Below are 144,179 nucleotides of genomic sequence, written 5' to 3' on the forward strand. Positions count from 1 at the left end.
AAAAATAAAAGTAGTGATACATTAATATAAAGACATTAATTAAATGAATGATATGTTAAAACAAAATAGATGAGTGTATTTGCTTTAGAGGGTGAATTATGTGAGAAAGTGCACAGAATTTAGCTGGCTTATGGCTATCAGAGTCTGGTCTTCCTCAAAATGTGAAATCAGAACTAAAAGAAGGTCACTCTGCAACGTGAACCGAATTGAGGGAATTGAAGGAAACGTCAGCAGCAATGCTGTAAAATTGTCCTAACAAGCCCTGCGTATGTAATAGGCGAACTCTGACCTGTGTGGAGAGTGTCACTGAAGAGCAACACCATTACCTTATTAATAATTCACTGTGCTACTTCAGCGACCACTCACTGCCACCTCTTTAATACTCCATAAACCAAAATGTGCTGCACCGTTTCTCTCAGTCACAAAACTGCTCTCCAGAGAGCCGCGAAATGGAATGGTGCCATCAGACCATATGCTGAAGGAGCCGAGGAGCAAGTGGAATTGCGACAGCACTGATGTGTGTAAAAGTGCCCGCTTTCTAGGGCCGTTAAGGTCGTTTGGCAGGGGGATGGGGCGAGCAGTGGGTTAACGCTACTTTTCTGATTTTAGAATTCAATATGAGTTACATTAAACCCACCCTCTAAGTACAGATTGAATCTGTGTCTTTATAATACAGTATTAAATTCTGTACTCCTGACCTAATAGGATTTGTCATTTAAGTGCTTTCTTCTCCTCCGCAGATAGTGGCACTTTTTGCATAGCATTAGTCACAAATTTAAGATTTGGTTCATTAGTGTCAATTCTTAAAATCCCTGCTGATTTCCTTCGCAAGTGTTGTTAAATAAATCTCGCAGGCAGCAATAATTAAAGGTATTAAGGAAAATATAAAAAGAAATGAATAACTGACAACAGCATTCAATGATGATTTTGCACTGTTGCCATGGGATTTGTTATTTTTTGTATTGCTAATGATGAAACTACATATGTTGAGGCGCTTTGTGTAACAGTTAACCCATTTTCTAACTAAGGCCAGATAAAGCCCCAAAAAAGCTTCTTGTCTGGCCCAGAGTTGTGTTGGATTAAATGACCTCAGCAATTTTGTACTGCTGCCAAGTTGACACCAATTGTTCCTGCTGCTGACTGTGATGATGAATGAATCACTCAAGTCTTACACATCCTGTGCTTGGTCTTAACTCCAATGCTCTGTGTGTGTTCTGCTTGTCACACATTAGTAGCAGACAGTTCTTGACACGTGGAATGTTTCACCTATAAATGTCATTCAGGTTGTCGATATAGAGGCTGACATCTGCTGTGCTGCAGCCTAGGTCACCGTCTGAACCTCTTCATAAGACTGCATACCTTAAACCTTTGAGGGTGACATCTGTCTCACTGATCTCTTTGTTTGTGTCCATCTTGTCATTTTGTTCCTAGTGTGAATTATTTGATTCTCATGATCCAGTTTATTGCCAGTTCATGTTTGTCCTTTACAGAATCCCAGCCTGTCTCTATCCTTGTTTAGGATCCTAATTCTTTTTCTGTCTGTATTCTCCATTTCTTTCTTCTCATGTTTTAAAGATACAATAGGTGTATTAGCTTAACTGGCCCAAAATGAATATACGTGTGTGAGTGGCAACTCCAGAATTAGCTCTTAAAACATAAGAACTTAAGAAATTTGGCAAACAGGAGGAGACTATTTGGTCCATCATGCCTGCTTATTTAGCTAATAGCTAAACTGTCTCAATGTGTCATTCAGATATTTCTAAAAGGCTGTTAAGGTTTTGGCTCCAGTTACTTGTCTCTAGTTTGTTTCAGATTCCCACAACTCATTGTGTAAAGAAGTGCTTACTAGCTGGAGTCCTAAATTCATGTCTCCTTAATTTCCACTATTATCCTTGGGTATGTGATTCACCATCCAGATGAATGAATTGTATTGGATCTACTTTATCAATGTCTTTGAGGATTTTGAAGATCTACAGGTATATTAGGTCACCACACAGTCTACTATGGTTGAGAGGTTTAATTCTTGGAGTCTGTCACAGCAGGACATGTTCTTAAGTCCTGAGATATATCTGGTTGCCTTCTTCTGCATAGTGTCAAGTGCTGCTATGTCTTTTTTGTAGTTGGGTTACCAGAACTGCACACAATACTCCTCTAATGCATTATACAGGGTGGTGCAGGGAAACAGGAAATTTTCAATTGACATTCAATGCATGAATAAACACATTACAAAATACATTTAATGATGAAATGTATAGTATAGGATATACAATTAATGATGGTAATCAATATTCATTGAGTATTTATTTTATGTTTTGAAGACAACATCATGAAGGTGTTTGTGGAAATTCTGTACTGCTCGACGTAACATATCAAGAGGAATGCCAGCAATTTCTTCTTCAATCCTCCTTTTTAGTTCAGCAATGGTTGCAGGACGTGTATGGTACACTTGGCTTTTAAGATGTCCCCACAGAAAAAAAATCACAAGCAGTGAGATCTAGAGATCTCAGAGGCCATGGAATGGTAATGACATGGAAATTCCATTTGTGCAGCAGTCACACCATCACCATTCTTATAAAAGGCTTCCACAGCAAATGCTTGTTGTGCACCACTCCACTGCTCCATTATAACTAATGGCAAGGGGTTCTAAATGAGGTCTCATTGGTCCCAAACAACTGCCAATGACCCAGGGTTGCCAACACCTAGTTCTAAAATTTTCCGTTTCCCTGCGTCACCCTGTATAGTTTTAGCATGACATTCCTTGATTTACGGTATATTCAGCAGTGCTTATAGAGTAATTATGATTTATCCTACAATTGTATTTGCCTTTTAATCACTTCTTCACATGGTTTAGATGATGAAAATGTTGTGTCAACATAAAACCCTAAATCTTTTTCAAAGGTTGTTCCATGTAGGGTAGTGTCTCCCATCTTTTATATACTGTATAATCAACATTCCTTCTGCCTAAATGTAGCACTTTAGGTTGCAATATAATTTATTTTTCCATATTTTTATCTCATTATGTATTTATACTATTTTCTCTTGCCTATTTTTATTATTTACAAAGATTTACTTTTGAGGGAGATGCATATTGAAATTTTGTTGTATGGCATACTATGACAATAAAATCTTTTTCTTCTTCTTCAGTTTTCACTTTTCCACATTAAAATTAACCTTCCAAGTGTTTGCCAAGGTCTGAAGATTGTCTATATCTGCCATTTCTCCAATGTCTGAATCATCTGAAAAATTCACGAGTTTACTAAGTATACTGAACTCTGTCATTAATATAAATTAGAAATAGTAATGTTCCAAAGACAGGTCCACCTGAGGGACTCCACGAATGACCACATTCCATGTGAAGCTTTTGCCTCATATATGTGCTCTTTAACTCCTGATGGTTAAAAACACTTGAGGTCCAGTTTTATAAATTACCTCCAGGCTCCTGCCTTGGGCCTGGCGCTGCTAGAATAGCTCCACTCTCTCATCTCTCTCTGAACTGGACTCAATCAATTGAAAGTTGGATGAATAGGTAAATATGTAATGACTGAATGTTGACTGGTTAACAATTCACAATTAAAAAATAACAATCATAAATATCAAATGAACTAAAATGAAACAAATAAGGCACCATTGAGAGTGTTCTGTCCAGCTGCATCACTGTCTGGTATGGCAACTGTAACATATCTGACCGCAAGCACCTGCAAAGGATAGTGAAAACAGCAGAGAACATTATTGGGGTGCCTCTCCCTTCACTACAGGACATATTTTACAAACGCAGTGTCCGAGAGTATGGGGTACCGGACCCCCTGATAAGGGCTGTTCGGTCCCTGTACGATCGGTGCCAGAGCTTGGTCCGCATTGCCGGCAGTAAGTCGAACCCGTTTCCAGTGAGAGTTGGACTCCGCCAGGGCTGCCCTTTGTCACCGATTCTGTTCATAACTTTTATGGACAGAATTTCTAGGTGCAGCCAGGGCGTTGAGGGGGTCCGGTTTGGTGGGCTCAGGATTGGGTCACTGCTTTTTGCAGATGATGTTGTCCTGTTTGCTTCATCAGGCCGTGATCTTCAGCTCTCTCTGGATCGGTTTGCAGCCGAGTGTGAAGGGGCTGGGATGAGAATCAGCACCTCCAAATCCGAGACCATGGTCCTCAGCCGGAAAGGGTGGAGTGCCCTCTCAGGGTTGGTAGCGAGATCCTGCCCCAAGTGGAGGAGTTCAAGTATCTCGGGGTCTTGTTCACGAGTGAGGGAAGAATGGAGCGTGAGATCGACAGGTGGATCGGTGCGGCATCCGCAGTAATGCGGGCTCTGCATCGGTCTGTCGTGGTGAAAAAGGAGCTGAGCCGCAAGGCGAAGCTCTCAATTTACCAGTCGATCTATGTTCCTACCCTCACCTATGGTCATGAACTATGGGTAGTGACCGAAAGAACGAGATCGCGAATACAAGCGGCTGAAATGAGTTTCCTCCGCAGGGTGTCTGGGCTTTCCCTTAAAGATAGGGTGAGAAGCTCAGTCATCCGGGAGGGACTCAGAGTAGAGCCACTGCTCCTCCGCATTGAGAGGAGTCAGATGAGGTGGCTCGGGCATCTGATCAGGATGCCTCCTGGACGCCTCCCTGGTGAGGTGTTCCGGGCACGTACAACCGGGAGGAGGCCCCGGGGAAGACCCAGGACACGCTGGAGGGACTATGTCTCTCGACTGGCCTGGGAACGCCTTGGGATTCTCCCGGAAGAGCTAGAAGAAGTGGCCGGGGAGAGGGAAGTCTGGGCATCTCTGCTCAAGCTGCTGCCCCCACGACCCGACCTCGGATAAGCGGGAGACAATGGATGGATGGATGGAGTGTCCGCAAGGCCTGCAGCATTGTGCAGGACCCCTTACACCCCTCACACGGACTTTTCACACTTCTGCCATCCAAGAGAAGATACTGCAGCATCAAAGCCAGATCTGTCAGGCTGCAGGAGGGTTTTTACCCCCAAGCTGTCAGACTCCTCAACACCATGCTGCCCCTCAGGGATCTTCCACACTGCCTCAACCACCTCGAAAAACAGAACTTTTATACATGCAAGCCACTTTCCCACAAAGACTAGTTTGCATATAGAAAAGAACTGAAAATCTCATACTGACCTTTAAATACTGTATTTTGCACACTGCACTTTGACATTCTTTGACATCCTTCTGCTGTAAAATATTCTGACCTGTCATTGTTTACACGTTTTAAACAAATATTATCCCACACTGAGTCATGCTGCCATTTCTGTGCTACCTCACACTGTGCTGTATTATCTGTTATCTATTATTTATTTATTATATTACACATTTATTGAATGTATTTATGTATCTAGATTGCATAATACCATACATTGCATCAATGTTCATATTGCTTACTACACGTCATATTGCTGCTACTTCTTTGTCTTGTCTTTGCACAATGTCTTGTCTTGTTTGTGTTTTAATTTTAAGTTTTATTTGCACTTCATATTGTTACACTGTGAACCCTGAGCTTCACAATTTCGTCTGTCTGTATACTTGTATATGGTTGAGATGACAATAAAGTTTGCTTTGACTTTTAACTTTGATATGGAGATGAGCAAAGGCTGTATTGTGGCACAGTTGCTCCCTTACAGCTCAGGAGCCCTCTGTTCAGTTCCTGACCCTCTCACTCTCTGGCATATTCTGCCCTCATTTCACATCTCTTGGTACTCTAAATAACATGCTAGTTAGAATAATTGATGACATTAAATTGGCATGGTGTGTGTATTTGTGCATGACTGTCCTCTTCAGTGTAATAACAGTCCACTCATTGTTGACTTCTCCTTGAGAAGAATTAGTCCATTGGGTTCAGAAAATAGCTACTAGATGGATACCCAAGTCTGAAACTTGAGTGGGACTGAGCAGGTTTGAGAATGGATGGATGAATGCTACTCTTCTGCTCATAACCTTCACACCTTTATGGTGATGGGTGGTTTCCATTTCCTAATATTTTTGATCCCAGCTATATATACTGCATATTGTATTATCTGGGATGAACATATTAAGAGAAGACATTTTACAGCTTCCAGTTTACCTAACATCTATTCTGAATTTTGAAGGAAGACTTTTCAGGTCATCTGGATCTTGCAGATGTTTTCTGGCCAGATTTAGCAGTTGTGAGACATGCCCAGACACCATCAGAGTGACACCACATCTTTATAAAAATCACACGTTTATTTCTCTCCAATAAACACTGTCCTGCACAGCACACAGTGCTCCCGGCACCAATTATCCTTAATATGGGCCTCTCTCTCACTGTCCGTGGGCCGCCTTTCCTCTCTCCACGGGAGCCTCGTCCTGCTCCCACTCCTGACTCTAGCTCCACGATTGTAGGGAGGCAGGCCCTTTTATTCTCACCCGGGCGTGCTCCAGGTGCCTGATGACATTCTTCCGGCAGCACTTCCTGATGTGGCGGAAGTGCTGCTCTTGCACCCGGAGGCACTCCGGGCGTCCCTGGAAGGCTCTTCTTCCATCTTCCCGGGTGTGGCGGAATAGAATGCCACAGGCCCCAATGGGCTTGAGCCTCCTTGCTCCTCTCCCATGGTCCTCTCCCGATCCAGGACGGTTGCCCACTTGTGGCCCAGAAGACAAACATGCCACCTTCTGGTCCTTCCAGGCATCCCAGCAGGGTCTGTCCCCCAGCCGCTTGTGACACAGTCTTCCCTACTAGGTTGGCATCTCTCTTCAACTGGTTAATTGGTGATACTCTGTATTCCATATCACATTTGCGTGCCTGCCACTGGAAACATTTCCTTATTCTCACAAGTCTTTTCCGTCACCAAGCCCAGACAATCCCCCTGTGATAAAAGTGCATTAGGCAGTTATGAGGCAGGCATTTCGAATTAGCATCAAACAGTCTTCATTTTCAAGCAAGAATTTCATTTGGTTCACAGCTTCTTCTTATTTAAGGTATCAAAGCAAGGTGAAGACAATTATAAATGATACAGTAGCATATTAGCCAGGTATGGCATGATAAACTAGGAACATTACTGGAGAAAGTAATCTCTCTTTTATCTGTCTGCACGGGGTCAGGAGCCGATGCCAACACTGTATCTTAATTTATCTCTGTGTCCGCCGCTTTGCCTCTCTGAATGATTTGCACCAATTAGGTCACACACAGAATACATTAGACGCATGTGAAAATGCTTATTTAACTGAAATCAATACATATTTACTATAATGCAGCCTGTTAAAGGTTTAGCATAACCATATTAACAGTTGATATTGTAGAGAGCATTCAAGCCTGTAATTCCAAATGAGTTTCAGAAAAGTAATAATAGCAATTGACTTATGCTGTTGATACTCTTAATTTAATATGAAAGTATTGGTAGAGAGAAATGTTTGCAAAGCCGTGATGCACTAACCAAAGAGAAATCTGAAAGATAGGATCAACGCATTCATTCATTTACTTTCTGCAGCTACTTTTTTTTACAGTACAGAGCTATGGGTGAAAAGCCAGAGAACAAAACAAGAATCTGCCTTGGGGTCTGGGTGGGGGGCACCGCTGAATCACATGGCGGGTTTAGAAAAGCGATTGTGGACACTTTTTGTGACTGAAGACAGAGAAGAAAATTAAAATTAGTCAAAACCTTTTATTAATACATACCAGGCAAGGGTAAAATGTCAGAGAAACACAGTCCTAGGACACCGCGCTTCATCTGCCTCGAGCGCAGATGTCCTTGTTCTTTTATACCTTTCTAATCTCCTGATCGTTGACCACGTAAGCAAAAAATAGCATCCTGACTCATTGTACTTTTCCAATTTTGTAAAGTCATTACCCTAAAGGTATATTTTCTTGTCACACACATCATCAAAAGAAAACTTCCAGAAAGTATACATGCTTCTTGTCACGTACGCAAAACACAAACAAGTTTCATCATTCTGTCCTATTTTCTGTACACACATACATTTTGTTCAATTACATCTTTTTATGTTTTCACACTCCTCCCTTTTTGAACAAAATAATGTGGGCAATACAATTCTATCTTGAAATGGTTGATGAAGGGGAAGGGGGAGAGAAAATGGAAGAAGCTATACGAGACATGCGCTCCTCATGTAGCATATATGCCCCTTCCATAGAGGCGGTAAAGTACTTAGATATTATATAGCGAAACAAAGGGATAATACAACAACCAACCAGGAGGAGGAGACAAAATGTCACAACCAAAGAAATGAAAACAGATCTTATCCATTGTCCCCAGGATCCGAAGGAGGATGTAAACCACTGATCCCAAGGATTTGTAATGCCAGAATTAGTGGAAAGTTCTTTAGAGAGAGCAGTGAGGCCTGCCAATGCACGAGTTATTGATCCATCTGGCGCGGTATTATTTGGAATATATGTACAACAAGCATCACCAAACATAGCACAGACACCTCCCTTTTCCGCAAGTAACATGTCCAGGGCTAGACGATTCTGCCAAGTCATCAGAGAAGTACGATCAAGCTGTTCATGTATGCCTTCAATAGCATCTTTGGTGAAGATAAGGAAACGTTGTTGGTTATAATAAAGGTAATTAATCCAGTCTACATTCTTATTAATAGTAATTTGTGGTATGATAGATTCAAAACCGGCAGCGACTTGATCCCTAGCTTTAAATCTGTCTGGGACACCCCTAGGGACTCCAATAGCATCTATGTATACTCCAGGGCCATGTAAGGAGATATTAGTAGGCATATGGAAAAGGGAGCGGGTATGTCGGAAATAAAAAGGAGGTGTGGAATAATATGGGGAGTGAGAGGGAGGTAAGGATAGAAGTCTAAAAGGCATAACTAATTGGATTGGAGCACAGGTACCAGACCAGTTAGGGGGAAGGGTGGCAAATAATTTGGACCTACGGCACATCCACCAAATATCTGATCTAGGAGTGGTTTGGGAGAGAAGAAAGGAAGACAGAACGGTGTTCAGAGAAAAGTTAACCTGAAAAGTTTGAGAACAGAAAGAAAATGGTAATTCACCTACCCATGTCGCTCCATTAGATTTGAAACATGTATAATTTCCTTCGTGAGTTTGAAACATAGGGGTATCCATGTGACGGGTGGGGGAAAAAGAATAGATAGATTAGAACACTTTGAACCAGAGAGGGGTTTCTTGGAAGTAGTGAATAAATACAGAAGGCAGGGCAACCCCACGGGGTCAGAAATGTTAGATAATGGGAAAGGGACTGTAGCTAAATGGGGACGGGCTGCAGCGCACGCATAACAATGAGAACGATTAACTTGCTTAGCTGAATAGAGAACCCACTGCAACCATCTATTCTGATCTCCATAACCAGTTTCTACTGAAAAAGTGGATGAAAGGGTGGAAATATTCATAATCTTAACAGGAGAAAAATCTGAACCAAAAGTTGGGGAGATGGGTGTGTGTGCCAGAGAATGAGGGGTGTTAGTAACAGGATCGTCAATCTTAATTAGAAATCTCCCTAAAGGGTCTGTTCCAGATACATATGCCCCTAATACATAAATACCTGAGTCATGTAAAGAGGGGTTCTTCAAAGTAATGATCAAGGGGTTACAATGGTTGTCAGCACATTCATGAGAGGCATGTCCTTTTATGATAGAAAACCGATTTTTCAAACCGTATTTTTGGGCCTCAAAAGGTTGATAACCCCAGTCCTCAGTTCCAGTGTTAGCAAAAACCCTTTGCCAGTTGTCGCAGTCACTTCCCCTCATACACACGTATTTGTCAGATCCGGTCCACTGGGCTTGTCGACCAGTCCCACAGTTGATAATAGAGCAGAAATCAAACTGCACTGATGTAGTAATTCCCAACGGGAAAGTCAAGGTGACCAGGGCAGTAGACAAGGGAAAGGAAAAACATAGTAGCACAGCAATCAAGGGTGCCATCTCTTGCAATGTGAGGCGTGAATCCAGGCAGGCAGTCCCTCAACTTTCACGGCGTGTGGTGTGGATAGAAGAATTTGGAATGATCCTCTCCACCTAGGCTGATGCCAGTGTTTCCTCCGAGTATCTCGAACCAGGATCCAGGTGCCCAAAGGAATTGGTAAATCCTTGGAAAGGGGGCTGGTCCTCCAGGCTTGATGAACCTGCTGGTGGATTTCCTTCAACGAGGTTCGCAAACCTGCAAGACTAGAGAGAAAATCATTGTCCACAGTATGCAAATTCACATTACAACCATGCCAACGGGCATGGGACGTCCGGTCAGAATCTCAAACGGCGATAGTCCCAGTTGTCGGTGTGTCCGTCCCCTTAGTCCCATTAAAGCTAAGGGTAGTGCATCCGGCCATGATAAATTAGTTTGTTCACAAATTTTTTCGAGTTTAGCTTTTAAAGTGCCATTGCATCGTTCTACGATGCCTCCGCTTTGGGGATGGTATTCACAATAGCCAGGTGGTTAATTCATTTATAATGGAGTTCACAAAATGAGTGCCATTATCTGTTTGTAACTTTTGAGGGATACCCCATCTTGGAATAATCTCTTTAATTAGTGCTTTTAGCTACTGTTTTGGCATCGTTGTGTTTTGAAGGGAAAGCCTCTATTCATCGGGAGAACACATCGACAATCACAAGACAATATCGGTACCCTTTAGACGGGGTTAGTTCAATGAAATCCATTTGGAGGTGTTCAAACGGACCCATTGGATTAGGGGTAACGGCGGGACTTACCTGAGTACCTTTTCCCACATTAAACTTTTGACACATTGCACAGCATCTGCAAAATTGCTCTGCATATGTAAAGAAACCTACAGCTTCCCAATGTTTTTCAACATCTCTTTTACAATTGCATTTCATTCATAGAATAAAGTTTTCTTTCAATTGTACTTTATTCACAGAAATCTCTCACGCGAGGTTGTGCTTAAAGGTTATCTATGCAACATACTTAAACGCGTCTTTTCCTTCATGTTTATTGTTACAACTTCTCAGGCCGCAAGCTGGTATCACTTTCAAAGCATTCCCAACAACAAGAAAGCATTCCCATTACGCGGTCACAAAGAACATTCTGACTTAACAAGGAAAACATACGTGCTTGAACCTTTATTCGTATCAAGTGTGCTGACCACTGCGTCACCATGCTCTTCCTTTATAGTACCTAAAATACACAACTTCCATTCATATCACAATTATTAAAAGAGTATTTTTCCTTCAAACTTGATCAGGGTTTAAAAGGAAAAATATTTTGTATATTTACAAGCCTTAAACGAAAGTGGAGACATTCATTTGCGTTAAACCAATTACATAAATCGATAATTATCTTTTTCAGTTTTTAGTTAGAGCTCTCCAGTACTGGTCTTAAATCCCCTTAGTTTCCATAGTGCTCCATGATCATGGCAGACTCCAAAAGCATACCTGGAATCTGTATAAATTGTTACGATCTTCCCTTCGGACAGCTGACATGCTTGAGTGAGTGCTACGAGTTCAGCTGCTTGTGCACTTAAGCTTGATGAAATTCGATTTGCTTCCAGCAGGCGGTCCCCTTGGACCACTGCGTAACTAGTTGAGATGTGAAGTTTTGGCTTGTACTAGGATAGAATGTACAGCGTGAGGCACTTTAACTGTTAGGGGGCTCATGAGAACTACATCCGTGCTTGCTAATACAGCTTCTGTTGTTGCAGCCACAGCACGAAGACACGGAGGAAGTGCTGCGGCCACTGGATCCAGTTTTTTTTTTTAGAAAAAATAAGTCACCGGTCTTTGTTTTTCTCCATGTTGTTGCGTCAGTACTGCATTCATAAATCCTTTTTTTGTACTGCATTCATAAATCCCTGCTTTTCGTCCACGAACAAAGTGAATGGACGAGAAATGATCAGGCAAACCTAGCGCGGGCGCAGATAAAAGAGTAGCTTTGAGGTTACAGAGAGCCTTCTCAGCCAATTGTTGCAACGGCTGTGCTCTTTCAGTAAAATTTAGAACCCACTGTCTGCAGTAGCCCAGAATACCTAAAACAGACATAACCTGTTGTTTTGTTTAGCTGCAGCTTAACCTTAGAAACTTTATGGCCATTTTTCCTCCAGAAACAGCAACAATTTCTGAGTATGAATTGTACAATTTTCTTCCGTCGCGCTAGTCATCTACATACTGTATCAATGTACTACCTCTTTCCGGCCAAAAGCCGTCCAAATTTTGGGCAAGAGCTTGTCCATAAACACAAAAGGGCTTCTCTGTATCCCTGAGGCATGACGGTCCATGTCCATCGGCGGTACCGCGTTTGACGAGATCGGGATGTACTGCGGAGATGCCAGCCTCTGCTTCGGGAGACAGAGGATATTGGGCACGGTGCGGGCGGAAGGAGGATTTCGGGTGGATCACCAGAGGCTCACAGTGGGCTATCCTTTGAAACACTACTTTAGTTATTAAATGGTCAGGAGTATCAAAAATACCTGAAGTAACTTGTAATCAGTCTGTTCTTTCAAGGCATTTTTCCACCCATGGTCCTATTTCCTCCCATTTAACAGTGTGTGATTTAGCTAAGGAAAAATATGAGGCACTATTTTGCCAAGATAATATATGTGCTGTGAGCATGTAAAATGAACAGAAGCAGCTGCCTTTGTGGATGAAATAAAAACACAGTAGATGTGAAGGGTTTCGGGGCAAGTACCAGAAGTAAGGAAAGATTCTAGCCAGGTGGTGTCTACTTCTATAGGGAAGTATTGGGCAGTACAGTGTAAAATGTCAGGGGCCTGTAAATTGGGAAAAAGACAAAGGGAAAAAGAGTGTAGGGCTTTGAGGAGAATGGTGTGTGGGGAAATATCTAAAGTCCATGCTGCAAAAGAGGGTTTGGGGTAAGGGGTAATTTGACACAACATCTTTTGGGGTTGAACAAGGTATGTCCGCCAGGACGTGACTGGACTTGAAGAGGTTTTGATACTTGAAGAAGGTGAGGTTGTCCAGAAGCAGTAAGCACAGTAACAGTTTCGTTCGAGGTAGGGACCTTTGCCAGCGAGAGGGTAGATCGAGTGGCACCAGTGTCGATTAAGAAAACAGTCTCAGTGCCATCAACGAACAATGTCAGTAAAGGATCAGTCTCTGAATTATGGGTAAGCAAAGGTAGTTGAAAAGAGTGGCTGGAGGTCCCAGCGTTTTCCTATGGCCGGTATTGTTAGTCAGGGGTGTCAGAGAAAACAGGTGGAATAAGGGGAGGTGGGGGCTGTTGCTGTCTGTGAGGGCACTCCCGACGAAAATGTCCAGTTTCACCACAAGCGTAGCAAGAGTAGGAATTAGCATTGGAATTTAAGGGAGAGGGAATAAAAGGATTCTTAGTGTGGTCAACAGGAGGAGCAAAACCACCTCGTCCTCTTCCTCGTCCTCGTCCCCTTCCTCCAAAGCCATATCCTCGACCTTGGTCAGGAGCATTCCTGGTATAATAGTTCATCTGTGCTGCCAATAATTTGGCATGAGAGTCCGATTCGGCATGTTCAGCATGTCGTTTGACTTCATCAAACGTGGCACTTTCCCACTCAATACAGGAAGTGCGGACCTTGTTTTGTATATCAAGCGCAAACCGGAAACAAAAGGTGGAACTGCAGCTCGGGTGCGGTCATCAGCATTTCCCAAGCCCGAGTGATTAGCCATAAGGTCTTGAATCCTATGTGCCCATTCATCAACCGTTTCGTCTCTCTTTTGTTTTGCAGCAGAAATAAGGGACCAGTCCGTTCCTTTTTTATATTTTTCTGTAATATTTTGTCTCAACGCCTCCCATTGTGGGTTAAATTCGCCTTCTCCACCTATCCCCTGTCCTCGAGTTAAAGCTGGGTTCCATACCCATGGGACGTCATTGCGGACACCCCTGCTAACAGTGGCCCATGTGGTCCCAAGCTTTCGACGAAGTACCTGGGTCCATTCAGCAGCATTAGGCTTATCTAACTGATCAAGTTGTTCAACAAATTTTAGTCCTCCTACTTCCTTTGGATCTGGAAGTGCATTCACGACATCTTTTAATTCTTGGATGTCCCAATTCCGATTTATCATAACTGTTGTGGGATTTTGGGGTCCAGCTGGATGGGCAGGGTTATAATGGGGATTGGGAACTTCTATTAAAGGGCAAGTAAGTGAATGTGAAGGATCAGAAGAGAAAAAAGTTGGAGCTGGTTTGTGAGTGGAGGTTTGATTTCGAGTGCATTTGGAGACGGGGGTTTGTCTAGTACAGGGTGGGTCATCACGATGGGTTGAGGGGTCATAGTGATCTGTGCCTGGGGAATCATCAGGGGAAACTTAGTGCGGGGGGGGGCAGTCGGAATGGGATAGAGGAGGGGATAATAGAGGTGTCTGAGGTTGGTTCTAAGGAGGGGAAAAAAATAATAGGATAAATCTAAACCTGTCTTCTTTTCTATAAATTTTTTAGGAGACCCATTTTTACGGGGCGTCTGTTGATCCTCCGAAAATAATTCTTCCAGCACTAATGATTTTGATCCCCCTGTGCGGCGATTAACAGGCTTACTGTTATAAGTTCCCATTATGTTCCCTTGCCCTCCCGGGTCCTGTATTTAATTTTCCAACTATATACTGATTCGCCTAATCCCTTGTACGTATGAATCAGCGAGGCATTAAGTGTGCCACTCACTAAACCTAACTGTTCCCTTCTTAGTTTCAAGGGGAGACACCTCCAACTATCGGTACTGATCCAATTTCCCAGGAGAACACGGTTTTGTTGCTTATTCCGTATGTAGATTTATTTATTTTTCCATAGCGCTACATATCTTCCATAGCTACATATCTTCCATAGCGCTACGTGTCATTCCGTTCCTAACAGCAATCCTGTAATCTGTGCTCTTTTCGGTTTATATTTCCATACCACCCCGTTACTCGTCCCGTTAGCCTGTCCGCTCACATCCCCGGATTCCAGCTCAGGTGACTTCGTGTCCGATTCGGTTCAAGTCTCCATCACCTTAAGCAACCCGTTGAGATATGAGTATGACTAGACGGTCAACAGGAAACTCGCCCTCCCGTTATTTAGAAAATAAAAAATGTTCGGAAATCCCCCGGTGCTTACCCCAGCCTGGAAGTGTGCAAGCTCTGTCTGGAAATCCGTTCAGTCACTGTGGATGTAGCAAAGAGGAGACCAGGGACTCCCCACGCAAGAACTGTTTCAGGACAGGGCAGTCCTAACTTTTGCCGGAGCTGCATGCTCTGCTGCCGGAGTACTCAAGTTGACGGCAGTCCGCTGGTAAGACGGATCACTGAAATGGTCTCGCTGGAGGAGTCGACTGGCCGTCTCTTGCCCCACGTTGGGCGCCAAAAACTGTGGACACTTTTTGTGACTGAAGACAGAGAAGAAAATTAAAATTAGTCAAAACCTTTTATTAATACATACCAGGCAAGGGTAAAATGTCAGAGAAACACAGTCCTAGGACACCGCGCTTCATCTGCCTCGAGCGCAGATGTCCTTGTTCTTTTATACCTTTCTAATCTCCTGATCGTTGACCACGTAAGCAAAAAATAGCATCCTGACTCATTGTACTTTTCCAATTTTGTAAAGTCATTACCCTAAAGGTATATTTTCTTGTCACACACATCATCAAAAGAAAACTTCCAGAAAGTATACATGCTTCTTGTCACGTACGCAAAACACAAACAAGTTTCATCATTCTGTCCTATTTTCTGTACACACATACATTTTGTTCAATTACATCTTTTTATGTTTTCACACGATACATGAACAGTAAGATGTGGTCAGTTATATGTAAAGCCGTCTCTTCCTTTGCTCAGCTTAAATGTAACTCATTGGCTTGATTTCTTTTGAATTTTGTAAAAAAAAAAAAAAAACAAAGATTCTGTATACTTTCAATATTTGTTTCAAGAAATAAGACCTGATTCGAGGTCCTTACCGGTTGGCATTGACTTTAATTTTGGAGTTTAGAATGTAAATGACAGACCCTTGAACTTATTGAAAGAATTTGAGGACTTACTGCGTTTTTGTTTAAAATGCAGATATTCGTCTCCTTTTTTGTGTTTCAGCTACACTACCCCAGCGGTTTTAACACCCCAAAACAAAGACTTCTAAAAATCCTAACAATAATAATAATAACACATTATTGTGCCTTTCCCATGCTGAAGATGCTTCACAGAGTCTCAGAAAGAAACAGCAGGTATATGTAACCTTGAATACAAATGTTTCCTGAACAGAACACTAAACAGATACAAAGGATATACAAAGCATTAAATAGAATAAATAAACCAGAGTAAAATACTAAATTCATTACTAAAAGAAAAGCCTAACAAATAACATCATTTGTGATATAACACACACACAAAAATTATCCTGAGCATCTGGACAGAGAGGTAAACTGAAAGAGGAGGCAGAATGTCAGGTTAAGTGAAACGCCTTCCTGAACAGATGAGTTTTAAATTGTTTTATAAGAGAATGAATGGAGTCAGCTGATCTAATTAATTTCGAGGGGTCATTAAAAGTCTGGGTGCTATAAAGGTGAAGACCCAGTCACCCATAGAGTGCAGGTTTGTACGGAACACAACGAGATTACCAGAATCAGAGGACCTTAGTGGGTGAGCAGTAGCAGAGTGATGGAGAAGGTCACTGATGTACTGTAGTCTGGTGCGAGGCCATTTAAAGCTTTGTAGTTTAATAATAGAATTTTAGATTCATTTCTGTAAGACACAGGGAGCCAGTGAAGGCGAAGCAGGACAGGTGTTGTGTGCTCGCTGTTGCTGGTTTGTGTAAGGACTCTTGCAGCAGAGTTTTGAATCAACTGGAGCTGTGATACAAAATTAGAAGTGACAACTGCCAGTAGGAAGTAACAATAATTTATGCAGGATGTGATCAAAGCGTGGACAAGTTTCTCAGCATTAGAAAAGGAGAGGAATGAGCAAGACGGGATATGTTATGAAGGTGAAAGTATGAAAGTTTCTTAATGTGGTTTATGTGAGCAGAATAAGAAAGGGAGGAATCAAAAATTAGAAGAAGGTCTGATGGGATCACCGTCAGGAGTGACTGAGAAGAAGGTAATTTTCTTAAGTTGTGCTTCAGTGCCAATTTGCAGGAGTTTAGTTTTGTTGCAATTTAATTTTAAAGAGTTCTGCTCCATCCAGGTTTTAATTTCACTGAGTTGTGAGCTGAGAAAGCTCTGATAAAGTTCACTTTTAACACTGAAATAAGAATTTAGTATCATCTGCATGAAAATGATAACCCAGTCCATAGCTATGAATGATATGGCCAAGGGGAGGCATATAAATACAGAAGAGCAGAGGGCCGAACATAGAGCCCTGAGCAACCCCTTGTGTGACCGGCACTGAGCTGGATCTGCTGTTGCCAAGACTAACAAACTCTTGCCTGTCAGTCAGTTAGGACTGACACTGGAGGGCAGTGCCAGAGATACCCAGCATGTTCTCCATTCTGGACAGTAGAATGTCATGTCTGACAGTGTTAAATGTTTCACTACGATCTAACAAAGTTAATATGCTTGTTTTTCCAAAGTAAAGCATTAGGTACCTGAAGCAGAGTAGTTTCACAGCTGTACTGTGCCCTGAAACCAGACTGAAAGGGCTTCATCAATTTATTAGAGGTTAAGTAATTGATGAGTTGGGAGGCTACAACACGCTCAACAACTTTTGACAGAAAAAGTAAGTGAGAAATGGGCCGAAAATTGTTAAGATTATCAGCATCAAGACCAGACAGTGAGGTTACAGAAGTGATTTTAACAGTGGCTGGCACAAACCCAGTGTCGATAGATGTATTTATTATTGTCGTAACAGTTGGGATTGTGGCATGAAGGCAGGATTTAAGTAGTGTGGTGGGAATGGGGTCCAGTACACAGGTAGTGGGCCTCATCTTACAAAGCAAGTCATTAACAAATGCCAATGTGACTGGTGAAAATTTAGAAAAAGAGCTGGATGGAGTGGGAAGACAAGTAAAGAAATAAATGGATGATGGATTTATGTAAGTTGAGTTATCCATCCATCCATTATCCAACCCGCTATATCCTAACACTTTAATTTTATTGTAGAAAAAGTGTAGGAATTTTTCACTGAGTTTGGTAGTGGACATAAATGGGCAGAGAATAAAACCCTTGTGTTATCATAGCCACTTTATATTTTTCTGCAATAATGTGCGTTCTTAGCTGCAATTAGGGCATCCCTGTGAGCCCTTTGATGGTTACAGAAAGCCTGGATGTGCACTTTGAGGCCAGTAGATTTCTAAAAATGCTGGGTAGGCGTTGCAGAGACTATTGAAAATCACACTCTAATTGCACTCTGATTGGTTCATGCTAATTATGTGGCCCCATCCCTGATTGGATCCTGCTCCTTACTTTTTCTTAATTGCTTTGCAGGCCTTAAACTTGTGCGCTACTCTCAACGACAATTCCACCTCACCACCAGTTTATCGTTTTCTCCATTCCTGTTTTCTGTGTGTAAATGTAAGCTGTAAATGAATGGGCTTCCTCTTCCTGTTTCCGCCAATGTCCATATGCCCAGTGTGGGCAAACATCTGCGTCGTGAGTTTGGTTGTTTTAGTGTGAGCAGAGATACTTTCATAAATGATGTGGAAAATGCTAGTGTGGATGGAATTAGTTTTCATTTACAAATGCCATTTTTTAAAAGTGAATGTAGTAGTATTGACACGGCCACAGTCTGGCAAAGTAGAGAATCCTGACACTTGTGGGATGGTCAGAGACACCCATTACAGAGTGTCACAGGAAGCAGGATTAAATGAAGATATTCCTCATCATATACAGTACTGTCTGAGTGAGTGTGTCTGCCTAACTGTTCGCTTCAGCGCTCTTCAAGTTCTGTCTTAATGTTACAAATATTATCACTAAGGTCAGCTACACATTGTTGTTATTCTTAATTGCTTTCTGAAGACCTTTATATGTGTGGTCAGGATTAAACATGATGTATGAGACTAAATGACAAATAAGTTCATCGACTGGCTTAAGGATTGATGAATTGACTGATTGATTGATTGACCTTAGCTTGATTACCATTTAAATTTGCCGTATGGCAGAATTTTGCTGTAATTTCACTCTACAACTGAAAGATCTCCCAACATGGAACAATAATCAGAATTAATGCCTAGGGAAACTGCTAATTGGGAACAAGCCTAATCTATGAAAATTAATTAACTATGGATTCATTAATGAATTAATAGTTAATGACATCCTTTGTAGTTTATTCTGCAAAAACATGTAAAAAACCCATTGACAATAAATTCAGAGTATAGTCACCCACTCACTTTTCAAACCCTCTCATCCCACTACAGCAGAGCTTCTCAAACTGAGCTGCCGAAGAGCCAATATGGCTGCAGGTTTTTGTTCTGACCAATTTCTTAATTACAATGTCACATCTTTTTCTGGGCTTACTTCACTCTTTTATTAAGATTCCAGGGCCTTAATTGCCTCCTTTCATTTTAAATCTGCTCAGCTTTTAACTGTTATTTCATGTCTAAATTCCAATTAACAATAAGTTGCAAATGACTAAGGCTACAACAACTTAACAGTTAGCTTGATCCCACTTGCACTTATGTGTGTCTTAATAAAATTTTAGAACGAGTGCATGTGAAAAGTAAAGATCTGATGCGGCAGAAAGAGATCACTGAAAAGCCATAGAGTTAAATAACAAGTTAATAACAGGGGTATTCTGTTTTATTTGAGCAGAGAAAAGTTGTAGTCAGGATATACAGTAGCTGTCATGAGCCTGTGTGGAACTGAATTCTAATGTACTCGTCTTTGAGATATTTTCACCATTTAAACTTAGATTTTCGGGGTTTTAAAGACAAGGAACCCATTTCTCATGTTTGTTTAGTGATCAGAATTATTTTCACGAGGTTACAAATACAGTAGGCTAAAAAATAGCTTTTACCCAAAAGCTGTGACTGCACTAAATGATGGTCTACACGGTGAAACTTTAAAGGGAATGAATTGAGCAATAAATACCAGCAGAATGTGAAAAATGCCTCATTGTGTAATATTATGTTTGTTTTCTTTTCCACTTTTAGAATCCATCCATCCATCCATCCATTTTCCAACCCGCTGAATCCGAACACAGGGTCACGGGGGTCTGCTGGAGCCAATCCCAGCCAACACAGGGCACAAGGCAGGAACCAATCCTGGGCAGGGTGCCAACCCACCGCAGGACACACACAAACACACCCACACACCAAGCACACACTAGGGCCAATTTAGAATCACCAATCCACCTAACCTGCATGTCTTTGCACTGTGGGAGGAAACCGGAGCGCCCGGAGGAAACCCACGCAGACACGGGGAGAACATGCAAACTCCACGCAGGGAGGGCCCGGGAAGCGAACCCGGGTCTCCTAACTGCGAGGCAGCAGCACTACCACTGCGCCACTGTGCCGCCCACTTTTAGAATCTCTTTTATAAATCTTCATATTTATATGTTTTTGTAGTGAAAAAATTTCTTGCTGTTTTGCACTGATAAGTTTGCATCCAATTTTGTTGTACTTGTGCATTGATAATTATAGATATTCAATTATTCTGATGCTGCAATTTTTCAGTTTTGTTGTCGGGATACTGGCGGTGTGGCTTAGCATTAATTATGGAAATTAATTAAAAGGTCATCCAAGGCAATCATTCTGTATCTGAGTTTGACTGATAATGACTTAACACTAGAATTACCAGAGCCTACGAAAAAACTCGTATATCCGGCCCACCTTAAATCGCTTCTTAAATCCGTTCACACCTCTCCACCAGCATCCTTTGTCCTCTAAATGTGCTGATAAAAGACAAGCTGCCAGCAGCCGGCTATTCCATCCCCCCACCGACTTAGAACGTGAGCGAAGTTTTCCCAGCTCACGCCTTGATTGATTATGTGGGAGTGAAGTGGAGTTTTACAGTGGAAATAAGAGGTCATTATTCTAAAGTAATCTGTGTAAACACATTGTTAAAACAGAAACTTTTTCATATTTTAGTAATAAATGTTACAAAATGTAGTAGGCATAAACTATAGAATATATAAAGCCCTCGGGCGGCATGTGCGGCTGTGAGAGATGTTTCTCCAGAGTAGCTTTTAGTATAAAGAGAAAGTAGGAAAAGGAAGCAACTGGTTTTTCTTCTTCTTTATTTGTCCCTTTTTATTGCACCTTACTTTTTAATTGTGGCAGTGCACAAGAACTGTTTTTTTTTTTTGACAATTGTTACTTGGCACAAATTTGTGATTTGACACAACACTTATAATAAACAGCTTTTGTATTTTGTTTTAAATATTTGTGTGTGTGTGTGTCTCTCCATTCTCTCATTCTGGTTGGTTGAGTACAACTCAAGGATGCCCAGAGTCCGAGATATGCACAAAGCTGCCAATGCAAAGGGCGTCACAAGATCATACAATAAACCAGGGAACAAATACGGGCCGACACATAAGAAAGCCAGAGTAACCAGAGAAAATCTTTATGGACCCGAGAAGACTGCACACATTCAGCACGTTTAACTCCACTGTGCCACCATACCACCCTGCATTCCAAAGTAAAACTTTCTGCACAAATTAATAATTGAGATAAACCCAAATAATATAACATTCTCAAAGCCACCAAATCTAATTCAGACCAGAGCCTTTCCTGACAGCAGCATCATCAGGCATCAGGCAGGAATCAGACCGGCATGAGGCCACCAGTCCATTACAGTAAACCAAAATACCAGTTGCAAAGTTGAAAAGTTCAGAGTAAACAGTGAAATTGTGTACGCCGATATGATCAACTTTCACGTCTCCCACCAAAACAAGAGCAGCACTCCGCGGTCGTGTAATTTTTTTAATTGAATTTGTAGACGCAGAGATGATCCTATTAGCGGTGACACAGACGCCACTCTGCAGATCACATGCGTGGCCCAGAAGGGCTAATCCTGCTTTAAGACATCGGCGCAAGCTCTTTCATCTGCTCTTTCTTACAATGTGTACACTGCGGCATTATGGTGAAGAAATCCGTCAAGCAAAGAATTATTGTTAACCTCTCACATTTTCAGAGGCCCACAAGGACCGACATTTTTACATTTCACTGCTATAGCCATTGTATTTGGTGAAAAGCAGCAAATGAATTAGAGAACTGAAAGCACAGATACATCGTTCCAAGTAATAAATGATGTATTACCCTGAGGACTGCAGATTATGTACAAGAAGGCCAATTGAGGGGCCGGACGCCAGGGGGTGGGGGCTGTCCATGGCAGCCAATGTGCACATCATTTCTTGGTACAGCTGAAGGCCTCCTGTGGCACTGGATATGTTGCGTGGCAAAAAAGCATTTGGGCCTGAAATGATCATTTATTTATTTTATTTTTTTCAAAGGACACCTTCCACGTAAAATCCTCTTAACCTTACTGGTTTGAAATCAATATGTTGTAATGAAATGTTTGCCTGAGACTCCCATTGCCAAATATTAGCTAATGAAATCAAGGCTGAAAATGAAAATGAGAGTCAAGAACTTAACACAAGTTGATCGTGTATTTTTTTCTCATATAATTTTATTAATTTTCTTTACCAGATTAATCCCAATCAGATCAAGGGAATTAAAAGAAAATATAACAAATATGCTTACATACACATGCAAAGAAATATCTTGTTATTAATCAAGTTGTTTATTTTATCCATCCATCCTTTTACTAAATATGTTTTTGCAGTTTTGTTATGGGACTGCAGGGAGCTGCAGCCCAGCTTGCAGTATTGGGAAGAATGGCGTTTGGGGATGGCAAGTGGGGTGACTGCCCCATGCCCTGCGCCTAAGGGGCCCTGCTTTTGAGGTTGGCATGTCCCAAACGAGGAGATTTGTCAGGTTATATTCTCCAGTGCTATTGTCATGAATTATGAATTGCACTTTTTTAATAGATTATATCGTTATATTTTGATAAAGTCCACGTGTTATCTTGCAAAAATTTAGCTGAATACTGTAATGAGAAAATCCAGTGTATGTTAACATTATTTTTATTAAATTTGCGCTCAAGTTTATACAGTCCACACATACCAGTAACAGCGTTTGACGTAACCAGCGCCTCATGGGGTTGGTCAGCTCTAGGCCCCGCACACCCCTAGGGCTGCCTCTGAGCATTGGGCACAAGATAGGAGACCAGTCCATTACAGCAAAACATATTTTAAAAAGCAAAAGCAATTTAAAATTGTATTATACACTTTTGGGATGTGGAAGACATGCAGAATACCCCCCAAAAATCAAAAAAACATTTTTCAGTGTATAATTGTGGGAATTATTATTTTTAAAAAGCCAAAACAAGAGCATGTCAGCTTTTGTTATCACTACTTCTAGGCTGCTATGGAGCTGGTCCAGACATTGATTGATGTGTGCCTTCAGAGTGAAATGATGTGACTGATCAGATACTCATTTAGTGTCACAAAGTTGTAAGAGAACACAAAATCCATTTTTAATAAAGTGTCCTGCACAGTCCCTAAAAAGGAATGGAGGCTGCACATTCATTCTCGGATTGCATTGAGCACATCTACAGATGGTCATCCATCCATTTTCTAACTGATTTGTACAGTTGGGTCGCGGGGGAAACCTGCCACACACCCACAGTTACACATCTAGCACCGTGTGAAGTGGGAGGAAGGAAACTGCACGCCAGCAGTGCATCAAGGCAGGTTTCGGATGAAGTGACTATTTGGCTTGTCAACACCAGTGAAGAAATGAGCTGCGTCATTTATATTGCCAAAATAAAACTGATTTAGTGCTTCAAAGCAGAAAATATTGTTGTTATGCAAGATAGCAGGATGTGCAAAAAGGCACACTTCATCGATAAATAAGAATATGCAAATGCTAAATTGATGTCATTCGTTTGGTTTTTGAAGCCAATCTAATATTCACCAGTATAGCAACTAAAATGTGACAAATGTATTGAAAGCACATATGTCACATATAGAAAAGGAATGTTGGCAACTGTAATGCAGTCTATCAGTTACACCATTTAATAATCTAAATCTGGATCAGTATACAGGCCAAGCAAATAACAAAGTCTGATCACTCAACTAACAACAGAGAGAATTCTGAAACAACAGATTCATGTTAAACTGGTATGGCCGATTTCACACAGGAAACCTTAAAATGTTGAAAATTAAAAAAAATAAATAAAAAGAAGGAAGGGACACATTTAGAAAATTAAAGCACTCAGATTTTGTGACATTTGAAAATGTAATCAGTTTAACTCATCCATTATATATTACTCCTTGGTCAGTTTTATTTCCAGCTAATGATGCAGATACAAATTGTACAACAGAAAATGTTATAACCCTAACTGATGGATTCTGTGACAAAACAGGTGTTAGAAGCATGTTGTTCGAAAAGTAGCTTTATTGAGTGTGTTTAAATGAAAATATCGTAATTTAACTTGGAATTCACAAATTCAACAGTTCTGATATAAAAATACCTGCATTGCAGTGACTTTAAGCAGGATTACATTTAGTTACTTTAGAGAAAATGTCAGAGAATAAATATGTAATGTGCAAATACTAATATAAATCAGGTACTCCATGATGATATTTTTCATTATAAACCCAATGCTGAAATCCCCCAAGATTAAAATTTCCCCCACTTGTTGTCACACTGGGGAAATTCCCATGTCCATCACACATTAAAAGTCTTGCTTTGTATTTTGATATTTATGAAGTTACGGGCAGCATGGTGGCGCAGTGGGTAGCGCTGCTGCCTCGCAGTTGGAAGACCTGGGGACCCGGGTTCGGTTCCCGGGTCCTCCCTGCGTGGAGTTTGCATGTTCTCCCCGTGTCTGCATGGGTTTCCTCCGGGCTCTCCGGTTTCCTCCCACAGTCCAAAGACATGCAGGTTAGGTGGATTGGCGAATCTAAATTGGCCCTAGTGTGTGCTTGGTGTGTGGGTGTGTTTGTGTGTGTCCTACGGTGGGTTGGCACCCTGCTCGGGATTGGTTCCTGCCTTGTACCCTGTGTTGGCTGGGATTGGCTCCAGCAGACCCCCGTGACCCTGTGTTCGGATTCAGCGGGTTGGAAAATGGATGGATGGATGGATGGATGGATGGATGGATGGATGGATGGATGGATGGATATTTATGAAGTTAATACTAGTTTAGGTTAAAGACAGTTGGGTAACCTCTTGATGGATAAACCACTATTTTAAAGCTGCTATTACTATTAGTACTTACATATGTAACCTGACTTAGGTTTTGATGAAAATAACTGCAGACTGTGAAATGTTTTAATAAAGTTAATTCAAGAAAAATTAAGAATGGTGGAAGGGAGGTGAAAGTAGACAGCTTATGGAGTGTAAAACCTAGGCTAATAGCTGCTAGTGCCTCCTGATTGGCCAATCCCAGTCTGTGTAAGATAGTGACAGGGATGGGATTGGAGGTTGAAAAAGGAGAGCGAGAGGGAAGAGACAGGCAAAAAAGAAGAGAGGAGGAAGGGTGAGATGAGGGCAACCAAAAAAAACAAAAAGCTCCAGCAAAGAGACAAAAAAACCAAACCAAAACAAAAAAACAATCCAGGCTGATGAAAAGTAAGAGCTGGACACACAAAAGTACATTTATAGAAAGGAAGTGTCAAAAACAAAAGAAAGGGAAATACAACAAGTAGTTTAACTCTCTAGGTGAGCGAGAGAAGAGAAAAGAAAGGATGAAAAGAGAACAAAGAGAAGAATAAAGAGACAGACGGGTGGATGAAAGGACAGTTTTGGAGGGTCAAAGACACGGGTTCATCTCCGACAAACTGCTGGTGAGCTGATAGTGTGGTATTTGAGTGGGATGTTTAATATTGTTTTTATTAAAAGTCTGTATGTAATTGTATTCTTGTAACATATCTAATGAAGTGATTTTGAACACTTAAGTAAAGGTAAAAGTTTTTATGATTTTATACCTGGAGTAGATTGTTTTTGTGTTGGGTAACAAATAGTCAAATACTGTAAAGTATGTGAAGATGGGAAAGTGAATGAGAAAGACAAATGTCATGGTCAATAACAGAGGTGGAAACAATGCTAAAAAACTCAGAGCCCTGCCCTTGTATAGCTGAAAGGGACTGCAGGGGTTACATATATTTTAGATTCTATTACAGAAATGTACAATATTGTTCATTTGAATAATGGAGGTCTTTTAATAAAAGCTGTTGAGTGGAAATGTTTCTTTTTGCTATGGCATCAAATAAGTATCATAAAATTTCACTGCTATTTTTATCAAATAGAAAAATGCTGGTATTGTGACATCCCTGATGATGTGCATAATGTTTGCTAATCAGTATAATCCAATACAATGGAGACAAAAACCAGGAGGGTACGGAGCACAATTGCCAGGTTGTTATGTATTAATGTGTTATATTATTATTTTTGAATGATTATACAGTAATCCCTCGCTACTTCGCGGTTCACTTTTCGCGGATTCACGACTTCGCGGGTTTTTAAATACAAGTGATTGCCCGCCTATCGCGGAAGTTATGTTCCAGACCCATCAGCAACAGGAGAAAATCTGCGATATAGAAAGACCATATAAATAAACATTTTTATAGTTTAAGCCTTAAAATACCCATCCCACATGCTTTAAACACATGTAAACTTATAAAACACACTTTGTTAACACATATGATATGTGGATGTCGGGCTAAGGATATGAGTAACATCTCACTATTATAAAACATTTTAACTTCACGCAAGACAAGACAGTGAGACAGGAAAATTGGTGATGTACAGGCTTAAAATTATTGACACGCAGAGCGACAAGCAGCACAAACCCAGCACAAAGTCCACTTCTCCTTAGCGTTCATTCAGCTCCCCACCCCCTTGACAATGCGAAGTGGCAAGATCGTACTGCGCTTCCGGGGAGGGGGGGTTTGAGCGAAGGTGCGTTCAGCTCTCACACACACACACACACACACTCCTTCTTCCGAAAGCGCAGAGCGACAAGCAGGCATTTTGGCAGAAGCAGCACAAAGTCTATTTCTGCTCAGCGTCAGTTCAGCTGCCCCCCTTCACAAAGCGAGTGCAGACACATTGACGTCTGATCGCTGCGTGCAGTGTGCAGTGTTGGTCTGAGGTGTTTAACAATGTAGAAAGTGTTTAAGAGCATAGGAAGTGTTTATAAGAGCGTGGAAAAGGTTAACAAGAGAGTGAGAAAGGTTTATAAGAGTGTGGGAAGGGTTTATAAAGCCTTAAAATATGTATAAATAATAAAATAAATATAGGTCGCTACTTCGCGGATTTTCACCTATCGCGGGGGGGCTCTGGAACGTAACCCCCGCGATAGGTGAGGGATTACTGTACTTCATATTTCTATGCATTTTTAGTGATGTTTGTAATTATGTACCATTCATTTTTAGTGTCCTGATATTCCTTGTGCTTTGTGGTTGGAGCACCAGGAGGCGGAGCCACCCTGATGTCACCACTCCTGAGCCCCCCCTCCGGCTATTTAATCAGAGAAGGAAAGGCTTGGCTGCTGTTTTCTTTGGATTTTCTGGTCTTCTCTTCTGGATTGTGGAATTTGACTTGTTTCTTGTAGGGTTATCTCTTAAGCAGCTCTTTGCATTTTTCTGTGTTTTGTTAAATACATTCTTTATTACCATAGATTCCTTAGTTAAACTTTTGAACAGAAGCCAAAGGTTAAAGATTACACCTTCCCTTATGGGGCTTCTGTTATATTTTTGGGACATTTTGTAATTATTTTGTCAACTTATCTTGTTTGGAGCCTGCTAGGCCAGCAGCCTGCAGTTGGCAATTTTGAGGCTAGCTGGCTTTTTTGGGAGTCTCCATGGGCAGGCTGATTAGGTTAAGACCCTGCCTGGTTCCCTTAGGAAGGCTCTATGTTTCAGACTTCTTCTCAGAACATAGGTAAGCTTACTGTGCTTGGGGTAAGAGGAAAACTAATTAAATGCTGGTCACAATGTGCAGACTCCATGCAGATATTCAACAGGGCTGGGACTTGAGGCAGAGTCCTTAAAGTTCTTCAGCCTTGGACAATCCGAGGCATCCAAAAACTGATCCAGCAGAATTATTACTGTTAAAGAGTGAATCACATCCTTGAGAATAACTACCATATATGCTCATGTAAAAGTCGGGTCTTGAAACCTGAAAAATCGATCATAAAATCAGACCCCGACTTATACACTCGTTCAAAAATGCGACACTTTAATTTTTTTTTTTACATCTTCTTGTTTCCTCCAATCTTACACCAGTTTCTCAGACGCATCGAATTTTGTTGCAGTAGTGCAGTTACCAATTTCTTTCGCTACTTCAACGACGTTTAATTTAAAACCAGCTTCATATTTTCTTTTGATCGAACGCTCCATCGTCGATAAGGGATGCTCTTACGATAAAGGCGCATGAGGGTGTGAGATACAAAAAACACAAATCAGTGCAAACGTTGCTTCAGAATATTTCGGGTATAACTGTGTGGTCACATAGGCACAATACATAGAAAAAAAAGACAGTGTGCTCCATGGTTACTCTTTCAGGTGGGCGTTAGCATATCATAATCTCTTGGACCAATAACATGAGATTTCTGCATTCGACTTATACGACCGACATTATAAAATAACAGAGGTTATACAGTAAAATCAAGTCCCAACTTATCCACGGAGGAACTTATCCGCAAGTATATACGGTAAGTGGGAATTCAGGGAGTGTACAAGACTTGAGAAGCAGTCCTTTTTACAATGAATTGTAGAAAACAGAAACAAATTACAAAGTAATGCCATTGAAGCATAAACCTTTACTACTTTTTAAAAGTATCTGAGTGAGGTATTGGGACAGCTTGGCTGATAGCTTAACCAAATGAGCTTGATGGACTGAATGGTCTTCTCTTCTAGTGCTTCTTACATTCAAATGAAGCCGAGATATTTGTTACTGGAGCCTAGTCTATTGCAGGACATGCAGAGACAAAGACAAGTTCATACATTTTCTAAATATGCCCGACATTTTAAAAGCTTCAATTTAGGAGTAAGTAATGAATTGGATGTCATCCATTACCATGTTCTTACACACACAGCATCATTCAGTGCCACTAAAAAGTTTAGTAGGAAGAGGATGAATAGGCAGGCAGCAGCAGGTCAGTTTTTGGACTTTGAATTTATTGCATTAATTCTCCATCTATAGTGTCCTTCTCAGTACACCGTCTCAGAGCTCTGCATAGATTATCCAATCCAAAAAAAGATTACAAACATTAAGAATTAAGAATGATAAGAAATTATAAGATCACATGTTACAAAATAAACCATCCATACACCCACTCATTTTTAACCCATTAAGATCAGTTCATCGTCATGGATAAAATAAACTGAAATAAAGCAATAAGCCCGACCTCTAGACTCATTTCGTAAGCCTGACTTCAACTGTGACAGGTTCAAGGAAAGAGCTCTGCGCACTAAGCTGCCTAGTGGATCAGACTGGGCACAACCATTTTGTCAATTGAAACTGATATGTAATCTTACTTATTTATTATTTATTTTATTTATGTTCATTTATTTTATTTATGTTTATGTTATTTATGTTAATTGCATGTTTTTTTTTCTTCTTTTATTGTAAAGCACTTTGGCCACAGCATTCCTATGTTGTTTTAAATGTGCTAAATAAATAAATTGACATTGACATTGATTTAGAAACCTTTCCAGTAATCAATTTATGTGTTGTATTCATGTAGAAAAAAAATGACTGGAGTGGTGATCTAGCCAGAGGAACCGTCAAAAGTTGATAAACAAGACATAAAATTCTTCTCAAAACTAAACTCAAAATCTAAAGTAAGATCTATTTCATAAAATAATGATTTACTCAGTGTTTATTTGAATTAAAAGAGGATTGAATTAAAGTTGGATGCGGTGAAATGCCCATCATCGTTTCTATCACGGCTATCATGCTATTAAAGGTCACTTGACATGTGCGTCATATGCCTAGCAACCACACAGCATTATAGGGGCCTAAAATGATTGTGCCCATAGAAACAAGCAAACATAATGGTGGTGCTCATGAAAAGACAAGTAAATGTCTTGGTAATTATAAGATGTCATCTGCAGTAGCATTAAGAGTATTTACAAATGGAAATAAATATTAATAACATAAAAAAAACAAAAGCAGAACGCAGTTAAAACGTTAATAATGCATTCCTGACAAGTTGCTTTGTTGGTACACAGCGTAATGCAGATAGCAGGAGGACAGTTCCATTTTCTCAGTTAAATATGCTAACAAGGAAAATGGCAAAAGGCAAAGTGACGGCTCATCGGCATGTCTTTTATGATAACGCTGTACCCTAATGAAAGAGTGAATTTATCGTTTACATAGTTAAGTTTTTACCTGAAGTAATGCAATGCATTCTACAATCCGACCCAGAAAATACTATAAAGTGATAGACGCCTTTGTGTTGCAATGTTGTGATTTCATTTATTTAGATGTAATAAATAAATGGAGGGGTAGCTAGAATAATACAAATGATTACTTTATCCTTGGTGCTAGCAGACCCTGAACTTGAGCCAAGTAGTTTTATGTTATTACACACACCTGCTACTTTGTCCCTCAGCAAGATAACAATCCTGAGCCATTTTCCAAAGCCGTGGTTCTCTTCTCTTTCCAGTGTTGGCTCAAAGGGTTGTCTGCTAGGTATAAAACCAGTTTTCAGACTTTAGAAATGTGATTTTACATCCATTTTCTGTTTTGTCTTCACAGTGATGGACAGACACCCTGTCCAGGGGTGTATAATGGATGGGCTTCAGCCTATAGGGTGGTCCAGATCTAATTATGCAATATTCATTATGCTATAACTTATTATACTTATTATTATAACTTATTATTATTATTAAGTTTATTACATACAGAATTCACAGCACCTGCCCTGCACATAGGGATTTCACTTAAAATTATTTTTCTTGCCGATAGATGGCAGCACCAGCCCAGCATTCCAAAATGGCGGGGAGATGGTTGTCAGTCGCATAATTAGATCTGGACCATCCCATATAGTGACCATCTGTTGGATCAAGCAGGCTCAAGAACATTTACGGTATATGGTATGTGCGTGGCACAATGGTAGTGCTGCTGCTTTGCAGTAAGGAGATTGTGAGTTCGCTTCCTGGGTCCTCCCTGTGTGAAGAGCGCTTTGAGTAGTGAGAAAAGCGCTATATAAATGTAAAGAATTATTATTATTTCATTATTATAATTATTATCAGCCTGCCATGGCACATGGTGACGATGCCTCATTGACTTTTCTGCTCCTTCTGGCCAAAAACAAATGTCATAGTGGTTAAGAACTTTTGGCATCAGTGATGGAGCTACATCAAACCATAGTGTAAAGAATGGACATCGGCCATATTGAATGATACCCAGGAGGTGCTGAGAAGCTAGCTGTCCCAGGCCAGAATGGATCCAGAGCACCTTAAACACCTCCAGAAGCTCGGTTTCGCTATATCAGCATCAGGAGGTTTTGTATTTCTGTCATCCAATGTCAGCTAATCATATCTTCTTTGAACTTGTCATTTTTTAGTAGACCACTGCCATTTTTTCCCCTCTTTATGAAATCTAAGTGATATTCCTTATTTTTTGTATTATTCTCAGTACCCCTTTTCTTCCATTTTTTTGGGGTGCCTTTTAACCTTTTCTAAAATAGACCCCTGTAAAGCACATCTTAACTTATCAGTTTGGATGCTGTGTTATAAGGTGGATTGAATTTACTAACAAAAATTTTTATCTCTTCATTATGGAACCCACTTAATCCAGTTTAGGGTCACTTAGGGGTTTGGAGTCTAGCAGCATCAGGTAGAATGCAACCCTCGATCAGTTTCCATTTAGTTTTTAAACATCATGTCTGTAAATTGAAATTCATTTGAAAAGCACTTTGGAATATTTTTTTGATCAAAAGTGCCACATAAGATTAAAGTTGCCCAATCTCTCTCTCTATATATAAAATCCAACATCATTATGTCTGTATGTCTGTTTGCTTTTCATGAGAGAACTACTTAACAGATTTAGATTGGGTTTTTTTCTATAATTTGCTTGAACATTCCGGTTGATTTTGCAGCTTCTCTCATAGTACTAAGAATCATAGTTTGCTTGCAGGAGCAAAATATTCACGCTAATCCGAGACAGAGGCTGCGGGCTGAGGGGAGGGGGAAGCATGATGTCAGGAGTAGGGAGCAGGGCAGGGCCCTCCTCACTGTCCTCTTTCACTTCTACGCGGGCAGAGCTGCGGGGGACGGCAAATTGTTTATAAATCAGCCCTTGCAGGCTCTCTCATTTCTCTTATGCATGTCCCTTCATTATAAAAATGCAAATTGAATTTTCTACCAGCAAGATGAAGAAGCATCTAATCTTCTGCAGGTAGCTTTCATAATAAGAGTACATGGACCCCCCACCAATGTGAACAGCAAGTCCTTTTTGCCATGTGCTGCAGTAGTCAAGGTAAGCTCCTGTACACTCTTTACATTTGTCTAAATCTAAAGAATTGAAACGTTCAGTTAACATTTAAAGTTGACAACGGCATTCATAGCTGTGCAGTTGTGCCACTGTAAGACCACCTTGATAACCTCCAAAAGGAATACATGCTGAGCTATCAGCATGATGGTTTCACCTCTGACCAGGTTCCCAATGAAAAGATTATGGCTGTGACCATATCCAAAATAATACCAGAGACAAATGTTATGTAACAATAGTAGGGTGAGATAATATAACAATAAAGTAACAAAATGCCAACCCCTCTCTGGGCCTAGCTACGTTGGTTTATAGTAGAGTGGCCCACTCCTTTGCCTTTTTTGTGCACCCTCTTTCATCTCCTGCCTCTGACTTTCTAGCACTTTCTCTTCCTTGCTTGCCCACATCTCTCCTCCTGACTCTACGCTCAATAAGCCACTAGTTGTCAGGCAGCTTTAAACACCCTCCTGGAATCACCTCTTCTAGAACACAAGAATGATTTTCAGGATCAGGGGCAGCCATTTCTTTGTTCTAGAAACACCAGGCTATAGCTCCCACTAGAGGTTCCTAGTGTCATGTACATTCTGTTATCTTTAAATACCAGGTCTCTAAAGAAGCTTTCCAGATGGCTGCTTTATTGCAGGAGCAGCATGGTCTCATATGTTTTCTTCTGGGGACATGTACCCACTACCAGCCAAGAGGTGTTGCCACCTTTGTTTGGTCAGTTGTACTGGATCATCTTTCCCCTTGCGTTCTTGGAAAACCACACATGTATCTACCCACGCCTTCTTTCTTTCTTTTGCTCTTAGACTCATGTTGATGTCCCTGTCGTAGATACATCTGAGATGTGCAGCAACCATGCAGGTCTCATGAGCCCCACTAGTGATAGCTTGTGTAACATCTATTGTCCCTGCTGGGTGCCATGTATTTCAGCCTTTCACCCCTAAGCTCTAAAAGCTACTCTTTGCATGGGAATAATGTTATTAGGAAAGAGCGCAAACAAAAAAGATTCAACACCACATTCTGTAACCACAGAAGGAAGGTGCTTACTGCCAGCCACATGACTATCATTGTCCAATTCCATGTGAAGCCTGAAAACTATAAGGACTGATTGAGACCATTGATGTTAGGTAGAATGCCTAGTGGGGGCTGGATGGTCTCGTGGCCTTGGAACCCCTGCAGATTTTATTTTTTTCTCCAGCCCTCTGGAGATTTTTTTGTTTTTTCTGTCCTCCCTGGCCATCGGACCTTACTTTATTCTTAACTAATTAGTATTGCCTAATTTGATTTTTATATTTTTTTTCTTTTTTCTTTCTTCATCTTGTAAAGCACTTTGAGCTACATCATTTGTATGAAAACGTGCTATAGAAATAAATGTTGTTGTTGTTGTTCTGTGTGTCCATTATCTGATCCCTGTAGGCTAATGCTGCATCATTCTCACAGCAATTGAGAAACTTGAAAGAAATACTTTGATTTATGAGTACAATCATGTTAAAAACTCATGCCAGGCCAGTTTAAAGTCAGCAGTCATCCTGTCCTGTAGGTCTTTTGGAAAGCCGGAGAAAATCCACAAAGACGCGGGAGAAGAATCAAATTCTACACAGATGGTGGGTGACCAGGCCAGGAATTGAAGCTGTGACACAGTAGTACCCGACAATCATTCCATCTTTGCTCATTTTCTTATTACTTACTTCATTTCAGGAGCTGGTTGAGGAGTGCAGGGACAGAGGCTGGAGGGTACCCTATGAGCTCATAGAAGTTGGCTGCAAAGGATTTGCAGGACGCTCACTCTGCAGAGTCCTCACACAGCTGGGCATTACAGGAGCGGCCAAGAAGAGGGCCATTAAATCCGCAAGTGAAGGCGCAGAGAAAGCCTCAAGGTGGCTTTGGGTAAAGAAGGCTGATCCGTGGATCGCGACTGGGACGCGAGTTGGGGATCGATCAACCCCGGCTGGTTCGCCTGAGCGAGGGTGAATAATGTTGCGAGACCCAAAACACCTGATGACCTCAGGATACATCTCTGATGATGTATCCCAGTGCATCCAGGTGATGTTTCTTATATAGTAAGTTTGCTTGCTTAAGGTGTTTTTAGCAGACTCCATTTTTCCTTAAATAGCAGTCAAAGAATACTCATTTATTTACTTTGCTCCAGTCCATCTTCAAACCTACTTAAGCTGGAGTCCCTCCTGACACATCAGGTGTGCATTTGGCACACTTACGGGCACACCTATATTACGTATACTGAAACACTGTAGAGTCTTCAGTTAACTTAATATACATTTTGGGGATGTGACAGGAAAACCGGGGTACCTGGAATCATTGAGATTTGAATCTTGCTCACTGTGGATGTGCCTCTACTTGGGGGTCATGTAGCATTCACGGATGACTGCTGCTTTATGTCTAATACTTTCTGGTATAAATATGTCATAAACACACACACACAGTGGATTAATTCGAGAAGTATTCAAACAACTTCACTTACTGCACACTTTAGTTTGTAAATTTAATTTTAATTGGATAAATTTGCATTTTTGCCCATCAATCTACACTTAGTAACCCATAATGACAGAGTGAGACCAGGTGCTCAGAAAGGTTTGCAAATTTATTAAAAATCAAAAGCTGAAATCTCTCATTTCTATATGTATTCAGCACTCCACAATATGGTCAGGTGCATCCTGTTTGTTTTAAAGATCCTTGAGATGTGTCTAGAACTTGACTGGAGTCCACATGTGGCAAACTGAATTGATTGGACATTGTTTAGAAAGGCACACCCCTGTGTATATAGGGTCCTACAATTCGAGCTTCATGTCAGTGCAAAAACTAAATCATGAAGTCCAGGAAACTCTGTAGACCTCTATGATAAAATTGTGGTGAGGCGCAGATTAGGGCAAATGGATAAAACCATTTCTAAAGCTTAGAATTTTCCCAAAAGCATAGTGACCTTAATAATTGTGAAAAGGAAGAGGTTTGGAACCACTACAACTCTTCCTAGAGTTGGCCATCCAGCCAAACTGAGTAGTTGGCAAAGAAGGGCCTTAGTAAGAGAGGTGACCAAGAATCCAATTGTCACTCTAATAGAGCTTAACAAGTCTTCTGCTGAGATAAGAGAACCTTTTGGAAGGATGGCCATCTCAGCAGTACTCCATCAATTAGGCGTTTATAGTAAAGTGGCTTGATGGAAAGCACTCTTTAGTTCAAGGCGTATCACAGATTGAAGGACTCTAAGAACTGGCATATAAAAATTTTCTGGTCAAAACAGAAGCAAAATTGAACTCTTTGGCTAAACTCCAAGCACCATGTCTGGTGAAGACCAGGCATTTCTCAACACTGCCCTAATACCATTCCTAGGTTGAAGCAGCATTGTGTAGCTAAAGTTCTTCTCAGTAGGAAGAACAGGGAAACTGGTCAGAATTCAGGGAAGGATGAGTGCAGCCAAATATAGAGCAATCCATTAAAGTAAACCAACTCCAGAGTGCATGCGACCTCAGACTGGGGAAACGATTCACCTTTCAGCATAGCAATGACGTGAAGCATACAGCCAAGATGATGCTGGAGAAGCTTTGGGTTAGGATTAGGTCTCTGAGTGGCCCAGCCAAAGCCTAGACTTAAATCCCATAGAGTATCTGTGAAGAGACCTGAAGATGGCAGTTTACTGACATTTCCCATCCAAGCTAATAGAACTTGGGAGGATCTGCCAAAAAGAACGGAATAAACTTCCCAAATGCAGGGGTGCAAAGCTTGTAGAGACTTACCCAAGGAGACTTAAAGCAGGAATTGTAGTCTAAGAAGCTTCTACAATGTAGTGAATTAAGGGACTGAAAATTTCCACTAATTAAAGTTTTCAGTTTTTGATTTTTAATAAAGTTGCACACCTTTCTTAAGACATGGTTCCATTTTGCCATTATGCGTAGTTGAATGTAGATTGAAGCAGAAAAAATGGAAACTCTATCCATTTAAAATTAAATCTACAATTCAATAAAGTGTGCAGAAACTGAATGGGTTTGAATACTTTCTGAATTGACTGTATATGCTACATTAACACTATATGTACTATACGTATATATAAATATTGTAAAAACACAAGATAAGGCAGAAAAAGAGTTGGGGATCCGTATATTGCACACAAAACAGGCAACGAAAGTAATAGCTCCAGAGAACTGTCTCGTTCAGCATCCAGACAGGGACAAACCAGGAAGAGAAGGTGCTAGGCTTTTATAGTGACAGGCAAGGAGGAGGCGGGTCCGTGGGATTCAAACTGGAAGTGATGTCGGTGGGAGGTGTGGCTAGGGGGGGAGTGCAGGAACTGGAGGAGTTTTAGTCAAGTTTCTCTTCAGGTGTTCTGCAGAAGAGGAAGAAGACAGGTTAGTGCACTTCGTCAATCCCTCCCCTTGTTTTCCGCCCTTATTTAAGCCCTTAGTCTGCCTCCCAAGCGCATGTGTGTGACAATATTAAATGAGTCTATTAAATAACGAGACTGTGATTCCACCTAGTAAACAAAGCAGTCAGTTATAACTGCATGTGTGGTGACCTTGAACATGTCTGAACCTGCATGACAAGCAACAACACTTTATGACGTTCAGTTGATTGTGAGTCGCCATTTAGTTTGGTTGTGTTTTCTGTAGTGTGCCAAAAAAATGCTAAGTTTAAAAGTTGTGCAAAGATGGTCCCAAGGGTTTTCACACCAGAGCAAAAAGAATGTCGTAAGGAATGTTGTGTTGACATTCTGCAGCAACTTGATGCAGATCCAAACCTGTTTCATAAAGTAATCACTTAAAAAAACGGCCACAACTGTGGGAAAATGGTTACATTCTCCACCAGGACAATGCGCCTGCTCACACAGCACTTTTTGTAAAGCATTTTTTGACTGACAAGCACATTACTACACTTGAACATCTTTCATATTCGCCCGATTTAGCACCATGCAACTTTTATCTTTTCCCAAAAGTTAAATCAGTGCTTAAAGGTGTGACACGTTTTGAGTCAGTTGATGCTGTAAAGAAGAAAACGGCAGATGTGTTTAAACAGCTGACAGAAGTTGATTTGCTCCATGCCTTCGACCAGTGGAAAACAAGACTGCAGCAATGCATTAGTGCAAATGGGGAGTATATTGAAGGGGACAAGCATTACATTTGTAATACATATAAACAAAAGTGAGTTATTTAATCAGTCTCGTTATTTAATAGACATACCTCTTATATATATATTGCAATAAATGACAAATCACACTCATAAAGGTTTGAGGTTTTATCCCCGTATACTGTAAACAAAAATGGTCAGTAGTTTTCATAAAACTCAAAAGACATTGAAGGGTAGGAAGACGGACAGTTTATAGGGAAGGACCGGAAATTAGAATGTGTGATGCTGGGAAAATCGTGGTGGTGGATGGGAGTCTGACGTCATCAATGGGGAGCAGAGGGAAAAAAGGAACACGGAAGTGGTGTAGCTCTTTCAGTCGTCTGGGCGGTCTTATGGTGGTGGTGTCTCAGTCTTTCTGAAGAAATAAAGAAAGAGAGGTTAGTATGCCACCATTGTCCCCCGGCAGGGCTAGTCACGGTGCAAATCGAGTTCTTAAGCTGCTCCCCAAGCACTTGTGCGTGACAATATATATATATATATGATGTCCGAGGTTCGATTCCTGAGAGGGAGTGCAGTGGAGTGTGTACACCTGATGAGCCCAGAATGAGGGCGAAACACGTGTCGTGTACTCTTTGCATTTATTTGACAGTAAACTATTTCAACCATTCTATGATCTGCTCCTCTCAAACTGAGGGCACCGTGGCGGATGTTAGCAGATTGCTGGCCAACCACAAGCGTTACCTGGTAGGTAATCACCCATCAGATTGTGACACAGACTTTGAATGCTGTGAATATATATATATATATATATATATATACATATATATATATATATATATATATATATAATATGTGTGTCCTCATATAGTAAATAATGAATAGTTGTTCTAAATATATTCAAACCTTAAACCAACAAAAGACTTTAATGTAACAGGATCAGCATTTAAGTTCTTCTAAAGCACTGCACAAAAATTAGAAACAAAAAGTAAAATATGGGTGGTGAATCCATTTCTGACATGTCGATAGGATTAAAACAAACAGTGGTGCTGACCCTTGGAGGGATGGCAGCACACTTCATTTCATGGCAAATGTTACTTTACTGTTGAAAGCCCTGCTTATTTTTATACTCATGGCACTGCGCTTCAGCGCTAAGCTAATTATGAAATGTGTCAAGTCAGGCTCTTGAGATATCACTTAGAAATCCCTGTGCAGAATATCTGGTCCACATAATACCTTAGACGCCGGACTACAGAAATGCCGACACACTTTCATTCAACATAAATTAGTCGTTCCATTAATGCCCATGGGATGCAGACTTGAAAAATCTTATCTTTTTAAACTAAAGGCTGCTGTTATGTGCACTGCTATGAATATGATACACATTATTCATTCTAATGCTTGTCAATGGGGCACATTTAAGCCATAATGGAGTTTGACAGGTAGTTCCAAATAGATGGACAAGGACATTATGGCCCTTAACGTAGGCTTCATCTAGAAGTGGAACAAGTATGATAAGAGATGAAATTAAACAGGGTATGGAGCACCATGTTGAAAGGTTTTCTTTACTGTCTTTTTTTAATTTAATAGTGGTTAATTACCAATCGTAAATAACTACATTTTTATTTAATAGATGATCATTAATCTGCTACAAGGTAGTAAAGTGTGTGTGAGCGCACATATTTGCATACAAAGCACAAAGGCAAGATTACTTTGAAGGTCATGGAGGCCAGTCTGACTGAGGTCTGGTAAGAAAACATGCAAAATGAAACTCCTCCACTGTTGCAGCTCACTGAACTCTTACCTGTTCTCCCGAGGTGTCTACAGTATGTCTGCTCTTTACTGGGAACCTAAGAAATATTCAAGCCCAATAGGTAAGACCCTGTTCCCCTTGATCCTGTAATATAATAAGTGCATTGATTGGTTTGATAGAAGCTAATCTAGTTTTTCCATATATTGCTACAATTCAAGTGCCACCTTCCACTTCCTCCAACTTCAAATCCTATGTCAGAGTGGAAGGAATCACAGGAGACCTAAGGAATAGTTGGGGTGACAACTGGTCCACTCTGTTTACTACCAAAGTCCAAAAAAAAAAACAAAACAAAAATGAGCATGTGGTGGCACATCTTAAAACAGGCATACTAAATGCCAACATAGCCTACTAGACTGCTCCAAAAGATCAGCTCTCTCAAGTGGCTCAATGTCAGGGAACTCCATTGTGCAAGATCACTTCCCAAATCTGAGCCGCTGTCTCCTGGGACCACCTGGTCTTATATGGTGCTGACCAGAAGAGGCTGGGCTTCCTAAGGTGTAGTGGGTGGGGACTAGATGCCCTCATTGGGTGCCTTCTCTGTACTGGCATGGAAAAAATGAGACAATACTATGAGCCACAGTGCCCCTTCTCCTCCCGGTGTGGTGGTTTGCTTGGTACCTAATCTGAGCCTGGAAGGTGATCCTCAGACCCCCATGCATGACACCTATTATGCTAATTCAGATATAGTGGGCCAGATCACCTCCGGAGAACAGCCCGATATTTACTCACATCTTAAGTCACCAATAACTTTAACAGGCACGTCTTTAAGAAGTAGGAAGACTGAAGTATATGGAGAAAAGCTCACTTTCATGGAGAGAATGTGAAAACACCATGTTAAGATTCAAAGCCATTTCCTCTGAGCTGTGATTACCACTATCAGCGCCACCATCCTGCTGCCCCGTCTTCCCCATCACCTCATTGGAAAATGACCATCGCTATCCTTCTGCATTGAACCATCTCCCAGGCCTCTAACATTTATATCAATTAAAAGTAGAAAATTGCATGAGCATGGTGATGCTTCAACCTCCTAGTTCCACAGCATTAGGTCCAAATCGCAACCCAGTCTGTCTGGTGACCTATCATGTGCCAAAGACATGCAGATCAAATTATTTAATGACTTTCAATTGTCTGACACCGGGAGAATTGTGGCACAAATGCATGTTGGGCTATTTACTAACTGTGTAATGGCCTTGGTTGTATGCATATGCCCTGCAATGGACTGGAGCCCCATCCACATTGGGCTCTTGCTGAATGCTCAATGCTGCTGGAATGAGCTCCAGCTCAAGATGATCATGAATTAGACAAAATGGATTTAGGAAATGAATGAATGGGTTTCTACAAGTATGACTTTTCAACTAATTGTGGTGCTACTCATATCTGAAAGACATGATAGTGCCAATAAATCTTCAAGCTGCTCAGTGCTGGGCATCAATTCAGGGCAGCTTGAAACTCAGACAAACTATAAATGACAGAGAGACCAAGTTTTAATGTCATGGAATTAGCAAAAGCACTAAAAAAGATACCAATTCCATCTTCAATGCATAAGTCAAGGACCAAAAAGGCCTACTAAGTTCAAAGCTGTTCACCTTTCGTGAATGTTATGGCTGCATAACAAGAGTTGAGTTGAGTTGAGAAATATCTTGTACTGACATACAGTTTCAGGAGGAGGACAGGTCTTTTCGTTACCAGTGAAGGTTTCCACACTGGCCAGGTCATCTCCTGTAGCAAGAATGTTCTCAATGCTGGCATCAATGAATGCTTCTTAGTGACCTGGTCATCTGCAAACTCATCATCACCTACATTCATGAAACTAGAAAGTCCAGTGTGAAGTTATCATTTGGGACTAAAAAGTTTTTTCAACTAATAATCAAACTGTTATCTCTGTTGTTGTTCTTTACAACTGTTTGATAAACTCCTGCCTACGGTAATTCATAACTACCACAAGCACAAGGCTAAAATTAACTACTGGTTCACATGCTACTGTTAGCTGTTTCTGGGAAACCAGCAGGCTATTTTCTGTGACTGGCATGGCCTTTGAAGACATCATGAGAACTTTGTGTTTGTGGCCAACGATGCTGTTAAAATTGCACATCACTTGAATTTCCAACATCATGAAGATTCAGTCCACTAAATCAAATTTCTGGTCACGTGACTGATGACTGTTATGAATTTGAGAGATCCCAAGTAAGAAAGGTCCAAGCAATGACTCAAAAGTGTCCACAGGTGGGAATTACCATCAAATCCCAGCTAGAAACAAAAAGGGCAATGAAAAATCTTTATCAAGTAAAAAGTTTTATTTTCACAAAAATGCTCTGTGGCAAAAATAAGCCACATAGAGCACAAAAGGCAAAGAAGGCAATGACTTCAAAAGGCAATCCCGAAAGTGAATAACAGTTCCAATATGAGGTCAAAAAGCACAGAAATAACTCAAGTGCTCTCAGCACACCACGAGCACATTCACAATGAACCACTTTGGACTTTGCGTTGCTTCAGCCTTTATAGGGCTGAGGGCAATCCCTTGACAGTGATGGGCAGGTGACTATGCCTTTTGGGGAACTGAACAAAACAGAATAAACATGGATGCAATGAAACACTAAATAATCGACATTGTTAACATAAAATATGAGCAGAATTAACATAACAACAGCATTTGAACCCCAGTCAGGGGAGGGACAACAATAACCATGTTAGAAGGTTGTATGGCACAAAGAGCGCCCACTTGTAGACATCTGTGTGAACAATGACCTCCTGACTACCAATTTTTTTAATGTGCTGAGTCCATTTTATGCACATCTTTTGTAATTTCCTTTTCATTTTGAGATTATGATAATTGTTTGCAATTTTTTTTATCATAATTTAATTAGTATTTGGATGCTGCCGTATTGTAGGACATTAATAATAATAATAATAATAATAATACATTTTATTTATATAGCGCCTTTCCTATGCTCAAGGCACTTATTGTAACCAGGTAACCAGAAGTTGTCAAGTCACGGCCCATTTCCTATTTATGATGGCTGCGATCTATTGGTAGTATGTAAGTTTTTAGGTAAACCTAAAAATGTTGTAGAGAATTTAGTCAGTCATTGTCCAACCTGCTATATCCTAACACAGGGGTCTGCTGGAGCCAATCCCAGCCAGCACAGGGCACAAGGCAGGAACAAATCCTGGGCAGGGCGCCAGCCCATCGCAGGGCACACACACTAGGGATAATTTAGGATCGCCAATGCACCTAACCTTGCATGTCTTTGGACTGTGGAATGAAACCGGAGCACCCGGAGGAAACCAGTGCAGACACGGGGAGAACCCGGGAAAAGAACCCAGGTCACCTTACTGCGAGGCAGCAGCATTACCACTGTGCCACTGTTCCACCCGTAGAGAATTTAGCTTGTTCAAAATCTTATTAGGGAGTCAGAACTTGGCCTGTTATTTAGACTACGATTTCTGGTTTGTATTTTGGATTTGGTTACTTGGTACATTTTTGACTTTCTTTCTTGCTGACTATTACTATTTTGCCATCACAGCCTGTCTTTTTTATTATTGGCAGGACAAGCAGGATGCTATACAGAGACCTGTTTATTGAACTAATCCTTACTATATATGTTGGGGGCACGGCAGAGTACAGTGGGGTGGCATTCAACCCACATCTCCTGTGATGTACAAGTTAGGCTGATGGGTGACTCTACTTCAGGCCTGGTGCGAGTGATTACAGGGGTATGAGTGTGCCATGTAGGAGGCTGGCATACCGTTCTGAGTTGGTTTCTGCTTTGTGCCTACTGCTTCAGAGATAAGCACTGACCACCATTGAATCAATAATATAGTCAGGGTGCATGTAAAGTAAAAGGATGAATAAATTGAAAATATGATTTAAGTTGTTTTTTGGCATTCGATTAAGATGCCATGCATGGCACTTCACTTGTGGGCCTGATGGGAATGCAAAGTACCAAAATAAGAAGCTAATTTAATTTAAGGCAAGTATTGATTTAAAAAGCAGTAATGGTGTGTCGTAAATTTCAGTAACATTTCATTGGAAAAAATGAAGAGTAAAAGATTGATGCCCAAAACACAGAAAGTTGAAAATGTCGTCTTAATTAGAAAATACCCTGAAATAAAAATATGCTAGAATGCTAATAAATAAGAAGAAATAAAATAGCATCATTTAAAATAACAAAAGAAGGAGTAAAACCAAATGCATTGTATTAAAGATAAATTTAAAAGATACAATAAAAAATGGGTATACTTACCTAAAAAGGGAACCAGTTGGAGGAATAGTTGGTAAAATTCATGTATTGCTGGTATGCCAGCCAGCAGTATCCACCTAAATATGACATGAAAACAATTCTTTATGGTAAACTGTACACATTCTTATTCTTCATTTTAACTATGCAGGGCTTACAAGAGAGAGACTGATGCCTTTTGAGGATTATCCTCTTTACCGGGGCCAGACACTAAACAGAAAAAAGAAAATGACAGAATGTAGCATCAGAGTCAAAAATGACAATTTCAAACAAAGAAAAGCTGAAATCAAGGGCAGTAAAAACCCGAGTTGTATGTACAGTACATTATTTTAGTATAGGTGCACAATGACAATGTGAAAAAAAACTCCATTTTTAAAACCAGTGGTGCATTCAGAAGTTAACTACAGTATGTGAATATACAAAAGAAAGAGCAGCAGGATGAGGAATGAATTGATAAGAAATACATGAGGGGACAACAATGAAGTAGAGCGGGACAGGAACACAGCAGTTAAGTGACTGATCCACGCATGACAGTTTGTCTGTGTTCTGATGTATTGTCGTTGGGTCGATGTAAGTCTTATTAACACTAAACAGAGGTAAATGTCTTCTTACACAGCAGCAACGGACAATAAACAAAATGTGAAAAAATTAAACAGGCAAGAGGCAGGTTTCAATTTGAAAATTCAGCCCTGTGTGACTTGCATTAGATAGATAGATAGATAGATAGATAGATAGATAGATAGATAGATAGATAGATAGATAGATAGATAGATAGATAGATAGATAGATAGATACTTTATTAATCCCAATGGGAAATTCACATTCTTCAGCAGCAGCATACTGATACAATAAATAATATTAAATTAAAGAATGATAATAATGCAGGTGAAAAACAGACAATAACTATGTATAATGTTAAATGTTAACGTTTACCCGTTTAGAGTAATATTTTAGCAAAAGATGCACGTGATTTATATGTTGTGAGCGAACATGTCGATTATGCAACACAAGTAATGTGAGATTTTATGTTTTTTATGGACAATTTAATACGTTGCACACCATTAAGCACCATTGGCTTGTATTATATCATAAACATTTTTACCTCTGTTCGCAATTAAATTGTGAGATTGAACTTTTTCTTGGCCATCACTACAAAACACATGAAGTATGTAACTTCCATCCATCCATTTTCCAACCCGCTGAATCCGAACACAGGGTCACGGGGGTCTGCTGGAGCCAATCCCAGCCAACACAGGGCACAAGGCAGGAACCAATCCTGGGCAGGGTGCCAACCCACCGCAGGACACACACACAAACACACCCACACACCAAGCACACACTAGGGCCAAGTTAGAATCGCCAATCCACCTAACCTGCATGTCTTTGGACTGTGGGAGGAAACCGGAGCGCCCGGAGGAAACCCACGCAGACACGGGGAGAACATGCAAACTCCACGCAGGGATGACCCGGGAAGCGAACCCAGGTCCCCAGATCACCCAACTGCGAGGCAGCAGCGCTACCCACTGCGCCACCGTGCCGCCCTAAAAAAGCAGAGGTGGACGGTTCGAGTGCAGCCCTCTCCAGTCCTTTATTTAAGGGGTCCGTAGACCTGTCGCTATGCGTCTGGCGCCGCGGTGGCGTAATGGTATCAGTTCCTGACTGGGAATCAGAGGGTGGCGAATTCGATCCCGCACGGCTCCACTTTGAGAAAAGTATGTAACTTATTTAAAAAAAAAATCATTTTGGTGTAGAGTATTGCTTTAAAGTTTTACTGAAGAGCAGATTAAAGCTACACTTTACGTATTATAAACTAACCAGTAACGGCACACTGCATGATAACGTGCAGTGAATACACTTGATATGAGCATTCATAGTTTTCATCCTCTGTCTCTGTACATTTAGCATTCGTTTACTTAGAGTTTGATGTGCTTGCTGCTTCCTGAGCAGCTCTTCTTTTCTCCACCCTAGTGGCTCGCTTCTTCTCTTTCTTTCATTGGCATCTTTTCACATTTCACAAAACTTATTAAGTCAGTGTTTGTGTTCCAATTACTTAGTACGTTTTCTTTAGTTTTTCACTTAAGCTGGCACTTAAGTCTTCAATCTGCCTCAAGAATGATTTAAGATATGAAGAAGTAGAGGAAGTGATGGCGAAGGTGGTAGGGATGAGAATGGCGCCTGTACGCATGCGCCGCATGGCTGACCTGCTGGCCGCTGCTGAGAGTTGATTCTACAATAAAATCAAATAAAAATAAAAAGAGGAATAACCTTGGAGGTCAAGCATCACCCCAAAAGCGGATAGTAGACGTCACGTAGTATATGTGTACCAAATTTCAGGTCAATACGTCAAACAGTTTGTGAGCTACAGATGATTTAAAATCCTGGACAGACAAACGAACAGCCACGGTAGCATATTATATATAAAGATTAATAACATTGAAAATTTTTATGAAATATGTTGAAATGGAGAAATGTTGTGTTTTATTAAGCATGGTTAAAAAATGGAAACTTTCATTATGTACAGTGTGAGTGGGCTTTTTCATTCATTTGCATGCATTTTCTTTCTGGTTATGTCAATATACAATGGTACAAAAGAACATTGATGGATTAGATTAGATTAGATTAAAGTTTATTTTAAAAATAAAAATAAATGTTAGGGTACTTACAATAACAGCTCTGTAGAATGCCCATTTTAGGCATAGGCTGTAAAATTTCTAGACAGTCATTTTCTAACCTGCTTAGTCCTGAACAGGGTCATAGAGGGTGCTGGAGTCTATCCCAGCTAGCACAGGGTGCAAGGCAGGAACAAACCCTGGACAGGGTGCCAGTGCATCGCAGCTGTGGTATTTAGGATACAGAAAAAGATGATGTATGTGTGGACCAAGCCAAAGCTGTGAGTAGTGCAGGCATCAAACACCAGGTAACAAAGTAAAAAAAAAAAAGCAACACAGAGCAAAGGTGTTGAAAACAATGTCTACCATCACCTCACCTGTGGGGTCCCTCAAGGGTCATTCCTGGTCCTATTCTTTTTTCACTGTACATGTTGTTCTTAGGATCTATTTTTAAAAATAGTAACTTTTCTTTTCACCTGCATGCAATACAGATGGCACCCAGATATATCTTCAACTGAAGCAAAGCAAATTAATTCTCTTAATAACTTATTAGAATGCCTAAAAGACATTAAAATATGGAGTCACTAAATTTTCTTAATCCAATTAACAAAAAACAGGGATTGTGTTGTTCTGCACACTCTGATCTTACCTTTCCTCCAGCAAGTATCCCTGGCCCTCTGACAACCTTCTGTAAACCCTTTGCAAAAAAACCCTACTGTGACTTTTGATAATGCCCTCAACTTCAACAAACAAATGATCTGCATTGTTAAAGCCTGCATCTAACAGCTATGGGTATTAGCTAAAGTCAAGTCTTTCCTTTTTGATGATGATTTTCAAAAACTATTTGATGCTTTTGTCTATTCTCGGTTTGACTATTGAAACTCACTATACTCTGGAGTCATCCCTCCGTCCAGAATGCTACGGTTGGGCTTCTAACAGGCACCTTTTCCTCTCTGGCTTACGTTTTTTGATATAGAGTTGACTTTCAAATGGTGGTGTTTGTTTTTAACTCTCTGCATGGTTTAGTCCTCTCTTACCTTTCTGACCTCTTATGCCCTTCATTCTCCCTGGTGATCACTTAGCTCCTCTGACCAGAAGTTACTGTCATGCTGAGGTCCCGACTTAAGCTCAGAGAGGATCGTGCCTTGCAGTAGCTGCCCCTAAACTTTGGAATAGTCTACCTTAGGTCAGCACCAGCTTCGGTCACTTTTAAGTCCAGTTTGAAAAACCTCTCTTTTGCCTTTTAACCTTGCATGAGAGTACTGTTATTTATTTATTTATTTTGGTGTATGTATTTATTTTTTGGTGTATTTATGGAAGCTGTGCAGCACTTTGGTCAACTGCTATTGTTTTAAATAAAATTGCCTTGACTTGACTTGATCTTCGGTCTCTAAAAATACTCTAAAAAACAAATTAGTTCAAAACAAGACAGTGGTCATTTGGAACCGTGGTTAGTCCCTACAGGATGTCCGTTTTCTACAAACTGATATTCTGTTCTCTTTGTTGTTGATCTTTTCTCATTTGTGAAGGCTTTATGATGGTGTTTAAAAGATGCCACACAGGATTAACAGATTGTCATCTTAAACAACACAAGGACCCATTTCTTCACGACTGGCTAGTTGACTCAGTTCAGCTTAGGTAAGTCTGCTTTGTGTGGTGCATGTGGGCGGGAAGCAGCCATTAACAAGTTCTGTCTTCTTTCAGGTGCCATCATTCTCACCTATTGCATCATATCAGTGAAGTAGGAAAAGTGCCGAAAGAAACACAGATAATTAGAAGGCAATGGATTTGTACTTAGTCTCAAAGATCTTGATCTGGAAATATCCTAAGGCTCCACAGAACTTTGACTGTTCCATATGTTGCTCCGTAAGTGACCATCCGTGAGGGGACATTTCTCTCCAGTTTGTAAGGCCTCTTCTGTACTCAGTGCAGGATTGTGTGCAAGTCTACAGCTAAAGATGACACTCACAATTCATCTCCAAATAACTGAAAGTGGGCCGTTTGTATGCCTTTGCAAGTGTCTGTGATGTCCGTTGCATCCTGTTTGTCACTTTTCATGAACTGCAATACTTTTCTCCAGGTATTATTTTTCCCAGGGATGTGCAGATCTGTTAACTGGTAACTCTACTTTGCCCCTATGTGAGTAAGTGAGTGTCTACCCTTTTTAAATTTCTTTTAATTTAAACTTTCTTTTCAAATCTAATTGAATGTAACCTATTTGTTCACTTTATCATACAGTGTCATGGCTGAACAGGGCATTTTTCACTACATGTTGTACTTGTATAATTGTGTATGTGCCAAACAACGAATCTCAAATCTTGCCCTGTGATGCCCTGGCACCTCGTCCAGGCTTTGTTCCTTCCTTGTGCCTCATTCTGACCTTGAATTGGATTAAATGGTTGGATAGATAAGTTGAAATATTACTGGATGCTATACGCAATGGTTTGTGAACACAGTCACTAAAAAAGCACAGTGTTGCACAAACAATTGAATGTTTCATCACTTAAAAGCTCACATTTAGCAAATAAAGAAAAGCAAAAGAGGCACAAGATGACAAATAGTTAAAAAGTAATTGCTGAGCTTTGTTGATACACACTGAGCGCTTGCCCCCTGATTAGAGAAACCTTGGCAACTAAAATAAATCAAAACCCATTTCAGGGGAGCTATGGCATTTGCTTATAAGCATGTTCCATTGTGTAAAATGAGATAAGAATCATAATTCAGCCTTGCTTGAAACAATAGAGAGATGCCTTGTAAACATGTTTCACTCGATTTTTCCAGGCGTGCAATGCCAACAATAGTCAAAGAGGCTTAATTAGTTACAGGACAATACTTTGCAAAATCGCTTTTTTGCCCTTCAGATCTCCAATTAAATGTATGGTCCAAAACAGATAAGTAGAATTAAGAAGAAACTTTTTACTCAACTCCCAGCAGAGGGCAGCAAAGATTACAAGCTCATTGTAAGCCGCTTTTCTTTTCATTCAGCTGACAGAAAGAATTTGAATTTCAAGGGCAAGCTGGCACTGATGGCATGGCCTGTTACTACATTTTTATTTATTTTTCTGATGCTTTTACCAGAGCAACTTACAAATCACTACTTTGTTAGATACACTGATACAGTACTGGGTATGGCCCCATTTTTCTCTCCAGAATAACCCAAATTCATTGAGATGTTGTTCAACAAAGAACTTGAAACATGCCCGAGTATTTCTAGTCCTTGTTAACTCTGTAGCATCATGCAGCTCTTGCAGATTTTTTGCCTACACATTTCCTGCAGCAACCTTCCCATTCAACATCATCCTACTATTTGATTAAAATCTGGTGACTGCGCAGTCACCGGTACATTTGTGGAAGGACCTAAAATGATATGTGGTTTGTGACGTGGTGAATTATCTATTTGGAAAGCTTTAAATGCTTTGTGATAAATATAATTTCTTGAAGAAAATATATTGAGTTCAATTGGGATCAGGAATATTTATGTGCTAGACTGTACATTTGGAAGGCAAACTTCCTCACATGTTTTCATCCGTTAATAATGGTGGAGACAGCAACACAGTATATATATCCAGTACCAGCCCCAGTGTTATGCTTACACACTAAGGGACTCTGGTAGACATTACTTTGCTTTCTTAGAAGTTTTACTCTAAAGTAATTATTTCAATCAAATGATAATTTATATATCAAGGATTGTTAAAAAACCGCCACCCATGGTATGATTTACACTACATCACTTCACCACTGAGCCCCTCCTTTATCCCATTTAGGATAACAGGCAACAGCACTGGGTACAAAGCAGGAACACACCCTGGACAGGGCCAAGTCAATCACAAGGGTCACTAATACACCTGCACAAGACCAATCATTTAACATTCTTGTCTCCTTAAAATCTTCATGAAACACAATGGAAGTGCTCGGGTTAGGGCTCAAACTCCAGGCTCTGCAGCAGAAAGACAGCAGTGCTAACTGCTGTGCCACTCTGAATTATGATAAAGAGCTTTATAAGTATAGGAGGTCCAACAAATGCTTTTGTCATATTATCCAATAACAGTGTCCAGTGAAAGTAAGCTGACCAATGCAGTCTAAATATAGTCTGGTATGGTGCTGCTGAATTGCATTTACTGTATCCTCTAATTTGTATTGCTATCCAGGTTAGTTATAGTGTGATAAAAACCCCTAATGGAGCCCATTGGTCCTTGATAAGATGATAGCACTGTTACATTTGTTTAAATAAGTGAAGTGAAATCAATTCTGGATCTAGTTCAGTAAGAAAATGAAAGCACTTGGATTCCTGTGTGTATTTTTGGCTGCAGCCACTGCACTGTTGCTCTTGTTCTGCTGCTGTCTGTCCACTCGTACTTTGATTTTTGAGGCCTAGTATGGCTTCTCTCTTAAGTGGCGTCAAACTCTGCAACTCCTGCTAACAGCACTGACGCGGATGAGAATGACATGACTTTTATAACAAAAACAAAATTTTATTAAAAATTAACCAAATTTAGAAGTCACTCTCTTTGGCTGTTTTTATGTCATCTGAACAGAACATCAGACAATTGTTCTACACTGGCAGGTCTACACCATTAGCACTGCCTTTGGGGAAGGTGGAAAATCCTTGGTTCTGTCTGAATAACTGTTTCTGTCCCTCGTCCTCTGTCAGTACATCCTTGTACTTTTCAATTACAGTTATTCCTCTTTCAGCTATCATGAGTGCCAACAGTACGCAAAATTTACTCATCTATCTAATGTTCAGGTGTTTCCTTGAGAAACAAGTGAGACCTTCCTTTGCCTTTTTCCATACGGACATCAAAGGAGGACGTTGTTCTTTCTGTAACAGATCCTCCAATTTTAGCTGTTCAGATTCTTCAACTTAAGACATCAAAGGAATGTCTGGTAACTGAGGCCTCTGTGGGTTTTGCACCATCTTTTCCTTTGCTCCTGCTGAGACTTTGTAGTCAAAAAGGGCTAAACCTGTTGTATGTTACCTTGAAAATCCCGCATATGCAGTACTGGCAACAGCCTGGTTTGGGTAAGTCATAAGAATGGATAAAAATTTGATGTCATTGAGAAGAATTTGGATTGCAAAAGGTGCCAAACAGTCATTAACAGATCTCTCTTCTCTGTAGACCGCAAATAAACTAGAAATAAAATAAAAACTCCTACTTACTACTAGAATATTCTTGAAACTCCTATTTAATCCATCCATCCATCCATTTCCCAACCCGCTGAATCCAAACACAGGGTCACGGGGGTCTGCTGGAGCCAATCCCAGCCAACACAGGGCACAAGGCAGGGACCAATCTCGGGCAGGGTGCCAACCCACCGCAGCTCCTATTTAATACTAGAATGTTCTAGAAAATTCCACTACTACATTTTTATGGGACTCCACCTTTATACTAGAATGTTCTCAGTTCCATTATTTTTTATCGTTTAATAATCCCTTAGCCAGTTAAGAACCCTGCTCAAGAGTATGCATGTGGTAACAATACAAATAGAATGGTCAGAATGGTGCAATCTCTAAATGTTTCACACAGGCTGAAAATTCACAGGTAAGCAAGCTATCCGTAATGGACAATTATAAGCCTTGTGGAGTAATGCGTCTACAAACATGAACTCTTTGCATTGGTTTGTGGACCAGTTGCAATTAAGCTAGAGTGGCGACACATTGCGTTCGGATTCAGCGGGTTGGAAAATGGATGGATGGATGGGCGACACATTGCATTTTCCTCTAACATGCATGTACAAACTTCACTGTACTCTATACACGTGACGATAAAATTGACTTTAAACTTATAGTGCCCTCTTGTAGTTTTCTGGTTTGAGGAAAACCTTAATTACTGCTGGGGTTACCACCAATACCAGAGATGTATATCATCCAAAACAATGGCGGCTGTGGTTCTGCTAAATGTCTTTTTGCAAAGACCAGATTTTCCTTCAAAGTCAATATCAGCATGATATTTCCAGAAGTATTTATAATGTAATATTACTGACCTTCAATGCACTTTTAAATTCAATTATAGATGGATATCATCATGAATTTAAATTAGATACGTACATTGAAAAATGAGTGAATAGGTGAGTGGAAGGATTTTGCCTTTGCTACGCATTTGTGAATTTCCCCTTGGGATTAATAAAGTATCTATCTATCTATCTATCTATCTATCTATCTATCTATCTATCTATCTATCTATCTATCTATCTATCTATCTATCTATCTATTTTCCATGTGTCATTTGGAACAAATTTTAATTAAATGGAACAAGCATAATATTGGATGGAACAGTAAATAATTTTAAGTCACATATGATTTCTGGGGCATGCTTTGGATTTTTGTGCATGGGAATTCAATTTCACAACATCTACATGTCTAAACGGGAAAAAGAAATGTAGGGGAGATTTTCTTACATTAAATTTAGAGCTAGCTGTTGCACTGGGCCTATGGGCAAAATTATCTTATGTTTGGCAAACAAAAGTGTAAAATAGTGAGAGACGCAGGACCAGAGGATTATGGGATTCCACCATACAGCTAATGTCCCATAGCATATAATATAATATAATGGATGACCTGTAGGTCTACGCTCAGCCAGGTTATAACTTTGCATAATGCAATGTAAAGTGGACCCCGGGAGTGTTCATCTTTGATACATCTGCTATTCTTCTTTAATCCTTTACATAATGTAACACAACATGTATGAGCTTGATCTTATAATGGCAACATTGGGCAGGAACTAGTAATTTATAATGAAACTAGAGTTTCACTTTGTGAAAAATTCTGAGAAACCTTTGGTGTTTCGCGGCCAGCAAAATTCATGCCATTGATACAGGAAGAAAGATATTTAGTTCTTGTATGGAAGTGTTTTCATGCACTAATTCCTGAAGCCTCTGTATGTAGCAATTAAATAAATAAATCTCTAGTGAAAAAAATTACTTCCTGTCACATGCAGACATTTTGTTGCGCCGTGAGAAGTGTGCTCAGGTTGCTCTGCTATTACGATGGCTAAAGATGGGTCAGAGACAAAAGCGATATTTGGTGCTTTCTTCACGGCATATCCTTATCTGCAAGAATCAAGAAACAGGAAAAGGCATTCATCAAATAATGATGAGGTGGCTTCCTTCTTATGTGTTTTCATATGGAGAAAATCCAATAATGTGCACAATGGTGTGTCTTTGTGTGGAAAATATGCAGCATGTCACATTTTTAAAAAACGCACTCTGCATGTCAATGGTAATGTGAGTGAGATTCATAAAATTTGATCTTACTGGTGTGCTGTGGATTACTTGAATTATATCGCTAACAAGCGGAAGCAAGATTCCTTACTTTCCACTATGAAGAAAACTTTTAAAAAGATACAAAAAACCTCTTATACTGAGTTTCACAATTGCAAAATTACAGGTCAACCAAAATTTAAGGGTCCCTTTTTTAGTTAAATGAACCTTGGCACTTCACTAACAGGAGCTAGTACTTGACAGAGGACTGGTCCATTGTGGGATTTGCTTACACAAAAAAACACACACACAGACAGAGGCAGTTTAGAACTAGAAGTTAACATAGTCATGACATCTTTTGGGAGAACAATTCTTAGATACAAAGGGAGAACTTGCAAACTTCACACTGACAATGACCAGGCATGCGATATAACCCAGGAAGTAGCACTACTCACTGCACCAACCCTTTATTCTTTAAATCAATCGAATTAAAGGTCTTTCTTTATCAGATTAACAAATAGTGTATACAATAGTATGGGTTATGCACTGGCCCTGTAACCACAGGATGGGTTAAGCAAGTTAAAATTAATACTGTATATTTAAGGCAGTGTGATACAGTCAGTAAGAGCTGGACCCTAAACCAGCTTGTTTTATCTCTGTAAATATGGATGTGCCCTGTCCGCCTGAGTGGAGCACCACAATACACTGCATGTAATTGACTTGATTTCAATTTGACTTCAGCACGCATAATAATTGATTTGATTTCCACTTGATTTTAACATGGGATCGGAAGAACAGCACAGCACAGCTCTGCATTGAGAGTGTAAAAGGAGCGAAGGAGATGCCAGGACTGAGGATTACATGAGGGCATGCTTTACATGAAGTGATTGTGTAAGAGCTTTGCTGAAGCCGAGTATCGGATGCCTGTTTGGGATTTTACATCTTAGTAACAGCAGATTTACTGCAAGTGCCAGAGAGGGCCTGATGTTGAAAACAAATCCTGTAAATAAAAAAGACAAAACTTGTTTTGTTGGCCTTTTCATTTTTGTCAGCACCATTATGAATGTACATACAAGCAGCAGTAAATCATGAGCTGTGTCCCAGTTGTTGGTTTTTGTAATTTTTTTTTTTTTGTAAGAAACGCTTTGGAAGATTTACAGGGTTCAGCATTTGAATCCCACGTTGCCTTATTCTTTTCATTATTTATATATAAATGCTTTCCTTCTAGAGACAAGTGCTTATTTTTGTACAAAAGAGACAGATATTCATATTGTACATGGTAGTCTCTGTTCAATTAGAATGTAAATTATTCTGTGGATTTCAAAAACTTATTTGAAAACTTTTTTGAGAGAGACATCCCAGTTTATTTAATCACAGGACCTGTGGACCTTCACTTGGACAACTGAGCTTGACACACCAACAAATTACAACCAAAACATGGAGAAGTCAGCAGCTTTCAACATGGCTACACCACAGTCCTCAGGATCCAAGTTTTGCTCCTGGCTCCTGTCTTGTTCTATGTGCAGTAAGTGTACGGTCCTCCTTGTGCTGGTGTGGTTTTTTCCAAGATGTGCATGGTAAGTTCAATGGTGGCTCTAAACTGGTCTTGCAATAGACCAGTGTCCAGTCCAGAGTTAGCTTCTATCTTGTACATATTATTGGCAGCATGGGCTCGGGATACCCTGTGCTCTGATTTAGAATTATTTATTTATTTATTTTTTTTTGCTATTTTATTCCTATGTTTATTTTTAATTCTTTACAATATGGGCTCTTGAGAATTCCCAATGCCATTTTGTTTATTTATGGACGCCACCATTCAGTGGATACTGTAGTTAGGATGTGGCTCCCAGTGGTCGCAATTGGTAGTGAAACAAGGTTAAAGGCAGTGATGTAGCTAGGGGCAGGCAGAGGGGGCGGTGTACCCCGGGCAGCACATTTTTGGGGGCGGCATTATTGGCCAAAAGGCTCAGTACAATTCAAGTGTATGCAGCAGGGTTCGGAAAAAATATCACTCATGAATGAAAAAAGTAAAATTCTCTGATTTTTATCCACAAATGCTTCAAAAATAATTTTCAGACTGTCCTTCTGTGACGGCATCAGACACAGCAGTTGAAATTTATGAGGCAATAACAAAAATAAACATAAACATTACACCGATAATAATTTCTAGGAAGATAAATAACTAATTTTCAATGTATAATTTCGTTTCCCGAATGCGTTCTTGCTCTGCGCAGAAAACATCCCCACCTCTCACTTGTACACTACACTGGTTCTGGTTTTCGCAGCATAATTAGGTTAAAATAATAATTAGAACACGGCTTAACAGTGCGTCTATACTATATTCTTATCTAGTTGATGCTCATAAATAATCATATGTGAATAATTATTGCTGTTTCTCTATATATGAATACATCTATGCAATATTTATCTTAATTTTTCTCTATATGTTATTTTAATTGTCTATTTAAAAAGGTTAACATATTCAGATATGTTGGAGTGCTGCAAATTGAAGCACTGTCCTGCCCCGAGCGGCACAAACTCGAGCTACGCCACTGGTAAAAGGTCAGCTCTGACATTCTGTTTCTGTCCAAGATTGCGGATATCCAAAATTTATTTCTGTGCTTTTTGCTAATGAATTATTAGGCACATTTCTTTGACTGGGCGGCACGGTGGTGCAGTGGGTAGCGCTGCTGCCTCGCAGTTGGGAGACCTGGGGACCCGGGTTTGCTTCCCGGGTCCTCCCTGCGTGGAGTTTGCATGTTCTCCCCGTGTCTGCGTGGGTTTCCTCCGGGCGCTCCGGTTTCCTCCCACAGTCCAAAGACATGCAGGTTAGGTGGATTGGCGGTTCTAAATTGGCCCTAGTGTGTGCTTGGTGTGTGGGTGTGTTTGTGTGTGTCCTGCGGTGGGTTGGCACCCTGCCCGGGATTGTTTCCTGCCTTGTGCCCTGTGTTGGCTGGGATTGGCTCCAGCAGACCCCCGTGACCCTGTGTTCGGATTCAGAGGGTTGGAAAATGGATGGATGGCTGGATTTCTTTGACTATGACTTTCATTTTGTGTATTAGGCATTGGTGCTTCTTTCAGTTCCGTTCATGGTTTTGTATTCAACTTCATCTCTGTTTTATTGTAAAAAAGTGTTCATGAAAGGTGTTCTTTTTATGTTGGTGGACCATTTAGTACTGGAAATGCCTAAATTATTATTCTTGGTTTACATGTACACCCTGCAATACTTACCTATTTGACCTTCATTTATCACTCTGTTCTCATCACAGATACAGTGAACTCACCCCAAAGCAGTGCACTTTATTCTCAAAGTGGGAAATACTTCAGCAGGAGTCATAAGCAGCTCTGCTCACTAGTCACGCTCCTACTGAGTTTCACAAATATGGTGGTCCATCTTCAAATCGCTCCCCCTGAAAGAGCTGCACTTTAGGATACCTTAGCCAGGATTCACAGATGTTGTGCTTCACACCCAAACAGATACCTTTGAATGGGCTGCACAAATACTCAAACAGAAGCCAGGGGCTTGCTTTAAAGACTTCTCTTGTTGAGCCATGCATATGGCAGGCACTCCATCTTGGGCTTGCTATCACTGATGGAACATAAAATTAATGAACACAGTTTGCTTATATTAACACTCAACAGGCATTGTTTGTCAGCAAACAACAAAACAACTTCAGCAAGTTAAAACCCAAAGTTTATTTCAGTCATTACTTACAGTATGTTTAATTTGATGAAAATATAGACATAAATGATAAATATTAAAAGCAAACAACCAGAGCGGTTCAAGTCAGGGTAACCCAGCTAGTTTCTTATCAAGTTTGGCTATAACTTTAGTTGTTGCAGTCTTTGTCTTCTTAAGCCAGGTGTGAAGCTTCAGAGTAGAGGGATAGTAGGTGGCAAATCTGACAGAACTGACGTCTCTCTCTGGCAGTTGTGCTTTATAAAATCCTTTGAATTTATAATGACTTGATGACTTCTATATGTTTAATCTTGTATCAGCCAAAATCGGACAAGTGATAAATTCCCATGAATTAGTTAGTTGTCAGTGAAGCTCATGAGTAACATGTTGACTTACAAAGTCTTAAAAGCATGCTATATACACTTAGTTAACAAATAAAAGGTGTCATTTTTCTTGACTTCTCACTACATCCATAATGGCTAACACAATACAACACCTAGTACTATAGAGCTTAATCAGATACTTAGATAAAACAATAACACTCAATATTTATTTTAACATTTATCTTTCCAGAATTCCTTAATCTATTTGTATACATTTCAAACTTTTATCCTATTTCCTGAAAAAATCTCATGAGTTCTGTAGCTCCCTTATGGTCTATGAGTTAATGCTAGTCTTCCTGTATGAGCTTTGGGCACACACTTATTCACTTAAAGCTACATCTATCCAAATAATCTAAAATAAAAAGACCAAAATAAAAAACACAAATTGAATATTCTGAGTTGTATTTAGCAAACTGTACATTTTTTTAACCCTCGTTTCAATTTTTCTCTTGATCTTTTGAACTTAGATTGCTCTTTTGCACCTCATAGCAGTACACCATACATCCTCTGTTGGAAAACAAATAAGAATAATAAATGAAAGTATAAAAGTGCAGAGGCTGGCATGTCAGTCAACATATTTACACTGTCATTGGGCACATTTCAAGCAAATACTCTACATGTGAAAGGACAAAACATTTTCATTAAACTGTTTGAGCCTAACTGTTATTAGACAAAATGTTAAATTCCCTCAAGCTAAGATAAAAAAGACACAAATAAATGAATATAAATCAACAAAAAGAAATAATTATACTACACAAAATAACAACACTTTTTATATGAGCCTCTGTGTAGAGTGAGGTGCTCCAACAATCTGCCACTCCAGCAGTTCCTCACTGCTGGCACTTTTTCCTACCCATTACCATACAAATAATGGTGCTTTCATTTTCGCTCTCCAGTGTTTTTCTTTTTGTCTCAAACTGCTGCCCTTTACCTCTGTGTATTTGATTAGATCTGCCACTCACTTCTTCCAAGACTTCACACAAATGGTGTTTTGAAGATTATTATGGTCTGGCATTAGAAGGTAAATGCAGTCATTGGCCCTTTCATTAATTGTAGTTTTGTGGCAAGTTGACTCATCACCTTATGTGATTATGACTGTCACTTTTGAGATTTGCCACTTTGTTACCCAGACACTGTAGTCACTTGTTAATCTTCAACAGATGTTTTCACGATTTCTCTCCTACTTGCCAATGGCATTGCTGATATTAGTGGAAACTGCATGCAAAAGGTGGTGCATGAGATGCTCATTTCACCCTTTGCAAAGTCCAAAATCACAGATTTGTCATTTTCTAGAAGCTGGTTCTGACCTGCACCTGACTGTGTCAAGAAAATGAAGGTTTGGATGGATGAAAATATCTTAGCAAGAACCACAAATGGAAATAACATACTGGAATATCCAGTGTCTGCCCAGCATGACCTGATTCTTGTTGTCCACACGACACTTTTATTTGCAATTCTGAATAATGGCTGAAAGGGCTGTCAGCCTTTTTGGGTTTTCTTTCGCTCTGGGTTCTTACTTTTCCTTTTGAGCCATTAGATTTTTCTGAGTAGAGAGATCAATATGCTTTGAATCATCAGAAGGTGTAATATTCACTTCTTGGTCCATTCCCTACTCTTCTAGGAAGTCTAGATAAACACAGCAGAGCAAATTATAATGCTACATATTGAAATGAGTATAGTACACTCATTGAGCAAATGATTAGAATCACATGTACACCTGCTTGTTCATGCAATTATCTAATCAGCAAATCATGTGGCAGCAGCTCAATACATAAAATCATGCAGATACCAGTCAGGAGCTCCTGTTAAAGTTCATGTCAAACACCAGAATAAGGAGAAAATGTAACCTCAGTGATCTGATAGTGGCATGATTGTTGGTGCTAGACAGGTTGGTCTGAGTATTTATGTAACTGCTGATCTCCTGGGATTTTTATGTACAACAGTCTTTAGAGTTTACTCAGAATAGTGAGAAAACCAAAAAACATCCAAAGAGCAGTTGTTTTGTAGAAAAAAATGTCTTGTTGATGAGAGAGTGGACAAAATGGTCAAAATGATTTGAGCTGACAGATAGGCTAGAATTACTCAGATAACCACCCTGTATAACTGTGATGAGCTGAAAAGCATCTCAGAATGCACAACACATCAGACCTTGAGAGGAATGGCATATACCAGCAGAAGATCACATCAGGTTCCACTCTTGCCAGCCAAGAACAGAAAGCTGAGACAGCATTAGGCACGGGCTCATCAAAACTGGACATCTGAAGATTGGAGAAGCTTAGTCTTGTCTGATGAGTCTCAATTTCTGCTGAGGCACATAGATGGTAAGATTAGAATGTGGCACCAACAGCATGAACCCAATAAGCCTTGTGTCAACAGTCCAGGCTGGTGGTGTAATGGTGTGGAAGAATGCTTTCTTGGCACACTTTAGGCACATCATTCCAATCAATGATTATTTGAATACCTTGGCCTATTTGAATATTGTTGCTGACCATATGCATTCCTTCATGGCCACAATTAACCCATCTTTTAATGGCTACTTCCAGAATGTAATGCACCATGTCACAAAGCAAAAGTCATCTTAGACTAGTTTCATGACCATGACATGTTCAGTGTTCTTCAATGGCCTTTCCAGTCACCAAATCTGAATCTAACAGAACACTTTTGGGATGTGGTAGAATGGGAGAGTCACAAAATAAATGTGAGCTGCATGGATAATTAGCCATATGGCGCCATGCTGCCAGCACACAGGGATAGGTGTATTATAGTTTGCTAATCTTCTTCTTCTTCTTCTTCTATTGGCTGCTCCCTTTAGGGGTTGGCGCAGCAGATCATCTTTTTCCATATCTTCCTGTCTTCTGCATCTTGCTCTGTGACACCCAGCACCTGCATGGCATCTCTCACCACATCCATAAACCTCCTCTTAGGCCTTCCTCTTCTCCTCTTTCCTGGCAGCTCAATCCTTAACATCCTTCTCCCAATATACTCAGCATCTCTCCTCTGCACATGTCCAAACCAATGCAATCTTGCCTCTCTGACTTTGTCTTCCAACTGTCCAACCTGAGCTGATCCTCTAATGTACTCATTTCTAATCCTATCCATCCTCATCACACCCAATGCAAATCTTAACATCTTTAACTCTGCTACCTCCAGCTCTGTTTCTAGTTTTCTCGTCAGTGCCACCATCTCCAACCCATATAACAAAGCTGGTCTCATTATCATCCTGTAGACCTTCCCTTTCACTCTTGCTGATACCTGCTTGTCACAAATTGCTCCTAACACTCTTCTCCCTCCATTCCACCCTGCCTGTACTCTCTTTTTCACCTCTCTTCCACAATCCCCATTACTCTGTACTATTGATCCCAAGTATTTAAACTTATCCATCTTCACCAACTCTACTCCCTGCATTCTCACCATTCCTCTGACCTCCCTTTCATTTGCACACATGTATTCCGCCTTGTTCCTATTGACATTCATTCCTCTCCTCTCTAGAGCATATCTCCACCTCTCCAGGGTCTCCTCAACCTGCTCCCTACTATCAGATCACAATGTTATCAGCAAACAAAATAGTCCACAGGGACTCCTGTCTAATCTAGTTAGATAGCTAATGTACCCCTCAAATAAAATCTTGCAGGTTTTTTTTAATTTTTAAACACATGTGGTGTGGAAATACAGCTGGATTCTGATTGGGTCATGACATCGCAAATGTGCAAAGCAGGTTGGTAATGATCTTACGCATGCATGAAAGTGTTGTGCAAGGCTGTTATATCTCTGTGATGTCACACTGGCTTTGTAAAGCATCATGGGCTGCAGGGAAAAAATGCCTGTCTTAGCTGGCCACACAGTGAATTTTTAGGAAAATATACTGAGAACAAGGTCACTAGCAAACACGGCATTTATTTTCTGTGAAAATTCTTTAATAAATTTCGCCAATCAACAATACAAGTCACTTAACCTGCCAGTGTTCCAACTATAAGCCATCTATTTACTTACTGTAGTTGTACAGGCAAGTTACAGCTTTCACAAGTGCTGAGGAATTGAAAACGCAAATTAAGTCACAAACTGAGTAGAGCTGATGTCAAGATAGTATAAGACTACAATTACATGACTGCTTTAAAAAGAGAGAATAAAGCACCAATGCATACTTGTCCCTCTTCACTCTTTACTGTACACTTTTTGTCTCTGTCAGCATGTCAACTGCCTTTCAGAAATACACTAAAATGGAAAAATATAAATGGTCCTATACTCGTCATGGGTACTGCATACTGTATATTTCTGAGCTTATTTCTCTTTAGAGGGAGTTAGAGAAGAATCAATGATGCAAGAAATTTGCTGTGAAGGCCAGATGTGCTGTTGGATGACGAGGTTGTATTGACTCCAGCATTTTCAGGAGGTGAAAAATCTCCAACTTTAGAGTTAACATGGGATCAAAATCCCGCTGCTTCGTTTAAGCATCAGAAGTACTTACTAATAACATTAATAATACATTTTATTTATATAGTGCCTTTCCCAAGATAAAGACACTTGACATTAAGGAGCCATGAAAAAAAATTCCAATCCTATGCAAGTGTGAGACAGTCTCGCTATCTAAGTGTAGCCTGGCATGGGCTGTTGGGATGAGGAATAAAAGGCCTTGCTAGCTTGGTGCTTCCTTCATAGGTTTGTTTAGATGTGGAAATCTTTCCTTTGTGATCACTAAAAAAATTGAGGGGACTGACAATATAAAGAGAAGACAGGAAAAGTGAAATTCACTTAAGAAGTGAAAACAGATGTACTTGAAAAGTGCTTTTGGAAATGTGCTTGCTGTATTTTTTCATTTGTTTGTTGCCATTTTCAATCCTGAGAAACAATGGGAGATTGTCAGAAATGAAATATGAAAGTAAATAATAAAAAATGTACAAAATAGCTCAAATAAACACTCAAACAGCTGTCACCTGTCGGCCTAATGGACCTCCTGTGGCGTCCTTTCAGTGCCCTGCAGCCTTTCTCCTCCTCTCTGCGCCTTTTATGTTACTCCTGTTTACTGACAGAATTTAACACCTCCAAGCACCATTCTTCTTTCCGTGGTAGTGTGTAGTGGAGGTTCCCCAACACTGCCAGCATGGACTCCTGTCTTTTTCCATTGAACACTGCCAGTCCCTAGCCTGTTCAAAAATAACAAGAAAAGTGACTGATTTTGCAGTTGGTGCCATCTGGTAAGCCTTGAAGAAAGGGCTGTGAGTCATTTGGGAAATTTTGGAAACAGATAACAGCAATGTTTCAGATGTTTTAAATGGCTCTGCTGAGGATGTGACACAGGCTGCCAAGCCTACCATTACTTCAGCTAAACCCTTTGTAGCCATTTAGTGTCTGACATTAGCTTATCGTAATACCAGCCACTGATTGTCACCTCCCGAGGGCACAAAGACGAAGACCTGCAATTGTCTGGGCTGTGATGTCTGCCTAACTCAGCTGTTGTAGCCACATTAGAACCTGGGGTGGTTCTTTAGGGGGTCTTCCAACTGATATCTGCAGGACATGACTACAAAGAAAGCACACCATGGCAAATGGGGAAGTGTTAAAATTCAAGCATATAATGAGATAGGCTAATCCTGCAAATACTTAACAGTCAGAAAAGCCATGCACATCATATCAGTGACCAGCACGTATCTGTTAAGACTTTTGTCTTCCATATTTTCATCAGGATTCTTTTTATAATGACTAAAAAAAGTTTGAAGTGGAAAATTGCAAGTGAATGCCACAGATCGGCTTTCTGAAAGACAAAAGCCTGCTGCTTGTGATGACTGCTTGGATGTACTTGAACCATGGAGAGATGCAGCTGTGCTTTGTCCATGTGGAGAAGTATTTTCTAATTAAATGAATAGTCTAGAGACTGATGATACTGGTGTAACTCTCAGTGAAGACAAAAGATGATTTGGCAAGCATAAGTGTATTTATAATTTGCTCCTGTTGGTCTGTTGCAAACATCTGTCTCCTCTTTCTTCGTAAACTGCTAAGGGACATCGATGGTGAATTTACACAGGCTCAAATAACTTCTGCTTTTCTCTTCTATGTAAAGATCTAAAGGACAAGTTATACCCCCATCTGAATTGAAAGCTTTTGTTACGGCGCACCAACTCTAAACATGCAGCAAATATGAGTGTGCTGACTTTTCTGGTAGTTAAATCAGAAGTCGCCACCGTAATTCTCTTAAGCTCCCATTATCTTTACTAAAAAGATGCTGGCAGATACGTTTGATAAACTTCATCTTTGTTTGAATTGTTTCTGGTTAACTCAGCAAAGGCTTCCCACTGTACGTTCATTAATATTAATTACAAAGACAAACTGTCGACTTATTTGCAAGTTCTGAGGCTGTTTCATGTGTTTATAGAGGATATTTAAATCACTTTTGATCCTTTAAAATAATTTCACTTCAGATAGAAATCTATTATTGATTTTCTTTTAATTAGGTACCCTCACCCTTGTATGGTTTAAAGCAAAAGATAAAAGACATTTTACACAATGATAGTCTTAGCAAGCAAATGAGGAGTAGGTAGCACGCAGACTTAATAGAAAAATGGCCCTTTTTTGGCCCAAAGGAAGAAAGATAACCATGTTCAATTCTTCATGAAAGCTTATTAAAAGTGAACAGCTGACACCTTCAGTTCTTGGATGAAAATACTTGGGGCACTTCTTGAAAAGTGGATTTCTTTGCAGAGTGTTAATTGAAGTAGAAGACTAGTGCAGAAAGGCCCAACTTCTATACTGGAGAAGAATAAAAATGTAATTCCAGGCATTAAACACTGCGAGGCCTTGTAGTCTTAAGACTGAGACTTCTTTAACAATACGGTTTCTGAACTGAACTTGTGCTCTTCGTATCGACTTCCTCTTTCCTCTGGTCCATTGGCCACAATGGCCTCTAGTTTATCTGTTCATCTGTTGCGGTCTTTTCCAGTTGTAGGATTACATTAACTGGAGCCTCCATTAGCGGCAATGGGGGGAATACAGGAGTCATCCTCAGATCACTCTATCACAGTGCATACTCACACAAGCGACCAGCTAACCTAACCTTATGTCTGTAAAGCTCACAGAGAGAACAACCGAGAGCGACCATCCTGTGTGGCGCGACACTTCTGTGCCAGCCTCCTGTTGTACACTGTCACGCACGAGCGCATGGGGAGCGGCTTAAGGACCTGACAGGCGCCGCAACAAGTTGTGCCAGGGGACAATGGCGGAGTACTAACCTCTCTTTCTATCTCTCCAGAAAGAACGAAGCACCGCCGCCATGACCGTACCCGGAAGACCACTGAACCCACCCACTTCCGGGTTCCTTTCTTACCTCTGGTCCCTTCCTGATGATGTCAATTACCCATCTACCATCACGACTACCCCATCAATTTCATCACTTCCTGTCCGTTACTATAAATTGTTCTCCACCCATTTTTTGTTGTTGGTTGTCTGTACTGGAGTTTACTGACAAAAACCCTTTTATTTTACAGTATACGGGGCCTAAAAACCCCACACCTTTACAGTGATCTTTGTGTTTCTTTACAAGACCATCACTTAAATTCATTAAACATTTAATTTTATCTTGCATTTTAACTTGCTCATCATCTTGTGCTTCCCCTGTCTTCCATCCATCCATTTTCCAACCCGCTGAATCCGAACACAGGGTCATGGGGGTCTGCTGGAGCCAATCCCAGCCAACACAGGGCACAAGGCAGGAACCAATCCCGGGCAGGGTGCCAACCCACCGCAGGACTTCCCCTGTTTTTTTTGACTTAATTCTTTAGGTGCCTTGAACATCACATCAAAAACCTATTTTACGATATTGATTGACCATCTTAACCAGTAGTACTGATGATCCTAACTTTTAGAACAGATGACATTTAGGATGTGTTACGGGTTGTGAACAAACAAAGCACCTAAAGTCAATGGTGGGTGAAAACTCACCTGAAAGACATGGCAGTGTTCAATATGTGTAAGCTTTACATAAATGTGAAATTTTCTTGTAAAGTTATCTTGCTTTACTAATAACCTTCAATGTTACTGATCTGAAAAGCTGATATTTAGTATATTTGTATGTGTTGTGAACAAACAACCTATTGTAAATGCAGCTGAAAATCCATGGAGTGTCAAAACTGACCCTAAAGACATGGCGTGGTAATATTTTTATAAAATGATTGGATGTTTAAGTGTGCTTTACTGTTCGTTAATTGGAGGGATTTATGAAAAGTTACAAAGTTTACATTTGGGGTGCTTTTACAGATTTCAAATCCAGACTTGTTCCAAAGATGTTCTAAGGGTTAACTTTAGTGTGTTTCTCCCTATGGTGGCTCCATAGTTAGAACTGATGTTTCATGGCTCCAAATAACCTGGCCCAGTTGAGTACCTGTTCTCCAAGTATATGAAAATTTCTTCTAGACTGCTTTTCACGCTAGCCCAAGGCACTACGTTGTGTTTATTGTCTACTTCATTATATATTGGGATTCATGTGTCTGACATTAGATGGTCTTTGTTCTTCTGAAACCCCAGTAATAGAGCTTGGCTTTGAATTCTTGGCAGGTGAAAGGGAGGAAGATAGGATAAAAAGTAAGCAAGACCACAAACCCTGAAACACTTTATTGTGAGTTAAAGATAAATTCATCATGTTAGAGTCTAAAAGGAATTGGTTCACTTAAGAAACTGATGAAGAAGTCCACTAAAAGTACAATGCAAGCACAATGCAATCTTACAGAACTGTTTGGTGTTTTTATTTCAAGGGATATTGAATCACATTCTCATCTTCATCGGTTTAAAACTTCTGGCTTTAACTCATTCACTTTACAGAATGGGAGATTTGTATTTTGTGTATATTTAATATAGGTACTGAGTCTCAATCCCCAGATAGAACTGACACAAACACTGCAATGGACTCAAATGTAATGATTTTATTTTGTCCAACTATACCTTTACACAGCACTGTATCTACAGGGACAGTGAATCATTCCTCTTTCTTCTCCTCCTCTTTCTTTTCCTCTCCTCTCAGTGGGCAGACAGGGGAGCAATAATTGAAGAGGGTGCTAACATAGTTCAGTACAAAAAAATGCTTCAAAGTGTAGCTACAGGATTTTGTGCTCAATTCTATAAGACACAGGGAATCAGTGGATACTAAGAAAAACAGACGCTATATGTTCACTGCTGCGAGTTTGAGTGCATCTGTGGAAAAGTTTTAAACCAGCTGGAGCTGAGATAATAGGTTCAAATTGGTACCTGTCAATATACTGTGTCACAAAAGACTCCAGACAATCACAAGGTTTGGGGCAGCCATCCACATACTATGATCCTAGCTGCAAAAGCTTTGTAAAGAGTGAGTTGTTTACAAGACTGAGTCCAAAACGGAACTGAACATGCGGAGGAAAAATGGCCGTTTTTTAGGGTTAGCAGAGGAAATGATGTCATCTATGCTAGAACTGGAAGTGACGTCATCAGAGGCTCCGGAACCTGGTGGGATTTCCTGGGAATGGTCTGTAAGAGACTGAGAGAGACAGTCAGCACACTCCGCCACCCCTTAGACTGATGTAGTATTACGGTTACTCAAGCCCTTTAGCTGCCTCCAAATCGTACATGTGTGATAACAGTTACAATGTCAATGTGCGGTATGAGTGTATATCATGGGACGGCCTGGCAGCCCTGATCGGTTTCAGCCCTGTGCTCCATGCTAGTGGCCTATTTTTTAATTGTAGATAAAATAGCAACAACAAGAAGAGGTGGCGTGAAATTAGATAAAAGTTCAAGTAGGTTGTCGAACATTAAAATGATTAATCTGTTAGTAACCATTGATTTGGCTGTATTGACTGTTGAGATATTAAAACTTTCCGATTTAATCTATCTATCTATCTATCTATCTATCTATCTATCTATCTATCTATCTATCTATCTATCTATCTATCTATCTATCTATCTATCTATCTATCTATCTATCTATCTATCTATCTATCTATCTAGATGACTGAGAAGCAATGTGTCTACTTTGGTCCCAGTTGTCATTCATGGTGAAGAGGTGGAGGTGGTGAAGACCTACAAATACAAATGGCATCATTTGCAATATACTGAACCAATAATACACCGTGGCCATGACTGACTTCCTGTACTGTGAAACTGCAGCTTTTAAGTATGTGTGATTATAATGACCTTACACTTTGTAAATATCTACACCTTGTTAGTCTACTTACAGATACCTTATGTTATATGCATATTTGTATCTTGTTAGCATACTTAAAAGTATTATAATTCCTTGTATATGTACAGTATATGTGTGCCTTTTTTGTCTGATGCTGTAACTCTGCAAACTTCCTCAGGATTGATAACATTTGTATCTATCATTGATAGATCACTGATCTATGTAAAACCAAGCTGCTTGGTGTGTTATATTTGTACATCTATCTATCTATCTATCTATCTATCTATCTATCTATCTATCTATCTATCTATCTATCTATCTATCTATCTATCTATCTATCTATCTATCTATCTATCTATCTATCTATCTATCACAGTGATTTAGATAGATAGATAGATAGATAGATAGATAGATAGATAGATAGATAGATAGATAGATAGATAGATAGATAGATAGATCATGCCAGGAAACATGGTTTTACATGGATCAATGATCTAAGCTTATTAAAATTGTTATTCCAATAGTTGTGGCCTAAATTAAAGGTCACTTCAAATGCACAAGTAAAAGGACATTTATTGTACAGTTATTTTATAAAAAGATCAACTTTTTTCATTATTATATTTGTCAATGTAAGCATTTTATTGATTCAACATTGGCATCAATTTTTATAAGCAGAGAAAAATGTAAAGTTAGCTGAAATGAAAGCTATAGGATATGCTGAATCCATAAAATTACTGTAGGCATGAAGGCAAATAAAGGGGACGCGTTTTCGCTGCATGTGTATCCTAAACAGACCCGCTGCTCAGTGTCAGGGTGTATTTTCATGTGCATGTGATAATGTGCTTTGCTGTCTTGGTGGAATTTGCTTTTGCTTTATGGTGATTTAACATAAAATGGAAAAAAAACGAGAATGGTGCACGTTTATGAAAATGCAAAAGTGAGCAGTAAGTTGCAAACTCAAAAAATAAACCCAGAATGTGGAAAGAGGAAAGAATGTTGAAAGCAGAGTGAATGGTTTGAGTTTCGTCATGTTTTGAAGTTTGACTCCTTTTCTAACAGTTTCTTTCTGTTTTATTAAATCAGTATTCAATTTAGCCCTTGGACAGGAAGTCCTTGTTTCATATTTCAGTGTGTTCATTAATGCCCACATTGCACACAGCACAACCCAGGTAGCGATGAGAGTCCCTCTTAAAGATAATACCCGCTGACTAGTCAAGGAGATGGATTTTAATCTTCTTCTTCATAACATCTTCCAAGGGTCTCAATGTTCTTCCAATTTACAGATCTTCATTGTTAGTCTGATTCATTATAAAATTGTCAGCAGTGGTGCATCCATCCATCCATTTTCAAGGCTGCTTATCCTGAGCAGGGTCTTGGGGAAGCTTGGTGCCCATTTTCAGCAAGCATTGGGCACAAGGCAGGAATAAATCCTGGACAGGGCTTCAGTCCATCACAGACCAACACACACACTCGGGCACAATTCAGCTAACCTGCATGTCTTTGGACTGTGAGAGTACACAGACACACCTGGAAGAAACCACGTGGACACGGAGAGAACATGAAAACTCCACACAGGCAGCACCTGGGACGTGAACCCTGGCCTCCTCAGTGCGTGGCAGCAGCACTACCAAGCAGTGGTGCAGTGATGCATTTTACATCACCTATCCACAATCCCAGTGGATTGCTTTATTTAAAAAAAGAAAGACACTAGTGATTTAAAAGTATTAGCCAAACCTAAAATAAATGAATATACTGTAGAGTTTGTTGGAACAGAATATTGTATGCATACTGTATATAACACAGCATAAGCAGACACCCCATGATGGCCTGGCACCCTGTCCAGGGCTGTTTTTTTGGCTTGTGCCCAGTGCTTCTAGAATGGGCTGCAGCTGCCATGACCCTGAAATGGACTGTGAGTTTGGAAATGAATGAGTGAATACAAGGAGATACATAAGGCGCCATAATTGATCATTGAAGCCAACTGTTCTTGCATATGTTCACTATTACTATTACTCCTGAAGTTGTTTAAAAACTTCTTTTACGCCACATTTGTTAACGATTAGCACATGAAAAAATTAGCTCATTCATTCAGTATGACAAAACCATTTACTGCAAAAATAATATTTTATTCACAGTCTGACCCTGAAACTACTGCATGTTTTGAGATCTTGTATCACCTTGTGCTGGTAGTTACGCTTAGCATCTGCTGTTGGTAATTAGGGAATCTGATTCATAGCATAATGAGTCGAGGATTAACTTGAAGAATTAAAATCAATAAAAGGGTAAAAAATGCACAACAAAAGTCCAAATATAATGCAATTCCTTTACAACGACTTGCATAATTACTTGTTCGATCAGAGCAGCATCTGATTCAGTCTCACAGCCTCTTGCGTGTGCGATATCAGACAGCAGTTGATCATGTTTTACAAAAAAAATAAAGATTGATGTAAATTTACTTGTGATCAGGTTGATCAGAACACATGCAGAGGTGGCAAGAAAAGGACAGCAGTGCCCTGTGAGACCGCCGATCAAATGTCCCAATCTTACACCATGAATACACCTCACGTGCAGGTAAGGTGTCCTCTCAATGCACACACTTACACAGACATTTTAGTCATTATTAATCAATCATTCCAAAATAAACATCAATAACAAGTATGTACAAGAGGTAAGGCAGTAGACATGTGACTTGAGATAAGTAAAGTGAGTTTACGTTCATATTGTGACTGCTGGAGAGTAAATACGCAGTTAAATGAAAATTACATGATAAGTTTACTTTCATAAAACTGAATCGCATCAGTGTATGCCATCAGCTGTGCTTGTTTAGTCAGTGTGGTGTAGTGTTTAAGGCTTTGGACTTCATACCCTGAGGTAGTGAGTTCCAATCCTGCTATTGATACATTGTGACCCTTAGCAGGTCACTTGACCTACCTGTGCTCCAATTGGAAAACCAAAAGAGATGTAACCAATTGTTTCCTAAACGTTGTAAGTCACCTTGGATAAAAGCCTCCGCTAAATAAGTAAATGTGAATATTAGCAAACTGGCCAGTTTATTAGGTACACTTGCCTTTCACATGTAATTGAGATATCGGTGTCAGTATACAGACTATAATATTTAAATCAAATATCCACAGGGTGTGTGTGTGTGTGTGTAATTGATAGAATAAAAGGAAGTCTGTACCATTAAGCTTAGTGTGCCTGTTGCAGCTGCACCAGATGACAGTGTCCATGAGAGGCCCAGTGGCCCTGCAATCAAAAGAACACCTGTGAAAAGGCAGGATAAATGTGGCTTATGGTTAGGTTAACCAGTCACAGATAGGTTTGGAAGTTGACGGTCTAACTGAGTATAACTCCTGTAAATGAATTACAAGAAGGTACGGTTCAGTGGCTTAAAGATACCTAACAGTGGCAAACTGGGAAAATATTATCTTACTGTATATTGTCTGATGTATCCCAGGTCCTGTTATTTCAGAGAAAACTATATTTTCATAAGACTGGCCTGCCAACTGTCAACAATGCACATGGGTAAAAGTGACATGACAGTGTGGGTTGCATTTTGGCAGCATATGAAAGGAACTATCCATTCATCCATTATCCAACCCGCTATATCCTAACTACAGGGTCACGGGGGTCTGCTGGAGGCAATCCCAGCCAACACAGGGCACAAGGCAGGAAAGAAGCCCCGGGCAGGGTGCCTACCCACCGCAGGGCGCACACACACACACACACACACAGCAAGCACACACTAGGGACAATTTAATATCGTCAATGCACCTAACCTGCATGTCTTTGGACTGTGGGAGGAAACCGGAGCACCCTGAGGAAATCCAGACAGATATGAGGAGAACATGCAAACTCCACACAAGGTGGACTGAAAGGAACTATATAAATACATCCACCCATCCATCCATTTTCCAACCCGCTGAATCCGAACACAGGGTCACGGGGGTCAGCTGGAGCCAATCCCAGCGCACAAGGCAGGGAACCAATCCTGGGCAGGGTGCCAACCCACCGCAGGACACACACAAACACACTAGGGCCAATTTAGAATCACCAATCCACCTAACCTGCATGTCTTTGGACTGTGGGAGGAAACCGGAGCGCCTGGAGGAAACCCACGCAGACACAGGGAGAACATGCAAACTCCACGCAGGGAGGACCCGGGAAGCGAACCCAGGTCCCCAGGTCTCCCAACTGCGAGGCAGCAGCGCTACCCACTGCGCCACCGTGCCGCCAATGTAAATACATTTTTTTATTATTATTATTATTTTTTATTATTAATATCTTGGTTGATCGGGAACATCCCATAATGACGGCAGTGTATCTATTTATGAATGCGGCATTCAAATAGTATAATGTTCTGTGCCACAAGGTTACTAAAATCTACTAAATTGAATGTTGTGGTGAATTTAACTTAACATTGTGGCTTCTCTTGTAGGATGAGATGAGATATAACAAACAATTCAGAGATGAGTTTCCTCATGTTTGATTTCTAACAACTGGGACAATTTGGAGTCAGCATGGGGTAACGCTGGAGACTGCGCCCCAGCAACTTCAGGCTCTTCAAAATTCAAATGTAGAAAGTTGGCCCTTAAAAAGCCACTCAGTGTGCAGTGAATTCAAAAAGTATTCTGACCCATTCGCTTTTTTTCACAATTTGGCATGTTACGGCCTTGTGCTAAAATCATTTAAATTAGTTATTTTCCCAAATTGAGCAATACTCAATACCCCCTAGTGACAACAAAGTACCGAGTAAAGAGTCAGAATACTTGTGTCACTGTGATATTTCACTTTTTTCATTCATAATAATTTACTAAAATCCTGTTTTTGCTTTGTAATTCTGGGGTATTGAGTGTTTCAAGCATTTGAGTTTTCCTTCACTGAGACTCCAGTCAAGTTCTAGAAACATCACAAGAAGAATTAAAGCAAACAGGCTGCACCTGAGCACAATTTGAAGTGCCACAGCAAGGAGTCCGACTCCTTATATGAATGAGAGCTTTTGATTTTTAAAAAATTTGCAAATGTTTCTGAAAGCGTATTTTCACTTTGTCATTATGGATTATTGAATGTGGATTGATTGGTAAAAATGGCAAAAGTCCTTTAAAAATTAAATTTATATTACAATAAAATATGCAGAAAATTAACATACATACACAGTACACACTCACACACATATACATATTGTGAAGTTGAACCTGGACACAGACAGACACGAACGCCAAATGTCCCAAAACACACACTTTTTATTCTTTGTTTAGTGCACACAGCACAAACACAGTGCCCAAACCACCTCAATGCTCAGTCCTTCTTTTCTTCTACCGCCTCCACTCCTCTCCTGCAAGCTCTGTCCACTGCCACCCGACTCCGGCCTCCCGAGTGGAGTGAGGTGGCCTCCTTTATACTGCACCCAGAAGTGATCCAGGTGCTGTGTAATTAACAACCGGCAGCACTTCCAGGTGTGGCAGAAGTGCTGCATGCGAGTTTAGCTCCTCTTCTGGCAGCACTTCCGGGTGTCGCGGAAGTGCTGTATGCCCAGGCACCCCCTGGTGGTGGCCACGGGCCCCAGCAAGGTTGGGCTTCTAAGCCCCAAACCCGTGGCCCTGATACAAACCAGGGGGGCTGCCCTCTCGTGTCCCAGGGGAGGTACTGTTGTTGACGACATGTACATTCCCCCGGTCTCCTCAACAGGGCATCCCATCTGGGCAAGATCCCGGGCCATCCGTCACACTATATATATTTTTATGGGCGGCTATGGCCACTACCTGGCTGGGATGCCAGCAGAGTGGAAGGACCAGGGGAAAGGGCATTGATGAGGCCATACCTCCCCTGGGACACTAGAGGGTAGCCCTCCTGGGTGGCTGTGGCACCATGGATTCCCGCAGGGCATGTTGGGAACTGGAGGTTGGTGAAGCCCTGTTGGGATCTGTGGGGGCCGTCAGGGGGAGCTGCAGAGCCCTGTAGAGGACCTCCAGTGCACCTGGGAGTGATTCCAGGTACTAGTGATGACCCACCTGGAACACACTCCCGGGACCTGAATAAGAGGAGCCGCCTCACTCCATTGAGGGGCCAGAGTCAGGAGGAAGGATTGGACAAAGCCTGAGGAAGAGTGGAGGTGGATGGACTGGCAGCAAGGAAGGGAATGGACTGTATATTGGTGTGGTGTTGGCAATGTGTGCACATACTGTAAATAAACGCGGGTGTTGAGTGAACTTGTGTCCTGCTTGTCTGTGTCGGGGTTAGGGTGGCAGTACGCCCCTTAGTGGCTTACAATATATATATGTATGTATATATGGGGTAGCCAACCACATTTATTTCCAATGAAAGGCAAAAAAAATTGAGAATGTGCTCACAGATGTTTTCTGTGAGGGACAATTCACTTTAGTTTGTGCTCGCTCTAACTGCATTGTTCTCTTAATCTACATATTATTGTGGTCAGGTCCAAAATGAGACGCCTGCCTTTTATACCGGGCAGACCAGAAGGGGCGGGACCTACAAGTACTCTGCTTCATTGCTCTCAAAGGGCAGTTCCACAAGGCTGTGAGGAAAAAAGGAGACAAGACTGTTAGTGGCAGTGTCACCTCTTGTCCTGGTGTAGTACCACTTACTTTAGGTGAGCCTGGAAGGTGACCTCTAGTGCGCATGCATGAAAATATTTGTCCTGTATATAGACAGGTATTTTTCAGCATTATCTCCTGCTTTTCCCTTAGTATTTTTTTACTTTTGCCCAGTTCCCATGGATGACATAATAGGGTGAATAAGACAGGCAGCTGGTAACGCACTGCAGGATATTCAGTACTGCAGGAGGAATAAGGAAAGAGTGAAAAGATGTGACATATGGAGACCATTCAGCTTGGGGAAAAAGTGGTAGTGAGAGAAAAGGATGAGGGGTCAGAGTTCACAATGACAGCCAGTTTAGGAGAACAGGTCAAGGAGATCCTGTGGATTTGTTACTTTGGTGGAGGCATTGCCTGTGACTTTAACTGCAGAAGCAGGGTGACTTACAGCAGAGGCTGCTGGAGATGAAAAGTAAAGTGTCTACACGCTCACTTATAAAAATTCAGCGTGTTGTATCCTTCATTACGATAGTTGTCACAGTATTAAAAGCAGAAGTAGACAATGATGAGATCTGATAATGCATTATCACCTTCTTACCTTTTTTGGTCAGCTGTATTGCCCTGTAAGTCTGTTTTCACAGTAAGATGAATATACAGATGAAGTCAGAGATGTTTCAGGCATTCAGAATGATCTTCTTGCTAATCCCACAATGTCACTATATTTTTCATACTTTCATTTATAGAATGATAATAGAATTGAGCATAAATATCAAATGAAATGACTGGTCTCTGATTTAACATTTAATTTACGAAACCAGAGTGACACATTTGGGAAGCCCTCTGTTGGCATCCACTGGGTTTTTGTGTACTCTCCTTATGCATGTGGGTTTACTTCATGAATGCCAGTTCCCTCACATATCCTCTAAACGTATGTGGCCTCTCTAAGTTGTCTCAGCATGAGAGAATATGTGAATAGTTATGGACAGATTCAACGTCTGGCTTGTATTTGATGATGATGGGATGGTCTTTGGTGGCAGATGGCCACCAGAGAATTCAAGGTTTAGATAAAGGTGAGGCAGCCTTCTTAATCCAGAGCGTTGTGTCTGATCATTGTGTGCAGTTTGCTCGTTCTTTATTTCTAGGTAGGTTGTCCTCTTACTTCTATGATTGTAGGGTTTTAAACTGTGCAGATTTCACTTTTGTTCTTTTAGCAATTATTTTTTATTTTCAAAGATGTCCCAAAATGTTATCATTATTTCTAATTAATTTCACAATGCTATTTTGATGAGGTCATCTGGACACTTAGCTTGAGTAACTACTGTGGATCGTGCCACTCTTGCTAAAAACTAGGAGTCCCAAAGCACTTAGGAGTCCCAATAGTTCCAAAAACACTTCCCATAATGCCTACTTAGGGTTACCATCAAGACCCTGACAAGATAAGGGTGCAAATGTAGGATCTTTATAAAATACAAGTTTCATTCTAGCAAACTGCTCTGTTGCACCGTACAGACTCAAAGAGTATGAAAGACAAAAGAGTTTGTGGCAAAGGCAATCCAAAGTGAACAAAGTCCCAACACAAGAATCCAAAGAGTAGTCAAAAGACAGAGAAGACAGGTCAAAAATTCATAAAAAATCACAATAAGCAAAATAGCAATCCAATACATCACCCAAAACCCCCAAGCACATTTGAGAGACCCTTCGGATTTATATTTTTTGGCAGTGACTGCCAGGTGGCCCCACCTCCTGGGGACAACCCACAAAACACATAGAACATAATACAGACTGTGGGGAACAGCCCGGACGCAGACAGGCAGACATCGTTTAAAGCAACACAACACGTTTATTTACACTATTTACAATATAAAGTGAAAACACACACAACCCACTTCACCCCAAAACCCACGCCTCTTTCCTCAATGCCTTTTCCTCAGGTCCACCTCCACTCCTCTCCTCCGAATTCTGTCTTTCTCCGCTTCCGACTCCAGCCATTGAATGGAGGGAGGCGGCCCCTTTTAAGCTCACCCGGACGTGGTCCAGGTGCCTCCCGATTAGCTTCCGGAAGCACTCCGGGGGTCCCTGGTCTTCTTCCCCCCAGCACTTCCGGGTGTGGTGGAAGTGCTGAGGGCCAGGGCTCCACAGTCATTGGGGCACCCCCTGGCGGTGACCACGGGCCCCTATAGGGTTGAGCTTCTAAGTTTTGTTCCCGTGGTCCCCAAAGCCACCAGGGTCGCTCCCTCATGGTCTGGAGGAGGCGTAAGCCCTCCTCTGGTCCTCCTGGGCGTCCTGGCTGGGTACCACCCCCAGCCGCTTGCCGCAAGACTTAGATGCAGATATATAAAATGTAAAGAATCCTGCAAATCATAAACAAAAGAAATGGTAACACATACAAATAAATCAAAAATGTACAACTAAGACACAAAACAAGTATTTGAACCCCAGCCACGGGAGGAACCCTGACAAAGATATAACAACCCTGATCTCATGACTCATGATGCCGTTACCTGGAGGGTTTTTAAGATGGCAGTCCCCTATTCCCTTTGTCCAAGATTATGTATTCAATATAAACAAACCTTGGTATTTGAGCTATTCTAAAAACATTTCCACAATTTGGAGTTTAATCCCAGTCCTAGTCCCAGTTCCTTCTTACTTTTTGGCACTGATGTATTTTCCTGTCTTGACCTTTGAATGTCTAATCTTTTTTTCTGTATATTTTCTTCCAGACAGAATATGCACATCTGGACAGTATTCATTTTCCCTGCATGAGTGAGTGTGGTGGTGTGCGATATGGGGGGGGGGGCATTTGAAAGTTGATGTGTACCGTATCTATCTATCTATCTATCTATCTATCTATCTATCTATCTATCTATCTATCTATCTATCTATCTATCTGTCTGTCTGTCTATCTATCTATCTATCTATCTATCTATCTATCTATCTATCTATCTATCTATCTATCTATCTATCTATCTATCTATCTATCTGTCTGTCTGTCTGTCTGTCTGTCTGTCTGTCTGTCTGTCTGTCTATCTATCTATCTATCTATCTATCTATCTATCTATCTATCTATCTATCTATCTATCTATCTATCTATCTATCTGTCTGTCTGTCTGTCTGTCTGTCTGTCTGTCTGTCTGTCTGTCTGTCTATCTATCTATCTATCTATCTATCTATCTATCTATCTATCTATCTAAACCAACGCAAACAGTTCAGTATTTAAAGTTTGACTCTCACCATCCACTAGAGCACAAAATAGGTGTCATCAGGACAACACAGAGCAAACACCATACCCACAAACACAGTGGCCAGGGAAGCAGAAGAACATCATATCAAAAAGGCCCTTAGTAAATGTGGTTATCCCAGGTGGACTTTTGTCAAAGCAGGGAAGACACTTAAAGAATGCTCTAAGCAATCCAGGAGAGAGGAAGGACAACTGCTGCCTAAGCGAAAACCTTTGGTGATCCCTTATGTGTCAGGAGTATCGGAACAGCTGAGACGCATTTTTTCAAAACACCAGGTCTCGGTGGCTTTCAAACCCCAAAATACGCCACGGCAAAAATTGGTCCACCCCAAGGATCGGGTGCCCCGGCACAGACAGAGTAATATAGTTTACACAGTTAAGTGCCAAGAGGAATTATACATCGGCAGAAACCAAAACAACCACTGGTGAGCTACCTCATCAGTCCAGGATTTTGCAGTCTATTTACACCTGCAGGACAGTGGTCGCTCTTTCAGTGATGAAGATGTGCACATCCTGGACAGGGAGGAACGCTGGTTTGAGCGAGGAGTCAAGGAGGCCACTTACGTGAAAAAGTAACGACCATCTCTGAACTGAGGAAGGGGCCTAAGGGTACATCTTTCACCATCTTACAATGCTGTGATTGCAGCCATTCCCCAACTCTCTGTGAATGGTACTCATGGCCATTGATCAATGGACAATTTGCATATCATTGATCACACGGCCCATTGTTAGTCAATGGTGCTAGTTTCGGTCATTATGTAAAGGTACTGTTTATAAGGTTGGAGAAACCTGCAGTCAGCTGAGACTGAGGAAGTCACCTGGATGAGTGATGTAACGTATCTACCTGGAAAATAACTATGTCCAGATGAATTGAATCAACTTTCTAGAAGGTATGTCCATATGTCTTAGCTATATTTTTGATAAAAATGAAAGGTTCCAAAACTTATTTAAAGTCTTTGACACACACATTTACACAGGCGGAAGCACGAGCATAGCAGCGAGCGGAAGCACCGAGCAGAAGCACCGAGCAGCGGCGTCTCCCACAGGCACGTAACCCTTCGCAAACACCTGAGCAAGTTCATCGGAAGTAAAGCCGGCAGCTGACCAGAAGAAATAACCGGCAGTGAGAAACTTGAAGCCGACGGTCTCTGAAGCAGAAAGCACTTAAGTAAACTACAGAAAACGGAGAAGATGACATCAGTACTAAATGTAAGTTCTATCTGCTCTCTGCCCATTGAGGGCACGTTTATATGTGGTGTGTCCTGCAGCATGTACAGTTCAGGTTTTCTGGCCGACATTGTAGACAGCTTCACCTGCCAAAAGTGTTTAGTTAATTTAGAGTTGGTCGGGAAAATACGCGAATTGGAGGACCGCGTTAGGAATCTGATAGCAATTAGGCAAACTGAAAATTGGATCGACTCGGTTTGTTTAGACAATTTGGCTACATCTGATTCGGCTTCAGTCTCTCCTGGCCCCACTGTAGTCAGTGCACGGCCAAAGTCAGCAGCACCAATTCAGCCACAGGGCGAGTGGGTAACAGTAAGACGGGGGTCTAAGAATCCAAAATGTAGTCCCCCGGCACCCAGGTCACCAATTTGGACCCAGAACAGATTCTCAGCACTCCGCAGCGCGCCTGTGGAAACTGAGAATAAGAAAGTGCTCATAATTGGCGATTCCATAGTGCGGAATGTTAGAATTCCAAACTATGTTAAACCAGCAGTTCATGTTAAGTGCCTCGCAGGGGCCAAGATTTCTGGCATAGAGGCCGCATTGGACCGTGTCGCCGACGATGAAGTATCTACCTTATTGCTGCATGTCGGCACTAATGATATTTATTCACAGCAATCTGAGGTATTAAAGAGGAACTTCATCTCTCTTTGCATCAAAGCTAAAAGAAAATGTCGGAATTTAGTTGTATCTGGCCCCTTACCAAGATTATATAGAGGGGATGTGATTTATAGCAGATTGCATTCCCTTCACTGCTGGCTAGAAACCTGGTGTGCAAATAAAAGCATAGTGTTTGTGAACAATTAGGATGATTTTTGGGAAAGGCCTGGATTTTTCAGAAGAGATGGTCTTCATCCTAACTGGAGGGGATCTTATGTATTATCCCAAAATATGACAGCAAAACTGACTGGCTGACTGAATAGAGCACCATCCAGGCCGCAGTCATGTGATCTTAAATCACAGGCTGTTGTTTATCCCACCTGTTACTTTCCTGAAGCTGTTACCCATAATCCTTGTCTTGGGGCATCCAGTAAATTTAGTCTTGATACAAACCTTAAATTAATTGATAACCAAAAAATAAGGTGTATAATTAGACCAAGGGATAAAACCAGACCCTCCACCAGGGGCATCTGTAATAGAAATTTACTACAAATTAAAACAAAAAGTATATCACCAATTCAGAAAGAAGCATACAGTTTTAAATGCTGCTTATTGAACATTCGCTCTCTTGGCACTAAAGCTGTTTTGGTAAATGATATTATATTAAGTACAAAATCTGATGTGTGTCTTCTCACTGAAACCTGGCTTAGTAAATGTGACACTGTCCCCCTAGCTGAGGCGTCACCAGATGGATACTCGTTCCTTCATAAGTCTAGAGATTCAGGTCGAGGAGAAGGCCTCGGAATAATTCATTGTAACAAAATGCAAATCACTTCTAAAAATTTAGGCAACTTTACATCCTTTGAAGCATTCATTTTAAATATTAAAACAGATTCCAACACAATTATAGTGCTAGTCTATAGACCACCAGGGCCGTATTCATTGTTCATGTCTGAATTTAGCAACCTTTTATCTGACTTGGCTATAAATTATGATCACGTAGTACTGATGGGAGATTTTAATGTACACATTGATGTGGAAACTGACACTTTTAGCAAATGTTTTACTTATTTGTTAAATTCAGTAGGATTTTGTCAGAATGTCAAAGGTCCAACTCATAATCATAACCACACATTAGATTTAACTATAACTTACAAAGTTGAAATTCAAAATTTAATTATTACTCCATTAAATGAAGTTATTTCTGATCACTACTTAATTACATTTGATTTGGTCCTGCCCTTGCCAACACACTCCCAGATTAAAACAAAGACAGTGCGACATCTAGATTGTAATTCTGCTTCAAAATTTATAGATACTTTGAGTAAGTCGAGTGTAATTGTGGAAAACCATTTAGATCAGTTAACATCAAATGTAAACACAGAAAACAATTTAGATGAGCTAACATCACATTATAATGTGACCTTGAGAGATGCTCTGGACACAGTGGCACCCCTTAAAACAAAAGTGATCAAAGCACATAGAAACTCTCCCTGGTTTAATGAAAACACTCGAGCTCTTAAATTAGAGTGTCGAAAACTGGAACGCAGATGGAGAACAACAAAGCTACAGGTCTTTCAAATTGCATGGACACAGAGTGTTAATAAATATAAAAAAGCCCTCTTTAAAGCTCGGTCAAAATATTATTCTACATTAATAGATAGCAATAATAAAAATCCTCAGGCACTGTTTAGAACAGTGGCTAAATTAACAAATGGAAATTCAGATCAACAGTGCAAAATACCAACAGACATTAGCAGTACAGACTTTATTAACTTCTTCAATGAGAAAATTAAAAATATAAGATCCCAGATCTCTGCATCACAGTACAAACCAAATACTAGCTTAGCAGACCCTGTCTCACATTGCACTCAGCACTTTAGTAATTTTAATCCTGTAACTGAGCAGGAAGTCATAAGTTTAATTTCTAAAATGAAGCCCACTACTTGTTCCCTGATCCAGTGCCAACAAAACTAGTAAAAAGTGCAATGGATGTTCTTGCCGCGCCTATCCTAAACATTATCAATAGTTCATTATTGCATGGCACAGTACCTGATACACTAAAAGTGTCAGTCATTAAACCATTACTTAAAAAGTCAGACCTTGACCCACATATACTAAATAATTATAAGCCTATTTCAAATTTACCATTTCTCTCTAAAATACTAGAAAAAGTAGTCGCCAGTCAGCTTCAGACACACCTTATGCATTACAATTTATTTGAGAAATTCCAGTCTGGTTTTCGCACTGGTCATAGTACAGAAACGGCACTAACACGGGTTGTAAATGACATTCTGATATCCTCTGATGAAGGAAACTCCACTGTAATTATGTTGTTGGACTTAAGTGCAGCATTTGACACCATCGACCATTCTATTTTACTGCACAGGCTAGAAAATGATGTTGGGCTTATAGGCACCGTGCTCGCTTGGTTTAGTTCTTACTTATCAAATTGATTCCAATATGTACAGAAATGTGCTGACAGTACTCCATCATTATACACAGAAGTTCAATATGGTGTCCCGCAGGGCTCAGTACTGGGACCTTTACTGTTTTCACTGTACATGTTTCCACTAGGATCTCTCATTAGGAAACATAATGTTAATTTTCACTCGTATGCAGATGACACCCAGTTATACCTTTCATTTAAATCAAATGAAGTTTCTCCAATGTTGTCTTTAATTAGTTGTGTTAGTGAATTAAAGGAGTGGATGAATAAGAACTACTTGTCTTTAAATACAGATAAAACAGAGATGTTAATTGTTGGAGGGAATGATGCTGATCACAACAATATTTTGTCATCATTTAACTCAGTGGGAATCCAGTCAATTTTACTGAATCAGCCCGCAATCTAGGAGTTATCTTTGACTCTAGCATGTCATTTAAAGCGCATATTACAAAGTTGTCCAAAACATGTTTCTTCCATCTTAAAAATGTTAGGAAATTAAGGCGCTTTTTAAATAAACAGGATTCTGAGAAACTAATTCATGCATTTATCTCTAGTAGGATTGACTACTGCAATGCGGTGTTCACTGGATGTTCAAACTGTTCTTTATACAGCCTCCAGTTAATCCAAAATGCGGCTGCGAGAATTATTACAAGAACAAGAAAATACGAACACATAACTCCAGTTCTTAAATCCTTACACTGGCTCCCGGTTAAATTTAGGGCAGATTTCAAAATCCTTCTTTTAACATATAAAGCATTAAATGGTCGAGGTCCAGCTTACTTGTCTGAACTTATCATGACTTACAAACCAGAGCGCACATTAAGATCTCAAGATGCCGGTCTGCTTATGATTCCAAGGATTAATAAAATAACAGTGGGAGGTCGAGCTTTTAGTTACAGGGCCCCTAAACTGTGGAATGGTCTGCCTGCTACTATAAGAGATGCCCCTTCGGTCTCAGCTTTTAAATCCCGGCTGAAGACTCACTACTTCGGTTTAGCATATCCTGACTAGAGCTGCTGATTAACTGTACAGACTGCATCTCTGTTGTTAGTCATTAGCACTTAAACATAAGTAACATGACAGTTATAATTATATACTAACCCTCACTTATTCTGTTTTTCTTCTCGGTACTCAAATGTGGCACTTGGTGCCATGGCCCACCTGCCAAGTTGTTTTGCCTGCCTAAGGAAAAGTCATCCCAGATGGAGGATCGCGGGAATCGTGGGAAAGAGGGGTCCTTTCATCGGATTGGCTGGCCCAGCACTGTTTCAGCTGTGGAATGGCCAAATGGGGGAGGCAGCTTGAAGGATGAGGTCTCCAGGACTCTATACAAATCCAAATCTTATTATGGGATATATCATCTACTGTTAAATTCTGCTCTGTACTTCTAAAATTTATATTTTTTATTTCTTACTATATTGAGAAATTGTTCTGTTCTGTGTACTGTACTGTATTGTATTGTATTGACCCCCTTCTTTTGACACCCACTGCACGCCCAATCTACCTGGAAAGGGGTCTCTCTCTGAACTGCCTTTCCCAAGGTTTCTTCCATTTTTCCCTACTAGGTTTTTTTGGGAGTTTTTCCTTGTCTTCTTAGAGAGTCAAGGCTGGGGGGCTGTCAAGAGGCAGGGCCTGTTAAAGCCCATTGCGGCACTTCCTGTGTGATTTTGGGTTATACAAAAATAAACTGTATTGTATTGTGTACTTCTAAAGAGAATATTGTTATTTATAAATTCTTATACTATATTTAATAATAATTATCTTATTGTTCTCTTGGTTACAAGTTCAGGACAAGATACGTTGGGCACAGGATATCTTTGTTTCACAAGAAAGACACACCCAGAAAACTCCCATGGAAAATAATAAAACTCAAAGGGATAATGTATGTATGTACTTTTCTGCTACACAGACATTACAGAAAGTGATTGAGAGACGAAGTGCCGGGCAAGTGAGCTTGAGACACACAGGGATATTGAGGAGAGACATTGGAGGAATGCTGAGAGTACACATAGGATAGGAGATACCAAATATCAATCATTTTTAAACTTATTCTATTATCTGTCTTCGACAGGTAAGCATAGCTAGTAAATATATAAAGATGCATAGATATGAAAATAAATGTAATGGCTACTGTTGTGATTTGGAGAGAGCCCATTGGAAAAAGAAGATGCCTTTGAAGTTAGAAGCTCTATTGACCAGTGGAAGGGTGCATTCTTTAGGTCAAATGGCTTAAATATTTGTACTATTAAATCTAGCAGCCCAAGTTCGTGTCCAGCAGCTCTGAGTAAAGATGACCAATAAAGTTTCCCACCAGTGATATGTGGGGGCATGTCTGAGATTCCCTCAGATGGAGAATGGTGAGCATAGTGAGACTAAAATGAAGAGAGCCCACTGTTAAAGGAGATGCCCTCACAAGTCAGACACCTTTAGCTCAAATGGGTAAGATGGTTTTATTCTGACTCTAAGGCTACAAGTCCAAGGTAGAGATGTCAGCAAGAGTAACTGGAGATAGACACCTAATATTGTTGAGCCTTTTACTAAAAGATAAGTATTACATGCAAACAACCATTTTTAAGTAAGGTTAAGAGCCCAGTCACATCTACTCCACCTATTGTATTTTCTCCAATTTTAACTGATTTTCTCAGTGAATAAGTGACAAATGATCAGTCTCTGCTCTCTGGCCAACCCCAACATAAATTCAGCATAGCCAATGTCCTAATAAAATCTCCTGTGATGTGACGTAGCCCTCTGCCTTGGCCCTGTGATTCACAGAATTGTCACACCTGCTCCTGTGTAGAAATGCACCCGTCTAATCTATCAATCCGTCTCCCCTTGCAGATAACACGTTCATTTAGAAAGTCCAACCTCCCAAGATGCGCTCGTGACAGCTTGCTGTTAAATCCACGGCGCTGCTTGTTTGAAGGCAGACTTAACCTGTGAGCTCCAGAAATGGATGAGGGCTTCTTGGAAAGGATACGGCCCATCTGTTGACTTGTGTTTCAAATTAGAGATGAAATGCTAAACAATGAAAGCTGTCTTGTTATTTGATAATAGTACTGTAGCTGCCAGAAAAGGTCAGTGTCTGCCTGTGAGAAACAAATGCAAAATAAAGAAAATCCCACAATATGAGCACTAGTCAAACCTCTCTACTTGTATGCATAATGCAGCCTGGTGCCTCTACGTAATGGAGACATTTGAGTGAGTTGATAAGCAGAAGTCTAATCCTATCTTCTATAGTGCCCTCCATAATGTTTGCGACAAAGACACATTTTTTCCTTGATTTAACCCTCTGCTTCACAGTTTAAAATTACAAATCAAACAGTTCAAACGTGATTAAATTGCACACTGCAGACTTTCATTTAAGGGTTTTCGCATACATTTCACTCACGCCACATAGAAATGACAATGCTTTTTCTACCTGGCCCCCCCCATTTCAGGGCACCATAGTGTTTGGGACAATCAGTGTCACAAGTGTTTGTGATTCCTCAGGTGGGTATCATTACATCATCAGTGCAAGCATAATATACCAAGGTTTAATTCTACTCTTTGGAGTCCATAGTAGCCATTGTTCAACATGAGGACAAGAGTTGTGCCAATGAAGATCAAAGAAGTCATTATGAGGCTAAGAAGCAAGTATAAAACCATTCAAGGCATCAGTAAAACCTTAGGATTACCTAAATCAACTGTCTGGAATATCATTAAGAAGAAAGAAAGCACTGGTGAGCTCAGTAATCACAAAGGAACTAGCAGACCAAAGAAGACCTCCACTGCTGATGACTGAAGAATCTTCACTATTGTCAAGAAAAAGCCCCAAGCACCTGTTCATCTTCATCTTCAGGAGGCAGATGTGTCTGTGACAGAGATGACTATCCATAGAAGACTTCATGAACAGAAATACAGAGGCCACACTGCAAGATTTAAACCACTAGTTAGGCACTAAAGCAGGACGGCCAGATTACAGTTTGAATCTGATTTGTTCAACAATTAATTAATGGACAGACTTTGTTAGGTTCCATTTATGTTAATCAGTTCTAAGCTACTTTGTTTTCCTATCTGAATCAGTGTCTTTATGTGTGTGTATTATACAAAAGATAGATGGAGAACCCTTAACTGGCCAGGAGGTCAAACTAGCAGATGGATCCATCAGAATGATTAGCAATCTCTTTTTTCTGTTTGGGAGGGCATACGAAATAAAGGATAGTGGGAGACTGCCTCCCATGCTCATGTCGTCCCCCAGTACACTGGGTGGCAGCATTCCTTTTTACAAGCCCTTCTTTGGATGTCTGCAGGGGAATTTTTTTAATTGTGGTTCCATATGGTGGCCCCATTGGGACCACCACGGGGAGTTGATAAGAGGTGAGTCCTCTGTTCCAGCTTGGTTTTCCCTGAAGACAATATGTGGTATTTTTATTATAATTTTTCATTTTTTTAACCTTTCTTCTACATGTTTTGCCTATTTTAAAATTTTTCTTCCTAAAAAACTCTTTTTCCTCTTGAAGGTGGAAGTGAACTGAGGAGACTCTGTTTCAGCAACTGGATGGGCGCACATATACACAGATACATACACACACAGACTCTTGTCCTTTTCTTAAGCTGATTTCTGTCCATTCGATAGTTACTCTCTTTTGGATGCATTCAGTGTTAACATTTGCAGATCACGATCAATTGGAATGTGCTTTATAATGCATGAATTAATAAAATACATAGAATTTTTCATTCCAACAAAAGGCACATCACAAACATTAGCACTGCTTTTATGAATCACAATCAAATGGCATGTAACAGAGACACAGCAACCAGATAAACACACAGATACACAGACACTTGTCCTTTTCTTAAGGTGGATATTTAAATAGCGATAAGTATAAGAATATAGCAGTAGCCATAGCTGTCAGGACCCCTTCTAGTCAATTCACCCTCACACAGCCTCAGCCAGAACTCATTTTTCCTCTTGTAGGTGGAAGTGAACTGAGGAGACTCTGTTTCAGGCTGGAATGCCCAGTGGAGGTTTACAGTCTTTTGGCCTTAGAACCCCTGCAGATTTTGGTTTTTTTTCCATAGCTTCTTTTGAGTTTTTTTTCCCAGATTTTTTTCTGTCCTCCCTACCCATCTGACCTTATCATCAGACTCATCTTTAGAGACTTTTAAAGCAATTCTATATATATGGACTCTACATTTTTACTAATTAGATGTCTATTTTAGGTAAGTATATGTTGATTTATTTTTTGTTATTATTTTTATCTAATTTTAATTTGTTTTGTTCTTTTCTTATAGCTATTTCTTTGGCATGTTGTAAAGCCCTTTGAACTACATCCTGTGTATGAAAATGTGCTATAGAAATAAATGTTGTTGTTGGAGTCAGGTGATCACCACCTTTTTGGCTATTTATGATGCCAGTTCAGTGCAGATGCCCCTTATGATGCTTCAAATCTTTCTCTAAGAGAGAAGAGCACATTTGGAGGCACCTGGGGCTCCTTGACTTTTCTCTTATGGTTTCCGCTACTCTCAGCTCTGGCTTAATGGGGAGTGAATGTGAACTGTGACATATGAAAGAGATGAGGACAACAAACATCCCTGGAAAATGTGTTCAACTGGCAGACACCCAGGTAACAGCTGGTTTAATTACTCAAGCATTAGTATGAGTGAAGGGTTGTGGGTGCTTAAGAATCTGCTGGTGTGAGCTTGTAGTGGAGCCATTCCCCAAAAGGCGCCACTTAATGTTGGGCTCCTACCGAAATCATAATTAAAGCATAAAATGGGCAGAAAACATAATACTAGACTACACATGAAAATGACTACTTCAGATGAAGAATAAAAGCCACTAATGATATCAGTTGATTCAGTTTTTCCCTCTACTGTGTGAGTTATGGTAATATGCATCAAAGTACTCTGTGATCGCAGGCCTTCTTGCAATGCTGAAAACACAATAAATTGAAATCAGACAATGAATCATTTCATGAGCAAAGCACAGATGCTTTCTGAAGATAAGAGTAAAGTAATTCCTTGCACCGCTTTTTGGCAGAAGCCTTCCTGCCAGTCTGACATTTGCAGCAGAAGGTGAGGTGTACGTTGCACGGACATGCTTGCGCGCTCCTTCTTTTTCTTCTGCTGTTGGAAGCTTTCTATTCTTGAAATCTATCAATAATCAAAGTGGATGCTGGGGACTGACATAAAGGTCATCCTTTCCTCAGAAAAAGCAAAATCTTAACAATAGCAGGCTATTCTGTTACATCTCTCCAATAAAGGCGCTTCCTCTGGGAGGGAATTGCAGAAGAGCTAAAATAAAAAAAGCAAATAAATGAAAATGAGCAGCAGTTGCTAGATGTAAAAGCTCATATTCAAAGTTGTACATCAGCATTAAAGGCATTTTTATGTAACATATTGTAGAAAATCTACTTATTGATAGAGAATGTCATAATTAGTTGCGTTAGAAATTAATTCATTACGCATGGGTAAGCCGCCAAAATCTGAAAAAATGAATGTCATTCTCAACTGCAGAATAATCTTATTGTCTTTTGTGTTTTTTTTAAAAGCAAACTTTACTTTTGATGAACTTTGAAAAAGTTTCATCACCATTGTATGAATCAGAAAAAACAATTAGCTGCTCAGCCAACTGAACCCCTGGATTTTCTCAGCCAGTGTGACTGACTGGCTGCCTAGTATTAATGGTTACCTTTTACTTTTTTGTCTACACGTCTTTGAATTTTCAACTTTTGCATGCCCGCTTCTTTTTTCTCCTTCCTACAGTCATTTTTCTTGTTGACTTAATATATGTTTTTGACACTTTTATATTGATTTGTATAAAGAGAGTTACAGAACAGAGCAAAGTTAAAAGGATTATTTGTTTCAGTGTGGCCTACTGACTGGGATTAACTGGAAGTCACAACGTTGGTTTAATGGAGGTGATCTGCACACAGTTAAGACATGAGATCTAGCAAGTACAGACATTGACTTCGCAAGAGCTGCATCATTCAGTGTTGTATAGTAACAAAGTAGAAATACTTTGGTACTGAACTTAGGTATGTTTGGAGAATATGTTCACTTTACTGTCTACTTTCTCTTTTACTTCACTATACAGTAATCCCTCCTCCATCGCGGGGGTTGCGTTCCAGAGCCACCCGCGAAATAAGAAAATCCGCGAAGTAGAAACCATATGTTTATATGGTTATTTTTATATTGTCATGCTTGGGTCACAGATTTGCGCAGAAACACAGGAGGTTGTAGAGAAACAGGAACGTTATTGAAACACTGCAAACAAACATTTGTCTCTTTTTCAAAAGTTTAAACTGTGCTCCATGACAAGACAGAGATGACAGTTCCATCTCACAATTAAAAGAATGCAAACATATCTTCCTCTTCAAAGGAGTGCGCGTCAGGAGCACAGACTGTCAGAAACAGAGAGTAGAGAAAAGCCAAGCAAAATGACACCTTTTATTGGCTAACTAAAAAGATTACAATATGCAAGCTTTCGAGGCAACTCAGGCCCCTTCTTCAGGCAAGAGAGGAAAGCAAACAAATCAATAGGGCTGTTTGGCTTTTAAGTATGCGAAGCACCGCCGGTACAAAGCTGTTGAAGGCGGCAGCTCACACCCCCTCCGTCAGGAGCAGGGAGAGAGAGAGAGAGAGAGAGAGAGAGAGAGAGAGAGAGAGAGAGAGAGAGATAGAGAAAAACAAACTGAAAAATCAATACGTGCCCTTTGAGCTTTTAAGTATGCGAAGCACCGTGCAGCATGTCGCTTCACAAAGCAGCTGCACACAGAAGGTAGCAACGTGAAGATAATCTTTCAGCATTTTTAGACGAGCGTCCGTATCGTCTAGGTGTGCGAACAGCCCCCCTGCTCAATCCCCCTACGTCAGGATCAGAGAAAGTCAGCGCAAGAGAGAGAGAGAACAGTAAGTTGGGTAGCTTCTCAGCCATCTGCCAATAGTGTCCCTTGTATGAAATCAACTGGGCAAACCAACTGAGGAAGCATGTACCAGAAATTAAAAGACCCATTGTCCGCAGAAATCCGCGAACCAGCAAAAAATCCGCGATATATATTTAAATATGCTTACATATAAAATCCGCGATAGAGTGAAGCCGCGAAAGGCGAAGCGCGATATAGCGAGGGATCACTGTACTTTCAGACACAAATGGCTTCTATTCTTTTGCCAGACATATTCATTTTTGTAAAATACAGGCTTGCTCCAATTTTTTTTACTAATATTTGTATAGGCAAAGAATCAGGGCACAGTTGGCACTATCACCTGATTATCTATGCAGTCGTTCCCAGCACACATCAGCCCACAGAATGGGGTTGGGCTGGACATTGGAGCCACATGATCCCCATCTCAATTACTTTTTCAGTTTATGCTGGGGCGTTCAGACACTTTCTCCACAGCAGACAGTAAATGCTCATATGCGGGGTGTGCTTGTGTGTTCACATGCTGTGGTTCTCTAACCTTGTCACATTTGTTACTCACGTGTCTTCTCACATCATTCTGGGCACCACGGCTCAAAAACAGATTGTGAACTATTTTGGACAAATTGTGTCTGTTTTACTGAAGCCCAGAATTCCAAAGCCCTCACCAAAGTACTTGTGGTGTTGTAATCTCCTTATCGAAAAACAGACATAACCTCACTGAATAAAATGCAGGAAGGAGCAGGCACACATGTTATGTCATAAGGAACAACTGAAGAGGGTTATTCAGTTTAATTCAACTAAATCAATCAGTCAATTAGTCTTCATTTTATAAAGCATAATTAACAACCTGAAGGATCCTATGCATTTAGGAGCTGTGGTCTTTGAGGTTTCAAATGAACAATATTAAACAAAATTAAATTTGATGTTCCCCATGACTATGAATTAGATTGGGTGTGTTTGAGAATGTTACATTATGTTAAATCGGTCACCACAGCCTAAAGCCTTTTCACAGCGTTTCGCGGCTCTGCAGATTTTTGCCATTAGAATGGCAGCACCTGTTTTGTCTGTCAGCACATACTTTCCTGATTGTCATAATGGCCACAATTTTGCCTCCCTAATCCATCTGGCCCCTTCTTCAAGTCTAAGAGAATGGCTGGTTAATTAACCACCGGCTGATTTAGCGCACCCTGAGCATTTCACCTCGCACAGTGGAAACGGTATAACACTTGCACACAATCATCCCTGTGAAGTGCATACCAACCGGATTGCTTTAAGTTCCACGGCAGCACTTTATACATTCAATAAACGACTCGCTTTATTCCCAATGTGACACTGTGATTAAAAACCAATTTGTGATAATCTCCGAGCACATTGTAGCTAATTAAATGATAGATTAAGACTTCCTCTCTTTTGTCCAATGTATCATCCCTTACTGAAGAAAAAAATCTGCACAAAAAACTGATAATGCCTTAAATCACAGCTCATTCACAGATGCATCCAAAACCAGCCATATGATTCGCAGGATAAACAATTGCTTTTTTTTTTTAAATCTTTGCATTTTCAGACTGAATGCTACCTTTTATCTTCACTTCAAAATGAGCCAATAGGGAATTGTCTCATTAAAGCAAATCAAACGTGTTCATTCCTTTATCTATCAACTACAGAGTGCCACAATAGTGAACGGTTGTGGGTTTATTCAGTCAGTCAATCTTCATTGTTATACTAGAACAGGTACCTAGAAGGCGCAAACAGGCATTATTGGAATTTATTTTTTTAAACCAGCCAGACCATAATGGTAAACCATTTTCTTTGTCTTGTATTGCACCTGCTTGTCTTGGAGAGAGCTGTCATTGTAGAAGGCTGAGCCTGACTTTTCCTCTTCTCTTGTGCCCATGGGTTCCTGGTCAGTGAACCAGGCCTCAGAGACTTTCCATTACCAGGTGTTAACAAAAGTCCACTGTAGTTCACTCCTCTTGATCCAGACTGGTTGCAATTTGCTAGCTTTCCAAGACTGCACAGCACCTTACACTGTAATAGAGAGGGAGCTTTGAAGAAGACCCTCATTTCATTCTGCAGTGATCCATGTTTGGTGCATTGCTATTGTCAGTGAACACAGCCTTTGGTGGCAAGTGGTGAAATGTGTGATGTACTGCTACGATCAAGGTGGCAACAGTTTAACTTTTGATAGGATCCTCTTTTTTGTCAATGTAAACATAATAATTTTATTGGTGCCAGAGCAATCAGTGTTTGATGGGTTACTGTGCTGAAAGTAACTTTGTTGTTGTAGCAGCTGGTGGTTTGATACTTTGTTGTGTAAATGTAGCTAGACATGCTTAGAATTTTAACAGACTACACCATGGCAGACACTTGTATAAAATTCATGGGAGCAAACTAAACAAAATATAGAAATATAGAAAATATGTGTCTGTCTGTCCCGCCCGTTATTGCGAGGCTACAGCATGAAGCTCAAAGAGCCGCAAGGTGGCCCCAAGTTAACAAGTCAGAAGAAGAATGAAGTTTGAGGCTACAGCATGAAGCTGAAAGAAAGCAACTCTGTCGCCAAAGTGAATCCACCAAGGAAAGACAAATGAGAGAGAAACTCACTGAGCTGCTGATAGACGAAACCGCCGACTCTGCGATAGATAGATAGATAGATAGATAGATAGATAGATAGATAGATAGATAGATAGATAGATAGATAGATAGATAGATAGATAGATAGATAGATAGATAGATAGATAGATAGATAGATAGATAGATAGATAGATCTTTGTTTGGGTGCTAACAAACTTAAAAGAAAGAAAAGTTCTAACTTGGCTGTCACAGTCACAGTGAGGCATTATGCAGGGGTATTGCTCTTAGTGTTTCTTGACACACTTCTGCTGAATGATTCCTTGGCTGAAAGCTCACAGTGTTAGTGTGTCAGAAAGAGGATGTGCAGCATTGTTCATAATGGTATTCAGTCTTGTTTTAATTCTCTCTTTCTCTACTACCTCCAGGGGGTCTAGAGTTTGTCCTATAATTGAGCTAGCTCTTTTTATTATCTCTTGAAGTGATGTTACCAGCTCAACACATCACAGTGTAGAAAATCACACTGGCCATCACAGAGGTATAGAAGATGTGAAGGATGTCACTTCCCACATTAAAGGAATGAAGGCTCCTAAAGAGAAAGAGCCTGTTTTGTACTTTCTTATAGTTCCTCTGTGTTCCGAAACCAGTCCAACCTGTCATTAATATGAACCCCCAAGAACGTGCAAGAGTGGACCACCTCTACATCCACTCCTTGAATAGTGACCGGACACAGAGGTCAATAACCATTTCCTTGGCTTTGCTGATTTTAAGTTCTCTTTGCATCAAGAAACAAAGGTCTACACCTGACTCCTATACTCTCATCTACTTTATCAATACACCCCATAAGTGCAGAATCATCTGAGAATCTCTGCACGTGACATGACCTGCTGTTATGTTTATAGTGTGAGGTGTACAGAGTGAAGAGAAAATGAGACAGGCCTGTTCCTTATGGTGCTCTACAAGATAGATAGATAGATAGATAGATAGATAGATAGATAGATAGATAGATAGATAGATAGATAGATAGATAGATAGATAGATAGATAGATAGATAGATAGATAGATAGATAGATAGATAGATAGATGTACAAATATAACACACCAAGCAGCTTGGTTTTACATAGATCAATGATCTATCAATGATAGATACAAATTTTATCAATCCAGAGGAAATTCGCAGGGTTACATTATCAGACAAAAAGGCACACATATACTGTACATATACAAGGAATTATAATAATTTTAAGTATGCTAAGATACAAATATGCATATAACATAAGGTATCTGTAAGTAGACTAACAAGGTGTAGATATTTACAAAGTGTAAGGTCATTATAATCACACATACTTAAAAGCTGCAGTTTCACAGTACAGGATGTCAGTCATGGCCACGGTGTATTATTGGTTCAGTATTTTGCAAATTATGCCATTTGTATTTGTAGGTCCTCACCACCTCCACCTCTTCACCATGAATGACAACTGGGACCAAAGTAGACTTGACTATCCTGAGGTCTGTGATTATCTCCTTGGTCTTGCTGATGTTGATGTGCTGGTGGTTCAGTTTGCCCCATTCAACACAGTCCTCTACAAGTGTCCTGCATTCATTCTCCTGCCCACCACTGATATCCAACTATTGCTTTATCATCAGTAAAATGTTTGCAGATGACACAATTTGCTATTGTATCTAAAGTCTGAGGTGCACAGGATAAACAGAAAGGGAGCCAGTGGAGTTCCCTGTGGACATTTCCCCCTGGGGACAAATACATTTCTATCGGACCCCTCTGCGACTTATGTGCATGGCAGATACACAGCTTACAAACTGAGTTCTACCAGTTAAGTAGTCCATTATTCAGGACGCACTGGTAGAATCAGCCCTCACTGACCAGAGCTTCTTCCCCATGAGTTAGGGCTTCATGATGTTGAATGCACTAGAAAAGTCGAAAAACAATAACCTCACCCTGCCACCCTGTCTCCAGGTGGGAGTTCTGCAAATCGATGACAGAATCGTCCACCCCTTTCTGACCCTGAAAGGCAAACTGCAGAGGGTCAAATTTTCACCTCTCCATACTTATAACGTCCACTCCATTGTAATTCAGATGAAGAAAACATACAGTTCTTAAAAGACCCCACTATGATCATCTTTTCTGAAATATGTACAGTGTCATTTTAGGGTCATTGCTGAGTAAAAATGCCCATCAGTGTTGCCGTCTGGCCTATGAATTCTCTCTTGCAGAACTACTGATGTCCTCCAAGTCAATTTGGGCTAGATTTATAGGTGTGACACATGTAGTAAACTGTACCTCCATATTAGGCACACTGTAAACACTGATCTGTTTTAACAGGACGTAAAGTATACACCCATGATTCATGCTGGGATAAAAGGCGCATCACTAGATTTTATAGAGTTTATTATTTCAGAAAACAGTTTGTCAATGTCACCTTGTAGGCTGTGACCTCCTTCCAGATGAAATGTGTACCGCTGCCAAGTGTGTTAGGCCTCAGGGAACGCATGAATGTGTTTTACAGAACAATCAAGGGCAGTGCTAAAGCACAGGGGGTCTGGACCCACTGGAAATAAGCTGTATGCAACACTCTCTTACAATTACGCAAAGAAACTTTAAAATGCTTCCTGAAAAATGTTATCTATAGAGTACCTACACCAATCAGCAGAAGGTGAATTTGGCATATTATGTGAAACAAATATCTTGGCTTGGCAAAGGGCTTGCAGGTGTTCTCAATTTATGAAAGTTCAAGAAATCTTTCATACAAGGTACACTTTGATGATGAATTTGACAGTGTTGGAGCAATATGAGCTCCACAGCGCTCACTGTATATCATTTTTTTCCTCCATTAAAGTCTTCTTTAAATCTCAATCCCGAGAGGTTGATTTAGCCAGTTTATTATAAACACCACCTTCCATTCCATTCCACCGTATAAATCGCACATCAGTGCAGGTGTACAAGTTGTTTGGTTCTGAGACTTACATATAAATGAAAGTGTATTTAAGTGACCCTGGCACAAGGTGAATGTAGGGTGTCATAATGCCAATTCATGCTTTTCGTTTCATTCCATTCTCAGATTTCAAGATGCCACTGTAAAGTTGGTTGCTGTCTTGCACCTGGTTGTGCTATTTTTCATATATTATGCATTAAATGAAAGTGGATGTGTACAGAGTAGAGTGAAATTATTCTCTGCTGTTTGTTTAATTTGTTGCTGAAATGTACAAAGTGCAGACCTCAATAATAAGAGGGTTTGGATATCAGCTCAGTGTAGAGTCACCAGTCAATCAAAACTCTACACACACCGAGCAAATTCCTCAGACCTCAATACTAATGCTTGGTGGGACCTCCGCTTGTTCTCAAAACAGTCTCAGTTCTTCATGGCATGGATTCCACAAGATGTTGGAAACATTGTAGTTCATGTTGACATGACTGTATCATGTATTTTCTGCAGATGTGTCAGCTGAACATTCACACAGTGAATCTCCTGTTCTTCCACATCCTGAAGTTGTTGTATTGGATTCAGATCTGGTGACTTGGAAGGCCACTAAAAAACAATGAACTCATTGTCTTGGTCATGGAACCAGCCTGAGATGATTTTTGCTTTGTGATATGATGTATTATCATGATGGAAGTAGCTATTAGAAGATGGGTAAATTGTGGTCAGGAAGGGGTGCACAAGGACAGCAAAAACATTCAAATATGCCAAGGCATTCAAGAAATGATTGATTAGTATTAACAGGCCCAAAGTCCCTTCACCATTACGCCACCACCAGCCTGGACTGTTGACACAAGGCAGGTTGGGTGCATGGATTAATGCTGCTGACATCAAATTCTGACCCTACCATATGTGTGCCTCAGCAGAAATTGAGATTCATCAGACCAGGCTATGTTTGAAGACAATATGAAGTAAAAAGTACAGAAACAAAGAGAACTTGAAAACTCTTCATAGATGGTGCCTGTTTAGGGATTTGAACTCAACACGCTGGGGCTGTGAGATTGCAGCGCAAATTGCTGCACCACACTGCTGTAAACCAAATTAAAGTAAACTAAACTAAATATGTTTTACACTGTAGGGTATAAAAGTGACTATGACAAAGCAAACCTCTTATTTCTGAAGACTGTCACTTTTGTTACAGCAGAGAAGGATTTTCAAATGAACCACAAATTGTCAATTGCCATTTTTTTGTAAAATCTGATCAGTCAGTTTATATTTTATCCAGAGACCATGAAGTAACAGGAATCATGGAAAAATGACATAACTGCAGACCAAAAATACAGCACTGCTGATGTCACATTACATGACTTTTTCTCGTAGGGTATGTCAGATTTCAATTCAATTTAAATGACTGAAAATCGCTGCCCAAGTTACATTTGGTGATTGCATGCCAACTGTCCAACATAGTCATGCTCTGCCCTTTATCTGACAACCAAGAGCATGCTGCTTAATGGTGCAAAGGGTTAACAGCTAGGGCAGGTCTAGTTGCAATCGCACCCTTTTTCTTTCTTATTTGTTTCCATTTTGCTGTGGGACATAAACAACAAGACATCAGAAAGATGGGGTCCAAAACATGCGTATTCCTTATTCCTTTTTGGCTTTGTTCTATTCTGCTTATTCTGCTAGATGAGCAGTCATTGGTTGTCAGCTTTCCTGAACACACAGAGCTCTGACCTTATGACCAAAGATAATATTAAACCTGTTTGACTTTTTGGAGTGAAGTTCGTCTCAGTCGTTGAGTGTGACACATTAGATGATCAGCTTCACAGGAGCCTGCTGCCCACTGCCTCCTACTCAATAAGATTATATAAATGAAGGCTATAACTGAAAATAACTGAAAAAAAATCATCTGATGTGACATGGCCTTAAGACTTTGCCTGAACACAAAAGAACTTAGTGTCTTTCAGTAATGCAAAATTATTAATATGGAAATATAAAATGGCAAAAAGTAAACATGATAGAATATGGTCAACTGCCTGGACAAGCTCGTGGCTTCTACTGTCATTTGTCTTGGTATCATGTACTGTTTGGAGGCGTGAATGCTTCAGTGGAGGACAATGAGATCTAATCAGCAGTCCAATTAAGCTTGCAAAGGCAGGCCCTTTGAGAATATTAAGCAGATTGTAGATTTCTTGTTGAAAAGGTCACTGGTTAGTCTCCTGAAACTCCAACTTTAAATAAGCCAAAGCTACAAAGCTGCATGTATGAGGCAAAATTATAACATTTTTACATGCTGCCTGGCACATCTGCTTCAATGGAAATGAAATCATTAAAAGATGGTCTACAAATGCAGACTTTAATGTTTCTATTGATGCTCTAATAACTAATGATTGTGATTGTCAAGCCCATTAGCTTTTTACATTCATCTAGCACATCTTTCATCTATTATAAGTACTCTGATTGTTAGCTGGATCATGAAAGCAGAATGAGATTTCAAGTAGTATGTGCTCAGTCTCTAAAAGATATGATGATCCTCACCCTGATCTTCATAGGCCGTATGCAGCAAAATGCGAAGCCAAAAGTAGAGGTGCAGTGTATGTGGGTTTCATTTTGGTGAAAGCATATATACAAACTCCTGGTCAGATAAAGTGCCCTCCATAATGTTTGGGAGAAAGACACATTTTTCCTTGATTTACTCTTCTGCTCCACATATAGATAGATAGATAGATAGATAGATAGATAGATAGATAGATAGATAGATAGATAGATAGATAGATAGATAGATAGATAGATAGATAGATAGATAGATAGATAGATAGAGTGCATCCGGAAAGTATTCACAGCGCATCACTTCTTCCCCATTTTGTTATGTTACAGCCTTATTCCAAAACGGATGAAATTAATTTTTTCCTCAGAATTCTACACACAACACCCCATAATGACAACGTGAAAAAAGTTTACTTGAGGTTTTTGCAAATTTATTAAAAATAAAAAAACTGACAAATCACATGTACATAAGTATTCACAGCCTTTGCTCAATACTTTGTCAATGCACCTTTGGCAGCAATTACAGCCTCAAGTCTTTTTGAATATGATGCCACAAGCTTGGCACACCTGTCCTTGGCCAGTTTCGCCCATTACTCTTTGCAGCACCTCTCAAGCTCCATCAGGTTGGATGGGAAGCGTCGGTGCACAGCCATTTTAAGATCTCTCCAGAGATGTTCAATCGGATTGAAGTCTGGGCTCTGGCTGGGCCACTCAAGGACATTCACAGAGTTGTCCTGAAGCCACTCCTTTGATATCTTGGCTGTGTGCTTAGGGTCGTTGTCCTGCTGAAAGATGAACCGTCTCCCCAGTCTGAGGTCAAGAGCGCTCTGGAGCAGGTTTTCATCCAGGATGTCTCTGTACATTGCTGCAGTCATCTTTCCCTTTATCCTGACTAGTCTCCCAGTCCCTGCCGCTAAAAAACATCCCCACAGCATGATGCTGCCACCACCAAGCTTCACTGTAGGGATGGTATTGGCCTGGTGATGCGCGGTGCCTGGTTTCCTCCAAACGTGATGCCTGGCATTAACACCAAAGAGTTCAATCTTTGTCTCATCAGACCAGAGAATTTTCTTTCTCATGGTCTGAGAGTCCTTCAGGTGCCTTTTGGCAAACTCCAGGTGGGCTGCCATGTGCCTTTTACTAAGGAGTGGCTTCCGTCTGGCCACTCTACCATACAGGCCTGATTGGTGGATTGCTGCAGAGATGGTTATCCTTCTGGAAGGTTCTCCTCTCTCCACAGAGGACCTCTGGAGCTCTGACAGAGTGACCATCGGGTTCTTGGTCACCTCTCTGACTAAGGCCCTTCTCCCCCGATCGCTCAGTTTAGATGGCCGGCCAGATCTAGGAAGAGTCCTGGTGGTTTTCGAACTTCTTCCACTTACGGATGATGGAGGCCACTGTGCTCATTGGGACCTTCAAAGCAGCAGAAATTTTTTCTGTAACCTTCCCCAAATTTGTGCCTCGAGACAATCCTGTCTCGGAGGTCTACAGACAATTCCTTTGACTTCATGCTTGGTTTGTGCTCTGACATGAACTGTCAACTGTGGGACCTTATATAGACAGGTGTGTGCCTTTCCAAATCATGTCCAATCAACTGAATTTACCACAGGTGGACTCCAATTAAGCTGCAAAAACATCTCAAGGATGATCAGGGGAAACAGGATGCACCTGAGCTCAATTTTGAGCTTCTTGGCAAAGGCTGTGAATACTTATGTACATGTGCTTTCTCAATTTTATTTTTAATAAATTTGTAAAAATCTCAAGTAAACTTTTTTCACGTTAGTCATTATGGGTGTTGTGTGTAGAATTCTGAGGAAAAAAATGAATTTCATCCATTTTGGAATAAGGCTGTGACATAACAAAATGTGGAAAAAGTGATGCGCTGTGAATACTTTCCAGATGCACTGTAGATAGATAGATAGATAGATAGATAGATAGATAGATAGATAGATAGATAGATAGATAGATAGATAGATAGATAGATAGATAGATAGATAGATACTTTATTAACCCCAAGGGGAAATTCACATACTCCAGCAGCAGCATACTGATACAAAAAAACAATATTACATTAAAGAGTAATAAAAATGTAGGTAAAAACAGACAATAACTTTGAATAATCTTAACGTTTTAAACCCACCCCCCGGGTGGAATTGAAGAGTCACATAGTTTGGGGGATGCAGTAGATTCTCCATAATTGATAGGAGCCTGCTGAGCGCCATTCGCTCTGCCACAGATGTCAAGCTGTCCAGCTCCATGCCAACAATAGAGCCTGCCTTCCTCACCAGTTTGTCCAGGTGTGAGGCGTCCTTCTTCTTTATGCTGCCTCCCCGGCACACCACTGCATAGAAGAGGGCACTCGCCACAACCGTCTGATAGAACATCTGCAGCATCTTATTGCAGATGTTGAAGGACGCCAGTCTTCTAAGGAAGTATAGTATATATTTATATATAAATGCCCTTAATAAAGTCTTCACTGTGCAATTCAATCAAAATGTTTCATTTATAATTTTAAACCTGTTAAACATTGGGAGAAATTAAGGAAAATCAAGAAAAAAAGTGCCTTTGTCCCAAACATTATGGAGGCACCTCTGATGATATCTAAACAAAAAACAGGCTGGTCTAGAAATGAGAAAATGCAGCAGGCAGAAGCCCAAAATGTAAAGGCGGTAAAAAAAATATCTCAGTCTCAAAAGGTACCCAAGAGGGAAAATAATAAGTACATCCATTTGTTTTTATGAGCAAATACACAGCTGAAGGAACAGAGTCTATGCCAGGAGAGTCAAACACCAGACAAAGAGCCGATGCTGGATGGGATGCCAGTCTATCCCCGGTCACATTCACTCAGGCTCGGCAAGTTTAGGGTCACCAGTAGAAATGTCCAGTCGGGCTAGAAGTTAATTTCAGGAATGACAGGATGTAAGCCTAAGTTATGGGATTCAGCAAGAAAGCAGTTAAAGTTAAAGCAAGTGTTCATTGCATGACGTCTTATGAGATGTTGCCAACAACAAATTGTCCGGTGAAAATTGTTAATAAAATCAATACAAACATTCTGAATCAGAAAATGTTTTGCTTAAATAGCTCTTATGTTTTCTTGAGCTCTAAACTTTCATGGTTCTGACACCCTTAACTGCACCATGATCAGTTTTCATAACAGTAGAATATGCATATACAGTTTATTTTACTAAAAATAATGTTGTGGTAAAGGTTTTCTTTTTCAAAATATCTGAAAGTTTGTATTTATGTAGCTGAAGGCACCAGCAATCCCAATACTGACTTTAGCTAGGAGCCACTGAAAGAGTGATGCTGTGTTGGTTGCATTATTTATTATTCTTTTACATTTCATTTTATGGCACCCAGAGTTCCATATGGTCACATTGTCATTATGTTACCATGCAAAAAAAGCCCAATGTGGACATACATGCATTTCTCAGGTGTACAGGCATTTGATCACAAGTGGTCATTTTTTTTCCATTCTTAGGAGCTCAGGGGGAGTTGGGCAAGTGTAGGTTACTCTGTGAAAGAATGATTTAAAAGCTTATCACTGATTACATCTTGCCTGAAGAAGGGGCCTGAGTTGCCTCGAAAGCTTGCATATTGTAATCTTTTTAGTTAGCCAATAAAAGGTGTCATTTTGCTTGGCTTTTCTCACTAATACAGAAAGCCAGGGTGATATGTAAATCTTTCTCACTTCTCACCAAAAGTTGAATAATTCTAGGTAAAAGGTTATTATCCATCCTTTTTTTTCCATGTATTCCTCCTTCCATTCATTTTCTCAGCTCATTTTCATTTTGTTTGGACACAAGGTGGACACCAACTATTAAGTGTCTTTTGAAACACACATTCACACTCACTCACCATGGGACAATATTAGAGTTGCCAATTTAACATTTCTTTGGAAGGAAATCCCACACATGCAAACTGCACGCTGGCAGTAGTTGTGAATTTGACCCCAGGATTGTGGAGCTATGAGGCAGAAATGGTATATCAGAAATGTAGACCTTTCTCTTTAAAAGAGTTTTCAAAACCCAGCTTTACTGAAAAAGGTTGCATAGACTCATCTAAGACATTTTCCTTTGCTTGTCCTAAGGGCCATGACAGCAGGTCAAACTCTGAACGCTGGAATCATTCTTATAATTGAATTTTTCCTGATAAACTGAATGCTGACTTTGTGAAGTGGAAAGTAAAAGGAAAACTGAATGACTCATTCAGGATAATCCCAACTGTGCACGTGCCTGTCAGAGAGGCTGCCTTACAAGGATGGATGAATGTCAACAGGTAAGAAGCCTGGACTTGGCTTATGGAATCTTATCTGGTGTGCTACACCGAGGTGCAGAAACAAGGAAAAAAAACTGCCTTTGCCTCACGGTATGCTTCTACATATGTACAGCAAGTTATAGGGAAGATGGTTCCATAATTAAGGCAGCTGATGAATCTTGCGGGACCCATTTCCATTTTAAACAACACAGCAAGCAATGCTGAGTCACAATTGACCTATTGTATGTGTAGAAGTGATCACTGCTATGGGGTGGCAATGGCCAAGCCTTGTTTGCCTTCTTGCAGGGTTCAAATTAAGTAGACTCTTTGAATGTATGAAATATGGTGATACCTTGTTCACAGTTTAACTGTAGTCCTGTTGTAGAAGGTCAGTAGATAAGGTCCAGGATGAAAATGATAACATATTTACCTAAACTGATAAAGGCAAAATTGTTTTTTAATCATGAGTGAAATTGTAATTGACATAACATTCTCAAACCCTCTTGATCTAATTCATGTTCATGGGTACTTGGAGTCTGTGGTATATAGTAAATATCTCTCTATTATAAAAAAAAATCTTGGAAGGAGACGAGATGTGATTTTCTCAGACAGACACTTTCACGTCCCACGAGACGAGTCTTTGTGCCAAGAGATTTAACCACGCCCAGGGCCGGAAATAAAAGACAAAGAGTAGATGACAAAGTAGAACGTTGTAAAGAATTAAAAAATGTTTGGTACGGTAACACATGCCGAGCAGGTTAGAGATAATGGAAGTACGAAAATTCGAAAGTCTCAAAAAAATGATAGTAAAGCTCGCATTAGCGCTAACAAACGGAAATTATTACTCAGTGAAGTAACAGAACAGCAAAAAGAGATTGAATATATTGTTCGGATTTAAACTTTAAATTGGAGACTTGTAGATCGTCTAATTCATGCTGCCATCAGGAAAAAAAAAAGTAGTGTTTCTTCCCAATGAAGAGGCGTATCTACGAGAATTAAAAGATTCCAAAAACGTTGGCACGGTACACATGCAGAGCAGGTTAGAGATAATGGAAGTATGAAAATTCGAGAGTCTCAAAAAAATGATAGTAAAGATCACATTAGTGCAAACAAATGGAAATTATTACTCAGTGAAATAACGGAACAGCAAAAAGAGATTGAATATATTGTTCGGATTTAAACTTTAAGTCGGAAACTTGTAGATCGACTAATTTGTGTTGCCATCTGGGAAAAGCAGTGTTTCTTCCAAATGAAGAGGCCTATGCATGAGAATTAAAAGTTTTGTTGTTTTGTGAAAGTGAAATCCACATAAGCGAGCAACAGAGACATGAAGTTGTTGGCACATAGCACAGGGTGGGTAGTGGGGTGGCGAGCGATGTGAGTATTTATAATGATTATACTTACCTCAAGGTGTTTATATCATTTCACCAAGCAACATACCAGTGCCTCCTGAAGAAAAAACTGTCATCACTGGAGCATAAACCAAGTGGGTTACTGAAGGTGTCATCCATGGTGCCAGAAGTAGCTGCTGAGCCAATAGAGGACTCCAGTCAGCAAACACTCCCCCACAGTACTGGAGATCTCCCTTCACCCATGCCAGCCTTAAACACTGGAAGAAGCAGAGGTGATGCTAACCTAGAGACCCAGTCAAGAATCAAACAAAGGATCAACTGACCCAAGGTAAGCATTAGCAAAGAAAGGCAACACCTAGATGAGGACATTGATAGAATATATTGAAAGCAACTCTGAAGTTCTCATATAATGCATGAAGTAATGGGCATAAAGAACAATAGATATCTCCAAAAATTACTGAGATCCCTTCCAAGCTTCATGTTCCATAGTCAAAACAGTTGCAGATCTTAATCTTCAGTTGTGGAAGAATTAAAGGAAAGAGCAATAAGATTGGAGATGTGGATTGGTTTGGTTGAACCCGTTCTAGTCTTAGTCTGTCATGTGTTCAACACATAAAGAGCTAAAATGTTCATGTTGACCAAATTGAGACTGTTGTGTCCCAATAATATCTATAAAAGCAGCTGTGAAATATGCTTGGATTTTTATAAAAATGGCTTTTTATACTGAAAATGTACTGAGCACCAATGTCGACATCTACTGAAACAAAAAGTTACATTAAACCGTTTTTGAATGAACCATTCCTAAAGACCACACCAGTACACACAAGGCTGGATCCGACCCTAGATGGGACCAGTAGAGCACAGGCCCACCAAAATAAGTAATTAGCTATGCTCAGTAATTAAACCTATTATTCAAATGTTTAAAGTCTTCTTAACCATTTATTTTCAATTTCCCATTAAATGCTGTATGTAATTTTATATCTAGAAAAATAGTACTTTCTGCAGTATGTGAAATTGTCTTCTTACCTGGTGCTGCAAACCTGTTTCTGGTTTATTGGGCTGAAACAATTGGCCCTGCAGACCGATGCACGTGTGCAACATGGACTTTCCAGTTAAGTGATGTGGTTGAAAGCTACAGCCGTCCTTATTCTTGGAATTAAAGTAAGTATCATTTCTATTCTTTTGTAATCACATATTTAGATTTCTGGTTCAAGCTTTTTTCTAGTCAAGTCCATGCAGCACATCTCAGTAAAGAAGTAGGAAAGGTCCAGTACTATCTGCTCCCTTAAAGGTAGTGACTGTAATTTAAAAAATATACAAAGCCAGGTCGATGTCAAGAATGCATCAAGCACAGGACATGAAGCTCATTAGAATGAATGGCATCTTGATAGTTCTCAGCACTGAGGAGGACTGCCTGACAGTGCTAAATCTGTCAGTCTTACACATTCTCGTTCCACTTTGTGTAAAAGAAGCCAGTAGTCCGATGCTTCTGTTTAAAAGAAGTGAAGAGTTCTGGTGTTGAAACAACAGGTTTGTAGGAAATTGTTTTTCCAATTGTATACCAGCCTATCATCACATGATCATTCTGACCAGCAAACACTGGACCACACGTTGGGGAGTGCTGCTACCAGGCAGCCCCAGAGTCTTGTGTTTCATTTGTGTGGGGTGTGTAATCTGTGTGTTCTTTCCCACATGATTGTGGCTTGTCCTTTATCACCTGAAGGCTGTTCATTTATATACTTGAAGAGTGGCCGTTTCAATTTAGACACTTCATAGCCAATAGGTTTTCCTGGGTGATGGCGAGGCTTTTGATTTACTTAACTTTTAAACATATATTGCTGTATTTTGTTAGTTGATGATGATGATGCCAGAGAGTATCCCAGTGACCAGATTCCAATCGAGACAGACCAGGCACCAACATCCCATTGTGTGACTGAATTTTTGTGATGCAAAAGGTGTGTGAACTCCTTTGTGTACTTTTGGCTGGTTGTTGGCAATTATTAGTTAGGTAAGTTAATGTTAACACTAGATATGTCGGCACAATTTCAAGTTCAAAGTTAGGGTCATGTGTACACAGTCTACAGAAATTCTAACTTAAATGTTTCTTCAGAAAACTGGCAACAATATAATGCTAACAAAGACACAGGAATAAATAAATACAACAGCATATATATAGAATGCAAGACATATAATGGTTGGACTGGAGTCCCAACTAGGTCCCAACCTTGCAGAGCTGGTATGCCTTAATGAAGGGCAATGGACAGGTTGGTTGTTGGTACCTTTCCCGGTAGAGAGGCCATAGCAGAAGGGCAGAGTGTGTTATATATTTCCCTGACGCACTGGGTGGCAGTACTCCCATTTATATGCCCACAGGGCATGATGGGAGTTGTACTCCTAATGGTCAGCCCTGTTGGGGGTACATGAGAGCTGCCAGGGGGAGCTGGAGGGGAGCAATGTCCCTACTTTGGGTGGCTTCTGCTTGACCCAGAAGTGCTTCCAAAGTGAAGAGTTGTGGTACTGGAGTAATTCCTGGGTCCAGCATAAAAGAAGCCATCTCGTCTTCATCAGTGAGTCAGAATTGGGAGCATCACTCACCTGGAGGAGCTGAAGGTGACCCGAAGGACTTTTTATTATCTGTGATTGTGGTGCCTGGACTTTGTACACCAAAAGAAGGTATCATGACTAAAAAAAGAACTTTTATTTGAACTTGTGTGTGTGTGTGTGTGTGTGTCCTGCGGTGGGTTGGCTACCCTGCCTGGGATTTGTTCCTGCCTTGTGCCCTGTGCAGGCTGGGATTGGCTCCAGCAGACCCCCGTGACCCTGTGTTAGGATATAGCAGGTTTGAAAATGACTGACTGACTGACTGAACTGGGACTTGTGTCTGGGATTTGGGGCTCAGTGGCACCCTCTTGTGGTCACAATATATATGTATTGTATACTGTATATGAATGTATGCATTTTTTAATTGTATATAATGTACTACATTTATCCAAAACGATATGCAGTATTTATTGTTATGAGTGGCTGTTCAGTTGCCTTATAGGAAATGTCTCTGAATTTACTGCTGTGAGTTCTGATGGTTCTGTACTGTTTGCCAGGAGGAGAAAGTGAGAAAAGCAGCTGAGAAAGAAGGCTGAGGTTTTTAATGATACCATTTGCCTTTCCAAAGCAGCGAGTGTTGTACACCTCCTGAATAGAAGGCAGCAGGGTGCATGTAATATAAAATATTTAAAAGTTTAGCAACCTACGTAACCCAGCCACAGGGGATGCACAAACCAGTGTGTTTCTTGGGGAGGGTTACATCAGGAAGGGCATCCGGTGTAAAATTTTTCCAAATCAATATGTGGACAAAGATTATCTGCTGTGGCAACCCCTAATGGGAGCAGCCAAAAGAAGAAGAAGAAGAAAAAGCAACCTACGTGATCTTATCTTTAGCATATCGGGAGTACCCAAAGACAACTCATACAAACATAGAATAACCAAAAAAACATCACTTAAAAAATGAGACATTTGGCAAATATTTTAGTAATTGAACATATAAAACAATGTAATATCATTTCCACCCCAACTGCTACAAAAACTCAGATAGTTGTTCAAGTTTCTATGGCTACTGTTCCTCAAAGGTATCAGCATTAGAATTTGTTACAAGCATTTCCCCTTTATCTGCTGAAAGTGGGGTTGACAGCCATTTGTTCATCACTTGGCAGTAGCACAGCTGTCACTTCCAATAAACGGCACGTATGGCATGAGAATGCTGCAATTTACCCACATCCACTTTTTTTTTAAATCAGTTGAAATAGAATTTTGCTCAGACTAGCCAATAACACAGACATTATCAGCAATGATACCATCAAGACTATCTGAAGTAGATGGTTGACATAACATATACAAAATTTTTGCTTCAAAGCTAAAAAAAAGTAATGAAAAAACACAGCTACAAGTAACTTCTTTATTAATAAATTCTTGGATAAAAGCAATGTCGGACAGCAACTCATGCTGACAGCCTTTTGGTGTCTTAACATTGATATTCTCCACGAAGTGATTCTACCTCATCTCTAGTGATTCAATAGAGACCTGTTGTTCAAAGGGTTAAACAAAGGTTTTGGGGGACTTTGGTGAGGGGTGGAAATAGGGGTGTACCAAGCACAGGCTCAAGGACATCACCATTGAGAGAGTAATGGATTCCTTTTAGAACATAAAAATATAAGAAGCTTCCTAAATGACAGGACAGCATTCAGTCTATCCAGTTCATTTATTTAGCTAACAGCTAATTTGTGCTGATGTTTCATTCAGATATTGCTGTGTTCAAAAAAGCAGATAGATAGATAGATAGATAGATAGATAGATAGATAGATAGATAGATAGATAGATAGATAGATAGATAGATAGATAGATAGATAGATAGATAGATAGATAGATAGATAGATAGATAGATAGATATTCCCAGAAACATTTATTCCTTCTTTCCCTCTGATCTTAATTCCAAGACTGTGTACAAAAAAATTGACTTTCTTTAAATCTACGCACATGTGAGTAGGAGGACGTTGCATGGACCAAGCGAAGGTAATTTCACACCAGGTCAGGGGGAGGCAGGGTGCACTAAACCTTCTCCTGTTGTCTCTACAGACCAGCCACAGGAAAACCTATGTGACTCAACACTGAAGACGTCACTTCCGGCTCCGACGCTCAGAAAGACATCACTTCTGGTTCTGGCCCCTAAGATGACATCAGAAGAAGGTCACTTCCATTCCCCCACGTCACTTCCGGGTTAATCACTTAAAACCACCAAACTGGTGAGGAAAGCAGGCTCTATTGTAGGCATGGAGCTGGACAGTTTGACATCCGTGGCAGAGCAACGGGCACTCAGCAGGCTCCTATCAATTATGGAGAATCCACTGCATCCACTAAACAGTGTCATCTCCAGACAGAGGAGCAGCTTCAGCGACTGTCCTGCTCTCTATCTATCCAAACCTTTTTCAGTTTATATCTGGACTCCAAACCAATCACTTGTCTGAGAAACCTAACCCATTGCAGCCAGGGATAATATATGGGTGGCTGCTCCAAACCTTTTTAAGTGTGTCGGGTCTGATCCTTTTACAAATCCTAAAGAAGCCTACTTCTTATATGACCATCTAAATACAATCTATATGGAGAAACATATTCAACAGTTCACTTTCAGTCCATAAAGCACATTTAGAAGAGCACAAGTACTCATGAAGGCTTTATTTGTTCTGTTCTTTACTATAACAGAGTAATGGCACAGAGGTGCATTTTTGGTTCATGGCTGGAACACTTCATTGTGTGGAGTTTCCCATCACACTGAAAAGTGAGACTGATTAACAACACAAAGCTGCTCTAGTGTGCACGTGTGTCCAAAATCAGATTGGCTTCTTAGCTCTAACCTGTTTCTGCACTTTCTAGAGATGCTCCTTTGTTAATGCTAATAATGGATGGAAGAATAACCTGTAAGAGACTTTACTTAGCTGTAAATTTCAAGCTTGAATTGTTTTTAAAGAAAAGATAATTACGAGTGATTTAAGTCTTGTGGCAGGTGAATAGCAGTGTGGTGCCATCCAAAGGGACCCCGAGTTAGGGGGTTCACAGAATAGATGTTTTGAGCCTTATGCTGATCCTATCTTCAGCAGCTGCCATCAATGATTAACAGCATAAAACGAATACAATTTAGTTTCACGGCTGGAATGGGATGCACTTAAAACTGCTGGAATCTACAGATCACTCAATATAAAATCCAATTACAGTAAGCTCTCAGGAGAAACTATAACACGTTTTCAACAGTGCATCGAAGTAGCTTTTAAACAATAGGCTCCCAGGTGAAAACTGTCTTTCTTTTTTTAAAGGGATGTTTAGGAAGCTGTTACAATTAGGGAAGTGTATTTATTTTACAGTGAGAATAAGTACTTGAAGCATCTCTTTTAGCTGCATCAGCAGGAACATCCAAGCATCCATTCCAATTTTTGTGTAACTCATTTCATTCTCAGCAGGGTCATGGGGCTGGTAAATAAACACAGGCATAGAAGTCCTTTACTGCAAGGAAATGCAGTCCTCTGCCAGGCTGGAGAAGTGCAAATCACATTCACATCCTACACACAGAGGCTCCTGCTAGCAACTGGGAAATATAGTACCAACTTCCACTTTATTTGTATTTCTTATTTTAAGCCCTTGTTGTAGAATTAGACACATGTGCCATGTTCAGGCAGAAAATGTGCTCATTGTTCAATTCTAGGCAAAAGGATGAGGGACTCATTAAGTTATTTGCTTTCAAAAGTGTTAACCTATGCCATCCAATCAGAGTATAACATCAATGTGAGTCTAATGACCTCATTTATCCTTTGCAAAGGAGAAAACAAGGGAACTGTCAGGCCCCACCCCTCCGACACACCCATTTGTACTCCTCCCACTTCCTGCTCAGTTCACAGTAACGTTTAGGCAGCTCTTAGTTGACTGTAGGCACTCTGCACTCTTGTTTTATTGAGCTTTGCTTCTGTCTCTTACTATTTCACCATGTTTTTCTAAACCTTTGCTCTTGAGATGAACTGGCCTTTCTTGTTTTTTTTAACTCTATGCATTTTATGTTTAATTGTTGTCTTTGTTAATTTCAAGTTATTATATTTCATACCTTTATGTTATGTCTGTTAGTTTCATTTGTAATTGTCTATGCTCTGTGTCTTTAAATGTTCCACTATTCCTTGTTTTTTGTGATTGAAGCTGATGTCACTGCTCTTAAGGCATCACTCTGGCTCTGCAAGTGAGCTGAGGGGGCTCAGGAATAGGTTATCATTATTTTACTGCGAGATTCATGAGTATTGCTATTTATTGTGTTTAGATTTTTTGTTTTTCTGATTATTCTTATTTTGTCTGAAGGAACCTGTTTATTGGATTTTGTTTTTGGAGACTTGTTTGCTAAGGATTACATTTTGATGTAAGTCCTGTGGTAGATAGCCCGGACACAGACAGACGGACATCGTTTTAACTCCCAACGCACGTTTATTTACAAAGTATGAAAGTGCACAAACCCAGTGCCGCAGCACCAATCACCCCACAAGTCCAGGCCAAAACCACAGTTTGCCTTTCCTTTCTTCAGGTTGCCTCTTTCCTCTCCCAGACCTCGTCCTCTTCCACCCGACTCCAGCCCTGAATGAAGGGAGGCGGCCCCTTTTATGTTCCCCCCGGATGTGCTCCAGGTGTTCTCCGGCAACTTTCCACCGACATGCCCCAGTGTGGTGGAAGTGCAGGCTGTATCCCTGGAAGCACTCCGGGTGTCCCCGTTCCTCTTCCCCCCAGCACTTCCTGGTGTGCCAGAAGTGCTGAGGTCCAGGGCTCTCCAAGCATTGGGGTGCCCCCTGGTGGTGACCACGGGCCTCTACAGGGTTGAGCTTCAGAGCTCTGTACCTGTGGCCCCCACAGCAACCAGGGCGGTCAACCCCTCGTGGTCTGGAGAGACATGAGCCCTCCTCTGGGCCTCTTGGGCGTCCCGGCTGGGTATCACCCCCAGCCACGTGCCACACTCCTGTGCCTCATTTTTTCTTAGTTGAGCTTTTAAATCCTTGATTTGTAAAGATTTTTTGTTTGCCTTGTTTATACAGGCCAAATGTTCACAGTTATCTCTCCTTTTGTGGGACTTTTGTTATATTTTTGCATATTTCTAGTTGTTGTGCTAGCTCCCCATTTTTGGGACCACTTCAGCTGAAGCCAGAAAGTAATATCTTAAGGCCTAGCTGAGTTCAGGTGAGCCTCTGCTGGGCAGACCAGGTAGGATTTTAACCTGCTCCCTTACTTGTTTTTGGATGCCTCACACTCATTTTGCCATTTTGGAAACTCCATGCCATAACACAGTCACTGATCTTTTGTTCTACTGCCAGTGTTTTCGTGTTATCACGCCCACCCCGACCAGCTCTGCTGGGGTTTGTCTGACTGTCCAGCTTTGGATGTCACCACATAAACAAAGAAAGGAGTTGATAGCACTCAATAATGTTTAGTTGTTTAGGAGGCATAGCCTGGAATTAACAATTGATCCAAACTACAGTAGGAAAAGGAATCTTTACTGAGAGCAACTGAGATCTCACTTCAAAAAGAAATTTTTGATAAAACAACATGACTCGTTAAAATAAACAGACAATAATACAAACACAAGTAAAAACAAAAAGGAAAAAGTATCAAGAAACTGGGCAACACTGTGCTCCTTGCAGGCCTGCTAAAGGTTTTTTCCACCAGCCCAAAGAGACCTCCTGCTAATCAAAATCCTTCACTTATTTCTCTCCTTCCACCCATCAGGTAACTACTAGTGATGAGCAAAACTATTTCTGCCAAATTAAATTTGCATCAAACTAAGAGATTTACCTCACAACTAAAATTTGCTAAATGAAATAAAGTCACAACCAAAATGTGTCCTATTAACACATATTTTCATTTCATATACAACCCTTTTCTCCATATGCAAAAGCATAGCAAAATTAATCTGGTGCAGATTGTGAAGAGCATGTCTAGAGAAAATGTAACCTGCCAGCACTTCAGAGGTGCTTCTCTACTGCTAAAACCCACTGGCCTGGGTATGCAGCCACTGGCAAAAATCCAGAAGGATCCTGGCTCTGATCAGCTTATGGAGTTGGAGAAAGTGAGTGCAGATGTTGTTATTTCTGACCCAAATGGGTGCTTCACTAACGACAGGAGTCCAAAATGGCGGTATTCATTAAATTACAAGATGATAGCCAAAACACACCAAAGAATTAAACAACTCCTAAAGGAAATGATAGAACAAAAAAGTTATGTCAAAAACCAAATCAATGGCTTAAAAAAAACCAAACAAATGTAAGATCATGCAAATTGGTTAGGAGAAACATATAAAAAATATAAAATGAAACCTACTTGTAACAAGATGAGAGTGCATGGAGCCGTGTTGAAGGAGCCATTTAAAATTGGGGTAGCATTGGAAGGCAGTCCAGGAAAAGACAATGATTCGGAGTATCCCTTAGGATGGAATGTTCCCGGCTTTTTTATGCCGGGACGAAAGGTCACAAGTAGCAGGCACACGCCACTCCAAGCCCGACAACACACATTTTTTTTCTTTTATTATAAGGACGGTGCATGCAAAAAAAGAGGAGAAAAATGCTTTTAAATGACCACATCGGGAAGCGTTTCCTCATAGTGGATTAAGAAAATGGAAGGATGGATGGAAAGTAATGCTAGGGGCAGAACCCAAATCTGATCCTGACAGTCATCCTCTGGTTGTCCAATTCAGAGTAACAAAGCTGCCTAAAAACATTGCCACTGCCAGTTCTTGTCATTCCACCCAGGCAGGAGACTTTTCTGTCCACTTAAGGCCAATTGCTCAATGAGCGGATACGCAGAAACAGGTAAAGATCTAAAACAAGATGTATTCTGCTGGAAGGTAAAAAATGGCAGCCCAGTAAGTGTGCAAGACACCGGGAGATGAAAGCAAAAGGTCTAAACTGAGTGATCAGAATTCAAAGTACTCAACCCAAAATGCTAAACAAAGTCAGAAGCAGTTGCAAAAGTTTTAAAAACTGTAACAAAAGGTTTTCGGTTGAGTATCCACATACCTAAACCCCTAAATAGACCAAAATAATTATAAAATAACCAAAGGAAAGTCTGTAATCATGAGCTGATAATCTGAAGAACAGCAGCCATAAAGTGAATGAGGTTGCCTCTTTTCAGTCCTTGAGAGGCACATTTCTCTCTATTTGATACATTACACTTAAACGAAATACAAATCATGAAGTCAGACACAAGATACATGCTAAATACTCCGTCTCATATTCATGTTCCCCACCAAGAGAATGAAATCAGAACGGGAGAGAGCGTAGTAGGAGGTAATTAGCCAGAGACAGTAATGACTAGTTGGTTTACAGTAATTAAGCATGTCTAGTGATTTTGTTAAAGAGTGCTACTTAAGGATGGCATTGATGAAGAGCTGCCATATACTTAAAAAAAAACAACTTTTGAATTATTCCCAGTACTGTTAAATACTGTCTTTGAAAATACAAAAAAAACAAACACAGGAAGCTATTTTCCCACTGTATACAGACTAGGATTGTTGCAGGTGAATTAGAAGACCTGTAAGCTAATCATGTAGTGCAGGTGTCCATGAGAAAGCGTTCATTAAACAGTGTTGATGTGTCCAGTGATATCCCAAATGGGGCTATTAGAGGCTTGGGGTGTGTGGTGATCCCTAGGGTGTCTGATAAATGGATGAAAAGAGCAGCACGTTAAAGTTTAAGTGGGAAACACAGCTACAACATGTGACGTGCAGGAGTGACTTCTGGGCATATTTTTGACAGCTTATGTACAGAGAGATACGTGTAATGTCAACTTTTGAGCTGAATTAGACCATGTCTAGCATAGAAAGGGGAAAGAATGATTTTTTTCCCCCTAGGGATAACATCCATTCATTGTCTGAAAATCGAATTTCCCAGTGCAGATTCTGATTATCTAGAGATTTATTACTAGGGAATCTGAAGTGCTTCCTTTATTGTTAGTAAAACTACATGCAGGTAGTAAAAGCCTCAAAAACAAATAATAGAAAAAGATTAGAAAAATGAGGGAAAGCTGCTTTTAGTGCAATCTCTGACATGTAATGGCAGAAATGTAATTTTTAGTATGTTTTGGTTATGTTTCAGGCAAACTTATTACCATGATGAACAATTTTGACTGATATGCAAATAATGTGAGTGCTATGTTACCAATACATTGAACAGGGGAAAAGATGGTTAGGCTGTAAAGGGGTGTCAGTGATAACGCCACACCCCCCAGATACCACCGGCACTGATACCTGATTCTCAGAGAGGGCCGTGCCACACGGCTATTGCTATCTTTAGGCCATTTTTAGATGTAAGGTAGATAAGGAAGGAGTAACGAGGGATCTTTTTTCCATATTAAATCGTGTAGGTATAGATTCATTGGTCTCCAATTCCTTCTTAAATCTCAAAGTATGGATGTTTGCTGCCTCTTAATACAACTGAAAAATAAGAAGAGCTTGGCTGCTGTCTCCTGTGAGTCTGTGTTGAAATAATCTTTTGAAGGGGGCAGGTTATCGTGATGCATTCAAAAATTTGCTATCGAGTTAAGTTCAGATTCTGATTCTGTGATGTTCAAAACATTGAGAAATGTTGATTTTGGTGTGGTGTCTGTGGAAAATCAGAATTGATTGTTACATTTTAAAATTATGATTTTTATTGGACAAGTATCCATTTTTTGTGTTGTTCAGAGCTCCTGGATGACTGCATCCTAGCAAAGATGCAAACATTTAGAAAAAGCAGTGTTTGAGATATCCACCCTAAATGCTGAGACTTTGTACAAAGATAATTAAAAAAAAAATAGCCTGGTGACACTTGTTTGTCTTGTTACAGCCTTCATGTCTATTGTTTTGGTCCAGTCCATACCCCCATATCCTTAAAAAATTGTTTGACCTATTGTCCAACAATAACTACTGTATCAATTATTTAATTTAACTGGGATTTTTGCAGTTCTTTCTGTTTAGTCTTGGGACTAGGCCTATTGATTTTCAAAATTTTTGCCAGAGTCGTTATTGAGATGCTTGTTTGCCCTATAAGAACAAATGCTGGATGTTGAAGAAAAATAAATGAACACACACACGCTGTAGAGCATAGACAGAGGCCTTAAAATCGCCCCTCTACCAATCTGTTTATTCAGCTTATGTACCTCAATGTGTTTAATTGTAAATAAAATATTATTGGACATTGTTCACGTCATTCAATATCCAGTTCATGTAATGCTATTGTAAGTATTAGCATACTTTATTTATATTATTGTGCAGTGCAGTCGGTTGTGCTGTATTGTAAAATCTTTCATTGTGTGATTTCCTGAGGAATTTACATGGAAGTCCTGTACAGACCATTCTGTACTGATTTTTTTCAAATTCTTATTTTAAAAACAGATTCATTTATAGAAACTGAAATGTTCTAAACAAGATATATATAGTTTGCTAAAATGCTGGTTTTTTTATAGTTTTAGGAATCCATTTATTCTTTTGGCTAAAATTAGATAAGAATGAGACTAATTATTATGGTTCTGTTGACCGGAAGGTCTTTAAGACGTTATATTGGACTTCTGAGTATGCAAGATGATAAGAAATGTTCAAAGTTGGATGTTCAAAATTGGACTGTTTGTTCATCAGAAATAATACTGTTTCTGAGCTTATTTTATGCAACCAGGTGGTGCAGTGGTTAGTACTCTCTCCGCACTTCTCAAACCTCATGGCTGGATGTTGCCCTTGCAGAGTTTGCCACATCGCCAAAGACATGAAGGTTCAATTAATTGGGAACCCCAAACTAACCCAAGGTGAGTGTAGATGTATGCATAAGTGGGTCATGAGAAGGACTGGCACTCTGTCCAGAATGGTTTCCTGACTTGCTGATGCTGAATGGATAGACATCAGTCCCCATTACCAAGAAATGGGTTAACCAGGTTTGAGAAACTTAGTCTATAATGTTGTTCTTAAACTTAGAGGTACAGAAGAATTCATCGGTTGCTTTTCTTACATGTGGACATGATGAGCCTGTGTCATATAGCACAGTGGTAGTGCTGCTGCTTCGCAGTAAGGAGATTGTGGATACACTTCCTGGGTCCTCCCTGTGTGAAGAGCATTTTGAGTAGTGAGAAAAGTGCTATATAAATGTAAAGAATTATTTTATATATATATTATTTTTATTCTGCGGTGGGTTGGCACCCTGCCCAGGATTGTTTCCTGCCTTGTGCCCTGTGTTGGCTGGGATTGGCTCCAGCAGACCCCCGTGACCCTGTGTTCGGATTCAGCGGGTTGGAAAATGGATGGATGGATTATTTTTATTATTTATTATTATGTATATATAGTGACCAAAAAGGGGGTGCCACAGAGACCTGGACTCCAGACACAAATGCACATACACAGTCAAGGGTTCAAATCAAATTAAATGATTTTACATAACAACAACAACAACAACATTTATTTATATAGCACATTTTCATACAAACAATGTAGCTCAAAGTGCTTTACATAATGAAGAAAAGAGAAATAAAAGACAAAGTAAGAATTAGAATAAGACAACACTAATTAACATAGAATAAGAGTAAGGTCCGATGGCCAGGGAGGACAGAGAAAACAAACAAAAAAAAACTCCAGATGGCTGGAGAGAAAAAATAAAATCTGTAGGGGTTCCAGGCCATGAGACCGCCCAGCTCCCTCTGGGCAAAAATATAAATAAAGTACCAAATAAAAGTACCTTTCACAGGTTCTTCCTTCCAGAACACAAGTAACCACAATATAATAACGAGTCTCCTCAACTCTCCTCCAGACTAGTCTTGTCCTCTACCTTCCGACTCCACCTCACTTAGTTAAGGTGGAGTGGCCTCCCTTATACCAGACCTGGGAGTACTTCTGGTGCTGCCACATTGCATTTAGAAAGCACTTCCAGGTCAAGCAGAAGTCTCACAAAGTGGGAACAGCTGTTCCCTGTAGTACCCCCTAGTGGCACCCATGGAACCCTACAGGGATGCCACCACAAGACTACAACTCCCAGTATGCACTGTGGTTGTGGATCTTGGTACACCGGCCTAGGAATAATGCTACCCAGTGCACTGAAGGTGCATGCACTCTGTCCACTACACTGGATCTCACTGCGGGGCTAGTCTGTCCGTGTTGGCATTGCGTGTCCAGCTCCTGGCTACAATAGGATATCTCCTGCCCTGTTCTGGCCTCCTGACCACTACAGTATATATAATGCAGAAGTTTTGTTCAGGGCGGCACAGTGGCGCAGTGGTAGCGCTGCTGTCTCGCAGTTAGGAGACCTTGGTTTGCTTCCCGGGTCCTCCCTGCGTGGAGTTTGCATGTTCTCGCCGTGTCTGCGTGGGTTTCCTCTGGGCGCTCTGGTTTCCTCCCACAGTCCAAAGACATACTGGTTAGGTGGATTGGTGATTCTAAATTGGCCCTAGTGTGTGCTTGGTGTGTGGGTGTGTTTGTGTGTGTCCTGCGGTGGGTTGGCACCCTGCCCGGGATTGTTTCCTGCCTTGTGCCCTGTGTTGGCTGGGATTGGCTTCAGCAGACCCCCGTCACCCTGTGTTCGGATTCAGCGGGTTGGAAAATAGATGGATGGAAGTTTTGTTCAATTCCTTTTGTTGGCATGCTGCCTTTATAGAGAGGTATTACCACTTCCATAAAATCACATGATCAGGTGCGCTTGATTAGCAGCCCCGGACTTTGTGAAAGCCATTCGAGCAATAAGTGCGCACTCACTTTTTCACACATGGTCTTATCCTGATATGCAAGCCATGGAGCTGAATGTGGGGACGTAATTGCTTTTTCACATTAGTGTATATACAGTGTTACTTTGAATATGCATTGTTGGCTGATTAAGGATTGTCTACATTTAATTGTCAGGAGTGAAACAAAGTTTTTTTTATTTTTATTTCTATGTGTTATTCATTTTTTATTCTCATTTGTTATTAATATTCATCATTAATACGGTAACATTATGGACAGGAATACATTAGTATTTAATTCCTGACATTTTCTTTTTGTTCTGATGTATTATTAATTTCTGTTCCTTTGTATTTGCATTTTTGTATTCCCTCATTGGTGTGGTGTGTTGCTGGGCAAAATGGGACTGCTGTCTATACAACTGCTCTGTGCCAGAGGGCAGGGCATACAGTATAACAAAGTATCAAGACTTCTGGATCACAACAAAGAAAGACCTCTATGAGAGACAGCAAACTAAAAAAGAAAAAACATTTATGGAACAGATTCACTCGCTTTGACTGGTGTTTATGTTTGTGTATTGAATCCTTTGTTTTCATAATGCAACAATTCAAAAGAGTCCTACTGGAAAGACCTGCTGTGTCACTCGCTATAATATTTGTTCTCTAGGTCCTCCTGTTTGTTGCACCAGACATGATCTTAAAGAACTTGGTTTAAGCATGGTAAATAATGTTTTTGCAAGAACGTCAGATAGTACCTTAACCAGGCCCATCCCTTAGGAAGGGCAACTGGGCCAGCCAACTTGTGTCTCTTCCTTGGGGTGCCTGCAGGGCACTCCCTCTTACTGAAAATAATTCAAAATTTCACCCTTTAACAATGCTGACAGTGTGGCCTCCTTTCAGGTGCAATTACCTTTGCAATTGAGACTTCAGTTTTGACCTGATGATGTTTTAGATTTATTAATTCTTGAGTAGAGGAATTTGGAAAAATAATGTCCAGAAGTTAAACATCCCATAGGTTAATGAAACTGTGCCTCAATCTCTGTGTGATTATCTGTGCTGTTTCCCCACACGTCTGGTCTCTGCATTAATGTAGGGAGAAGAGCTGTTTAAGTCATGGTATGGACCTGACTCCATTTCAAGTGGACATGTCTGCCTTGGATTTCATGCCATCAGGATAGGCACTATATGCTCATTAAAATCATTACAATAGATTTAATTTGCTAGAATTCCAAAAGTGTACACAGTGTAAAGATTTAGAAAAAAGAACCAAGGATCTTCTCCACCTTATTTAAATGTAACTGGTTCATCATCTCAGTTTGTTAAATTGTGTTACTCCCCTGATCTTGCCCCTTTATTTCTGAAAGCAGTACCACTGCTTGAAAGTCTATTTTTGGAGGTACACTTGACCCGTGCCTACTTATAAAGTACAGAAAGATTTCAGCTGTTTTAAGTAACAAATAAGGTTTGTCAATCATTATGTTTCATTATTGTTAAGGATTCCCTTGGTTAAGCTATTATTGCCATAATTTAGTTTATTTAGAAATGATTGCTTTGAATTATTCTTAAAAACGTTTTAAATAGCATCTGTGCCACAGAAGCCTGTTACATACCTCGAGTATTTTATTTTTGAAAGTGACACTCTAATGGCAATTAAAAAATTCATTTTACACTGGTAAGAAGAACATTGATAAAATTGATACTTTAAAATACAGAAACAAAAGTACAAAATGAACTGTTTTATTTGAAGGGTGCCAGAACATTCTTAAATTCACAATGGAAGATGACAAAAAGTTTCTGAAGCGTTGTCACTTTATCTGTTAAAAATAAACCAGAATTGCTTGTTTTGGTTTGGTCCCTGATCAATTCAGGTTTTTAGAGTTACTGTCTTTAAAAACAAAAAAAATATGAAGCACAAAGTAACATCATGTTCTGTTTCCTGACTCCATTAGTTTCTCTTGGGAAGCCTTTTACTGTATTAGATAACAGGAGCAGGTGCACCGACAGGAGGTCAGCTAAACTGAAAAATGCTGTCATGAACGTTAACTGTAGCCTTGTTTATCTCAAAGGCTCATGGGACACAGCGATTTGATCGTACAGAGGGAGCCTATTTAAATATTGTTTTACTATGTCACCTGAAAACGCTGCATTTCCCCAAGCAGGATGCTTTTAGCAGACAAAGCTAATATATCTAATGCTAGACATCTAGGAAGTGACACTAAATGAACAGACCTCTTATGAATATCTGAAAACTTTTGCAGTGTTCACTATTGGTGTACTTTGTGCATGTTTATATAATTTGTCAAATCTTTGTAGACTTTATAACATTGTGTTTTAGATGAGAGCTTATTTGCTTTGTGACATGAAGATATCAGAAACTGTTAAGTTGGCCCTGAGTTGACCAGGTACCCTGTCTAGGAATGGTCCCTGCATTGAGTCTACCGCCAATGGTGTAGGCTCTAGATCTACAGTTCCTTAACAATTTGATTAAGTGAGTTTAGACACTGGACAGATGAATAATGGACTGTAGTTAGGAAAGCTTCTAGGAAAAGTACAGAAGACAGAGGTTATTACAAGTACCTAGTGATAAGTCAGGACTGCCCACTGGCAACAGCAGTCAACATCAGCATCTCTATGGTGAGGACAGTATGACCTGTGCCATGGTGTTGGCCTTACTTCAGGTTTTCTGTAACTGCAGTGCATCCGGAAAGTATTCACAGCACATCACTTTTTTCACATTTTGTTATGTTACAGCCTTATTCCAAAATGGATTAAGTCCATTTTTTTTCCTCAAAATTCTACACACAACACCACATAATGACAATGTGAAAAAAGTTTACTTGAGGTTTTTGCAAATTTATTAAAAATAAAAAAATTGAGAAATCCCATGTACATAAGTATTCACAGCCTTTGCTCAATACTTTGTCGATGCACCTTTGGCAGCAATTACAGCCTCAAGTCTTTTTGAATATGATGCCACAAGCTTGGCACACCTATCCTTGGCCAGTTTCGCCCATTCCTCTTTGCAGCACCTCTCAAGCTCCATCAGGTTGGATGGGAAGCGTCGGTGCACAGCCATTTTAAGATCTCTCCAGAGATGTTCAATCAGATTCAAGTCTGGGCTCTGGCTGGGCCACTCAAGGACATTCACAGAGTTGTCCTGAAGCCACTCCTTTGATATCTTGGCTGTGTGCTTAGGGTCGTTGTCCTGCTGAAAGATGAACCGTCGCCCCAGTCTGAGGTCAAGAGTGCTCTGGAGCAGGTTTTCATCCAGGATGTCTCTGTACATTGCTGCAGTCATCTTTCCCTTGATCCTGACTAGTCTCCCAGTCCCTGCCACTGAAAAACATCCCCACAGCATGATGCTGCCACCACCATGCTTCACTGTAGGGATAGTATTGGCCTGGTGATGAGCGGTGCCTGGTTTCCTCCAAACGTGATGCCTGGCATTCACACCAAAGAGTTCAATCTTTGTCTCATCAGACCAGAGAATTTTCTTTCTCATGGTCTGTGAGTCCTTCAGGTGCCTTTTGGCAAACTCCAGGCGGGCAACCATGTGCCTTTTACTAAGAAGTGGCTTCCGTCTGGCCACTCTACCATACAGGCCTGATTGGTGGATTACTGCAGAGATGGTTATCCTTCTGGAAGGTTCTCCTCTATCCACAGAGGACCTCTGGAGCTCTGACAGAGTGACCATCGGGTTCTTGGTCACCTCCCTGACTAAGGCTCTTCTCCCCTGATTGCTCAGTTTAGATGACTGGCCAGCTCTAAGAAGAGTCCTGGTGGTTTTCGAACTTCTTCCACTTACGGATGATGGAGGCCACTGTGCTCATTGGGACCTTCAAAGCAGCAAAAATTTTTCTGTAACCTTCCCTAGATTTGTGCCTTGAGACAATCCTGTCTCGGAGGTCTACAGACAATTCCTTTGACTTCATGCTTGGTTTGTCTTCTGACATGAACTGTCAACTGTGGGACCTTATATAGTGTCACAGATGACTGCGGTCATTACCTGGCCGTAATGCCTGGAGGGACCGGAAAGGGACATTAACAGCTTCCGGGGCACAAGGGGGCAGCCGCCCTGGATAAAAAGAGGACCACGGGAAAGGGACAAAGAGGATTTGACCAATTGGGAACCGTGGCCACCGCCAGGGGGCGCTTTAAGCCTCAGGAGACCCGGATGTGATTACTTCCGCCACACTTGGCAAGATGGCGGAGGGATCGGGCAGGGACGCCCGGAGTGCTTCCGGTTTAAAGGGCAGCACTTCCGCCACACCAGGAAGTGCTGCCAGATGGACATTATCAGCCACCTGGAGCACATCCAGGCAGGAATAAAAGGGGCCGCCTCCTTACAGTCAGTGAGCCAGAGTCGGGAGTGGGAGTAGGACGAAGCTCCCAGGAGGAGAGGAAAGGCGGCCAAGGACTGAGAAAGACTTGATTTTACGGTGATTATTGCTTTGTGCATTGTGTAGTGTGTGGAACTGTGTTTATTTAATGTTTAATAAACGTGTGCTTTTTATAAAGATGTGGTCTCCGACTGGTTGTGTCCGGGAAAGTCTCACAATAGACAGGTGTGTGCCTTTCCAAATCATGTCCAATCAACTGAATTTACCACAGGTGGACTCCAATTAAGCTGCAGAAACATCTCAAGGATGATCAGGGGAAACTGGATGCACCTGAGCTCAATTTTGAGCTTCATGGCAAAGGCTGTGAATACTTATATACATGTGCTTTCTCAATTTTTTTATTTTTAATAAATTTGCAAAAATCTCAAGTAAACTTTTTCACGTTGTCATTATGGGGTGTTGTGTGTAGAATTCTGAGGAAAAAAGTGAATTCAATCCATTTTGGAATAAGGCTGTAACATAACAAAATGTGGAAAAAGTGATGCGCTGTGAATACTTTCCGGATGCACTGTATTTATAGACTTTCATTTAGTTTAAATTGATGTATACGGGAGTTTACCTTGAACTCATTTTCTTTTATAAATATTGTCTGAATTTCAAGCCTCTTTTTGTGCATACTCAAGTGTTATATCTGACCCCCTGGTATGAGGTGATCCATTTAAGAGACCTTTAGAACAAGTCCAGTCCAGAAGGTTGTGGAGTTTGGAATATTGAGGGAAAGGAAAAACAAGCACTCGATGGGTAGGAGGATAAAATGCCAATTTTACAGATGTAAAGAGGATATGCATAAGTGGGCAAGCCACCCCACCCATTATACACAGGTTCAAGACCCATTGAATGAGACCAGAGTGTCAGGAGGGTTGTGGTTACTTGTTTTTTTGTTGCTTCCTCTGTTGATCCTTCCATTGTGTGTTAAGTTAAGAATGGCATCATTCCTGAGTTTGGGGATCCTATAAGAGTGTCCACTATGTTTCATTAACAATTATAAATTATACCCTGTAGTAAACCAGAACCTGACCAGCACTGGTTCTTTCCTTATTCCTGATGCTGGAGGAAAACACCCTGACTTACCACACCTCTAACAATGGCACTGCATTCATTTAGAGAAATGGCAAATGGATACCAGTGTGGGCTCAGTGTGACGTTTGCACAATAGCCATTGTGTACACACGATTGTTTGTTTTTTTCAGATACTTTCCATTACAAAATGTTCACGTTGCGTTGACTGACACCTCTAAATTGGCCCTGTTTGAAGAGTTTTGGTGCCTCAAGCATACCTGCAATGAGTAATTGTCCTAATAAGGTTTGTTGCCAAACAGGCCTCGACCTTGAATTGGATAAGTGGGTTTGAAAACAACCAGTGTATAGATGGGTGGACTTCATGGCCTGGGATGTACAGACACTGAGTCTATGATTAGGTCCTGCATCTTATTTCAGTGGGTATTATACAGAAGTGACCTTCTCATTACAATGAAACCATTTTAAGCAATGGAGTAATTTGTGCATTAATGAACTGGAGGATCTATTATACTGCTTGGAATAAATGGTTCTAATAAATGTACAATTTACATTTCACAGTGTCTGTTTTGTACTGAAATAATGAGCAGAACTAACACCTACAGGGCATGCAACCTGCATCATCCGTAATTCAGAGCAAACTCACAGCAATCATCTCATGTCTCAGCTGTCTGCTCCATTTTAATGACCGCATTATTCGTATAACAAACTTCCTCCAATGTGGCAAACAGAACCTGTGCTGACTGACAACTCTATCTCTCCATACATTCCACATTCTTTCCTCTCTCATAGAAAGTTAGAAGAAAAACTATGGAGAATAAAATCACATCATGTCCTGGGTGATCGTCTCACATGCAGGTCTCTCGTTGTACCTCACGCACTTCTTTTAAAGCAACACACATATGTCATTATTCCTTTTTTCTGTTCTTCCCACTTCTTTTACTTCCCATAAACTGATACGGTGCCTGAACACATTCAGCAACTCCTACTTAGAAGTCATAAAAAAGTTGGTACAGTCAAATGGCCTTATTAGTATTTTTTTTAAATGTTAAGAAATGTCAAAGAAGTTCAAAGGCGAGCACCTCTTTAGCATCTCTTAAAGTCTGACAGTAAAGCAGAGCCTTTCCAAAATACAGAAGCGCAGGATCGCCTGTTTTAAATACCACTCTGTTGACGTCAGCTCTTATTGTTCTGGCCGGTGCTTTCTGAAGCTTTCTTTAATTTTTGCTGGCCCACTGTGACATAATAAAGGACAGCTTCCTTTTCACCATTCAAATTTTATAACATTGAAGTCACTGTTATCCAATGTACAACATGACTTACTAGGGCATAAAACCATATGAAAAGTTACAAATTAACCTAATGAAGCAATAAATAAAACCTTGCCACTGTAAAAAGACATTATGTCATAATTATGTGAAACAAGCTCTACTTGTAAGCCCATTAATAAGTAACCGACTTTAAATGAGTGAAAGAGAGCAGGGCGCAGTTTGCAACGGTCCATTACGATACGCCTTGGGGTCAAAAACCTATGTTACTGTCAATGTTGAGATTTATGGTTTCCCTTTCCTCTGGTGTATGTAATACATTCACTCACGCGCACATGCACACACACACACACACACGCACACACACACACACACACACACACGCACACACACACACACACACACAGAAGTACATACACTCACAAGGAAAAGTCTTAAGAATGATAAACTTAAAACCAGGTAGGGCCTCCTTTTGCTCTCAAAACAACCTTAGTTCTTTGTGGCATGGATTTCACAAAGTGTTTGAAACATTCATTTGATGTTCTGGTCCATGTTGACATGCGTGCATCATGCAATCTCTGTAGATCTTTCAGCTGCACATTTATGCTGTGCATCTCCTATTCCGTTACATCCCAAAAGTGTTCTATTGAATTCAGATCTTGCAACTCAGAATGCCACTGAAGAACACAGAACTCATTGTCATGGTCGTGCTTTGCTTTGGGTGTGACGAGGATGGACAGGATTAGGAACAAATACATTAAAGGGTCAGCTCAGGTTGGATGGCTGGGAGACAAGGTCAGAGAGGCGAGATTGTGTTGGTTTGGACATGTGCAGAGGAGAGATGCTGAGTATATTGGGAGAAGGATGCTAAGGATAGAACTGTCAGGTAAGAGGAAGGCCTAAGAGAAGATTTCTGGATGTGATGAGAGAGGACTTGCAGGTGATGGGTGTAACAGAGCAAGATGCAGAGGACAGGAAGGTATGTAAAAGGATGATCCACTGTTGCAACCCTTAATGGGAGCAGGTGAAAGAAGAAGAAGAAGTAAATGATAACCTGGGATACAAGACTTGAGAAAAAGCAGAGAACTAGTGATTTATGATGTGGATTAATGGAATACAGTGGAAATGGCCAAGGACTGAGCACTTTATTAGCAGAGGCAGAATAAGATTTAGTTTGGACTTGCACTGTAAGTGTGTTATAGGACAGACGGAAGTTCACATTACTGGAAGAATATGGAGGTGGGGATGCAGACATTATGGTGTAGATTTTGGCAGAACGGAGAACTGGGCAACTTGGCAGAGGATTGCGCAATTTAGAGACAGATGTAGTATACAATTTGGGTGGCAGGTGCACCCGTTCCTTTCTACATCTGTAGGGCAAGTTATGGGAAGAATAAGGGGACCGTGGATGTCACAGACTGAAGCTTTGGAGCACAGTAGAAATGGGAAAGCTGGGATCAGATTGTGGCAGCATGGTTCAAGGGGCATAATACATTTTAACCTGGATTTGTCCTTTGAGTTTGGTACTGGACAGGCCAAGAAGTGAAACTATGATGAGTACCATGAGAGTATGTGGAATGCCTGGACAGATAGATAGATGTGAAAAGCACTATACAATAGAAAAGAGCTACTTCAGTTATGCCCCCAAAAACTGTGCCCCTGCCCAAATTTTTTTCACCAGTTACCACTGTTCAAGCCAGAAACTGGCATTTATTTGTGTGCCAGCAATGGAGTACTATGCTAAAGAACTTGCTCAAACTTCTCAATCAGACCATGTCAGTGTCTGTTGTACTCTTTTTTCACAAATATTTCTTTTGTTTTTGCTCTCAGCTAAATGGGGTTTACTCTTGTGGCAGGGGACAAATATTCTGTTTTGGTAGGTCATCCCTACACCTTATATTCAATTTAACTAACCAGTAAACACAAACGAATGTACAACCCTGTAGCTATCAATTTACCATTGCAAACGACACCCTGCAAGGCATTAATATATTTAACAGTGTGAAAGCATTGCATTCCTTTCTGACTTGTATCATTAAAACATAAGAACAATCTGAACAAGAACAGGCCATTCAGCCCAGTTGAGTTTTGAAAGTCCCTAAAGTCTTACTGTCTACCACCCTAATTGATCACTTATTCCATGAGACTATGGTACTCCATGTGAAGAAAAACTCTCTAGTGTTTGTGAGAAATTTACCCGTAACAAGTTTCCAACTGTGTCCCCATATTCTTGATTAAATCATTTTAAAGTAACAGTCTGTATCCACTGGAGTCTCTTTTGGAAGTCACAGTTTACTAGGTCCTCCTGATTCAAATGATAAAGCCACATCAGTACTGCTCTGTGGACTTCATACTGCAGCATTCAGGAGAATTATAGGGTGAGGTTGCCTGCCAGGGTTCATTATTAAGGTTTCAAAATGCTGCCTGGAGAGGCTCTGCCAACAGCATTCTGCAATGTGAGTTTGATAACAGATAGATGGATGGATGTAAAGTAGATTCTAAAATTAAACCTGTGGCTTTTCTTGTGTTAAATTTCCTAGACATCAATATTTCAGTAAGCTCATTTCATTGGCTGAAAGTCTTGAAAAGTTTTTTAGATGTTAAATTTAACAGGACATGTGTCAATATGATTGCTCAAGTAGGGAGAAATTGAGCCGAGAAAAAAAAAAGGTGATGCCAGCATATGTTAAAGATGTGAATAATCTGAGGTGTGAAGAAAAATTTGGAGCAAAGATATCCGGGGGTAGGAAAATGGTCCGTACTCTCAAAGACGGAAGAATATTAATCAAATTCTGTTAAAGAAACTGAGAAGCGTTACCCCTGTGAGAGGTCTGTCTGCTCTCAAAATGAAGGTATTGACAAATGACTGGATGGCTTTGTTTTTGTCAGTCTGATTTTTCAAAATAGATATTTTACATATTTTAGAAATAAATGTTATTTCATGCATTTAATATAGATCAGGTAACTGTTATGCCTTAATTACAATCTGTTGTAAAGGTAAAAGGAGAATATTGAAAAAAAATGTTGTTTTATATGCTTGGACACTTGCATGTTGCTTCATAGATGTTAATACTGCCATTAGAGTGCTCAACAGGGTGACATTATGAGAAAACATTTAAAGGAGGCAAAAAAGCAGGGCGCGCGCATGTGCCACCTATTCTCTTGCCCACTTTATATGTCCCGCTGTTGTCTTCTTGAGGTTTTCTCTGAGTTTTACTCTCATGTCCGAAATATCTGCAGGTTAAACAAATTCAACAAGAGCACCGGGACACAACTGGAATCTTGAAAAGGGCAAATTTCACACAAACGTTAAGAAGTTTTTCTTCACGTAATAAACCATCAGAGTTGGGCAGAATACTCTAAAAAAGCTACTAAATACTGAATATACAGTGCTTAATTTATTCAGATTGAATACTCAAAATGTGTAACTTATTCTGAATATTTTATGAATACTTTTCAAATACTTTCAGGAATTGATATATAGCCCATCTCATAAAAATGGTATATCAAATTAAACATATTTAAATTAAATTATGACCTGAAAATGCACTTCAATTTCATATAAAACAAAAGCTCTGTTTTTACACTTCATCACAAACAAGGGACCCCAACTTTTTCCAGAAACGTTTATTAGTAAAAGATGAATATTTGAAAAACAAAAGACTGTAGCTTAGAGTGTGTTTTAGCCATTCCACATTCTTGAGTTGTTCTTATTTTAAGAAGCAAACTTAACAAACAAAAATATCATTATTAAAATGGTCAGGTTATGGCATACTTATGGCAACTAAATTCACCAAAATATTAGTACCTGTATTTGCATGTACAGTAAAAGATGCAAGATTTTTATTTTCTTGTTTAGAGAAAGCACTTTATGCTTACACTTAGCCTTTGAGGGATTGCGTTGACCACTTAATTGGGATTTTGGAGAAGATTTTTTCATAGAAATATAGAGTGCACATGTAACCTCCCTTTTACAGGGGTCCTTCAATTCAGTGCCATAAACTTCAGATGAATACAGCATGTCATATCATATCATATCTATCTATCTATCTATCTATCTATCTATCTATCTATCTATCTATCTATCTATCTATCTATCTATCTATCTATCTATTGTGACAGATGGCCGGGTCCCATGCCTGGCCGGGATGCCCCTTCACCACATCTGCCAGGGGGACAGGAGTGGGAAGCCCAGTATCTCCCCTTGGACACTAGATGGCAGCATCCCTGGGTTGCAGCGGTGCCTCGGACTCCCCCAGGGCTTCATGGGGGTTGGAGTTCTGTGCAGCTCTGTGGGGTTCCACAGGTGACGCCAGGGGGTGCTGCAACAGGAACGGCTGGCCCCTTTTGGCCACTGGTTTTGCCTTACCCGGAAGTGCAGCCAGATGACGGAAATCAACCACCTGGAGCACTTCTGGGTGCCTGATAAAAGGGAGCCAGCAACCACCACTCAGTGGCCAGAGTCGGGAGGAGGAGAACGAAGCTTGCTGAGGAGGAGTGGTGGAGGCAGAGATAGAGGATAGTGTGTGTGTGTTTATTTGTGTTTGGGACTGTGTTGTGGCTGGAGGGCTTACGGGGAAGACGTGCCCTCCAGCTGAAGAAAAATAAAAGATTGGACACGGGAGGCACGTGTAAAAACAAACAATCTGTGTCGGGTCGGGCGCAATATAGCGCCTTTCTTACACTATCTATCTATCTATCTATCTATCTATCTATCTATCTATCTATCTATCTATCTATCTATCTATCTATCTATCTATCTATCTATCTATCTAATGCAGAGTCGGCGGTTTCGTCTATCAGCGGCTCAGTGAGTTTCTCTCTCATTTGTCTTTCCTTGGTGGATTCACTTTGGCGACAGAGTTGCTTTCTTTCAGCTTCATGCTGTAGCCTCAAACTTCATTCTTCTTCTGACTTGTTAACTTGGGGCCACCTTGCCGGCTCTTTGAGCTTCATGCTGTAGCCTCGCAATAACGAGCGGGACAGACAGACACACACGCTTCCACACGTAGACGTTTATATGTTAATATATTAAGCTTGCTGAAGATTACCAACACTGTCAACAGATTTTGTCATCCCAGGCAGCTTGTTTAAATCTAGCAGTTGGGTCAATGCATGGTCTCTCACATCACTCTCCGGGGTGGTCTCTGGATGATGGAGTGATGATGCTTCTCAATTCGCCTCACTTCAGGCCAGTCCTGTGGCTTCTCATGATCAATGGGATGTTGTCCCAACTCCCCTAAATCATTCCTTATGCTTTATGTCAAGTCCAGTCTCGTTTATGCACAGTTCAGCCCCCAGCCAGCTGAACCTCTTTGTCATTTTATCCTCCATTTGCATTTTAGCGGTTGGTTTCTAATTTAGTCTTTTAATGAGTTTTCCCAAAATCCCTTTAGTTGGGGATGTAAACTGCTTGGCATTCTGAACCAAGCATTAGCATTTCTGAACTTAGAAAGAAACCTTATATAGATGCATAACAGCAGTAATCTGTATAAAAGAGTCCCAAAGAGTTCATTTGTAGTTCATTGCTGTTCATTTGAGCTAACTACTTGTATTTGAGACAGATTGCTTTTTAATATACAGCATGAATCTCCAAAATTATGATTTTATCCCTCCAGGACACTCACTTGCCAGTTATGATGACAATCTTGACTATCACAATTGCAAAGCCCCATGGCACCAGGTAACCCTCCTTTCAAGCTCCTTTCTGTGGATCAAGCAGCGTTCTATGTAATGAGTTTTCCTGCGGAGAAAACACAGTACTATACACGATGGTGGAATATTTTTTGTGTAAAATATGCAACGAGAGTCATTTTTTACTGGTGTGCAGAATTACATAGCTGTAGAAAAAATACAAGCAAACAAGGATGCTTGAATGAGTCTTTAGGGAGCAGTACTCCTTGTTTTTTACACCCCAAAACCAGTGGTGGCTATTGACAAACATTGTTTTGTTTGGGCTGTTTGTGCCATATGCAGTTAGTTTCAGTTACCATCCCAATAAACTTCAATACAAACTCCAGGATATCAGCAATCTGTGAAATAATCAGTCATTTAATTGGCATTTAAAAAAAAATCAGTAGATTAATAATAATAATAAATTCATCACATTTACAAAGCACTTTTCTCACTACTCAAAGCACTCTATGCAGGGAGGACCGGGGATGCAAACCCACGATCTCCTTACTGCGAGGTAGCAGTGCTACAATTACGTCACCGGTTAATGAAACATATAGCCCGCAGTATACAGTAAAATTAGCAAACAAACTATTAAGACAAAGTATTAAGAATTTCTACAGTGCCATATATTGCTGTATGATGTCATATGCTAGGGTCAACTATATACAAAGTAAAATGGGATTAGGGGAATATGTGTGTGTGTGTGTGTTTGTGTTTGTGTGGCATCTTATTTTTACAGGAATTGAGCCTTTCTGTCTTTTTCAGTGGCAAAACTCTTAATGGCTCTAGTATTAATGTCACTGTGCTCATGTATTTTAATCTTTTCAGATAAATGTTTCATGTCCCCAACTTCTGAAACAGTCCATGTTGTATCTGTCCTTGCCAGAAAAAATACGGTGTGTACATGACTGCATGCAGATAATCAAGCCTTTCTGTTGTACCAATTATTGGAGAAGCCTCACGTGTAAGTTTTACATTTGTCGCTGGCCTGTTGTGTGATTTTGATGTCTAGTTGATCTGTCTCTTTGACTTGTAGTTTCTCCACCAAAGTTCTCCTCTCAAATAGATTTTGGAGAAGAGATCTTCTTGAATTTGGAGGCGGCTGAAATCCCGTATCTTGATTACGCACACTCATCATTGTAAATAATGGTTTGTGTGCATTCTGGCAAACTACGTGAGATGTCGCTGCTCCACCAATGGACTCTGCTTGGAGCGATAAATTACTTACCCGTCGGATTCAAGGATGCGGATTGTGTGAATTTATGTTGCTATGTGGATATCTTTTGTCAGCGATTGGCTACGCTGCTGCAATTACTGGGCGATTTTTTTTAGCACCCTAAGTGCTCCAGAAGAGATATTGAGAGAGGGAGGATGAATATGAAGTGAAGTTCTTTCAAACATAATTAACTATTATTTATATTGTGGAATGAGCCCCGGACACAGACAGGCAGACATGTTGTTAAGCACCACCACACATTTATTCGCAGTCACTATTTACAATTAAGTGTCACACAACCCCAAAACTCCAGGCCAAACCACACTATGCCTCACTTCTTCAGGCCGCCTCCTGTCTCTTCTCCAAGACCTCATCCATCTTCCACCCGATTCCAGCCACTCTGTGAATGGAGGCGGCCCCTTTTATAAGCACCTGGATGTGCTCCAGGTGTGTTCCGGCAATCTCCCACCAACACGCCCCAGTGTGGCAGAAGTGCCAGCTGCATCCCCAGAAGCACTCCGGGTGTCCCTGCTCCTCTTCCCCCCAGCACTTCCTGGTGTGGCATTGGGGTGCCCCCTGGCAGTGACCACGGGCCCCTACAGGATTGGGCTTTACAGCCCTGTACCCGTGGCCCCCAACACAACCAGGGTGGACTCCCCCTCATGGTCTCCTCCTCCGGTCTTCCTGGGCGTCCCGGCTGGGTACCACCCCCAGCCAGCTGCCGCAATATATTAAACTCAAAAACACTTTCCAGCATTGCCAAAACTTTATATGCTCACAAAAAAACTCTTTGTAGTGAGTTTTCTGTTTTGTAATTGTGATATTATAAGTGAAAAGAATTTCACAAAACTGCATCAAGACTTTCCTGTTTTAGCCATCACTTAAATATACTATTTCCAAATAAAACTGTGAAATGTCCAAAAACCACACACGGTGCCCTGCTTCTAATGCCATTCAACCAAGTACGTTTCCTTGCTGATAAAGGATCTCTTCATCATCAGTGTGTGTATTCTGGTACTTGGGGACTGACATGGCAGCTCAGTGTGGATGGCCTTGTACTTTTGTAGGACAGGAAAGGCCTCATGAAAATCAATTTACTTTAGCAATATACTCCGTACATACCGAAGAATCAAGGTGGCAGCTCGGGGTGAAAGGCCCAAATGAAAAAGACTTTACTACAATCTACTATCCTTTGAGATTATTTGTTAATGAATAACAAGATGTGGTCTTACATATGCAGTTATACAGAGATGGAGGAGACAAAGGATCATTGCCTCTGTGAAAGAGCAAAAGTCTAGCCATCTGAAAGTGACCAACTGCTAGTTTTAAAAAAATGAAACCGATGAAGGATGCAGTTTGGAGGTTAAACTTCTTTGATTTGTCCTGTTAAGTGTCTGGCATAGTATTCATACTAAAATGAAAATATAAGGTGGACATATTGGTCATAAGCACTGATCTGAAGGGTTGTGTCCATTTGTTTGGCTGTAGCAAAGACAACATTATAAGAATTCTGTTGCCCTTCTTTCAAATCTTCATGTCAGTTGGTTTCACCGTTCAGTTCCTTATCTCCTACAGCAAACAAAAAGCTAGTAATTCATGTTGCTCTTTGTATAGAAAGCGCCATCCCACAGTATTTTACAGATCCCATGCTTTGCCCACTACTTTGTATTTAAATTCTAATATATTGGTGCTATAGGAGACTCCATTCAGCACTTTATCACCTGAACATTCAGGCTGAGCTTTCTTTGAAAATGATAAAAGCCATGTTGTTGAAACAAAATTTCATCAATGTTCACTGAACGCAGTTTAAAACTTGTCCAAAAGGCAGAGAGGAAGGCTTTCAGGTTCAGCACCACTATTATGCATTTGCTGTTGCGCATTTAAGCAGATAATGACAGTGAAGTGGTGAATTTTTCTTTTCTTTTCTTGGCTCAGTGATTATACAAAACTTTTCCAATATCTACGGGATTATCTTTTGAAAGCAGGTATACAGAAGCAATGAATCTAATAGGTAAATATGATCTTCAAATAATCTATTGTGCCTGATATTATGCCTCCTTTACATTTAAGAGTGTAAAATTCTGTCCCAATAAATTTCTCTTCTGGATCACTTGAACTTTTAAATCTATCAGGCTAAGCCATCATGGTGTGAATGGACAACGGTCCATGCAATTCTACACCACAGTCGGATATTCTTTAATCTTTTGAGCTCATGTAATGATCCCCGCTCTGTACATTATAGTGTACCGGCCCTCTTCATATACCTTCCTTTATTCATTTCAGCTCCAGTCTCCGTTGACGCAGAATAGTTAAAGCTTGGCTATTGCACAAGACCGTAAATCCTCAGTACCTGCTGCATTAATTCAAGCAGCAGAGGAAATGTGCTGGCAACCTTTAGCTCTTGAGATGATGGCATAAAAGACATTATGAATTTACCACGGTAATAAACAGCCAGAGAAGCAACACAAAAACTAGGATTGCTTTCCCCAATATGCAATTAATCATCTTTAGCAATTGGCTGGATGCATGCTGAATCAGGGCCATGCCAGGACCATTGTGAGGGCAGGTGCACAAAGATTTTAAAAGGGCACATCCAACATGCCCAGCTCATAAATTACAGCATCCTTGAATTTTGTCACATATTCAAGGAAACATCAATTAAATCAGACAAATGCTGGATGTGGCATAGGAAAAACAGCAGCGGCTAAATAATCACGAAGCTCATTTAATTACACATCTGCTTTCCCATTTGCATTTATTACTTAAAATGAATAGTTTTTTTATTTTATGGAAAACGTTCAACATTATAACGTTATAATGATTTCAAATTACCGTTTCATGCATCCATCCACGCCACCTTCATTTTTTGTTTGAACTTTGTTAACCTAAGGCAAGATAAAATTATCTGTGTTTCTGGAGGAATAATAGCCAGAGCACAAAATTAAATTAAGCTTTCAGAATCAGAATGGCTTCTGAGATTTTGAGTTTGTGTAGCAGAAAAACCTACAAAATATATTCTCTTGTGCTTTGTTATCACCTCTGCGTGGACTTATGAATGCTCTGGGGGTGCCTCACTTGTGCCACTCAGATAGTCTGTGCCCACTGTGCCATGAACATATAAATAAGAAGCTTCTCTATATAGGTAAATTTGTGTGCTAAAGACTTTTAATATGTTAATGATTTGTAACCTTTAGATAATATTAAAATATAGTTGTGCTGGAAGAATAAATCATTTATCTATATGTTGATTGGTGTAAACTCAAAAGCGTCTTGACTGTGTTATGTAAATGAATGAAACTTAAGATTCTGCTTAGTTAGGTTAGTCATTCACCATGACCTGATTAAGTCCACATGGCTGGCTCCCTCAAGCTTGCTGTAATAAAAGGTGACCATCTTCGGTTCAGCAAGCCAGCGGCCATACCACATAAACTTCAGAGCAGGTCCTCCACCTGAAGCTTACCATGTTTGGGCCCGGCCAGTACTTGGATGGGAAACCATCTAGGAAAACCTTGGGTTGCTGCTGGAAAAGGTGTTGGTGAGGCCAGCAAAGGGTGCTTACCCTGTGGTCTGTTTGTGGATCCTAATGTCCCAGTTTAGTGACAGGGACACTGTGCTGTAAAAGTGTTTCAATTCTTTGGATGAGACGCAAAACTGAGGTCCTGACTTACTGTGGCCATAAAACCCCCTGGGCATCCTTTGTAATGATTAGGGTGTTTCCTGATGTCCTGGCTAAATTGTCCTCCTTGGCATTGTCTAGTCTGTCCCCCTAATCATTCCCTGTCTCTAACTGGCTATCTCTCTCTCATCACTTCACCACGTAATAGCTCATGTGTGGTGAGCGTATTGGTGCAAAAATGGCTGCTGTCACATCATCCAGGTGGGTGCTACACATTGGTGCTGGATAAAGTGTCTCCCCACTCACTAGGTTAAAAAGAAAAGCTTTGAGTAGCAAGAAAAGTATGGTGTAAATCTAAAGAATTATTATTCAAAAACTAATGGTTACTCTTTTTCAAGTAGAACTTATTTCTTCAGAAAGTTTCACTAAGTTTAAGTGTTTTCTATAAATGTAAAATGAAAATGTCTCGCCTGCACTGGTGCTTTACAGTGGCGGTAATAGAACACGGAGGAAAAGCTTAAAACTTTTTTTTTTTAATTTATGGAAACAGTTTTATCTTTAGAACATAATTTTTCTCGCCAAATGCATATACACCATGTTTGTGAAGAAAGAACATTGATTTGAAAAATACTGAATGAATTCTTCAACTTTTCTGTATTTACAGAATATTTTTCTTAACAGTTTGCTCCTTTCATTTTCATGATTAAGATTTTTATTATTCAGACACAGCCCAAATAATAAACACAATTTAGTTAGGGAGAATAAAGTAATGTCTGTCACTTATGCAGTTTGATTATAATAGTTAATAGCCCATTGTTTAAAACTAGGAATTGAAGGAGCAGATGAAAATGCAAATGCAGGCAGAAACACACACATAAAAAGAAAACAATATTAAAATTAGAATGAATTCAATTACAGTATACTTATTATCAAACATATTAAACTGAATCTTGCTGACCAGAGATTAAAGGTACAAAAATACTGCTCAATATGATTTAGGTGGTCTTTAATGTAATGAACAAGTTCCATAGTCAATTTTTGATAAAAGGTTTTAAAATAAAAAGCAAATTCTGTCTTTTCACTGTACCTCCCAGTCATGGGCACAGTGGGTTGTTTTAGTGTGGCTTTTTGTGGGAAACATGCAGTGTATCACATTTTTAAAAACCGCACGTGGTGACATGAATGAGATGCATAAACTCAATCAATTTGACCGGGTGCAGGTGATTACCTGAATTACGCAGCTGTAGAAAACAACATGGGTAAACACTGAGGTGTGGAGAATGCTTTAGGGAACAGTATTCCTTGTTTTCTAACCCCCCCCACCCACCACCACCAAAAAAATTTCAAAACCCACCAAAAACACTTTTTTGGGTTTTGCTTATTGCAATTGTGTACATAAAATTGGACTTAAGAAAGAGGCAGTCAGTTGTGGAAGTAAGGCGAGTGTCTTACAGGGACCGGAGGTGATGTATGTGCTCCTGTTTCCAGGCCTGAAGAAGTCCCACCTGACCATTGACATTAAATTTGCTTCGTCTTGATTAAACCTCTTACTGTCCCAGGACCATAAAAAAACAACATCGTCAGTAAGATGTTGGTCATTTGTTTAAAGAAAACACTGAAGGAAACGCACCTACACCTCCCAGCTGCATATTTTGCTAACAAGGATTGTTCCTTTAAGTTTTGTTTTTTTAGCAATTAAACATGGCTTCCTGGGTAAGCCCTTCTCTTGTTTCTGTTTTTTTTTATTTTACTTGTTAAGGCATGAAAGAAACTTGCTAAGCAAGAAGTAACAAGAAAATGAAAATGAACTCAATTCCAGAGGGCCACTGTAAGAAAGAACACAGACAACTGAGAAGTGTTGGGGCATCCGTAGGCAAACTCCATATAATTCAAACAAAACATGACTTATAAACACATTGAAAAGAAAAGAAAATGCCTTCACAGATGTGAGTCTTCAAGTAGACCGCTTCAAAATGTCCAAACTTTCGATGATAAAGAAGTGGCAGGTCCAGGCAGGCGGACACCAGAAGTGACATCAAAGTGTGGTAAAGCCATCAATATTCCTGTCAGCATAGGGAAGAAGAGAGAAGGTGTTAGTCAACAGTGCCCTCCTGTGTTCCAGTGAGAAATTGCCATTAACAAAGCCTTTAAACTGCCCCCCCTCCCGTGTGCATGCATGTGACACCATCTTATTGAAAAACATGGTGGACTGAATGAGCATCAAGTCACTCCTGACTAACCGAATATTGTCAACAAGGCCAAATAAAAGGAGCGGCAGCTAAGGGGAGGAGGAGGTGATGTCAAGGGACCATGCAAAGCCACGTAATGAGATCACAATGGAAGCAGAATATCTTCACTGTTTATTAAAGTGAACTTATAAAGCACTTTTTCCATAGACATTCTTTTAATGGACCCTTACTGGTTGATGAGTGTGTTTAAATTTACAGTATGTTATTTCACAAAGGACATGCTTAATCACGAGTCTCATTAAAATTTATTTTTAATATCAACTAATATCCATGCATTGTCCTTACCAGTGTTAATTGGCAAAATTCACTAAAGTGTTTTTCCCAGTGTTCACCGCTAACTTTGTTGGACATATATTGTTCTGAAAATTCGATGTGTAGGTGGCTTAAAGCAGGGGTCACCACCGGTCCGCGACCCACTACCGGGCCGCAGCCGTCTGACAGCCGGGCCGCGAGAGAACTGCCGGCAACGGAGACTCAGACTTTTCAGAACCAGGGCTGGATTTTCCTATAGGCTAACTAGGCTTCAGCCTAGGGCCTCAAGATCAAGAGGGGCCTACATTCAAATTGTTAGCAAAATTTTATTATCTCTCATGTAATTTACAAACTTAAAAATGGAAGGTGAAAGGGCCTCATAAGTGGAATAGCCTAGGGCCTCTTTTCATATAAATCCGGCCCTGTTCAGAACGCTTGGCGGGCAGGGCTTTGCAGCGGCGCAGAGAGAGGAGAGAGACCGAAGTGAGAGAGTATTACAACAAAGTATTGTTACGGTCCCGACAGTTTCCCCATATGACACAAGTCTATAGAAATCGCGTTACTACGAAGTACATTCAACAGATGCTTTCATTACAACGAAGTGACCTTGAAATGCCTGAATGAATCATCCACAGAACAGTTAGATCTGTGGTCGCAGCTCAGATGTGCACGTTTGCACAACGATCCCCAAACAGAAACATTGCAAAAAAAATTCTTTCTTTGAACTTTCCTCGTACTGTTTTTTTTTGCTGTTTTTGTTTTCTGTGGTTTTCAGTGATACTTTTTGCTTATTGCTTGTCAACATTTGAAAAACATCCATTGGAATTTAACTCATTGTCACCCTCCTATAGAAAAGGCAGACACGAAAAAAACGATAACAGTGTTAATGTTTGTGATGTGCAATCTGTTGGAATGGCAAATGCAAAGCATATGTCTTTGTTATATGCAAAAAAAGAAGAAAAATCTCAGGTTGCAAACGTATGCGAACTGCTTAATAACTTAATAATAATAGAAATGTTATGTAAATTGTGTATAAAACTGCCGCCCCCCCACTACCCCCCCCCGACCGGTCCGTGGAAAAATTTGCATCTAATAAAGTGGTCCTTGCTGTCAAAAAGGTTGGGGACCACTGGCTTAAAGGAATATTATTTTTCCAGTGTCCCATAATGCTTTGGGAGGCCTGCATGATATCGCAGAGCTGTATCAGCTATGCAGAGAACTTTCACACATGTGTACTGTAAGTGCACTCCAGCTTACATTTATGTTGTTGCCTCATCTGCCTCATGCATATGTGATGTCACTACTGTGGACCACCGGGGTGTGTATAGCCGTCCTAACCCAACACAGACAGGCAGGGACACAGTGCAGCACATAACACACTTTTTATTTACAGAGGGGAGCCGCTTTCTCGCTCCCCAGAGCACAGAACAATGCACCACAGTACCACAGTACAAGTCTCATTCCAGTACTTTTCTTCTTGACCCTTCTCTTCTTCTCCTTTTCATTCCTTCCACCTCCACTCCCTCTCTAGCAAGCATCCTCCACCTCCACCTCCTCCTCCTCCTGACTCTGGCTCGCTGAATGGAGTGAGGCGGCTCATTTTATGATGGCCCTGGGAGTGTTTGTTAATCAGACCTGGAATCACTCACCAGGTGTGATGAGAGCAGTATAGCAGCCCAGGGGGGCTGCCCTCTAGCGTCTCAGGGAGGATACTGTCCCAAAGAAGTTCTCTCCCTTGGTCCTTCCACCCAGCGGGGATTTGCAGCTTGCATGTATTAAAAAAAATAAATAAATAAATAAAACTTATTTTCATTTGAGGGCTTCAGTAGCTGACCATCATGAGAATATTATGAGTACTGCCACCATGTATGTAAAAGCCATTTGTTAGTTAGTAATGGTATATTAAACTGATAGAAGCATTTTCTTAGTTATATTAAAATGTTAGTTAGTCATTTTTCAACCAGCTATTTCCTTTCCCTATGAAATATGAAATATGTCATATGAAAAAGTTTGGACCCCCTCTTAATTCTTTGGATTTTTGTTTATCATCGGCTGAGCTTTCAAAGTAACAACTTCCTTTTAATATATGACATGCCTTATGGAAACAGTAGTATTTCAGCAATGACATTAAGTTTATTGAATTAACAGAAAATATGCAATATGCATCATAACAAAATTAGACAGGTGCATAAATTTGGGCACCCCAACAGAGATATTACATCAATACTTAGTTGAGCCTCCTTTTGCAAATATAACAGCCTCTAGACGCCTCCTATAGCCTTTGACGAGTGTCTGGATTCTGGACAGAGGTATTTTTCACCATTCTTCCATACAAAATCTCTCCAGTTCAGTTAAATTTGATGGCTGCTGAGTATGGACAGCCTGCTTCAAATCATCCCATAGATTTTCAATGATATTCAAGTCAGGGGACTGTGACAGCCATTCCAGAACATTGCACTTCTCCCTCTGCATGAATGCCTTTGAAGATTTTGAACTGTGTTTTGGGTCATTGTCTTGTTGGAATATCCAACCCCTGCGCAACTTCAACTTTGTGACTGATGCTTGAACATTTTCCTGAAAAATTTGTTGATATTGGGTTGAATTCATCCGACCCTCGACTTTAACAAGGGCCCCAGTCCCTGAACTGGCCACAGCCCCACAGCATGATGGATCCTCCACCAAATTTGACAGTAGGTTGCAGGTGTTTTTCTTGGAATGCGGTGTTCTTCTTCCACCATGCAAAGCGCTTTTTGTTATGACCAAATAACTCAATTTTTGTCTCATCAGTCCAAAACACTTTGTTCCAAAATTAATCTGGCTTGTCTAAATGAGCATTTGCATACAACAAGTGACTCTGAAAGGGCTTCTTTCTCATCACCCTGCCATACAGATGTTCTTCGTGCAAATTGCGCTGAATTGTAGAACGATGTACAGATACACCGTCTGCAGCAAGATGTTCTTGCAGGTCTTTGGGGGTTATCTGTGGGTTGTCTGTAACCATTCTCACAATCCTGCGCATATGCCGCTCCTGTATTTTTCTTGGTCTGCCAGACCTTCCATTTCCCCGATTACATTCCTTACAGTTGAACCTGACAGTTTAAACCTCTGAGATAGCTTTTTGTAGCCTTCCCCTAAACCATGAGACTGAACAATCTTTGTTTTCAGATCTTTTGAGAGTTGCTTTGAGGATCCCATGCTGTCACTCTTCAGAGAAGAGTCAAAGGGAAGCACAACTTGCAATTGACCACCTTAAATACCTTTATATCTCATGATTGGACACACCTGTCTATGAAGTTCAAGTCTTAACAAACTAATCCAACCAATTTGGTGTTGTAAGTAATCAGTATTGAGCAGTTACATGCATTCAAATCAGCAACATTACAAGGGGACCCACATTTGTGCACAGCCAGTTTTTCACATTTGATTTAATTTCATACAACTAAATACTGCTTCACTACAAATCTTTGTTCAGAAAACACCCCAGTACTCAGATGTTCCTAGGAAATGAAAGACATACCACTGTTATCTTTTTTGTTGAAAGTAGAGTCAATTATTATGCAGGCTGAGAGAGGTTCCCAAACTTTTTCATATGACTGTATATTAATTCACAGTCTAAGGGAGATTCTAATATAACCCCCACAAGTTAAATTCAGATCAAACATTCTAATTATTTCTTGTCCCTCTAACTACTGATTAGGCCCAGTTTATGATCTTCCTTGCAATTGGTAATGCATGGATAGCAAGCAGTTTTTGAACCACATCGTAATTATTAAATAATTTTTTTTCAATTCTGGTCATAGGCATCATTAACATTCCCCTAAATATGGTGTGTAAATACCTACAGATGAGGTTGACATTATTGACTATTGCTGTATTATTTCTAAACAGCTTGACAATCACGACTATCAGTAGAAGAATGAAACAATATAACACATTATTTTGACAACTTAACATAAGAGTAAACTTTTTCATACAGACCTACAACAAGCTTCTTGCCGTTTTAGTTAATCACTCCACATTGATGAAGCTCATGCAGAATGCAACAATGTGCACGTGGAACGCCCCTTGCCCCGCCTTTTGACAATGATTGGCTTTTGATTGCATTCAGTTTTGGTGCCATTAATGGGGGGTCTTGAATCAAAATGCAATGCACTTTGAGCAGCCACTAAGCAAAATGGATTACATTTTCATTGGTTTTAGTTATGACCCACGCGCTATGGACATGAATTAAAATCCAGTGTACTTTTGTATTTCATTTTAAACTATCAATGACATTGTGCACCATAGTGAAAAGCAGTCTAACATTTGGTTGATGTATTTTTAATTATGACACGATAAAAAGTGCTACAATGAAATCCTCATGTGCTTATGCATTGTATTACAATGCAGTTAACATGTTGGAATGCATTTAATTTGGGCACATACTGATGCTGCATTTCATGGATAATGTTTTACTTATTCTCTGTTTTCTGTGTTTTACTAGTCTATGTGAGACAAGAAAGTAAGAATTTCATTCTACACACAGCATTAAATTTAAATCTGAACTTGAATCAACCCTGGATGAGGTTGCAGTCTATGGCAGGGAACTCTCACACAAGCCATTGCTCCTTTTCAGATGCTACTGATTGAGAGCCATCAATTCACCAAACACAGAATATCTTTGAGTTGTGAAACAATCTGTACTAAGACCCTATAAACTCAGAGTGAAAATGGCAGGTCCATACAGACACTGGAACTGCACCCGGGCCCAGTGCTAGCTAGCTATTCCTTCACACAACAGTCTTACTGGGTAGGAAAGTAAGCAAGTCTGGCACCTGCGCGTCAGTCATATACAGTACTACATACAGTGGTGTGAAAAACTATTTGCCCCCTTCCTGATTTCTTATTCTTTTGCATGTTTGTCACACAAAATGTTTCTGATCATCAAACACATTTAACCATTAGTCAAATATAACACAAGTAAACACAAAATGCAGTTTTTAAATGATGGTTTTTATTATTTAGGGAGAAAAAAAATCCAAACCTACATGGCCCTGTGTGAAAAGTAATTGCCCCCATTGTTAAAAAATAACCTAACTGTGGTGTATCACACCTGAGTTCAATTTCCGTAGCCACCCCCAGGCCTGATTACTGCCACACCTGTTTCAATCAAGAAATCACTTAAATAGGAGCTGCCTGACACAGAGAAGTAGACCAAAAGCACCTCAAAAGCTAGACATCATGCCAAGATCCAAAGAAATTCAGGAACAAATGAGAACAGAAGTAATTGAGATCTATCAGTCTGGTAAAGGTTATAAAGCCATTTCTAAAGCTTTGGGACTCCAGCGAACCACAGTGAGAGCCATTATCCACAAATGGCAAAAACATGGAACAGTGGTGAACCTTCCCAGGAGTGGCCGGCCAACCAAAATTACCCCAAGAGCGCAGAGACGACTCATCCGAGAGGTCACAAAAGACCCCAGGACAACGTCTAAAGAACTGCAGGCCTCACTTGCCTCAATTAAGGTCAGTGTTCACGACTCCACCATAAGAAAGAGACTGGGCAAAAACGGCCTGCATGGCAGATTTCCAAGACGCAAACCACTGTTAAGCAAAAAGAACATTAGGGCTCGTCTCAATTTTGCTAAGAAACATCTCAATGATTGCCAATACTTTTGGGAAAATACCTTGTGGACTGATGAGTCAAAAGTTGAACTTTTTGGAAGGCAAATGTCCCGTTACATCTGGCGTAAAAGGAACACAGCATTTCAGAAAAAGAACATCATACCAACAGTAAAATATGGTGGTGGTAGTGTGATGGTCTGGGGTTGTTTTGCTGCTTCAGGACCTGGAAGGCTTGCTGTGATAGATGGAACCATGAATTCTACTGTCTACCAAAAAATCCTGAAGGAGAATGTCCGGCCATCTGTTCGTCAACTCAAGCTGAAGCGATCTTGGGTGCTGCAACAGGACAATGACCCAAAACACACCAGCAAATCCACCTCTGAATGGCTGAAGAAAAACAAAATGAAGACTTTGGAGTGGCCTAGTCAAAGTCCTGACCTGAATCCAATTGAGATGCTATGGCATGACCTTAAAAAGGCGGTTCATGCTAGAAAACCCTCAAATAAAGCTGAATTACAACAATTTTGCAAAGATGAGTGGGCCAAAATTCCTCCAGAGCGCTGTAAAAGACTCATTGCAAGTTATCGCAAACGCTTGATCGCAGTTATTGCTGCTAAGGGTGGCCCAACCAGTTATTAGGTTCAGGGGGCAATTACTTTTTCACACAGGGCCATGTAGGTTTGGATTTTTTTTTTCTCCCTAAATAATAAAAACCACCATTTACAAACTGCATTTTGTGTTTACTTGTGTTATATTTGACTAATGGTTAAATGTGTTTGATGATCAGAAACATTTTGTGTGACAAACATGCAAAAGAATAAGAAATCAGGAAGGGGGCAAATAGTTTTTCACACCACTGTACATCACTTGTGCTTTCTACAGGGTGTAAGAAAAACAACAGAAACCCCAGATGAAGATTTGGGGCATTGCAGTGAACCCAGTATAACTGGCAGATAGCCAAAAAAAGTTAAAAATAGCAAAAATGTCTTTTCAGACACAAGTCTCCATTTGACTGGCTTCATGATGGCAGCGGAGCCCATGTTCGCTCTGGAGGAGAGGAAGAGGCAAGTTCAGGTGTTCTGGGGACCTGGAAGTGACATCATTGTGGATGCGACTGTCAATCACTGCTTCTACAGAAGGAGGAAGAGAAAAGGCATTAGGCAACAGGGCCAGCCCCTGGTTGGGGGTGTAATGACATTTATATCAGCCTTGAAGTTGTCAATCTGGTTGTAGTGCTTACTTCAATAGTACCAATAGTGGGAATAATAAAGTGGAAACTTTTAATGCTAAGGTAAGAGCTGCAACTGACATAGTGACACCTGACAAGATATTTAAGAAATCCTCCAGCAGTATAATATCATGGAAGATTCAAAGAGTGTCTGATTTAAAGAGAACATGCTGGAAGGCTAAGTGCAAATAGAGGAAAACTAAACTGCTTGTCCACTATAAAATATTGAAGGCAAAAATAACTGAATGTAACAATGCAGTCTGCCTTGAGAGGCAGTCCTAATCTCTCTATTATAATAAAAAAATCTTGGGAAGAGAGACAAGACGTAACTTTCTCAGAAAGACACTTTCACGTCCCGCGAGACGAGACTTTGTGCCAAGAGA

The sequence above is a fragment of the Erpetoichthys calabaricus genome, chromosome 11, assembly GCF_900747795.2.
Source record: "Erpetoichthys calabaricus chromosome 11, fErpCal1.3, whole genome shotgun sequence".
Classification (NCBI taxonomy): Eukaryota; Metazoa; Chordata; class Cladistia; order Polypteriformes; family Polypteridae; genus Erpetoichthys; species Erpetoichthys calabaricus.